Source organism: Amphibalanus amphitrite, unplaced genomic scaffold, assembly GCF_019059575.1.
Source record: "Amphibalanus amphitrite isolate SeventyFive unplaced genomic scaffold, NRLGWU_Aamphi_draft 000942F_arrow, whole genome shotgun sequence".
Classification (NCBI taxonomy): domain Eukaryota; kingdom Metazoa; phylum Arthropoda; class Thecostraca; order Balanomorpha; family Balanidae; genus Amphibalanus; species Amphibalanus amphitrite.
In genome coordinates, this window is record NW_024882436.1 from 81185 (window position 1) to 223653 (window position 142469).

The 142469-nt window shown below is 49.3% G+C and overlaps 7 protein-coding genes across 21 annotated transcripts; 4 read left to right on the forward strand and 3 right to left on the reverse strand.

Moving 5' to 3' along the window:
* The first annotated feature begins 6263 nt into the window (after positions 1 to 6263).
* On the forward strand, positions 6264 to 24660 carry LOC122368375 (protein naked cuticle homolog 2-like). Of its 4 annotated transcripts, none has more exons than XM_043342263.1 (6): positions 6264 to 6427; positions 12899 to 13026; positions 16896 to 17060; positions 21172 to 21533; positions 22997 to 23106; positions 23182 to 24660. In XM_043342263.1, exons 1-6 carry the CDS (start codon positions 6334 to 6336, stop codon positions 23442 to 23444), a joined length of 1122 nt encoding a protein of 373 aa, XP_043198198.1. In that variant the 5' UTR covers positions 6264 to 6333; the 3' UTR covers positions 23445 to 24660. The 4 variants fall into 4 exon arrangements, with proteins under 4 accessions (XP_043198198.1, XP_043198199.1, XP_043198200.1 ...); XM_043342264.1 differs by having other exon boundaries at positions 22997 to 23103; XM_043342265.1 differs by having other exon boundaries at positions 22997 to 23097; positions 23176 to 24660.
* Positions 24661 to 24929: 269 nt separating this feature from the next.
* Positions 24930 to 59301, reverse strand: LOC122368373 (TGF-beta receptor type-1-like). 9 transcript variants are annotated; one of them, XM_043342256.1, is made up of 11 exons: positions 59259 to 59301; positions 56627 to 56879; positions 54246 to 54375; positions 50639 to 50790; positions 47242 to 47354; positions 42983 to 43252; positions 41395 to 41503; positions 29942 to 30109; positions 29242 to 29411; positions 27320 to 27556; positions 24930 to 26532 (listed from the first exon to the last, which is right to left on the reverse strand). In XM_043342256.1, the coding sequence occupies exons 2-11, from the start codon at positions 56727 to 56729 to the stop codon at positions 26380 to 26382; spliced, it is 1605 nt and encodes a 534-aa protein (XP_043198191.1). In that variant the 5' UTR covers positions 56730 to 56879; positions 59259 to 59301; the 3' UTR covers positions 24930 to 26379. The 9 variants fall into 9 exon arrangements, with proteins under 9 accessions (XP_043198191.1, XP_043198189.1, XP_043198193.1 ...); XM_043342254.1 differs by lacking the exon at positions 50639 to 50790 and adding an exon at positions 51009 to 51169; XM_043342258.1 differs by having other exon boundaries at positions 56627 to 56861; positions 59259 to 59282.
* A 15131-nt stretch (positions 59302 to 74432) lies between these two features.
* Positions 74433 to 78460, forward strand: LOC122368372 (uncharacterized protein K02A2.6-like). The gene is made up of 2 exons (XM_043342250.1): positions 74433 to 78284; positions 78437 to 78460. The coding sequence occupies exons 1-2, from the start codon at positions 74433 to 74435 to the stop codon at positions 78458 to 78460; spliced, it is 3876 nt and encodes a 1291-aa protein (XP_043198185.1).
* On the forward strand, positions 78443 to 79197 carry LOC122368374 (oleosin-B6-like). Its single transcript, XM_043342262.1, has 2 exons — positions 78443 to 78744; positions 78793 to 79197. Exons 1-2 carry the CDS (start codon positions 78541 to 78543, stop codon positions 78958 to 78960), a joined length of 372 nt encoding a protein of 123 aa, XP_043198197.1. The 5' UTR covers positions 78443 to 78540; the 3' UTR covers positions 78961 to 79197.
* A 7408-nt stretch (positions 79198 to 86605) lies between these two features.
* On the forward strand, positions 86606 to 105285 carry LOC122368362 (inositol polyphosphate 1-phosphatase-like). 4 transcript variants are annotated; one of them, XM_043342232.1, is made up of 8 exons: positions 86606 to 86648; positions 87067 to 87288; positions 95331 to 95453; positions 101977 to 102133; positions 102896 to 103067; positions 103266 to 103464; positions 103913 to 104043; positions 104523 to 105285. In XM_043342232.1, exons 2-8 carry the CDS (start codon positions 87076 to 87078, stop codon positions 104635 to 104637), a joined length of 1110 nt encoding a protein of 369 aa, XP_043198167.1. In that variant the 5' UTR covers positions 86606 to 86648; positions 87067 to 87075; the 3' UTR covers positions 104638 to 105285. The 4 variants fall into 4 exon arrangements, with proteins under 4 accessions (XP_043198167.1, XP_043198168.1, XP_043198169.1 ...); XM_043342233.1 differs by lacking the exon at positions 86606 to 86648 and adding an exon at positions 86754 to 86860; XM_043342234.1 differs by lacking the exon at positions 86606 to 86648 and adding an exon at positions 86784 to 86817.
* LOC122368361 lies at positions 95846 to 98784 on the reverse strand. Its single transcript, XM_043342230.1, has 2 exons — positions 97174 to 98784; positions 95846 to 96716 (listed from the first exon to the last, which is right to left on the reverse strand). Exons 1-2 carry the CDS (start codon positions 98467 to 98469, stop codon positions 95919 to 95921), a joined length of 2094 nt encoding a protein of 697 aa, XP_043198165.1. The 5' UTR covers positions 98470 to 98784; the 3' UTR covers positions 95846 to 95918.
* Positions 105286 to 106111: 826 nt separating the features above from the next.
* On the reverse strand, positions 106112 to 109142 carry LOC122368363. The gene is made up of 2 exons (XM_043342236.1): positions 109015 to 109142; positions 106112 to 108573 (listed from the first exon to the last, which is right to left on the reverse strand). The coding sequence occupies exons 1-2, from the start codon at positions 109109 to 109111 to the stop codon at positions 107945 to 107947; spliced, it is 726 nt and encodes a 241-aa protein (XP_043198171.1). The 5' UTR covers positions 109112 to 109142; the 3' UTR covers positions 106112 to 107944.
* Between the last annotated feature and the right edge of the window lie 33327 nt (positions 109143 to 142469).

Below are 142469 nucleotides of genomic sequence, written 5' to 3' on the forward strand. Positions count from 1 at the left end.
TTTTTAGCAATTCTAGACCACGTACGGCAAAACAAAGACCACCATTGAACTCCCCGTGACGAGCTGCATCGATTCGATACCCATTTTATGCAAAAATATTAACTTTGAAATTTGACCTAATTTGACCTGACCTTGACCTGACCTTGACCTGACCTTGACCAAAACGTGATCTAAGCTGGCCCCAAAGGCTGCCTGACCCATATAATCGCATTTGTCATGTAAAATGGACCATAAAACATGTATCACACGACACTTTCATATTGTGACCCCCCCGTGACCTGACCTCTGTGACCTGACCTGGTATCAGTGACCTCAAATAGCAAAATATGTGTTTGAAGAACATTTCCCCATCGATGATTTTCAATGAAATGCATTTTACTCGATTTTACAACGCATTTCTTGAAGTGCCTGTAAACGGTGAAAATTGGACCTTTGACCTGACCTGTGACGTCATCGGTTTGACCTAGGTCAATAAAATTGGGTCACAGGGTAGTTCCCCGTTGGGGCTATCCAACGCCGTTTACCGCTTGTCGCTATGTTGCGTGGTTCTCGAGATCTTAGGGGGGGGGGGCCAAAATGCCCCCCCCCCCCAACCGGGCGCGTTGCTCGGCAGAGCCCAACGGGGCGCGGGTTAATAGAGCTCAATTTTTGACCCCGTTTTCTCCAGCCTTTTGCTTGAAAGCACACTATAGCCAGAGATATTTCTCATTTTCCTCATCCGCCCATTTTACCATAGTCTGTGTACTTTATGTCACCTATTATGAGGAACTTTGCACTTTTAGCTTTCCAACGACCTATTGAATGTAGCATTTGGAAAAGTAAACCGGACAAAATATCTCCTTAAGAAAGTGGCCTTAAAGAGGAAAACATCCCATTGCTAAGGATAGGTGCAATTGACCCCATGGGCTGGTTCAATTGACCCTCGCATCGGGGTCATTTGAAACGGGCGTAGAGCTGTTTTATAAGCATGCGTTTGGCAGCAAAACATGTTTGAAAAATAATTTCACATATCTTAAAATAAAGCCAAAAGAGCATATTTTTTCATGGCATTGTGCATTTTTCGATATGACAACTAGATCTCGCTGTGCATGTCAATATATAAAAAGTGGTTCAACTGGCCCCGCTCTCCCCTACCACTTTTTTCCAATTTGACACCCTCATCTCTCGGAATTTGACGAGAATCGGTCTCAGGGGTAATCAGGGGCTCTGAATCCACCTGTAACAATTTCAGGCTTATCAGATAAGTATTTTTTGAGTTATGGTGTATAACATTTTTTGAATCTTGCTTTGCAGCGCTAAGTTTGGCGGGCTGTAACTCTAAGACGGATTATTCAAATGCCAAATGTTATATAACATTGAACTTGCAATGAAACAGAGATTAATATGTATTTTTGAAATTTCGAAAAATTCGCTTTTTTGATATATGACATATCGAGTTTTCTTTCATTTGTATTTTTTGGACTTTGGGACCAATTTTTTTTTAATTTTTTATTTCTTTAAAAAAATATTTGGCTCATTGTTAAGAAGTATGCAAAAAATTAGGAAGGTGTTCTTTCTATAAATATATTTATTTTACGTTACGATAACGGTTTCGAATAGTAATTTCGGGAGGGGAGCTTACAAATGGCGTGGTAAAGCTGCCTAGTGACATCACGGGTTACTGAAATTTCAATTTAAGTCTGTCATCTGAAAAAAAGTGAAAAGAGGGTTGATCCAACCCTCTTTCCTATAAGCGCGAGGGTGAAAAAGGCTGTTTGGTTCTGACATTGTTTTGGACGCCAACGACCATAGCTGTCCGAGATGAAAGTTACAGGACTCATACATGGTGTCCTCCAGAGGTCTCACAACTTGTATATCTGGGAATTTTTAAGGTTACGTGAGGTCAGGTCGGTCACGTGACATCACTGTTATAAGTCAATGGGGAAATACAAAAACTGTTATTTTGGCGCCGAGAATGATCAAAAACTATCCCACGTACATGGCATCGTGATTTCATGCACTTCTTGCAAAGTCCAATGCTTTTCTTTTGCATTGGTCGTCATTTATGACGTCACTAGGGTCGTACGAGTTTTTCGTCAATAACTCCCGATCAAATGGAGCTAGAGAGTCGGGAAAGCCACCAATGGACTCGGGAAGACCTTCCGAATCGAATGATATGCCATATGATACCCTTTGCCCAGCTTCGTGACCTGAAGGGCTCTGACCTGACCTTGATCCTAGGTCAACTGCTTAAGTTGACCTCACCCTAGCAAAAAGTATACCATTCGATGCACCTGAGCTAGGCGAACACAATGATGCCAAAATCGCGGCTCTGCGGCCATTTTTTGCGAAGTTATTTACTAAAAACCGAACCCGTAACTTCAGTCACTTGACCTGACCTCAGACGCTACCGGTTAAATTGAGACCTTAAAATCGGGTATCAATCGCTGCGACTTGTTGCGGCACACACGCTCGTTTTTTTCCGCGAGGCTCTAGCTCTATTAGAAGCGAAACGGCGTGCTGGGATCGTGTCAACCCCTCCGAAACCCATTTTATTTGCGGGAAAATGAGGATTTTATAGAAAGAACACCTTTCTAATTTTTTGCATGTCGATTTGCAATGACATGAAGTTTATTTTGAAAAAAAATAAAAATTTGAAAAATTTGGGTCCCAAAGGTCATTAGAGGCAAATGAAAAAAGATTAAGGTTTTTGCTCAACAAAGAAAATTTTTCTTTGGAATTTTTAAATGGTAATATTAATTTTTGATTCATCGCAAGCTTAGTGTTGTTGACTGTTTGTTGGTAGCTTAACCCGTTCTTGAGTTATAGGCCATCTAACTCACCGTTACAAACCGAAGTTAAAAAAATGCAATGCAATATAACTAAAAAAGTTTTGATCTGAGAAGTCTGATATTTTGCCAGGCGTCTTTGGGGCCTATGATTACCCCTAGGACGGATTTTCATTAAAATCTGAGAGATGAGGGTGACGGGCCTGGTACGATCTATCGTGGAATGCCCCACCTACCACACACAAGTTCATGATCCCCACGAACCCACATCAGCGTCCGTTCGCTTGGTGTGTGACCCCTTGACCTTTGGCCGCGACAACTGCCAGCTTGCTGGAGCACCCCTCCCTACACGCGCTGCCCCGCCCGCTCCCCTCCCTCCCCCCCCCCCCCCCGGGTCGTGTCACGAAGGTTCGGGCTTACGCTACTACCGGCCGCTGCGCAGCTGTCACCTAGCGCTTGGGAATGTGTGGTCTGGTGCGGATTCAGCCAACTACCGGCTCGCGACACCAGCGCCACGTAGTGGTGACGGTACATTCTTTTTAGACACACTGTACGCTCTGTTCGATGCTTTCCATGTTTGTGAGTGGGGACCAGAGGAACTGGGATGAGGTCCTCCCAAAGGTTGTGTTCGCATACAACACGAGCGTACACAAGTCTACGAACATGACGCCCTTTTCAGTTTTCTTTGGTCGGTCAGCTCGTCTTCCGTTGGACGTCGTTTGTCATGCTGACAAATGTCCAGCAGCGCCAGTAGCGTGCGGTGTCGATCAGAACCAGATTCGAGAGAAGGTGGGCAAAGCAATCCAAGAGGCAGCAGCTTTGAGGGCAGCGAGTCGGACCGATCAGGTCAACCAGTTGACTTACCAGGTGGGTGATTTCATATGGGTCCACAAACCGGTTAGGACTGTCGGAAAGTCCCCCAAGCTGCAGCGGCCGTGGTCGGGCCCGTTCGTGGTCATGGAGATCTTGTCTCCCCAGTCCTATCGCGTGAAAGAAGAGGGCAGCCGGAAGTCGTTTGTTGTTCATCATGACCGTATGAAGCCATGCACGTGTAGGGAAGATGACGGCTACGTGGTCTTGGCACAGTCACCGGAGATCCCTCACGATGCCTCCACTGGTGGTGCTGGGCATTCACCGTTGTCAGATGGTGAGCCTGAGGTCCCTGGCGCTCAGTCGGATTCGGATGGTGAGATCCCTGGCGCTCGGTCGGATACCGGTGCCACGCGTGCGCGTCCATCGGGGGCTGGACCGGCGCATGATAGCGACTTGGAGTTGACTGTCCCACAGTTGACTGTGATGGGTTCTGTGCCCTCAACTGCAGTCGGGGTGCCTGAAGACTCGACTGACGGTCGTGTTCAGGCTGTTGTGGACGCGGGGCGGACGGAGCTTCCTCGAGATGACGAAGGGACCGGTGGTTCGTCGCCTGTGACTGGAGCCACGCCGGTAGCTAGATGCGGGGGGTCTGATCACGACGAGCCCGAGTTAGCGTTGATTGGGGAGGGGGCTGTGGTTGGGCGCCGAGAGGATAATAGAGGCGCTGCGGAGACTCAACCGGGGGAAGCTGAATCTGTGCCAGAAGCTGTAGGAGAGGGTGGAGGGACTGATTCTCACTCATCGGTGAGCGAATCCCGTCCCGTTACTGATGTACCAAGGAGGGGGACAAGGAGCAGGGCGTGTCCAGACCGGTTTGGAGAATGGATTTATTTCTGATTTTGGTGTGTTTGCTAGTGTTAAGTGTCCCAGTGTCGTGAGAATGATGGGTCCGCGATTGTTTGCATAGCACAGGCCTTGAGCCGATGGCTGTGGGACGTTGTCCTTAAGCGTTTAGGATGTGCCACGCTCGTGGAGCGGGGGTTGGCGCGTGCACTGTGTTCACCCCGTCAATATGCCTTGCCTTTGCTGCGGGGAGAAATGTGATAATGGATTCCTGGCTGCATGGAATGTGGATGGTTTGTGCTATGTGCCTGGGCATGCTCTGGTGGGATTGGGCCCCTGCATGGCGCTGCATGTGACGAGCGCTTGTGCATGTCTGCAGCTACTGATTTGGGGTCCCTGTTTCCAGGATAGCTTGAGCGTGCTGGGCTGCTAAGTAAATACAGTTCTTAGAAGAAGAGGTCTTTACTACAATATCAACTCATTTTTCTGTTCGTACGGAATACAAAACAGACATGCTCACTGCTCACGCATCATCTGCAGTTGTTTCCATCTCTTAACTCAATGTCGTTTTCCCCGCGTTTCCGCTCTGCCACGCCCTCGGCGCCGGCGAAGTTCTGTGGCCTCCGTGGCCTGTGATTCCGCCGGTCTCGGTCTGCGGAAGACCTCCGGGACCGGTGCCTTACCTATCATCCGGTGCCTTACCTATCATTTAGCGGTCACGGCGGGCCTGGCATTACACCACTACGCAACAAACCCTTCCCCATTTCTGGACCGGCCGGCGCCGTCGGTCGCGGGGTCGGCGCGGACGGGGCTCTCTGATGACGGATAATTGCCGCCGACGCGCCGTAATTGTACCCGGCGCCGCATCTCGCCGCGGTGACGGCCAAAGTGGTGCCGGGGGCGGCGGTGCTATCCTGAGGTTAAATGTGGAGATCTGCGTCCCGGTAATCGGGGGTTAGAGGCTCGACTTTCCAGCGGTGGATTAAATTGTCACTTTGGCTAGCCGTGGGGCACAAAACGGCTTATAGGTATAGCCAAGGTATAGCCCTGGAATTAGCTTCAAAGTAAGGAACTGCAGTCTGCAATTAGGCCATACCCACCGCTGCTGCCTCCGTCGAGCAAAGACAAACAACCGGAACAACTGGAATTTCCTGTCGAGTCGAATTCCACTTGTAAGTTCAATACCCGACAACATGGCATAGTCTATAAGAAATATAGGCGACCTGGGTTTTCTCGTGATTACTCCAGAACGTTATTTAGCGATAGGAGCTGAAAGTTCGGGTACCTGACCTCTAGTTCAATCTGGATCTTTTTTTTACATAAACTGCCTTTCCGGTCAAGTTAGGTCACTGACCTTTGACGTCTACTCTTGAGTAGAACTCAGCAGTCAGCACTGCTCCTAAAATGTCGAAATTTCGCTGCGCGCTCAGTGTCCGAAAATCTTTCGAGGAGAGAGTGACAGTACGAACCCAAATGTATCCATGAATCTTCTCGTGGTCACAGGTCACCTTCACCAGCCGCTCAAATGGTCACGTCGGACTGGCGCCGATTTGAGCCTCCACTGCCCTCCACTGCCCTGTGCCGGCTGTCACTTTTCCGACGTCTGGTGGGTGACCGTTGTCCCGAAGCAGGGAATTCATAGGTCAGGGTCCAGGGGGTTGATGGTGAATTCGTCCGGAGGATAAAGGGCGAATGATTTCCCCATGTCGGTATAGCGCCCACTCGTCCTCACGGGAGCCCCTCTGCCGGCGCGGCGGCCAGCCGAGCGCTCCCCTGGCGGTGGTGAGCGGAACTAAGACGACCGCGACTCGGTCAGCGCGCGGCGGCGAAATCAGACCGAGTTGTGCCGCGAGTGGGGGTGCGTGTGGCGCGTGCGGAAGACGCGGCCTGTGCAGTGGGCGCTCCAACCATGGCCTGTGAGTGCGAGTCGCGACCTGTGCGCATGGCGACGCTACTCAAACGCTGGAAAATGCGCATGCTGGGAAAGTACAAGCATCTGTCAGGTAAGACGGCGCCCGGATCGGGCTGCGGAGAGGCGAGACTGCCGGGTGATTGAATGAATGCTGAAAAGTTCTAACGCGATTCAGAGCTTCTGTTAGACGTGTGGACGATAACTTCTGAAAACTATATGCCATATTAGTTCATAATATCGCGAGGGTGTCTAAAGCACGTCAGGGCGTATTTTAACATGTAACTGGGTCGGCAATTGCCGACCCAGTCACGGAGAATGCCGACCCAGTTGCCGCCCCCTCTAGGATGCAGCACGCACATGCAGGCTAGGTGCCGTAATTCATAGTGAAGCTGCTGCCCTCCGAAATGATAATGCCGCCTCTTAAAGTGAAGCAGCCGTCTATAGAAAGTGATGATCCCGCAACTCAATGTGACAGTGCCGCCCCTAAATCTGTTAGTAGTCCCACTCAATGTAATGGTGCCGCCCTTCTAAGCATCTGTGGAGCCCCTCAATGTGACGATACCGCCCTCAAGAAGATGATGCTGCCCCTTTCAGTATAGGTGGCGCCCCTCGTGAAGATCATGACCTTACGTCATCGTTGCATATTGCTTATGACCGGATGGAGCATACTTCAACCTACCGACATGACAAAAAAAGTTGTGGAATACCTATGTTTGCTGTAAGGTATTAAAAACGCCGACGAATTCTGAAAAAGTAGCAAGTCACGTGTGTAGGTAATGGGTTGCAGCCTGTTTCGGACTAAGTTCAATAATTTACAATCAAATACGGAAGTTTGTGATCACAAACTGCCTCAGTCATGGACATTGGACATTCAACATTAATGATCAAGCTTATTTTTATCACCTACCTATTAATGGAATTGGGCAGGTTAAGAAAGTAAATGCAGCAATAATCTTTCAATAATTGTTGCTTGTCATTCGTAACATCGTTAGTCGTATTAAACATGGTTTAGCACTAACGCTTTACGTAAACGCTCAACGATTTTAACACGATTTTTAGACTAGCAACTTACGAAAGGTCGTTGATGCATCTGTCCTATCACTTCATCATACAGTTTACATAGCTTACGTAGCCTGTGGCTGCAGTTTCTTCCGGGATTATTTTATTCACTGCTCATTATGGGGGACATATCCTGTCCACTATCCAGTACGGTCCACTTTGAAATGTCCGTGAATCTTAGAAACCGCAGACTGCAGAGGGTCAAAGCATATGCCTAATGTTCCGAAGACCGTTAAACGTCCTGAAATGTGATTGTGAGCGTTTTCAATTTGCCTCTGGTAATAGTTATGGGTACGTTCTACGCAATCGCATGTTCGGTAATGGCTGATCGCAAACGTTTAAAGCAATGGTGTGTTGGAAAAAATAAAACAGCCCTTAGATGTTTTATGAAGTGCCTCTCATACGCATCAATGTAAAATTTCCCGCTTTTTCGTTGGTAGTTTAAAATTTGTTAGGACATTTACGAACGATGTGCAAATGAGATATGTGCATTTTCTTGTTGTGTATTATTCAATTCTGACAGGGCAGGTAACCGCCTAAAATTTAGGAAGCATCATGACTCATGAGTGAATTGAATCGTGTTTACGCGACTCGAACGGTTTTCGGCCGAGCAGCTTATGAAGCTCCACCATCACCGAACCACCTTTCGGTTTCTCTAACGGCGTTCACGCTTGATGTGCTCTCCACCTCCATTTGTCGGCATTTTTCTGGGAGGAATTACGGCGGCCGGTCGTATTTATAGCATTGGAGCTATAAATCAGGGCGAGATGCCGGTTCACGCCGCCGTCACCGCGGCCAATTGGTGTGGGCCGACCGACCGCAGGCCGGTCTCCTGTGTGGGTTCACTGGCCGCTGACGGGAGTCCAGCGCATCGGCTGGATTCGATGGACTCGGCTGGACTCCCAGACTCCAGATCGGACGGCCGGAAACACTTGACTTTGCGAACTTTGACAAACGGATATCACTGGACTTGGGTGGGTTTGAAGTCTCAAGTCGTGCATCGCCGAACTTTGAGCGGACTCTGACGCTCGGACTCTCCTCACACGGACTCTCTCGGGTGGACTCGGTCCGGTCCGTAACCGGCGGCCACTCGGCCGGGCGGCACCCTCTGATCTTGCCGACCGTATCGGCCGGCCGGTCGGCCGGTCGGGGTGAGACACCGCGGCGCCGTCTTCAGTCGCGCGCCGCCCGCTGGCACTCTGCCAGCCCTCCGCCACTCTGTCCCCACTCTCCCACTCTGTCCGACCGACCCGGCGCGGTCATGGGTCTGTGAGCGTGACCTGATGCCCCGGGAGGCGGCGTTGGAATTGGCGATTACTGGTGCCCACCGGCTGTTCTGGGTCTATGACCGGTAAACATGAAATTAGGGCTTCGTATAATGATGGCTCCTTGATCATTAGAATATCCCCAAATCAAGGACTTGGCTATATATTTGTCTTGAAACTCTGCAATTTGACGTGCCAAAAATTGATTCGCATGTTTGCATCCAATTTAGGCTCAGACGCACAAACGTCCATTTCTAACGCTGTCAGTGCGATATGCAGTTTCCCGCATTCCTTGCATATGATCGAAGTTGCACAGTCCTCAACTTGTAAATGTCATGCGCATCCTAAAACGGCCGACCGTATTTCCTAAATCTGGCGCATACTGCGGCGTGACCTCGTCCCGATCACAGTCAACTTACGGCAAGGTCACCTGCAGCCTTGTAACACATGGTTTACACATATCACACGGTTTACTTGTACATTTGCACGGCCTTTCTGAGGTCGAGCGGATGTTTGGATTATCACTCGTGTTATTGAATGAGTCAATGACTCCTACTGAATGACCATGTTAGCATGTTTGCACTTTCATTGCCGTGTCTTTGCTTATTCCTCGGCTACGTCCCGAGCAGGACTTGTTGCCCGTGACGGCCGGTCCTTTCCGACCAGCCGCTGCCCCGTGCAGCGGTCAAATTGGTCGTGACATATTACCGGACAATCAGTCGGTCAGTCGGCCGCTTGGTCAGTCGGTCGGTTGGTAGGGGTGTTCTTTTTCAGTTCCTGTCGCTATTCACTGAGATGTGTTTACTTTATACGACGGTAGACCACAGACGGATATGCTGGCCGCTGGCCGCCGCGCTGGCCGCGTGTGCTGGCAGCTGCTGGCTGTGTGCTGTGCTGGTCCGGCCAGCAGCGACTGGCCAGATAACGTCGCAAGTCATTCATGACGGGGCTGTGTGGAAGTCTGATGTTTATGATGAGATAGCCTTGTATGGGCTCATTCATTTTCGCTGGCTGGGCATCCACTGATGATGAATTAGTTTGTGTGTCGGTCTAAGGCATTCCTTGTTATGTTATGCAAGTCTTTTCAGAGATAAGCATTGTCTCCCACAGTTCCGAAAAAGGGGAAGTAGCCTTCGATGCTGCTGCATAGTTTGACCAGTGGAGGCAGTTGTCACTATGGGCTGTTTTCACCAGCGCATTTTTTCCAATATAATGAGACATTTTCAATGCATTGGAATACGCATCACGTGCTGTCTTGTCGCATATTTAGAAGCTGGCTATATTAGAGGCTGTTTAGATCGACTCAAACGTTAGCTGTTCCTGTCGAAGGATGAAGGCAGCGTTCCGGCTCTGGTCCGAGCTCTGACGTCCCAGACTGTGACGCCAATGCCGGCGGCGGCGGCGGCGGCGGCGCCAACTCGTCCCGGGAGATGAGATGTTCCTTGGCCGGCGCCGGTCCCATATCACTGCCGGCGGGCCGCGCGGCGTCTGACGCAACCCGTCACCCAGAGAGACACACTCTGTCAGACATCGGTCCCTCCAGCGGCCGGCTCCCGTTCCTGAGCGCTCGGTGATCGCCGTGACCCGCGCCGTTCGTCCCGCCGGGCTGTGTAACGGTGATAACACGGCCGTGTTCTCTACAGAGGCCCCGCCGGACCAAACAACGGCACCTTTTATTTAGTGGCGCTGTTCCCTGCTCTGCCACCAGCGGCGGGCGGCGCCTTTGAAGCTCACACGCGCCCCGTTGCGCGGCAGGAGACCAAGTTGTCGCGAAGAGGTGTCACAATCGCGGGTCATAAACAGTGGGGCACTCCGAGTCGGCCGGCGCAGTCCCGGTGGTCTGGTGGGAGGGGAGGGGGGGGGGCTGACCGTCGGCTGACCTCGCGTCGCGCCGCGGGCGGGCGGCGCCTTTGAAGTGAGCGGCGCACCTCTGCGCCGACATGCTTTGATATGCAGATGAGGCGGCGGCGCGGCGGCTCGTACTCGGTCACCGGGGAAGGTGTGCCCGCGCCGCGCCGCATGGGCGGGCACAGGTCACCGCCGCCGCAGCCGGTCAGTTGTCACATCTCCCCCAGCATCACGACAGTCGTGCCTCCCCAGCGCGTATCGCGGTAGCTGGACACATCCATGATCAGTGCGCAGTAGCCCTCCATGCCTCCCTCCCTCCCTCTCCCTCTGAAGGTGCGAGCGGCGAGCCTCTCGGAACCACCGGCCCGCGGCGGCGGCGGCGCGGCGGCGGCCGTTCCTCGGCCGGCGGCGGCGGCGGCGGTGGGCGCTGCGGTGCGATTAGTACAGCTCCCCACCGGTGATCAAACGGACCGCGAGGCCGGCATGGTCACGGTCATTACATCCTCCCCTCCTCCCAGCGGCAAAAACGGCCGGCCCGCGGCACCTGGGTGCGGCGTACGGCAATTTGGGAGCCGGCACCGCGCCAGTGGCCGGCCGGCCAGATGGCCGCCCAAATTGACGCCTGGCACCGGAGAAAATTGGCCCTGGCCCTGATTTAGTTTGGTGGAGCCGAAGCGAGCAGTGCCGGCGGCGCGGCGCGGCGCAGCGTGGGTCTGCTCGTTTCTGCGCCGGCGGCCCGGCGGCGCGACTTTGATCTGGCTGACACAGCTGTTGTTACGCCGTCACGGAGATGTGACGTCACTAACGCACCGTGACGGGCCGACTGGCGCACCGGCTGGCGCACTGGCGCTAAACGGCTCCTAGTGTAGACGGTGTGGAAGTTTCAAAACTAAATCTTAGGAAGCGTCAACGCGCGAAGAGTGATTAATGTTCCGAAACTTTCATCCAACCACCTGTAACGCACAACCAATCTCCATCTCCAGACTCGCTCTCCATGCCAACCCACCGCCCATCCCGCCACCCACCAGCAACCCCGCCACTCCGCCTCCCTCCATTTCAGTCCCATAATCGGCTCCCAGTGCCTCGCACCCCGGCAAAAAACGGCCGTCTCAAAGCGCTCGGAATAATGACTCGGCAGGCGGCGGCGCAGACTACTCGGCCCGGGGGTCGCCGGCCGCGGCGGCTCCTTTGATGCGCTCGATTGGGGCGCCACGGGCGGCCGGGCCGGCCACGCCATCAATCAGCTATGCAAATGGCCGTGGCTCTAGTCAGCTGATGCGAGTGCCGAGCCGCGCGCCGCCGCGCCGCGAGCCAACGCGTGGTGAGGCAATGCGTCCGGCTGATGGCGAGCTAAGATGGGAGCTAAGATGGTGTCTGGTGAGAATAAAGAAGGCGGCTCTTGGGAAGCGTGGTGAGCTTACGAGGAGTTGGTAGAAAGTTGATGAGTTGTGATAGAGAGATGGGGAGCTGTGAGCCAACGGTGAGCTTTTTTGAGCTCGTGTGGTATAGCTATTGATGATAACTCCGAAGTTGTGCGTGTGATCCCATTGGTTGTGAAACTGGGTTCCTCTGAGCAGCACTTTTTTACTACTGTATGCGCTAGCCTAGCCCTCGGGATCAGAGCACCAGTTTTTCCTTCCTGCACCCGTTTTACATAATTCAGACACTGATGGTACTTACAGACCTGAAGACAAGATTCCCCTGCCCCGTGTCTGTCCTCACAGTCGTGTTCTATTTGCCGACCATCTGGACCTCCCAGCCACCCGGCCAGATGGGCTGGACACCAATGTCATTAGCCATCGCCGTCCGGCACAGCCGGCCATTTATTTCAGCCGTCTGGGCCGCGCCCGCCCGGCACATGTGTTGAACATATTGTGACCGGCCAGTCTGTGTATATCATCAGACGGGGTTGATGCCTTCGGGCTCAAATTGATGGTGAACGCTGTGAGATTCACACCTAACGCGGACCGATGGATTTGAAATGCAGCTGTCTGAGGCCAGATTTTCAGTCGGTAACTAATTATGTTTAGATGATATGTGACGAGGTGGAGGCTAATGACACGAGACAAGGTTGAGAAGGAATTGAGGAATAGGATGCCTGAGAGCATGTCGTCTTCCTATTTGCTACGGATAGGCCCGTGCTTAATTTTTGGCCTGTGTATGTGACTGAACGATATCTATGTCGACCGATATCTTGCAATGCGTTATGTGAACTTGCGACTGACTTGTCGTTTTATGCAAGGCCATAGTTTTATGCTTACGCATCATCGTATGAACTCATAAAAATATCGGTCGCCTATCCGTTTCTGATTTCTCTGGGAATTAGGTATGTGTCTTAAACGCGTCATCACAAAGCACATGTCTGACATTCATTTCCTTCTGTCGCGCAGGCATCGCGTCGGACAGCGAGTGCCGTCGCTCTGAGGTGTCTCTCAGGTCGGCGTCGTCCAGTCGCTCGGGCCCTGTCGGCGGCGACGCTCGACCCAGCCGGAGCCGGCCGGCCGCCCAGCCCTGTCAGGTAGGTCGCCTTCTGACTCCTGTCGGCACCGACACTGACAGACACCGACACTCGAAGACAGAGGAAATGTGATTGAATCCCAGAACACTCAGCTTATATGCGCTTGAGTCGTAATGTGCCACTTCTGTTCTCTACCGTCACCGTCATCTTGGGCTGGCACCGATAGCATGCTTACCTACATCGATATCGACACTGACACAGACCCTGACACCGACACTAACAGCACCATCACCAACACGACATTCGACATGGACTAAAGTACCTATGCACCAACACCACTACCAGCTCCGGCCATCACCACGGACCCCGCCTCCGAACCTACACCGGTCCTGGCCCCGACCGGCCGACCGTCTCCCTTGGCTCCCTCTGTTGTCCCGCTCGCCATTCCTGACATTCCACCGTGCATTCCGTGCGTGCCAGGTACGTTACACGGCTATCACCTCACAGGGACCGCCTCCTGAGAGACCGCGCTGCCCGCAGATTTCTAATTAGGCGGCGCGATTTCAGCGGGAGATGATGTCATGCGGTCTTCTGTTTTGGAATGTGACGAGCTGCCGGAAATTTTCGCTGCCCGGAAATAAGCGTATCGTGGTAAAATAAAGGTTATAAGAAAATTAATATCTTGTGTGCATCACCAAAAATCGGCTCAATCACATATGCAATCGCAGTTAGATCTTATTTTCGTTCAAAAGCACCGCGACGCGTCGATTTCAATTTCAGAAGCAAGAAAATCAACAGTTTCATCATTCATGCGATGAGGCAGGACTTGTGGAAGTTAGCCGATATGCGTGACTGTCTCGTCTCACGGCAACACGCTCAATGCTCATGCATCCAACATTTCTTAGCGTTCGTGCGTTTTCTCCCTCGAAAGTCGTATCCTTGTGCGTTTGTGCGTGTGCGTCTGACGCTCCCCGTGTGCCTTCTCTCGGTGGCACCTGGTCCGGCCGACGCTCCGTGACCCCCCCCCCCCCCTCCCCTTCCCCAGCCGATAGCGGCGTAAACAAAGGCGGCTCGAATGAATGGCGCAGCGCTCGGCAAACATGGCGCCCTGGCGGCGAGGGCGGCGCACTGAGTGTAACAGAGACTGCCGCGGCCGACCAGCCACAGCGCGCGATACTGGAGATAGAGAGCAAACGATCTGTGAGGATCAGAAGACTCACCGACCGCGGCGGCCCTCACAACAATCAACACTTGACGGTTCGCGCGGCCCGGGGTTCCCACGCGACGGGCTGCTTCACACGTGATGTAAAAAGGTGACGAAAGGACGGTCCACTAGATTCGATGCCTGTAGCAAGTCGGTGGTTACCGATCTTTGATCGAACTTTTCGTCGGATAAATCATACGCCTGATGTGAACAAGAAAGCCCCATTGCTTAATGTTCGGCGTCGTTACCGTAAACATCATATCAATCAAAACGATCGTCGATCATCCGAAACTGAGTGCCGATGAGACCAAATATGGGTCTCGTAGACTCTGCCACAGTAGGACCATATATAGGCAGCCGACGGATCGGTCCCAGGTGACACTAATCCAGCCTGTACTACGAGACACGAGTTGACCCGTCCTCAGGGACCTGGCCCTCCTCTACGTCAACGTAAACGCTAAACAATGAGTCAGTCTCACGAACACGACTAAAGGCTGGCTTTTGACGGTACAAGGAACATTCTGCCACATTATATTCAGACGAATTCCTGTTCCGAATGCTTTATGCTGTGGAGCTACTAGCTGTGATACTGATGTTCTGAACCCGCTCCCAAGAATGCGCGGTGCTTTTCAAGTTAATTGTCAATATGCTGCGCCGGTCCCGGGGGTCGGCATCCCGAAATCAAATCGGAACCGCCAAGGTCAAGTATTCCGGCAACTCGTTCGGCGCTCTTTGATGTTGCCGATGGAGGTAGATGTAAATTCCGCTCAGTCGTACACGCCCCGTGTGGCGCGCTAGTTGGGGCATGACTGTTCAGTGTTACTGCTGTCCCATGTCCACTATCCACGTCCACAAGGTGTGTCCAGTGCCGTGTCCACATCCATTGTCCACCGGACGTCCACTTCCACTGCACGTCACACCTCACGGGTCATGCATCTGTGGCATGTCGGCGCCCTTTGTTGTGTAAGGCGTGTCGCGGTGACCCGATCCCCACCCGTGACCTCTGACCCGACTTCCGGTCGGCGGGCTGGCTCAGAGGGTTCGACAACAGTCACAGGACAACAGGCCACGACACGGGATACGGGCAGGTCACCTGAGCCGCCGCCGGCGTTCGCCGGGTCTGAGGCGCACCTGGGTGAGCCCTGAGACGGGCTGACGCCGAGCAAACGCTACCTGGGTCATGGCTTTGGTGCTCGGTAGATCGGGTAGGGCGGGCAGAGGCCAGGCCGAAATAAATTTGAGCCTGCAATGTAAAATAAAATTATCAAGAAAGGTGCCAATAGCAGCGATGTAATGCAAAATGCAAGACATTAGCGATACTTAAGTTAGTGGCAACTGGCAACGCTGGAATTAGGAAGCCCCAGCCCAGTGCCCGCGCGCCTGCTTTGAGCATGCACCTCGCTTACGTTTGCGCGCTCACGAAGCTGGCAGTGTGCCCGGCGAATCGTGCCAGTTACGGAGTCAGAACGAGGCCAGCCCGGTCTGACCTAGCCCAAGGAGGTGCTGTCGGCACAAATCAGCCTCCCGCTGGTCGACTGACCGACCGGCTGACTGCCGCCTCTCGCAGCTGGCCAGCGGGAAGCGCAGAGGGGCGCCAGCGGAGACGGAAAGAGAGAGAGAGAGAGAGAGAGAGAGAGAGAGAGAGAGAGAGAGAGAGAGAGAGAGAGAGAGAGAGAGGGAGACGAGGTCGGAGTGGCGTCAGTGGCGTCAGAATGGCTGCTTCCGGCGCCCGCTGCGCTTTGGAGCGGCCCTCGCCCCTCCCGTGGGGGCTGTGCCGGCCTTGAGACGAGAGAGAGAGAGAGAGAGAGAGAGAGAGAGAGAGAGAGAGAGAGAGAGAGAGAGAGAGAGAGAGAGAGAGGGAGGGAGGGAGGGAGAGAGAGAGAGAGAGAGAGAGGGGGGGGAGGGAGGGAGAGCGATAGAGAGATAGAGAGAAGGTAGAGTGAGAGAGGACTATAGGAGGGGAGGAAGGAGAGAGAAGCAGGGAGAGAGAGATAGAGAGGCAGGGGGAGAGAAAGAGATGAGAGAGAGAGAGAGAGAGAGAGAGAGAGAGAGAGAGAGAGAGAGAGAGAGAGAGAGGGAGGAAGAGAGGATAGGAGGACGCGAAGTGTTGTCAGCCAAGCGAACTTCCTGTGAGGTTTTAGCCAAAATGAATGGAGCGGAAGACGCCCTGCTGCGCCGGAAACTAACCGGATGTCGGCCTCTGTCAGAAGAGACCGGCTCTAAAATAAACAATGTCTGCATATGGTGACTCGACCTTTGCCCCATGTGCTCCATGGAGATATACTGACTCTGTGAAGTGACCTGCTGCCCAGTTCTTCTGTGCCCTATATATGCCATATGGTGACCTGACCTGACCTATCGCTTTGCGCTCAGGCCGGTCGCGGCTCGTGCGCTGTGTAGTGACCTAACCTGACCCCTCGCTGTGCCCCCACGGCCCACGGTGGTCACGGCTCATGCTCTATGTAGTGGCCTGCTGCCCATTACCTCTGTGCCCTATACATAGTGACCGTCACCTAACCTGACCTCTCGCTTTACCCTCAGGGTTAGTGACCTGACCTGAGTCCTGACCCCTCGCTGTGCTCCCAGGGCGCCAGCGGCTCTTGCTCTGTGTAGTGACCTGACCTGATCTGACCTGACCTGACCCCTCTCTGTATCCTGAACGTGGTCGCGGCTCTTGCTCGTGTGGTGACCTGACCTGACCAGTGACCTCTCGTTGTGCCCCCAGGCCGGTCGCGGCTCGTGCTCCAGCTTTCCGCGGACGGCCCGTCGTCGACGAGCTCCTTTGGTCAGAGCCCAGGACACGGAACAGCAGCCTGGCCGGCCCGCAGCCAAAAACGAGTTCAGCTTTACCCTGTACGACCTGGACGGACAGGGCTGCGTCACTCAGGATGTGAGTATTACGGTCATTTACCTACAATGTAGCCAATCATACTCGTTCTGTAATCTTTGACTGTGTGCCGTCGATAAAACTGAATATGACTCGTGCCTTAGATGGCATAAAAGCTGAGATCGAGCTCTTGTTTGTATGAATGAGGATCCCGATCATTGATGATTATTCATCCGTGCACTACCTCTAAAAACACACGTTGCAATGACATCGTTATCGAAAGCTAGCTAAACATCCCCCGTCCCATCCTAACAAACCGTATCATCGGTCCTCAAATAAATCCTGTCGTTGAATGAATCACTGCATGATTCGCTGCGCGGAGGATCATCTGCTTTGCTTGTTCGGGCCCCCGTATATGCGGTTGGTCGGTGCAGTAGTGGTCGGGTGGTCGGGGGGGGGGGGGGGCGGAGGGGGATCAAAGGAGCCGCCAGCAGGATGTGCTCGGTCGGAGGTCGTTGGACTGGTTCGGGTTGTACTACGGGGAGACAACTCACGACAGTCGTTCGAGGGGGAGAGGGGGGGGGGGGGTATAGTCGCGGCTCCGGAGTTGAAAGACAGCGCAAAGTGGTTTGTTGCAAAGACGTGGATTAGGGAATTGAATTGATAGTGTAGCGTTTTGATCGATTTGTACCCTGTCGCCACAGCCCTGCGGTTGAAAGAAGTCGAAAAGGGGTAACTGAGCGGGAGAAATGCTAGCAGATAATCTGCCATCCATGATTCATAATCCATTTCATTGGTTAATGCATACAATGTTTCAGTGTTTTCGCACTTCGACATGAGCAGCCAGGGGTGTCGTTTTCCGAAAATGATTGGTAGTGCCCAAAGGCGGCGGCTGGCCATATATGACGGGGCTTACAAGGTAGGGTACCCCCAAATCTGCCTTTCTCATCGGATTTCGGCCACTTATTTTTCGCCCTGGTCATTGACAAGACTAACCGAAATCTAAAAAAAAAAAAACACACAAAAAAACTTTGGAAATCTGGGTCCACACCGGACGCCATGCACAAAACGTGCAGTTATATAGGCAATAGTGTCGGAGGAATGCACGCCATTCTGAAAGAAGCCCACATCGACTTAAAAGGACGGCTGTGCTGAAAGGGGACAGGAACAGCTTTGAGGGCCCAAGCCGACTAAAAAAGACGGCTGCGGGGCCAGGAACGGTTTTGAAGACCCACGCCAATTGAAGGGTTCGACAACTAACGAGGACTGGAAACACAACGATAGTTAGAAAGACCTGCTTGCCAAAATAAAAGGATGACAGTACGAGGGGCGTTCAGAAAGCTACGGGCCCGACCATGAAGGAGCAGAGAGATACAGTATCGACTCATTAGACCAAAAAGTTCATTTATTCAAATAAACACCGTTAAGACAAACACATTTCGCGCAGCGCTTCGCGAGAGCCCTCAAGGCCTCCATAACCAAGTGGGTTTTGGACCCATCCTGCACGTCCAAGACGGCTGATTTCGTCTCCCTGCTGTTAGCGAGGTTGCCGCTGCTAATTTTCTTATGTTGGGGAAGAGGTGGCAACCACTAACCAGGGTGTGCAAGGTTCGGAGAGAAAAAAAGTGGATGCGACAACAACTCGAAGCTCATCGCTTCACTGTTCGTCATCCCGCCCATGTACGCAGGTGCGTGGTCGCGGATCAGGTGCACACTTTACGTCAGCTTCCCTATAGCCTCTCCTCGATGTTTGTCGAATGGACGCACATCATCAATTGTGTGCCCCTGTTTTGGAAAGTTGACGAGCGGAGGGGGGTCGCATCGACCCCTCCCCCTGCCTGGCCGTGTTATGAAAAATGCCCAGGGCGAGGGTTAACGCTTGGTGCCTTTTCTGCACTAACTACTATGAAACGAATCACTGCTCTCTTCTGGGCGTCGCCCATCCATCCTATCCGAAATGGCGAACTATGCTACGAATAGAAGCCCGAATCAATCACAGAGGAGACTTAATTAATGGCCACTTACTTAATTTGCGTAAGTGGACATCCCAATAACACATCATTTAACACACCGCCTTGCAGGCCAAAATTCCAACTCCTTCATTGTTCGGCCCGAAACTTTTTGAACGCCCCTCGTAGTTACGAGCTTCAGTTTTCGGGGTCTGATGCGGTAATGACCTGGCGTTGAACCCTGGGGAATCAGGCTGCATCACCCACTCAAATCAATATACCTATGGCCTATTCTGGAGCACCGCGGCACCTTCCGAAGTCGGTGTAGGGCCTCCAGCGGCTGGTGTGGAGACGGATCGGGGTCTATTAGGGGCGGTCGCGTGGTAGGTATGCGGGACTCAGAGGCAGTTATGGACCTCTATAACCAATTGCGTTTTCGAGCCTCTTAAAATCCATTAAGGACCGGAGTCCTAGACACGTGAAACCTCATTGTCAGCTACATGCACCTACTGTGGCTAGAACCTTATTTATGTACTTGCATATGTGCTTATTTAATATTTGCTTATCTGTTTATTTTGATTTTTTATCAACTGATAAGTGACAAAAGATTGGTAGGGCTCAGCGAACATTGGTAGGGCCCCGCCCAAATAAACATTGGTAAGGCTCGGGCCCTACCAGGCCTATACAAAACGACGCCCCTGACTATTGTGAAACTTGGTAGGTAGGTAGGTAGGTAGGTACCACATAACTTGAAATTACTTGACGTAATGACATGATGTGGAAAGTGAAAATGATGCCTAGGTATTGATGGAAATTTATGGACTTAGGTACGCTACAAGAAGATTGAATTGGTCAACCAATTCAAATTCAATCTACTTGTGGAGTAAGTCTATAGATTTTCATCAATAGTTACCACTTACCATTGAAGTTACTTGCTATCATGTTGATTTTATACATAAGAACCTCATTCATTTTATTTGTATGACATGTTTGAATGCAATTTTCTCAATAAGTGAAGAAAAATGTTGGTAGTGCTCAACAACACATTGGTAGTGCTCAGCTGAACATTGGTAGTGCTCGGGCACTCCCAGGCCTATACAAAACGACGCCCCTGTGAGCAGCCCTGCGATAGGTTAAACATGGTAAAACCCAAATTGATAGGATCAACTGCCGGCTGACCTTCACAAAGCTGCGGCCATGACCACATCAACCCACCCATGACACTGTACTGATTCAACGCTGATCCCCACTGAGCGGGTTAGTCTCTGGAGCTGTCCAAAGTCACAGTATTCCCGAAATCCTATCGGTGCGTGCAAAAGGCTCACACGGATGAGTCATTGACTGACCTGCACGCTGACAACCCAGTGACGTCACTCGCACACCAGTGACGTCACGTGCACGGCGGACGGCGGGTATCATTACACCCCGCCGTTCGCAGGGCCCCGGGCGGCCGTTTGCCGTGTAGCGCCGGTGCGTTTATTGGCTGACCGCGCCGGGGGCCGTCCTCCACTACCGCCGGAATGTGACAATGGCTCCGGTCCGTCCGGAGTGCGGCCATCTCCGGCCGTATCTCCGGACGGCTCCGGACTGCAGACACACCCTGGAGCGGCGGCCATCGCCGCGCCGGCCGGGGCCGCGCTCCGGCAGATGTTATACCGGCCGGGCACGCACACAGCACGCCCGCGGCACGCCAATGACCGTAGCGTGACGTGCCCCGGGCGGTCCGTTACCGAGAGCTGCCGCAGGCGGGCAGGTCGGCGGCTCAGGTGTGCTACAACTGCTACAGGGGAAGTGGTGTTATCATCATCACCATCATCGTGAATCGTCGCTGGAAGAAGCGGCGGCGGGATCAAAAGGGCCGCCCCGACCAACATACCCTTGCCTCGACCCACGAGAAAACTGTTCTGTGGAAAGTCGCGGAGGTCGAGCTGCGGGTCTGCTTTGACTTTCTCGTAAATCTGTCTCATCGTATCATGTTCGCGGTTGACCTTTTCTGTTAACATTTTATGCAGAAATTCTGTCTGGACTTGACGCTCTGTGACCGCTTCGCTTTTGTGTTTTTTTTGCGCCAGAGTTTTAAAATCAAACCGTGTTTTCCACATCGTCATAAATCGCTTACTCACCAAGCCCGTTTTCCCGTTCACGATACACTTATCCACCCTTTTACGCGATTACGCTAAGCTATGGAGGCCTCCACCTTACGCTGCACAATGTTGTTTTCGCAGGACATTGCTGGACTCGTGCGGACCATATACGAGCTGGTCGGCTCGTCCATGGACGTACCCGCTGGCGGCGGCAAGACCATCAACGTGCGGCTTACGGTGACCCCCGAGCCGCCGCCCCCGCCGCCTCCCCCGCCCGCCGGGACTGAGGCGGCGGTGGAGCGCCGGGCTCCCCTCGCACTCCCGACCAGCCGCCGTGCCGCCCAGCCCACGTCACCTGTGATGTCAGAGATGACGTCACAGTGTCGACGACGTCACCTGACGTTCGAGCCGCCGGCGAAGAGGCATCTCACAGAGCTACTCAGGGACAGCATGGAGAAGAACAACGTGACCTACAACAACGTGGCCAGCTACACCAACGTCAAGTGAGTGTCGAATATCGAGGCTGTCGAGGCTTTGGCTCATCAGTCGGAAGTGATCGTACGTAAATATCGTAAAGATCGTACGTTGGTCGTACGTAACTACATACGTTGTAGGCCTAACCGCACGATATGCCTTTTAGACGGAAATCTCTTTTTTTTTATAAAACTGTTTTGTAACTGTCCGGCCAGGAGACAAGAGGGTCGTTGTGTTCTTCCACATATCCTTCCATTTTCAAAGAAAAAATTGAAGTCTTTTTGACTTCGCCAAGATGCTACGGCACCTTCCGGTCCCCATTTCTTGGATTTACCCCACCAAACACTAGCCCAGAATGCGCGTGTTATTGCCATCACGGCGCTGTCGCCCATGGCCCTGCGTCGTCTGGACAGTTAGCGGTCTGCCTTCCGCCCCCCCCCCCCCCCGGCCGGAACGAGCCGACCAGAGCCCGGGCTCCTCGGAATGCGCAGCGCTCTTCCAGCGAGCGGCGCGGCGGCTGCGTGTCCTCCGCCGCTCTGCCCGGGCCGCGGGCGTGAGGCGCTCCCCTCTCTCCCTCCTCGGCGTGCCTCAGTCGCCGCCGCCGCCTTTTGTTATGCCGGCTGATGGGCCCGCCCGCTGCGAGCCGGGGATGGCGCCGTGCGCCGCGTCACCGGCGCGCCCAGCGCAGACGCAGGGGAGGTTGGCCCACGGGGGGGGGGGGCAGTGGCGGAGTCAGGGTCGAGTGACGAGACTCAGACTCAGACATTTATTGAGGTGCTCCACTTGGGGCGGCTTTTTGGGGAGAGGGAAAAGGGAGGAAGAGCCGCCAACACATTCACAGGCTCATAGGTGGCAGGATATTTGCCATCCAGGCTTGGGTCAGAAGCGGTATTTTGCCATCTCGTTTGATAATGTACTTTTCGACCACTGACCACAAGCCAGGCCGTGATTTGAATTTCCCTTTTTCCTACTTTTGTTTGTCCGTGTGCGCGCCATTTTGCGTGAGGGTTCCGTTGAACTGTGACCTATTTACTGGTCCGTCTGGGACCCCTGGGGGGGGGGGGGGGGGCAGCCGGAGGGGTTGTCCCGAGGGAGGGGGTTGCGCCGGCAGGGGTGTCTCGGCTGCCCCATGCCTCTTCCCTCCCCTCCCAGTGGGGGGTCTGTCCCCTGGGTTGGCACGGGTCGGGTCGGACTGGCTTTAGGGTCCTGGCCATTGTGATATTTGCGACCTTTATCAGGCGGTGATCGGTCATTTTGGAGGTCGTTTGGCCGTCTGCCGGGGAAAGGGTGGGCTTTTTCAAAGAGTCTGGCGGCGTGCCGTAAGTGAATTGGGGGTCATTTCTGAGTTTAACGCTGATCTGTATCACTTTAACCGCCGCTTGTAAAAGCTAGGCATGTGGCCGCCGCTCCGTCCCCGTGCTGTAGGTGTACCGCTGCTCTTACGCCGACTGGAGACCACCCGTGGCTGACAGACGAACTCTCTCTGTTGCAGACGGTCTCACACGTGTCGCGAACACGTGCGCCACGGCACGTGTCGCCCCGTGGAGACGGAGAACCACTACTGCACGGTCGGCGAGCTCTTCTGTCCAAACGCCGCCGCCGCCGGGGCGGGGGCGGGGGCGGCGGTGTGCGGGCGGCCGCGGCGGCGCGCCTCCCTGCGCCGCGCCGCCCCCGCCCCCGCCCAGACGCCGCGCCAGCAGCAGAGGGATGACTACGAGCTGCTGACGCGCTGTGCAGAGTTCGCCCTGCGCGCCGAGCAGCAGGCTCGCCAGCGGTCGCGGCGCGCAGCCGGCCGGCCGCCTGGAGTGGGCGGGGGCGGGGGCGGCACGGAGCCGCCGCTGCCGCCCAGAGACAGCCGGCCCGTGCACCAGCATCACCACCGGCACGAGCACGTGCACCAGCACTATCACCACTACCCGAGCAACGTGCTCATCTTGTGAGACTGCACCATTTGGCTCGGCAGAGGGCCGAAACGGCACAGACTGGATAATGAATTGACTATTGGCTCGAAGGATGGAGCAGTTTTGGTTAAAAGGTGATGTGCATTGGTGATGTGAGTAGCATTTAAGACCAGTGACCAAGTCAGGGTTATTCTGTAATTTATATATTGTCGGTGTCGTATTTCCAGTGATTCGAATACATTCTTTAGTTGTTTTCTGTTGCCTGATTTTACTGTTCTGTGTCTTGTGAGCGTAGTGTGTCACTTTTGTAAGACTTACTCAGTGAAATGATAGCAATGTTGGTGCTGAGGATGACAATATTGGTGTGCGCGATTGTTTGATATGTGTTTGCTATTCCAACAGCGACCATGTGTAGTTGCACGTAAGCGTATGATGTTCAATCTCAACCGCCTCGCATTTATGCTTTGTATAGTATTCGCTCATATTGTCATGCCTACATGTTGCCTTACATGCCTACATGCCTAGTAATTTATTTGCCTCGTCTACATGCCATGCCTGCCTACGTGCCTTGCCAGTTAGCGTATCCGAGTGGTGTAACTCTCTTGTTGGCTACCGGTATGAGTACAAGTTGTGATCAAACACTCCTTCCATGCTGCACAGTGTATCCGCAGTGCCTGAAGACCTTCCGACATACTCGTTCGTCTTTGTTTGTATACGTAAGCGGCGGTTTCAGAATTTGGTGGCCTTGTGCCGCTCGAGTGTCGGCTTTGAGGCTATGCGAGGTCGTTGCGTGTTGTGTGTAGCAACGGGGGGGGGGGGGGGGAGGGGGTCAGAAATTTGCCTGACCCTAGCGGTCAGTTTTGTTTTCTAATATGCGTATTTTTTACAAACATGAAGCCAGCGGTCACTATGACGCCTTTTGTACCGAAAAGTCCAGCTGAACCAAGTTTTACGGATAGGGACGTGTGTAGCTTCGGCGATTCAAACAAACACTACCATTTTACCCAGAATCGGAGTGTCGCGAGCGTCAATGCGCTAGCGCCTGGTCTACTACCTCGTCTAACATGTCACAGGCACTGCCGCTGCCGTAACTACAGAATGTGCTGAACGGAGCTCGTTGCATTGAACGCGTCCTTTGTGAAGTGGCTCGAATGCAGGCGAGGTCGACCGTATTAGCAGCACTTCGCCTGTGGGTCACACCGTGCTACTGAATATGGCAGAAATGTCACGTATGCAGAATACAGCTCTTACTGAATGACGTTGTTTGGGTCGTGGGTTTCGTGTGCAAACTCAGCAGCAAACTCGCAGTCAGATGTAGTTTAGCTGGTAGCGAATGGATGTGATCGAGGAATGAACACTACAAACTAGCTGCGGCACCGAAAGATGATTTGTGTACGAGTACAGCGTTGTGCAGTGTGCATTCACTTGCAATACTTTGTTCTCCCGTCGGCAGTCATAACTAGTCATAGCTAATACTATGCACCTGATCGAGCTCCCTTTAGTCTCCCGGCCAAACGTTTCAGCTATCAAATAAACTGTATTGATTATAATGATCAAAAAGTCGCCGCCCGCCGGGCCGGTGCGGTGCGTCTCTCGGCAGCCACAGGGCCGGGCCGTCAGAAAGACTTTCTGTGTGCGTCTGCGGCGTCCACGCACAGCACAGAGTAATGACATAAGCACAGGACTGCCGGTCGCGCTCCGCCCCTCTTCCCGCTCTCGCCCGTCCGTCGCTCTCTCCCCACTGACCCGATAATATCAACCGTTCCGTCTGTACCGGCCAGCGGGCGCCGCCTGCCCTCAGGGGACGGCGCCCAGAGGCCGGTGCACGTTCTGGTAACATTTCTGTACACGCTTCACTCCCCAACACAGCAGCATCAAGGGCAGGGGTCACTCGATAGATACAGAAAATCCGGCGAAACAGCCCTCGAACCAGCCGCGCCAGAGAAAGCGCAGCACGGGCTATATCACTGCCACCTGGTGGGGCGGTACAAACTTCAGCCTCACGATCTATCCGTGAGATGTCGCGTAGGTCGCTAGTCTCACCAGGGTACGGCGCGCCACCGGATGGCCGAATCTTACCGCCGTGGCCGCCCTACCGCCGCCTCCTCGAAAGACTGGACACAACCGCCGCGCGGTGTCGCTACTCACTACTTCCCACCCGGCCTCACACTCATCACGGTTAGTTACACTCACAACGGTCGGGCGCGGGGCACATCTCATCGGCGCCGTCTACTATCTACAAAACTACGGAGACCACGACGTCCCGCCGTTCACCGGGGAGGGCACACCGCGGGTAGGCAGTCGCACTTTACACACAGCCTGCGTCGGCAGCGCCCCGACCACCTCAGAACGCATATCACCGGCTTAGAGCCAAGCTGAACCGCGACGCCAGAGAGCGACAAAAAGCAGCGCGACGAAAAACGCTCAGTCTAGCCCACTACAGACAGACGAGCGTTTACAGTAAGAGCACAGGGTTCGGACGCGCGCGCAGGATAATGTGAGAGGGATAGCACACCCCGTGGCGGCGCTGCCCGCGCACCATTCGGCGCAGTGCGTCATTATTGTCACAGCCGGCCCCTACATTCAGCGGCCATGACTCCCTTAGCTGCCTTCTGAACCGACTTCCAGTCCCGCCTCCCTCAGTCATTAGACCTAGTATTGCCATCGAATCGGCACACCAGTGACCACGGTACATCAAGAAGGCAGTCCGAAAAAAAAACATCAAAATTTCCATCGATAAAAACGCGAAGCAGATGCAAAAATTCCAGCATACAAACCATCCCGTCCGCGGCCCTAATCGAACGACACACGATGTAGCGAATCCACCAAACACCTCTCAAACCAGTTCTCACACTGACAGCGGGCATACTTCTGTACACATCACTCTCACAAACACCAAGGCGCGGGGCCGCCGGACGGCCGATGACGGCACGTCATCGTTCTCACTATGACGTCACCCTCCACTGACGCCACCTCACCCTTGTGATGACGCCGCCGACGTCATCATCTTGGCGTCATCGGCGACGGCGCTGCTGCAGAGCGTCTTCTTGACTCTGAGCACGGTGAGCCGGGCGGCGGGGCTGTGGTACCAGCACTCCTTCATCACCTTGGACATGACACGCAGAGCCTGAGGGAGAGAGTGTCGTCAAACTGGGGTAACAGGAAGATAGTACTGTCAAACTGTGGTACCAGCACTCCTTCATCACCTTGGATATGACGCGAAGGGCCTGTGGGAAGGACAGGGACTGCCATCAAACTGAGATACCACATTTCCAATAACACTCTGGACATGATGCCCAGAATCTGGGGAAGAGGCCGCCGTCAAACTGGGTTAACAACACTCTGGACATGACGCACAACGCCAGGCCTGAGGGAGGATGTTGTCACATTCATGGGGTACCACCTCTCTAATAGCGCTTGGACATAATGCGCAAGACTTGGAGGAAGAAGTTACACCCATGAAGAAGCAGCAGCATATGATGAAAAGAAAAGAAACGTGAATTTTGAAACATAGCCCGTCACGGTACCCCGGCAATATACACAAGTGAGCTCCATTACGCTAAACAGCAAGCAATTGATAACGACTTCCTCAGCCTGAGCCTTCAGTATAAATTTTCCTTGGCATAAATGACAAACACCGTAAATTACTTGGACCAGTTTCTCCAAATCCGATTCAAAACTCCCACTCCCCTCCCACCTCATGACCTACTTGAGCTCAGCTAAGCCCTGCCGTCTTCTGTTCTACACATCCTTCCTAGCTTCCCAATTCTCTGCTCAATAAAACCTGTGGCAATCTTGTTCCGCATGAAAAGACACTGCCTACCACAAGACTCACCTCTGAGCTGTGCCACTGGTTCGGTATGTAGGGCCGCTGTCTGTCTGTCTGTCTGTCTGTCTGTGTCTGTATATCTCACCTCTGAGCTGTGCCACTGATTCGGTATGGAGGGCCGCTGTCGGTCCACGCAGACCACTTTGCGCATCTCCTCGAGGCTCGGATCGGAGGGCACCAGGTCGTGGTACGGCGGCTGGTACTCGTGCAGCCCTCCGGCGGTACAGCGACGCGCCACCTCCCAAAGTACCAGACCCAGAGCGTACACGTCGGCACGCTTGAACGATTCGAACTGGCTAGTGTTCATCGTCTCGTCCAGAACCTGAAAGGAGAGGGAAACGTGAGAGAGGGGCTACGGGAAGGCGCAAAACATGGGGGCATGAGAATCACGGGGCATGAGGCAAAGGCACAGGAGGATGAGGAGCAGGAGGAGTAAAACACGGGGAGGAGTGGGACATGGATAGGCATAAGACACAACTGGGAGGAATGGACAAACGATAAAACGGAGAAACGAGGAGACCAGGGCAAGATGTGATTGGAATATCCAAAAATGCGAGGCAAGCTATAAGTGAATGGTGAGGGGATAAAGGAAAAGGAATGATACATAGGGGCAAGCTAGTCTGATCGGAGAGGATAAACTGGGCATGAACGGTTGGTAGGTGTTTCGGCTTGAGAGCAAGAACATGAAGGCATGAGGATTGAGGACGAGGAGGTCGAACATTATAGGTACAACAGAGGACGGACATTGGCCAGATGACAGAAGGCAAAGGAACAGCCGATAGGTGGAGAGGCGAGGCGAAGGAGTAAGGAATGAAGGGCGGTCTTACGTGTTGAAAGAGGAAGGGAGGAGGGGACTGAGTACGTGAGACACGGGGAGAGAGGTGGTGGACACGATGTGTTATTCAAAACGGCAGCTGAAAGTGAGGACTAGGAACACTTGGAATTCAACGCAACGACACCACATCAAAACGTGAGTTTCAAACAAAGCAGCCTCATTTGAAAAGTTCCAAACCAATCAGCTCAGCCTGAGCTAGAGCCTGAAGCAAGATGTGAATCTGAAAGCCACGAAAGGAGAATAAATTGATTTCAAAATTATTGGGTTTCCTAATCTGAAGTCCAACCCTTCGAAATCGAGTGACGTCACTTTCAAAGTGAATCAGACCTTTCAAACTAATACAAACTAAAAAGCTTCGCAGCTTGTGAGAATGATGAAACTCATCATATCGATCAACTCGAGTCGTATAAGCCAGTCCCATTAGAGCGCCATCTACTAAACAGCCTAAGTAGCGAAAGCTCACGCGATAGATGACATTCCGCATTTATATCCGGCCACTCTACATGACAGTTTAATGAAAACTCCACACCAACAAGCAGCAAAGGCTGGGTTGGCTCAGCGCGGAGAAGCTGGCATCTTATCACACTCTCTGTCTCGTACACAAGGTGCGCAATCACGGCGAGCCCCAAGCTTTAGCCGAGGGCTTTGTCACTGTGGCAAATAGGCGCGAAGCCTTGGGGACACTGACCAGGACGACTCGCCAGGACCGCGACCTCTATGTGCCCCGGTCACGTTCCGAAATGGGGAAGAGGTACTTCTGTTGTCGCGGTCCTGCTCTCTTCAACCCACTACCATCGATACTGACTGAGCTACCTGTGACCGTGTTCCCTCACCACCTCAAACGTTACCTATCTGAACCACCGGACTAATGTTTACTTTTATACCGCACTGTGACGTTTTATCGATTTGACCCATTCACCTGTGTGCGTGTATGTTCCACCCCATACTTTTTATGACTTTGTATCTTTGACGAGAGGTGGTAATAGCCACAAGCACTGTCGATCGCCTTAATAAATGTCTATGTCTATGTCTATGTCAGTCCCGTGCACAAGTTACTTCCCTCTCTGACTAGCCTGCACCCCAGCCTTGCGACTTCATTCACGAATAAAGTAGGACATAGCCCCGAGGCTGCTAACACCCGCGAGTTACCCGGCCCCACGTCACCCGCCTACCTCGGGTGCCATGTAGCGTTTGGTTCCGACGCGACTGTTGGGCGCCATGTCGACCGAATCGTCCGGCATGTGTCGCACGGCCAGGCCCAGGTCGGCGATCGCGCACGTGCCGTTACTCTTCACCAGGATGTTCTTCGACTTGAGGTCGCGGTGCGCGATCGCCGGCTTGCCTGAGCGAAAAGTCAGAGGCGAGGTTGAGCATGTTGAAGATGTGGTTTGGGAAAAAGCCCGCACAGACAAGCAATTCACATTCCGAGGTTCAATACCACTGGGACATTTTATACCTGCAACAGGACTATCTTTCGGGAGTCTCATTTGAAAGTAAACATACAATATGACACAAGAAGGTAAACAAGCTAGTCGAATCATTACACGAAAATTAAGATGCTTTTATACTGAAACAGCAGTTTCTCCATCATGAACCAGCCCTCTCTTTGCCCTCACCCCGTGAAGCTTCCCGCCTTCCCTCACCCTGCGCGCCGAAAATTTTCATATGCAGGTGGGCCCTCCTCCCTGTCCCTTCCCTCCCTACCTCCCCTCTCACCCTGTCTTCCCCTCCCCCTCTCCACTCCCGTCTTCCCTCACCCTGCGCGCCGAAAATTTTCATATGCAGGTGGGCCCTCCTCCCTGTCCCTTCCCTCCCTACCTCCCATCTCACCCTGTCTTCCCCTCTCACTCTCCACTCCCATCTTCCTCTCACCCTGTGTGCCGACTATCTCCATATGCAGGTGGGCCAATCCGGTGACAATTGACAGCGCCAACCGGTACATGCCCCGCACGTCGACCGTGGTACGCTGCAGATAGTCAAACAGGCTCCCGTGGCGGTGGTAGTCCATGATGAGCCACAGCTGCGTCCAGGTGCCGTTATCTGACGGTACAGGGGTGGTCACAGGTTACAGACAGGAGGTTATAGACTGCCGTGGCGGTGGTAGTCCATGATGAGCCACAGCTGCGTCCAGGTGCCGTTATCTGACGGTAGAGGGGTGGTCACAGGTTACAGACAGGAGGTTATAGACTGCCGTGGCGGTGGTAGTCCATGATGAGTCACAGCTGCGTCCAGGTGCCGTTATCTGACGGTAGAGGGGTGGCTACAGGTTACAGACGGAAGGTTATAGACTCCCGTGACGGTGGTAGTCCATGATGAGCCACAGCTGCGTCCAGGTGCCGTTATCTGACGGTAGAGGGGTGGCTACAGGTTACAGACGGAAGGTTATAGACTCCCGTGACGGTGGTAGTCCATGATGAGCCACAGCTGCGTCCAGGTGCCGTTATCTGACGGTAGAGGGGTGGTTACAGGTTACAGAATGGGGGTTATAGACTCCCGTGACGGTGGTAGTCCATGATGAGCCACAGCTGCGTCCAGGTGCCGTTATCTGACGGTAGAGGGGTGGTTACAGGTTACAGACAGGAGGTTATAGACTGCCGTGGCGGTGGTAGTCCATGATGAGCCACAGCTGCGTCCAGGTGCCGTTATCTGACGGTAGAAGGGTGGAGGTTAGAAGTCAGCGGTCAGAAGCCGGCGGTCAGAGCGGTTAGAATTTAAAGCCCAGGGTGCCGGGTACTTACAGGACTTCTCGCTACTCGTTCATCGTCACTTCCGACATTCACACATTAACTTAGTGAATGTTTGTCGATGCATCTTTGGAGTTTGGAAACTTCTAGCGCATGTCCCAGCTGTCATGCTATGTACTGGGCTAATTAGTTTCAACTTTCAAGGTCTTGAATGCCACGAGTATGATGAATGATGAGTATGTAATATCTCTGCATTTATTATGAGCCCTATGTCAACACAAATGCCTGTCCATAATGGGTCCGTTCAGGGGTTCAATGGCCAATAAGGCGAATAGCAATCCAGCGAGGACAAACGCACAACAGTTGAGCCGGTTCGAGACAGGACACAAGTCAGACAAGGCATGCCCTTCCACAGCTACCGCAAACAAGGGTGTCTGTGACTGAGCAATATTGAAAGTGTTATCGTCTGAAATTATACAAACTATCTTGTAAAAAACATCCCACATTTATCTAGATAGGTTATCACAGTTGTGGCATGGTTTGTCTGACATCCATGGTTTGTGGATGTCAGACTGCCAAAGCAGTTGAAACTTGAAAATACAAATTACTCTCATCTCCGCCCACAGTGCACCATTACAGCGTGAAATATCTGCCAGCACGTACGCCAGAAACACTGGCGCCCTATAAATCTTTATTACATTTCTCTGTAAGATACAAGAAATATCTTCCGGCTGTCGGCATCACACAAGTTTCTCAAACTCCGAGCAAGCCAATATCACTTAGTGGTGACATTACTGAAAGGTCGAGATAGAAGAGCGGTGTCTAGTTCCATGATTCAGAAACTAGCTTGGCTTCTTTTCGTATCAATGCGTGTTCATTGTTTACCTCAATGATTTTTCGGAACTGTGACTCTGATCCAGAGAAGAGAGCAAGGTTACTGCGGGATAAATCTATTGGCCATATTCGAGCAGAAACAGAGGCCACAGGTAGGTGCGACGGATGAGAAAAGAACAGACCAACCTCGTAAGCAGGGCAAACGCAATCAGCAGGCTGGCACAGAACCAACAGTAAGTGAGAATTGAGAAACCAATGCACGGAGCATGTTGATGGCTCGCGATTTGTTCGGCAGCTGTTTAGGACCCGATTGTTGGCAGCTGTTTATGACCCGAGCCGACGCCGGGGCTGCGGCAATAATGAGCGTGCTTTTTGACTGACTGTGGCTGACTGGACGCACGTGGCTGCTCCGTGCATTGGTTTCTCAATTCTCACTTACTGTTGGTTCTGTGCCAGCCTGCTGATTGCGTTTGCCCTGCTTACGAGGTTGGTCTGTTCTTTTCTCATCCGTCGCACCTACCTGTGGCCTCTGTTTCTGCTCGAATATGGCCAATAGATTTATCCCGCAGTAACCTTGCTCTCTTCTCTGGATCAGAGTCACAGTGCAACACGACAAAATCAACATGGTGGCAGCTTTCTGAATCTGAATTAGGTCTGTGTTGCACGATTTTCCTACTTGTTGCAATTTCTTTCACATCTTGCTTGCTGACATTTTTTTTTTATTCGTGATGGCATCTGATTTTCGTGCCCCGAAACCACTTGATATCCATGCTAAGGGTAATTTGGGGGAGGTATTTCGTCGCTGGGAGCAATCCTACCAGATTTACGTGAAAGCATCTGGTCTTGGTTCGAAGCCCAAAGCTCAGCGACTGGCTATTCTTCTTAACCTTGCTGGGGAGGATGCTATTGAGGTGTACAATCATTTTAAGTATTTGCCAGATGAGGATGCTGATGATCCCGAGGTTGTCTTGAGAAAATTTTCAGAGTTTTGCAGTCCAAAGAGCAACGTGGTGTATGAGCGTCATCGTTTCTGGTCTGTCGACATGACCCAGTATGACGGCATTGACTTTTTTGTGTCCGAACTGCGAACCCGTGCCAAAACATGCCATTTTGGTGATGGGGAGGATGATATGATCAGGGATAAGATTGTTTTCTCTCTACAGGACACAAGGGTGAAGGAAAGGTTGCTTCGAGAGGACAGTCTCACTCTGTCCAGGTGTCTTGACATCATCCGTGCTGCGGAGGAGTGTCGGGCGCAGGCCCGCTCCATGGGTATGAGCTCTAGCCCAAACGCTGTTCATGGTGTTCAGCGTCACTCTACTGCCAGTCAGCCAGCTAGGAACACTGACCAGCCGAGTAAGACCCGTGCTCCATCTCACAGACCCACTGTTGCGAGTTCTCAAACTCGACATACTACTACTGTCCCTACTAGAACTTGTTTGTTCTGTGGCCGCCAGCATGAGCTGAGGAAAGAGAAATGCCCTGCTTATGGCAAGTACTGTGTTGTCTGTGGTGAACAGAACCATTTTGCATGTAGCTCAAAATGTCCTAGGCGTTCTAGAGCAGGAGCACGAGTAAGATCTGTGAACACTTTTGCTGTTGATACTGTTCAACATGAGCACGACCCTGACCCTGCTCCCTCTGACACTGACGATTGTGATGCTGGATGGGTTGGTGCTGTGAGCAAAGAGGGTGAAGGAGATGTCAGTGCACTCATGAATGTGGGGAATCACAGTGTTCGTTTTCAACTGGACTCTGGTGCCACTGTGAACCTTCTCCCACAGAGGTATGTTGATGCTTGCCAGCCTACCTCAAGGACTCTTAAGATGTGGGACGGCTCCACATACTCTCCTCTAGGTGAGACAAGGGTTTCAGTGCTGAACCCAAAGACTGGGTCTAGGCACGATGTTCATTTCTTTGTGTGCCAGGATGACTTTCGACCTCTTCTTGGAGTAGATGCTGTTCAGGAGCTAGGATTGATTCTGGTACAGAGGGACAATTTTGTGTCTTCTGTCAGCTCTGTAGAGATGCAGTTTCCCACTGTGTTTGATGGATCGCTGGGAAAGCTGCCAGGCTCTGTGAAACTCCACGTGCGAGACGCTGTCCCAACTGTCTTACCAGCCAGGAAACTACCCCTAGCTATGCAGGAAAAAGTCAAAGCTGAACTTGACCGTCTGTGTGCGTTGGGTGTCTTGCGTCCCGTGACTGAGCCCACTGACTGGACTAGCCAGATGGCGATTGCTACCAAAAGTGATGGGTCTCTGCGCATCTGTATTGATCCACAGTCTCTGAACAAGGTGCTGTGTCGTGAGAGATACCAGCTACCCACACTAGAGGATGTTTTACCCAAGTTTACAGGAGCTAAAGTGTTTTCAAAGCTTGATGTGTCCAATGCTTTTTGGCATCTGGAGTTGACAGAGGAGTCGAGTCTGTTGACTACCATGACCACTCCTTTCGGGCGGTTCTGCTGGACACGCCTTCCTTTCGGTCTGTGTGTGTCGAGTGAAATCTTTCAGCGCCACTTACATGATGCACTGGAAGGTCTCGCTGGTGTAGTGTGTGTTGCAGATGATATTGTCGTGACTGGCAACACCAAGGCTGATCATGATGCGAACTTACATGCCCTCCTGAAGCGGTGTGCAGAGAAGGGTATCAGCCTGAATCACAAAAAGTGTTCTTTCTACTGTCCTCAGATCTCGTTTCTGGGTCACATCATCACTGCTGATGGGGTCTCCGCTGACCCTGCGAAGGTGGCGGCGATACTCGACATGCCAGAGCCCCAGAACGTCCACGATGTCCGCCGGTTTTGCGGCATGGTACAGTACCTGGCAAAGTACCTACCCTCTCTGTCTGAAGTCGCCAAGCCTCTTCGCGATCTGACACGTAAGGACGCCCCCTGGGTGTGGGGAGCGGCACAGGCGCGTGCGTTCAAACAGATCAAACACATGGTTTCGAGCACTCCAGTTCTTACCCATTTTCGCGCTGACCTTCCTCTCGTGTTGCAAACGGACGCTTCTCAGAACGCTCTGGGAGCTGCTCTGTTACAGAATGGAAAGCCTATTGCCTATGCATCTAGGTCACTGACTGAGTGTGAAAAGCGTTATGCACAGATAGAGAAAGAGTGTTTATCTGTACTATTCGGTCTACAACGCTTCGACCAGTATACGTACGGGCGAGACGTGACAGTAGAAAATGACCACAAACCCCTACAAACCATTCTTGGGAAACCACTGAGCTGCGCCCCGAAACGGCTGCAGGCGATGATGATGGTTTTGCACCGCTACTCCATTCATGTCGTTTACAAACCTGGTTCTGCTATGATACTTGCAGACACTCTCTCGAGGGCGCCCGCTCCGTCCTCTCAGTTGCCTCGCTCGTCTGATCCCGCGTTTGCTCGCTCGTCTGACAATGCGTTTTCCCAAAGTCGTCAGTTTGCTGACAACTCGTCCGCTGACGCAACGTTTTCTAAAAGTCGTCAGTTTGCTGACAACTCGTCCGCTGACGCAACGTTTTCTTGCGCATTTGCTCAGTCGATTGACAGCAGTTCTCGCTATTTCGAGTGTGTGAACGCCCTGAAACACATGCCGATCTCAGACATGCGCCTTCAGGAGATTCGTGATGCCATTTCTGCTGACCCCACTCTTTGTGATTTGTTACATGTGATTAGGCAGGGATGGCCTGACAAACACGATTTGCCCACACATCTATTCCCCTTCTACGATGTGCGTGATACACTTTCTGTTGCCGACGGCGTTATTTTGAAGGGGGAGAGGATATTGATACCCCAGAGTATGCGCAGTATGCTACTGAGACGCTTACATGCGTCCCACCTCGGTGCAGACAGTATGCTCCGACGGGCCAGAGAGGTCGTTTTCTGGCCGGGATTGACGAGAGATGTGAGACAGATGGCTTTGTCATGTGATGTGTGTGCCGCATTCCAACCACGACAACAGAAGGAGCCACTCGTGGAACACGAACGAGGGAACAGTCCATGGGTGAAGGTGGGAGTTGACTTATTCGAGTGTGACAACAGGACTTACTTGGTGACTGTCGACTATTACAGCGGATGGTTTGAGTTTGATTATTTGTCGTCCTCTGTCTCCCTGTCAGTGATTAACAAGCTAAAGGCTCATTTTGCGAGGTACGGCATTCCACAGATGATTATGTCTGACAATGGTCGTCAGTTTGTGTCGTCCGAATTTGAGACTTTCTGTAGGGAATGGGGCATTGAGCACCGCACATCCTCACCATACCACAGCAGGTCGAACGGGATGGCCGAATCTGCTGTGAAGGCCGCCAAGCGATTGGTTATGAAAACCAACCGTGACAGCAGCGATGTGTACGGCGCTTTGCTTGAGCTCCGTAATACGCCTCGCCAGGGTTCGGGGATGAGCCCGGCTCAAATGATGTTCGGCAGGCGTACTCGTTCGAATGTGCCATGTGCTGACCTCTGTATGCCCCCAGCATCATCGCTGTCTCGATGGCCTGATCGGAGGTCTCGACAGGTCGTCCGGCACCACGACCGGCGAGCACGGGAGCTGCCTGTGCTCCATCAGGGCCAGCGGGTCCGGATGGCTCCGTCACCAGCCACCGGGCCGACCTGGACGGAGGCCGTCGTCACGGCCACTCACGGCCGCTCCTACACAGTCGACAGGGACGGAGCCAAGCTAAGAAGAAACCGGGTCGACCTCCGCCCTGCCGCGGACTCCCGCGACCCGCGCGTGTGCCTGCCCGCGACGGACCGCGCGTGTGACTCTGGACCGTTGCGGAACGGACCTGGTGGTGACGCGATGCAGGCGTCACCTACGCCGGCGCCGCCGGAGCCGCCTGTCGGTGAGGCGCGCAGTGAAATGACTCTACCGCGGCGATCGCGGAGAATCGCAGAGCGGAACGCTAATGTCGACAAGGAAGGGTGTTGATGGCTCGCGATTTGTTCGGCAGCTGTTTAGGACCCGATTGTTGGCAGCTGTTTATGACCCGAGCCGACGCCGGGGCTGCGGCAATAATGAGCGTGCTTTTTGACTGACTGTGGCTGACTGGACGCACGTGGCTGCTCCGTGCATTGGTTTCTCAATTCTCACTTACTGTTGGTTCTGTGCCAGCCTGCTGATTGCGTTTGCCCTGCTTACGAGGTTGGTCTGTTCTTTTCTCATCCGTCGCACCTACCTGTGGCCTCTGTTTCTGCTCGAATATGGCCAATAGATTTATCCCGCAGTAACCTTGCTCTCTTCTCTGGATCAGAGTCACAGTGCAACACGACAAAATCAACAGTCCAGTAAAAAGGCACCAGCAAGGAGAATTCTAGGCAGAGGTAAAAAAGTCAAAAGAGTCAATAGCTTCACCTCAGTCACCTACTAATGGTATAAGAAATACAGTATGATTGGATAAGATGTTTGTATCATGTCTCGTGCTGTGTCACTCACTTTATAAATGAAGTGACAATGCCAAGCGACCGTCTGCATACTTAATTGACACGTTTGGCTAAACCCATTGGTTAGTTATTATGAAACAAGGCTGGAACTCGATTGATTTCAAGCTTCTGCTCCCCGCTTAGGATTTTGTTCACGCTCAAATACGAGTATCCTTTTAGTATGAGCTCATGAAGTACAAAACATAAAATATACAGAACACGGGGCAGGTGGTTCCCTTGAAATAATTTCGGCATGTTAACACTGGCTCTATGGCATTGCATGGTAAAATGGCTTTAATATCCTAAAATCAATCATTAGAGCACTACCGATAAATTTCCGACAGTGACGCCAGTGACAGGCCCAAGTGTGAGATTATCTTGGAAGACCGCAGACAAAATTGAAAGCCCATTACTTCCACGTTATTGGCAAGTAAACAAAGCATCATGCTCATAGAACGATGGTTTAACGCCCAGAAACTGGGCGTCGTGTAAGTCACTCACATGCATGTACCGCAGCTTCGGACACTGCACACTGCACAGTGCAATACTGTGCAATACAGGATGTAAGCCAGGCACACCAATATCACGAGCTAACATTTGATGTAAAATGTTTCAAACAGCGGTTTTTATTGAGTAATTGATCTAACAGTTGGGATTACCAGTCTCGCCTTATTTTGACAAGCTATTCCACATGAAAGAGGCAACTACGGTTGCTGTTTCAGTCCCTCGCCCGTCTATAGTCAGCGGCTGCCAATATTTGGGACCAGAAATAGCCCACAGCCATCGGGCGCTAACGAGCAAATGAGACACGGAACGTAAAAACCGTGATGCGGCTCTCTGAAATCGTGTAATTCAGCACCAGCATACTGGGGATTCCTCGTAGTCACAGTTTACCAGCGAACGGACCACGACACCCCAAAATATCTGTAGCCGTTCCAGCGGTTATTTTCACATTTGTTCAATCTGCGACAGCAGAGGGATCAACAGTACAGGGTGACAGGCGACCAGTCCCTCGGGAGCGCGGGGTCGGGCACAGAAAGGTCACGAGGTCAGCGGGGTCAACTGTTGAACGTAGTAGTGTGTTGGCATAGTCACAGGACAGTCACAGGCACGGGAGAGAAGGGAGAAGGGTAGCGACAACAAAGGACAGTCCCAGTCGGCCAGCAGGAATGTGATAGGTCTGTCATGATCGCTTATGAGCACTTAGCATCCATGATAATCTTAATTGTCCTTGTCGCTTTTAAATAAATTATTATCCAATATTCGATAACCTTGGTGAAGCATGCTAATAGTCATACAGCTGAAAAACAGGCTCACTTTCACGATAGCATCTTGCCAAACTCAAGACACTATTACTATATACGCGTGCATGAAGTTAGGTGGAATTCAGTACAAGTTCGCTGAGCCTATCCAGACAAATACTGTCGAAAAGTCGCCACATCTTCCCGATCTAAGCACCATAAATCTCACCGCGCATGCGTCCCGACAGCACCTATGAGTCATCACGTAGCCCGTCAACGCCCCACACCCGTCGGAGGCAACAAGTGTTCGGGGCGAATGTCGGCTACGCAGTATCCATCACATCTCTGTCAGCAGGAGCAGGAATGTCAACAGGACGTCAGGATATTAGCAGGATGTTAGGAGACTGTCAGGATGCCAAGAGGATGTCAGCAGGAAGTCAGGACAATGTCACGAGGAGCAGGATATCAGTAAGATGTCAGGTTATCAGGAGGATGTCAGGCTATTTGAAGAACATCCGGAGAATGTCAGAAGGAGCGAGATGTCCGCGGTACGTCAGCCGGACAGGACATCAGACAATGTCTGCCGGGTCGAAAACCCACCAGGGACACACGCGGGTTCATTACATTCTCCCCAAGGACTCTCCAAGGACCTGTATTCGTGCTGCCATCGTTTGGGAACACCCAACAGTCGGGCAGTTACGGCTCATTCGGCCGATTGTCGCCAGCTCGTAAACGTTAACACTTAACACCCTCGGAGCAGCTTCCGATCCAAGGCCGGAATGCCAACAACGCCCCACAAACTATCTCCCTTCGTTTACTCTCGCTGCCCTGGCATGCACGATAAGCGCTCCTAAATCAAATCAGACATCCCCTGTCCAGAGCCGCCCCCCCCCCCCCCTCAGTACCCAGCTCGGAGGCCGCAAATACGTCCCCTCCGACCCACGGCGCTGTCAAATCTCGGCTCGGCGAAACATGTGCACGACTGGAGACCGGGACGCCAGACGCCCAGACGTCTCTGAGACAGGAGCTGCCGCATATCGATTTCGTCTGGATTCTAGAGCCCCCCCCCCAGCCGCAGCTGGCGGGGGGGGGGGGGTCGATAGCTTTACAAAGCGTGGTCATGATCTATGGTCATTGGTCATGACACTCGGTCATCAAGCGTAGTCATCACTGGGTACATGACAGAAATGTACACACTGAGTGTGAGAGAGAGAGAGAGAGAGAGAGAGAGAGAGAGAGAGAGAGAGAGAGAGAGAGAGAGAGAGAGAGAGAGAGAGAGAGAGGGCTGGCGTGGTTTACGCCAGGGTGTGCGATCTCATATCACCTAACTTAGTAATCTGGTGTTCATCTCTCAGTAGGTAAATCGGTCAACGAGAATGACATTTGCAGCGGTACGGTTGTAAAACTGTACCAGATTGCCAGCTGAGGATCCTCGTCACTTCCAAAAACACCTGACTGCATCACTCTAGCGCTAGTAAATCTCCATCGACCCCGAATTATTCCACTTGGCACTTACAACCGTGGACGCCTTATCACTCGGTATTTGACAGAATTGTCACTAGTTCAGATCCTCCACCGACTAGCCCATAGTTCATTACGACTACGCTTTCTAGAAACCCACACAAATACGAATAAAGCCACCGCCACGTTAACACCACCCGTGGGACGTAGCCGAGTACGCTCAGCGGCCGATCGAAGGGATCAGACAGTCTGGTGGGACGTTCAGCAGCGGACCCCGTGACCGAACCGTCTGCTGTATGTCTGTGTGTTGTGGAGCGGTGTGGTGTAGCTCAGTCGTCACCCGATGGGTCCTAACCTACACCAACCGATATACTTTGCACAGGCAGCCGCGCACTACTGAGAAAAGGTAGGTATCAATTTATAAGGTTCGAAGTCTGTGGGGTTTCTGGAGCTGGACATAAGGGAAATGGTACGTTGACATGTAAGATGTAAAACACTAATACCTAAATAGATTTATTGATGTTGGAGTTCACTCTCAGAACCCCAGATGGCTGAAAAGGGTACAAAAAAGCGGATATGGCTCTGGTTCCAGATGGTTATATAATGTACTTATCAAACAGACTCTATGGAACTTCGATTCCCCGTGCAAAGTGCAGGCCGGGACAGCGCTAAAATAGAAACTGCCTGTAGGTTTTTGTGGACTCCGTTGCCATGACAACCGACAGCGACAATATAGTGTTTCAGGTGGCGAGTTCACTAATTTAACACCAACGAGAACCCATTTGTTTAAAGGCCTTTGCGAAACATTGCCATACAAAAAGTCATCCGGTTGATACTTTACAATGAAAGTACTTAATTTCGATACGGCATTTCGCTTCCAAGCAAGACTCGTTCCAGCGCAGCATTCACGGTCTTCTTTTCCAACAATAAATCACGCGCCTATAACGTTAAGTGTTTCTCGGGGAACAGTAAAGGCCGCCGTCCACTGTGCGGAACGCGTGCGGTCCGTACGGAATTTGACACAGAACCCTATGGGCGCATCCGGTCCGTACGGAAATCGTGTGCACTCCGTCCGGACCGCATCCGAACGGCAATCAGCTGTTGATTTTCCGTCAGCTCTCCGCATGCGTTTCGGATGCGGTTGCTACGGAGACGGAAGAGTGATGTCCGACGCGTTGAACTTTTCTGCGGAAAACGCATCCGGAACGTCCGGAACAGACGTGGTTTGGGGCCGTATCGGAGGCAAACATTGTGAATTGTACGAAGAATTGGAACTCGATCATCATGAAGTAAGTAAAAATTATTTCCTTAGAATGGCAAGAGTATTCGCTGCTGGCTACTTGCAATATTTTATTTGGTAATAAGTGATAGGAAACATTTATTAGCTCTCCGCATCCGGACCGCATCCGGACCGGATGCGGCCAGCGTGCGGCGACATTCCGGACGGACTCCGGACGGAATTCCGTCGCAGTGGACGGCGGCCTTAAATCAAAAACCTCACACGACCATTTATATGAAATTGTGGTCACCCTACAACACTGGGCAAAGTCCAATACCTTCTCGTGTCACTTTAGATACCCTAACCAAGCCAGTGTCAGCTGCTTGGGTCATCACTGATTGGTCAGCAGGAACCGGCGGTGAACGCTAGACGGCCGGGCGGGTGGGGCGGGGCAGGTAAGCGGGATGATAACGTACCTTTGTTGTCTGCCGCGATGAAGCCCAGGATGTTCTCATGTCGCAGCATCACCGTCTGGTAGATCTCCACCTCTCGGAACCAGGAGCGCTCGTCCCGAGTCGAGAAAATCTGCCGGGGTAGGAGAATGGGACGATCAGGCTCGGGACAGAAGAGAGATGACGTCTATTTAGTCCAGGGATTGGTCAATGGAAAATATCCAACGCTCCCGTCACATCTTTGAGTCTGGAACGGGAAGTGTTCGTCAGATTATACATTTCACACTGCTTACTGAAATGGTAAAGAATGCTGAACAAGACAAGAGACGAATGGACAGGCTGTGGCCAAGGGATTCATGTAAATTGACACATTGGAGAGCAATGTAAACGAAACTGGATAGAACATAACCATTCCGGGACTCGCACGACATAATTACGAGCATTGTATATATTTTAGTTTTTTCACAAGAGTTCTGAGATTAGGCAGGTTTGCTTGTCATCGCATCAGGTATGTCATCAAACACCAATTCACTCAGTGCCGAAGGATTTACAGATTGTATTAGCGCTCACGACTAGTGATACACATCTCAAAGCGCACCGCCACTAGACTGGAGCTGAACTGGGACCCGGAAGGACTCATGGATTATCTGCCGTCTGGACACATGTTTTTTTTTTCAATTTTTGAGTGAAACTGAGGTGAAGAACGCTTATGTAGCGCTCAGTGACAAGTGAATCGGCTATGTTAGCGGGACTGGGAGAGTTCCTTCCCAAGAAGTCTGACCATGTTCGGCAATAATGACGGGAAAGTAAAATTGTATTATATTACATAATACATCAAATACCGTGAATGCATATAAACCATGCGAAAAAGGATTCAAGCATTATGCCATTTCTCGTCTAAGCCCAAAGCCAGCTAGCTCTCCAGTATCTCAATGTTTTCTGGTCGCTTGGTGAGCACTGAGCAGTGAGCACCCGCCACCCCGGGGTCGAGTGATCCCATCCCTCATGGGCCCCACAGACTGCGGTCAGGCATTCCATCCACATCCGGTGAGAGGGCCAGCTTCCGGGCAGAGTACGACGACGGAGGGGGGGGGGGGAGCCGGCATCGCGCGCGAGCCGTTATGACGCGTAACAGTGACGTCATAACCGTGGGGGACCGCGGGGGACCGAGGGGGGCGGAGCGACTCGGCACGGATGAAGGCGTCTGACAGACATCGCGCATACATACGACGTGTCGGGGTGCGGCGAGACTTAAGTTGTAACAGACGTTGGTCTGAGCGGTGATTAGCATGATGTGATCGGTGTCTGGAGCATCATATTACCGGTTTTTCACTCCACTTTTCTTGAGGCCTTAAGATGTGGTGATTTGTTTGGTAATGCTTGAGCCAGTTCAGACATAAAAAACATCCTAAGACTCGCACGAAACTGTCACGCCACGCATGCCGCAACAGCAACCCAACATTACCCTAAAAAGTTGGTCTCACAGGCTACATCAACTCAGCAAAATGAAGTCTTTTGCGTGTCATACGTAGACCACCTCTCCCGTGAACATCCCACACTTCCCTCCCCTACATTTCCCCTCGATAACCCTCCCTCCCACCTGGTCACCCACCTTAACAGCCACGTCCTCTCCGTGCCAGCGGCCGCGCCAGACGTCCCCATAGCGTCCCTTGCCGACGCTCTGGTCCAGAGTGACCTGACGCGCCACTGAGCGCTGTACGAGCAGCGGCAGGCCGGACCCGGAGCCGGAGGTGCTGGTCTCCAGCAGCTGCTTTAGGTCGCCGCCGCCGCCGGGGAAACTCAGCTCCGGGGGCTCCAGCAGGTGCTCGTCGATCTCGTCGAACGGCTTGGCCTTGAACTGGCGCCTCTTCGAACCACGGCACTGCCGGAACGGGGAGGAGAGAGGTCAGGTCAGCGGTCAGCGACGGGGTAGGGTGAGGAGACTTATTATGTTCAACATACGAGTAGGCATGCGTGGCAACATAGTTCAAGATATTATATGTATTTACATTTAAAGGGACCCTCCCACCTTCCAAAAAGTTTATGAATTGGCATGAAAGTGATGTCGCTCGGTTCAGAAAGAGCGGAAACGAATATCTACCAAATTTCATCGAAAAATATTCACTGGTTTTCAAGATATTAGACTTTTACTTTTGTTTACTTTTTGGGATCTCCGCTGTTCCTAGCGACTTTATTTAAAAGTGCGGCATTTGTTGCGCGCAACGCCGCTGTTCCTAGCGACTTTATTTAAAAGTGCGGCATTTGTTGCGCGCAACGCCGCATATACCACCGCGTGCTACAAAACGTTTTAGTCAAACATTTAAAGATCGTTAGATATCTGCGATGACGTCACACATTCAGAGGGGTATTCCTATGCATTAGCCCCTCTGAATCAAAATGCTGCAATTTTGAAATTCAATATTTCCGATTTAAGGCATTTCTCGATGTTGTGAGTGCCGAAACCGGTAATTGTGAGCCAGGGAGCGATCCACATACAAAGTGCGTGGCGATTACTGCTCAATGTCTGACAATGTATAATGTCTGACAGTGTCCTGAAAATAACGCTGCCCATCAACGCTGGCGACGGTACCAGAAAAGAACATCAAGACCAATTCAGCTCCCAAATTAGAACGAGTTAGAACCAGGATATGAGCACCAACAGACGACCAGCACAATATCTAACAAATTAGCCGAAGTTTGCTGAGGGATGGAGCCTCAGCTCCCAGCCGGTGCATCAGCAGCCATTTGGGCGGAAGTAACACTGTCGAGCTCTTGATTGGAACCGTGCGCATTTCAGCGTGATCTCTACTGTTCATTTAGCATTCCTGACGATCACATTGAGATGAACATTTCCAATTACCACAATCCACATCACACATATGATACTATCACAAAATCCATTACGTCAGCTAATTAGCCACGACGGAACTAGAAAGCTCCATCTCCTCCAAAACATCACGGTTTGTCCGGGCCAAATCGCCCCCTCCGCACACACCTCCGTACCAGTTCATGGGTATGACGTCAGGGGCCGTATGACGTTTCCCTGGGGCGCTATTTCTGGCCGGGCCCGGCCGGACGCTCTGCCGGGTCAGAGTTTCCTCGGCTCGACGGCCGCTGGGACAGCACGAGACAGCGCGGGGCGCCCCTTCGACGACAGGTGTGTTGCATAGAAAAGGGACTGGCGAGCGACGACTCCAGTCCAAGCATACAACTCAAAGAGTCAACGCTGTTCGAAGCTTATCCTCCACCCATCCTTGAGGAATCACCAGCGTTTCGAGAGATTGATGCAGCTCCAGACTTCTTAACTCTAAACTAAACTCCGTCGGATGACTTCACGTCCACCGTCGGACACCAATCCCATCAATGATCGTCCTGTTCGCAGATCAGCGCCCCTGACGCCGCCGTCGAGGTCGACATGCGTCGGCCGGTGCGGTTAGCCGGTTCCGGCGACACAGCTGCGTCCGCTGGCGGTCGGCCAGACGGCAGCGGCCGGGCGTGCGTCTTTAACCGTCACCGCCGCAGGCCCAGACGGAGCAGTGCCGCTGGCCGAGCTCAGAGCACGCGACGGGGACGGGGTGCATATCGCACACCGCATACCGCCCGCCGCGCCGCCGCGGTCCCCGACTGAGAAATGACGCGTGTGAGGGGAGACGCGCACGGGTTGGGACGACAGAAGCCGGCGAGAGGGCTGAGAGACGCGGGTGAGCGAGACGGGGGAATACATGGGACCGTAATGGGAGATAGGGAATCTGAGGGTTGGGACAGAATACATGTGACAGGTATTGTGCGGAAGAAGGAAGAATGGATAGAGATGATGTGAGTGAGAGAGAGAGAGAGGGGGAAGGGAGGGAGAAAGGGAGAGAGAAACAGAGTTGATGTGAGAGAAGGAGAGAAGGGAGGGAGGGACGGAGGAAGAGACCGAGAGAGATACATTTCTCTGTAAGAAAAAAAGCAAAAGAAGCAGTCTAATCGTATGGATATCGCTCTACAAATCTAATGATTTTCTCAGCATCACAGTGAAGACCTGCCGTGCGACCCTCCCCTAGCATCAGAGCTGTCACGCCCCCCCCCCCCCCCCCCCAGTCAGTCGTGCCCGTTCAATCCCGACAGTGACGGCACCAATATAACGCTCAGTTCACTGGTGCGGGTAGTATTGAGCGGCAACAGCTACTGCAGCTAGGCCTCGAACGGAATCACCTGTGGGCTGCTACGCAGAAACTCAGCCGGCAAAAAGGAGGACTGAAATTCATTAATTAGGAGCTGATGCACTCAGGCAATTCATAGAAGAGTAATATAGTTTGAAATCAACATAAAAACCGATAGCTATAGGCTATAGCCATTAATCATATCGCCGTGCCAATAGGTAATTTTATTTGTAAAGCAGTGTTACAATGAAGCTTAAAATGTCAGTAACATTAGCCGATATCACATTTCGCAACAAACATACCATGCCTATATAGTATGTTGATGGACCTCTTTCCGTTCAGTATGACTATGTATACTATGTAGTAATGAGCCGAGCCTACAAGCTACCGACCGAATGCATCAAATGACAAAAATCAGAACCAAATGCTATACAAATATATCACTTTTAAATTTCTATCCGCTTAAAGGGACTATCCCACCTGGCTTTAACATGGGGTTTGAGTTGAGATAGCCAAGTTTGCGGCGAGGTTCAGAAACCACTATCTATCTAGGTTGCAACCCCCGCGGCCTCTTGGTGTTGAAGAAATTCGTTCCCTTCATTTGAAAATGGGCCTTGTACAAGGCCCTATCTTCAACATGGAGCGACCGTTAGTGTGACGTCACCTCGTTTAGTCATTCTGATTTAAATGGGTTTGTTCGTTGAAAAATCGCTTAAAACTTGGTCTGAACTTTGTTGTGGTGCCTACAGAGTAAAAAGAATCAGCTTTATGACAGTAATGTGGCCTGGGGAAGGAGGTTATTTTGGGCTGTGACGTCACATATTTGAAAGTTTGTGTTTGGAATATGGGAAGCCTAAGATGTTTAATGAAAAATAAATGCCAGAACCGTGTTCCTGGTCATCCAATCTATAAAGTCGGGCACAATTTAACTGGTTTTAACAACATTTTAGAAGGTGGGATAGTCCCTTTAATACAATATCAATATCAACGTCGTCATTGTCATAACTCAGTATCGATGAAGATTGAAGAGCACCATTTCTCTTATACCTCAAGTGGCATAAGAAACTATAAAATTTCAGCAATATCTCCATTCTCCAGCATGACCGATTTCCGCTCGCCCAGTGACAATATTCCCGGTCATTCGCATTGATTCAGACCATCCTCTTCGAGCATTACTTCTATTCGCAAACTGACCTTTCTAAATCGTGTATGGTATCCATTCCACGCCACAATCCAGGCGGAGCCCTCACCAACTAGGTATGTAGCTAATACATTCCGTTTGCCTAGTTTACCTACTCAGGAAAACAAGCCTTACTGAACTTTAAAAAATCACACACAACTCACTAGACACTGTCGTTCGCCTCTTTATTCATCTTCGGTCTAGGTAACCAGGCTTGTGACCCACCATTCGACACCTACCAAATCGACACCCACCCAGTCTCCCACCCACCCACCTTTTCATACACCAGCACTGTGGTGGGTATCACCCAGTCTCCCGTTCACCCACCTTTTCATACACCAGCACTGTGGTGGGTATCACCCAGTCTCCCGTTCACCCACCTTTTCATACACCAGCACTGTGGTGGGTATCACCCAGTCTCCCGTTCACCCACCTTTTCGTACACCAGCACTGTGGTGGGTTCTACCCAGTCTCCCGCTCACCCACCTTTTCATACACCAGCACTGTGGTGGGTTCTACCCAGTCTCCCGCCCGGCGCCCACCCACCTTTTCATACACCAGCACTGTGGTGACGATGAAGAGGATGATGATGACGATGGGTACGGTGATGCGCAGCAGCAGCATCTCGCTGGTGTTATCCCAGCTGGAGCCGGTGGCCTCTGAAGGCACACGGCGGCGCGCGCGGACAGTGTCAGACACCAGACACGGGCTACAGTCTAATGGTGCTAGACAAGGACAACGTCAGACACGGGAACACGGCGTCAGACACGGGTTACAGCACGGCGTCAGACACGGGAACACGGCGTCAGAAACGGGTTACAGCACGGCGTCAGACAATTTGTAAGGCGTCAGACATGGGTTACAGCAAGACACGGGTTCCAGCACATCAGGCACGATTTACACAATACACAGGTTACAGCACATCAGGAACGGGTTAAGGCACGGCGTCTTACACGGGTCACAGCACAGACAGCGTCAGAAAAGGGTCACAGCAGGGCGTCAGACACGGGAACACGGCGTCAGAAACGGGTTACAGCACGGCGTCAGACAATTTGTAAGGCGTCAGACATGGGTTACAGCAAGACACGGGTTCCAGCACATCAGGCACGATTTACACAATACACAGTTTACAGCACATCATAAACGGGTTAAGGCACGGCGTCTTACATGGGTCACAGCACAGAGAGCGTCAGAAAAGGGTCACAGCACGGCGTCAGACACGGGTTACAGCACGGCGTCAGAAACGGGTTACAGCACAGACAGCGTCAGACACGGGTCACAGCAGGGCGCCAGACACGGATTACAGCACGGCGTCAGACACGGGTTACAGCACGGCGTCAGTCACGGGTTACAGTACGTCAGACACGGGTCACAGCAGGCCGTCAGACACGGGTTACAGCACGGCGTCAGTCACGGGTTACAGCACGGCATCAGACATAAACTACGGCGTCTAATACGACACATTGCGCAACATACAGATTGTACGGCGTGAGACTCAAGTTACATGGCGTCAGTCATGGTTAGCCAGGCGTCAAATGCGGCTTGCACGGCATCAGCCTTCCTGGTCTGTTGGGACAATACGAAAACCAACTTTATCGAGATGACAAGCCACCGGCATCGTCACCCTATTCCGCTGTCTTTCCACATTGTCCACAGGAAATATGTGGTCATACAATCACATCCCCAGCATCAGACACCATTATCATCAAACACAAACCGCGGCCATACCAGCCTGTCCTCATCTCTCACAAATACAAACACGGAGTGTCAGAGACAGGACCGTTCCCTGCACCCCACCGGCCGGCCGGTCCAGTCGCCAGCACACGGCGACAGGACATGTTTATTGACCGTGCGACGGGCCCATTGGTTACACCGTCAGACAGCGGCTACTGAGCTACGCGGCACGGAACTGCAAGTCGCCGCGGTCTGTGTGTTACTGTGGTACAGAGGCGCAGGCACGGTAGGGAGGGACAGTCGCGACTGTAGTCTGTATGCAGGTAATTGCGGGGAGGGGACGTCGAGAGTAAACAAAAGGGCAGCAAACTACCGCACACCATTCTACTCTAGAAGCGGTTTAAATAAAAAAACGAGTTAGTTTGAATTATGACCTGGCGTTGTCTTTTTAATCCTATATTAACCTAATTTTAGAATGATCCCCTCGGAAAACAATGCGCATCGTCCTGTCCTGCTTAGTTATAAGGAGACACGCATAATGTATGCTTATACCTCAGTACTTGAATGACTCCTATGCAGACTATATAGCTCAAAGCAACTAAAACTATCTATAAAACTCTATGATGAAGACTAAACTACGTTCAAGCACACAAAACTCATGCAGCTAAACAAAAAGACTGAAACAAACTAGCCAAAAACAATACATAGCCGAGCAAACGTGAAAGCAAAACGAGACAAAAACGGACAACACTACTGCTCACTACGAACGCTACGAACGGACATGACATCAGCACTTAGGTGAAAAGGCGCAGCGCGCATGGGCCAAGACGATGTTGGACGAGACAGGACATGGGACGTTGGACAAGGCAGGACGTGGGACGTTGGAATAGAGGACATGGGACGTTGGACAAAGCAGGACGTTGGACAAGACGGGACATGGGACATTGGAATAGAGGACATGAGACGTGGACAGAGGACATGGGCCGTTGAAGCCAGGATATGGGACATAGGACGAGGCAGGACTCGGGGCGCGACTGGACAATCCACACGGTGGTTATTGGGAAGGGTGCCATTATAACCATGCCGCTGCAACGGATAGGCAGTCTCGCATAGGGCAATGCGACTCGGCTTGGGCGAGACCCAAACAAATGTACACACTGCATGCAAATACCAACCGCGTGACGGCGGAAGGGAAGCTCACCTGGCCCGGAAAAGTACAAAGAGGTTCGGCCTCCCCACTAACAGGTTTGCCCTCCCACACTGAGAGAGCACGCACAGGCACACATGCACGTGGCGAGCACAAGCACACAAGCACAAACTGGCAAGCGGTCTATGTCACAGTTTGGACGAAGCCGACCATGCGCGAGGGCGAATCATTCAGGCTAAGTGTCGGAGACTATGTTGCTTATAAATTGCGTTTTTAGTACCTAAGTGACGCAAAAACAAAACTAGAGCAGCTCCAGCAACGCCAAATGAGCCTGAATAAGAGATAATTTGGAATACGGAACAACTGCCGTGTCAATCCGATTAATACGAAGGTATATACCGAAATTATGTTGTCAAAAACTCATTCTACGACTGCCTTAAGTTCTCGGTTCCTTGCCAATAATCCCCTCCAGCTAAGAAAATATCGATCTGATTGCACCATGGACTGCCGATTTCGTTCGGGATTAGGCCAGCTTCATCTGGCAAAGTTAGACCAAAGCGATAAAAGGTCACCGTAATTCAGTTACTCGATAAACTCTGCCGTCGGAGCGTCAGTTCCTCTGATTTCCAGAAACCCATCTACATACAAAGTGGACTACGTTGTAACAGTTCATTGAACAGTTCCCGAAAACCTGCCGAATGCAGCCACGCATGAAAAGGCGACCCGAACCTTTCTACCGCATTAAGTGTGCTGTCTGATTTAACCAATCCCTTTTGAAAGCTTCTCGCTTAGCATGTCCACCACGGTGAACACTACTGCGATTGAAACGGAGCACCTGGCCCCTGATTTTCATTTAAAAAAAAAATATCGCAGTTACTGCACTTTACCATGTACAATTTTTGTCTCGTGATTTTCCGATCCAATACACCCTCCCTTTTTATCTCATCTACAAACAGTAGTTAGCCACGACAATCGTGACAGCTCCGCTGAACTTCTTCTCCCCTTTACCACATCAATGAACAACATCATCTGGGTGTCGGCAGCCTATTCGGCTTCCGCGGCATCAATGTCATCCACTACAGCTACGTCACGTGTGTGTCTGGAGGCGTGCGGTCCACCCACCTGCGCGAGCGACAACATACAGCTGCGGCGAGAGCAGACGGTTGCAGAGGTCGCCATCGCAACACGCGCTGGCGTACGTCCTGTTGTTAGAGCTGCTAGCATGGCAGACTATCGGGTTCTCGGGCGGCGTCAGCTGGTGCAGGGGCAGACACCTAGCGGCACGGCGCGAGTCACAGCCTGGCCGGTCGCCGACAGGTGGCGCCAGCGCCGCGCGGCCCGGGCGCTCCGAATTGCCGAGCGACGGCGGCGTTAGTGGGCGGGTCAGGGTCCGGGCGAGGGAGAGGGACTGGGCGGGGTTCACACCACACGGCACGGCACCCGGCCACCCCGGCACGGCACGGCACGGCACGGCCGGAGGGCGCCCGCTCACCTGGCGGCGGCGGCGGCGGCGGCGCCAGCGTCGGCCGCAGCTGGCCGTTGCAGAAGTCCTGGCCGCGGCAGCAGAGCATGCTGAGCGTGGCCGAGGCTCCCTCGTCCGGGTTGCACCAAACGGGATCGTCCGGAGGGAGGTACTGTTCGTGGTCTAGGCAGCTGCGCGAGCGACCGGCCCGTGTCGGAGTCAGAGCGATATCCGTAGGGCTCCCGGACGGTGACCCACTGTTCTCTCCCCTTCCCCCTCCCCTCTTCAGCCCAATCTCTTAACCCGAACGGATAGCGACATTGTGGATACCGTATGGTTTCCAACGGGAAGTGATTTCTCACTTACAGCTCTTACCTTAGCAAAGGCGCCAATCAGTTGCTCAGAAGAATTCGATCCTACAGTGCTATAGCCACGCTTATCGGTCTAAAACGACTGGACTGGAGGACTGGATGGATACTAGCCCAAAGCACGGCAGAGAAGGCGACCTATTACAATTTACCCTAGTGCATCGTCCGAACTTCACATCACAGGCGGCACAGTACGATCACTGCCACATCAAAGGTGCGAATGTCGCTGATAGGAGAGTCCTGTGCCATAGGATTTCAGGTAATGCCACGGCTACGAACCAGAGCAGTACAACTTCATTCGCCTTCAGGTTACCCGGCATCTAACTTAAGTCGTCACAAAAGTAGACAGTAATGGACGGCGCAAGATGGATCTTGAGCCCATTTCTCACTTTTCCAGCTAAAAGAACTAAAGAGCTTCCCAGTGCCACACAGTAGGGTGAAAAGACGTTTGACCTCAGAATTTCACTCCGTGAAGCCAAAGGTTTGTGTTCAGTCCTTACAAATAATTATAATACATTACTTTTTGTTTCCTGATGATAATACATACTTGCTTTGATATCACAGTTGGATCACTATTTAACGGGAAGAATCAAACTCATTCTATTGGTGGATAGGTACTTGCCTGAGCACGAGCCACACCTTAGACGTCGACTGGATTATTTTAGACGTCACGAAAATAAGCCGATGATTCGCGGTAGAAATCAGTTCTAATCAACAGCTTATTGTAAAGCAAAGGCCACGGTAAAACCCGACAGAGCAGAAGCAGAGACTTTACATAGCTGAACCTGAGACACTCAGGCCCAGACGCCGCGGTGTCGTCATTGAAATTGAGCTCCAGACTAAGGAAATGACATTACTGAGCATGGAATTCTTAAGGCCGGGCTCCACTACGCGTTTTTTCCGTGCGTTTTATCCGAGACATCGGTTTTTGCGTGAAATCGTTCCCGAAAAAAAGTTCGCATCATTGCTCAACATTGGGCAAGCTACACTGGGAACGATGTCACGCAAAACACGACAACTTGCAAATTCCGTACCGATTTTAAGGAAATCTCGGTAAAACGCATGACGATGTCACGCAAACTCGGAAATCTCGTACCTATAAAAAGTTCAATTATTTGAACTTTTCATCGTTTTTTGCGTGATCTCGGCCGGGAGACATGACTTGTGCGCTGCGGCAAACAATGTGAATGTACTTTTGTGTTTGTTTTTGACGTTGTTAAATATGTTTTTAATTCGTGTGTTGAAGCTAGGAAATTTTTGTAGAAGTTTTTTAGTGTGAAGAGGATGAGTGAAGGTAACATAGCAACCCTACATATTTCATTTTGCGCTTAAAGCAGTGTCAATGCAGGGGAAAATGGTTTTAATTCAAATAGAAATTGGCGGAGTGGTGATAGATGAGTGGTCGGTAGAATGATGTGCACAGTGCACACGCGCTTTATGTAAAAGTGGATTATTTCGGCACAAATAGGCGCCCAACTTTCATGGTAAGTGATGCAGAAATTTCAGCTCAAAATTGCTTGTGTCGAGTTTCGGCGCATGAGGGTCTCACGGGCGTCCAGCTAGTGTATGGATGTTTTCCAGTCTGTTGCATGGTAGGCGGAATGTTAAGAATAAAAAATCCCTTGCCCTCTTCAGCCACCAGTGGCTAGCTATGAAACAAGTTATGTATTTAAGCAAGTTTATCATAGGTGCAAGGCTAGCAACATGTGCAAGACACTATTTTATAAAAGTTTGGCTTACTTTTTATTAAATGTTCCTACTTGCAAAACACCTTCTTTATAGGCTCAAAATAAACAAAGTGTGATTTTCCGCGTAGTGGAGCCTGGGTTTAATGACAACAATAATGTCACGTGCTTCAGGATGACAAGCAAAAAACGATATCACGCAAAAACCGACAAATTGCAAAACCGATTTCACGCAAAAACCGATGTCTCGGATAAAACGCGCGTAAAAAAAACGCGTAGTGGAGCCCGGCCTTTACGCATTTATACTGAACGCAAGTGCTAAAAGTCACACGTCTGACCCGCGATGCTTCGACGTTGGAAGCCTTGAATGTGAATAAGCCTTTGTGACCGATCTGCGCCCGGCCGTCTGTCCCACAATTCAGTGGAGCGCCGGGCGTGGCATTTCAGTCGCCCGGGCACGAATAAATCACCATCCATTGAACCAGAGTTGATTACTCTGCCTGACAAATGGACTGGCGGCCGGCCGGGCACCTGTGACATTTCGACTTCCATACACTTGAACGGGCTTAAACAAATGGTGCAGGACGGCTATCAAAATGGCATCTGGGGACAATTACTCATCCGAAATGGCAGACGGCGTGAATTAACGTTTAAATTGGACTCAGAATTGAAAAACTAGGTGTTATTGAGACAACGTGTGAAAATATGTTTAGAAAGGACGTGTGAGAGTGACTTACCGCAATTCTGGCAGGATGAGAACTAATTTGTGCGCGCACTTCTAAGTTATTTTATGAGCGGCTGTCAAACGGTGGACATTTGTTGCCTGCACAAAACCAATTTAGCCAATCCTTCTGGAAATATTGCGTACTGCATTACTGCATAGTTAGATTTCTAGCTCACCTGTTTATTTTGTCAATCTGCTTACGTTATTATGGCACATTACAACAGTTTTTGGATGTTACCAGCTTCATTGCAGCAAAGCTGTTCATGAACGAAGGTACCTAACTGAAGTGAGTTTGCCTTCAAAACTACATAAAGAAATCATAACACTCATATCAAGGAAGGAGACCTCAAGATCCAAGACTGTAACAATATTTTCATTTAAAAACTAATTTCTTAAACGATCTTTCGAATTACATTTAGGCTCCAGTGTGTGTCATCATGCCTAGTCTCGAAGCCAACAACGATGTCGGATGCTGTGGCATTCCACTCACTTGTACTTGGTGACGATCTCATTGTTGTCAGCGTGCGGACTTTTCTTCTCTACCGAAGTGAAGCACACTCCGTCCGTCTCACATGTATCGCCGTGACTGGGACACTCTGAGTTGCAGTGACACAACAGACCTGACAAAAAAAAATAGAGAGATCAGGTCATCGCGCGCAGCTGAAAATCAGCACAAGAGAGAGAAGAAAAAATGAATCAGGTCATTTTCAAGTTAGAGCATTGTGTAACTGTTGTCTTCTCGAGTCGCGGGAACATATCATTTGCCTTTGTGCACATCACCTTCCGAGTCGTAACCCGTACCCCGCTACCATATCCAGGCAAATGAGCCACTCAACAAGGTAGGAAGAGAGGCTGCCCTCCTCGCCTAGCGCCCGAGCAGATAGTCGAAGAGATATTCCTCAAACAACACCCATCAACATGGATAATTTCAAAAGCAAAAAGCTGTTCAGGGAAATAATTTCTTAATCCGCGCCCTGATGGGAATCTCAGCCACATTCGACGTCACGGTGGGGGGGGGGGGAGGAGGCGTATATACTACATAGCCACAACCGATTACCTAAATAAAAATTTTTGAAAGCTAGAAAGACGTCGGAGAAGTCGGAAGAGGTCGAGTTCTTTCGGAGATATATCGAACATTTTTCGATCGGGTCAATGCTGATGTCACTGGGCTACAAAAAGTAAACATATTCCTGAATAATTTTCCCGATTTTTCAAGATAATTCCTCACCCTTGGAAGAATGCCTCTTCAACAACAAGAAAAAAAAGTACAGCGCCGAAGAAAGGCGCTTTCGATAGCTCTTCTACAGCTCTCATTCCGTATTTAATATAACCCTCGTTAGCATTGGTGTTTTGTCGCCGTCTAACGTATGGGGGGGGGGGTCGTTAGACCCCCTTACCGTTCGGCCCCTGATCGCGCTAGAGCTTCGCGGAAAAAAACGAGTGTGTTGCCCGTCGCAAGAGAAAGTCGATGATACCCAATTTTAACCCGCGCCCCACTTGGGTCTGTGTAGGTATAACACGCCCCACTGGGGGGGGGGGGGCATTCATAGCCCCACCCCCCACCCCCGTACTACCTCCGAAACTACTGGGCCGATCGTCAAAATTCAAACGGCATCTGATAGCCCCGGAAAAACTGTCGAACGAATCCTAATTTCATTTACCTCGAGGTCACCGATGACGTCACAGGTCAGGTCAAAGTAAAAAATTATCGATATTTGGCTTGTTCACTTTTTGGGCTCTGGCTACCGTCTTACAAGTCAGATCAGGCTGATTTTTGGTTTACACACTCGTGAACAGATGCTTTATATACCCTGAGGGTACGAAACTTGTACTTTGATTTTCAGGTCAGGGTCAGGTCATCATAGATCACGGAAATCTTATGTCATAAGTCGGTCAAGTGACACATATTTTATGGTCCATTTAGACCATAGATTTCGAATTCGGTGTCACCTGTGTCATTTGAAGCCATTTTCATCTGAATATAGCTGAGGTCAGGTCACTTTCAGGTAAAAAAAGGTCAAATTTCAAAGTTGAAATTTTTCAACAAAAAACATGACTATCGGATGGCGTTTGAGCTCAGGAACACGGTGGTGCTATTTATATCCGAAGGTTGGGACTTTTCAATTAGACAATCACTATTCTTTATATTGATGTACGATATCAAATTTGTACAGAAAAATTGATTTGAAAAATTTAAAATTGTGAAATTTTTGCTATAATGCGTATAACTTCACCATTTTTTAAGATATCTGGCTAAAACTTGCTAGAGTAAGTCATAAGCATGTGTTCTATCATATATATTCCGTTTTTTTCGAAAAGTCAAAAAGTTTTTTGAAAAAAAAGATAAAAATACATATTTTGAATTCTAATATTGATAATTTTCGAAATTTTCACAATTTTGAAAATTCGAGATAGCAGTTTGATAGCGCAGTCCATTCTGAGTCCTTTCATGCAAAGAAATTGGATCTAGCTCAAAAACTGAGCTCTTGGGAGCGATTCCCGTGGTTCAATGTTTAGCGTCGAAATCGGCCGAACATGACGTCACTCTGAGTCATTTCCGGCTGACCTATGATAGATGCCAAGTCCAAATTTCGACACAAGGTGTCAAATTGATGCAGCCGAAGGTACTGAAAGTTTGGCGGCGATACGTCAAGCAGTTTAGAAGTTATTGCAGAAAGACGGGAGGGGGGCTCTGTAGAGCCCCCCCCCCCCGTCATGCGCGGATTATGTTTCTGGTCTATCTCTGCTATGAAATGGTTTTAGCTACAGTTAGCATGAACATCTTCCAGACAGAATCTATCCCAGCAGAATAGCATTTAGCATCCCAGCAAGACAGTAACACATAGGTACAGCAGGTACACTATTTCTTACCTTCTGTGAGGACTGCCTGAAACCATATCCCAAGCAGAAGAGGAGCCACAACAGCTGATGGCATCACCCAGCTGCAGACTTGAGCTCTATTTTTATGTGACATCACATTCGCTGTATGATCACAGCATCACTGAACTTCATGAACTGGAGAAATGATATACTAACTCACAAAGAACAATGCTGTCATTTAGCCCCTCAGAAACAAAAGTCTTGTTCACAGCGAAGATGCAGGCACCTGGAGGATATATCAATTCTGAAATATGGAAGGGTTTTATCATTTATACATGACACAATCATATGTTTACTAATTTTGAGCATTTGTCTTATGTCTATACCTTCAATGTTTCTGGAGCCAACAGAAATTAAATTAGCCAAAAATCTAGAAATGAGGGGGTTCAACCACTTTAAAAATAAGCAAGGTAGCCATTTAAAGCCATAGGTTACATAATGCAACATTTTGATAGAATAATCCAAGTCCCAAGAGTTCTAAATGCTGTTATGCCAAAGAATTGTACGTCTTATACTCTTCTTAACTTAGTGCTGTATCCTATTAATATTTGATACTTAGGTAACCAATAATGAGTTCAATGCTGGATTCTACATACTCTTGTTTTGGACATTTAAATCTGTATGCACTAATGCATAATAATTCCAACTTTTAACATTAACTGAAAAAGCTACAAATCAAAGTAGTGGTTAGCATGTGGGAAATGCATAACAATAACTGAATGTGAAGACTGAAGGTTTTAAATAGAAATGAGAAGTGGAAAGAACTGGTGCATACTGCATGTTCAACATTTAATAGCTTTGCTCTCAATAGGACCCAAATCAAGGAAACAATCACAAAACAAATAGTTTTTAAATGAGAATTACCTTCAGTCAAATGATAAAATGGATTGTTAAGTGAATGGTGCCCTGCCCTGCCAGCTGCCCATGGAGACAGAGATCTCAGAAAGTCAGTGTAGGGCAATGCCCCACCCTCGTTTGAATAATCAGTAGTAATAGTGAAAGGGCCGGGGCCAATCATTAGCCAATCCACTTCCCATGTAAGTCAGGGCAGGCAAACAATCATCTACATAAGGGTACATTCTCAATTTTTTAAGGCTGCCTTATTGCTTGAGTGCTTTCATGAAAATAGGTAGCATGAGAAGCATCAACGTCAACATGTACGGCCCTCCAGCAAGAGTGGTTGGTTCAGGTTAAAGGGACCCTCCCACCTTCAAAAAAGTTAATGAATTGGCATGAAAGTGATGTCGCTCGGTTCAGAAAGAGCAAAAACGAATATCTACCAAATTTCATCGAAAAATATTCACCGGTTTTCAAGATATTAGACTTTTAGTTTTGTTTACTTTTTGGGATCTCCGCTGTTCCTAGCGACTTTATCTGAAAGTGCGGCATTTGTTGCGCGCAAAGCAGCATATACCACCGCGTGCTACAAAACGTTTTAGTCAAATATTTAACGGACGTTCGGAAGCCTGATGACGTCATCAGATTCCCGTAATGGTTAAGAGATAGGGACCACGCTGGTCCCACCCTGCAAGTAAAGGGAAGAAATTTCTTGAACACCATAAAGCTGCGGGGGTTGCGACCAGGATAAATGGTGGTTTCTGAGCCTGGCCGCAAACTTGGCTATCTCAACTCAAAACTAATGTTAAGGTGGGAGGGTCCCTTTAACCTAGGTACCTATGTACTTTTGGTGTAATAACTTTGAATGACAGAGACACTCCTGTAAAATGACTCAATAGAAATGAGAAGAGGGTTCGTGCACACACTTCGGCAATGGTTTTCAACAGCCATTAGACAAATTCATCAATGCAGATCGCTTATTGTGATGTTGGCAACCAACCATTAAATACCTGGAGGGCCGTACCTGCCTAGCTTAACTTCTTGACTGCTAAAAAACATCTTGCTCTTGACTTAAATTTAAGACTTTCTAGTTCCTATTCATTCCCGTTGCTTCCCTCGTAACACATTTCAATTTGTCTGTCACTTATAAGGCTTTAACGACCTGCCAGGTCAGCAGGCTGCAATAATTAACTTATATAAGGTTTTGATCACCCAAAATGTAATTACAGTAACTCTGCAGTCTTCTGCAATGGGAAGGGCAGCATTGGCATGGTGGCTCGGGCCCGGGGCACAATGTGTTCATCCCAAACAACTGTGCTGGTGCAGTGATCAGAGTTCTTCAGTGTTGGTGTGTTCCAGTTGTCCAACACAATGAAAGCAAGACAATACCTACATAATAATACAAAATTCAGGGAATATTTTGATATAGGTATCAGTATGGGGCAGCTTTGGCCTTTAAGCTTTAATCACAGACACAGATCCTAAAATCTCACTGAGGTTGAGGTAAGAACAAGTCCTTCACAAAGGTTTGGTTTACATCCATCACAACTGCTGGCTAGAGCAATTAATTCCTGCATGGGCTGAGTAACAGTAAAGCTCAAGCTGTGAGCGGTGAAGATAACCCGGCCTAAGAACTGCTTCAAAATGACTTCATTTGAATATCCAGTTATGAACAACGAATTTACGCAAAGCAGAAAAATATGCCCAAACAGTTGCTCAAAAGATTACACCTCTCAGCAATTATAATTCATACTTATTCATATACACACTGCACTCTCTGATCTACCTCCGCAGCAGAGAAGTTGGGAAGTTTGTATTCGACCCCCACCGGACACGATTTGGTAGCCGAGGTCTGTGACGTCAGCCGGGCGTGAAGTTTTCCCTTCACCATAGGCTTCACACACAAACCGGCCGAAGTTCATGCCAGGATAGCCCGGCTTGAAAGTGCAAAAATGATTAAATTTTGCCCTCAATAGATTCATTGCTTCATTTTATAACTAAAAACGTCCGTTATTAGGACTCAATGAAGGTAAAAAGTACTCAAAATCGAAGTTCAAGAAGATGCTGTCCGAGCACAATCTGGTAACATCACGTGACCTCTTTTAAGCAGAATGTATATAATTCAAGGATGTTATTACACGATTGCTGCCTAAAACATCATAAATAATACGCTTGTAACATTTATTGCTTCTGTTTAAGTCATAACATTGCAAAACGCAAAGTTTATCATGGAAGTCACGTGACCAAAGGTATAGCAGGGGTTGGGACAAGCACTCAAAGGATTTCAAGTTTTTTAATTAAATTATATAAGTTTCATGATGAAATTGAAAGAATGTATTTTTTCCTAATGAAATACAAATTTCCGTATGTAAAATATTTTCCTTATGGGCGAAATTCTCCATATAAGAAATGTCAGTGACGTCACCAGGGCTTTACTGGGCTTTACTCAAAACATCGGACCTACCTGTTTCTTATAGGTATCTTGTTTGTATTTTTGGTTTGCGTGTTTTGTGTTCCCAAAATGAAATCAAGGCAAAATAAAATGGATGTTACGACAAGATGAACGTGAGTAAGAAATGGCGTCATCAGAAAGAACAAAAATCATATCATATGTATTGTTCTAGCGAAAATCATCTCTGATTGAATATTCAAAAATTTCATTAAACAAAGCAAACTTTGTGAATATGAATTCAATCTACTTGATTTTAACCGTAAACACAATACTTGATACTCGTGATAAGCACCACAAAACAAATAGCCAATAGGTGGAAATTACGTTTGAAACGTCATCAAAAACACTTTACGTAAAACAAAACCACTTTATATTGGAAAATACGTTCGTGAAATAAGCACTGGTTATAGATTCTAAATCATCGTTAAAATATATAACAATTTATAGCTAGCCCTTTATACCTGCCTATTTTCGTGTTTTCGTCATCAGCAGGCTAGCCAAAAACGTATCAACAAGCGCCCTGCTCGAGCAGGGGTGTTAAAACATCCCGTCAGGTTTTTGCAAATATCTTAAATTTGGCCAACCTTATCATATAGGACATAGGACAGGTAGACATCATTTCTACACATGCCAGACGTGTCAGACCAAAATCAGGTCACTTGACGTCAGGGTTGCCGAAACGATGGATTTTCGGCGATTCCGACTCCGACTCCGACTCCGGGCCGAACTGCCGACTCCGACCGACTCCAATATAGACTCCGACTTCGACTTCGTAGACCTGGCAGTGCTGCGGAGTCGATGAATTTTCGGTGACTCCGGCTCCGACTCCGGCTCCGGTTCTGAAAATCGACTCCGACCCCGAATCCGACCCTGGTCACAACTGTCCACTCCGACTGACTCCGACTCCGACTACGACTCTGCAGCCCTGCTTGACGTGACCTCACCTCAGAAAACGTCCCAGTGCGAGTCATTACTAAACCGAGTGAGTGATGTAGTTATCGCTATGAACTGTCAGCAATTTATAAGGGCAGCCCGCAACAGTGTGTGTAAAATGTATTTAAGGGAATTTTGATACTGGTGACCTAAGGTCAGGTTAACTCTGCGACCTCTCCATTATAACTAAGGCAGTGGGAGGGAGTAAATTAACCCGCGCCCGGCTGGGGGTCCTGGATTTCCACGCCCTGCTGGGGGGGGTGTTTGAACACCCCCCCTTGTAACTCGGCTCCTGGGCCACGTAGCGATACGCGGAAGGCGGCGTTCGAAAGAGCGTCAAAAATAATGACGAAATCACTTCGGTCAATTTTTTGGTCAGGTCAAAGGTCAGGTCACCAGAGGTCATTGAAGGCAAAATTTCGCCGATTTCCAGGTCGAATACCGAAAATTTCCAAGAAGCCAACGCATAACTCGGGAACCAATAGAGCTACAGCGCCGCGGAAAAGCGCATTCGATAGCCCTATTAACGCCCTTTCTGATCAATTCTCTCAGATTTGACCTAACGTCAACGGTTTTGCCTGCAGGGGGCAAAAACTGCAAAAATAGCCGGTTTTTTCGGAAACAGTTTTTCGGCAATAACTTTTGACCTAAGACTTGTACGAGCTTACTTTTACCGGCATCGTGTTCCTCTCGTCAAGACGCATCGAATGAACTCTAACTTGACCTTGAAAGGTCAACTTGAAAATTTGACCTCAGGTCAAGGTCATGACCTGACCGGAAAGGGTCATGTTGCATATCAGTCGATCCGTATAGTCGAGCTGAACACATCTAAGGCGTTTTCATCGCTCTACTATGCCTCTATCAAAAGTTATTTGCGAAAAACTGTTAGATACCATTCGTGACCTAAGATGACCTCAGGGCATAAACAAGGGTCACGGACACCATTTTCATGTTCAGTGTGTCTAAACCACTTGTAATTCAGTGTTTGGGAGTGTTTATAATGTCTTTCGTCCAAAAGAGGCGCATTTCAATTTTCTCCCATTGACTTATAATGGGGAGGTCGCAAAATTGACCTGACCTTAGGTCACCGATATCAAAATTCCGAGATATACATTTTATAGATACTGTTACCCTCATCAATTGCTGAAAGTTTCAAAGCGATCGGTCACTCGGTGTAGCTATGACAGACATTGAAACTTTTTATGAGGTGAGGTCACTTCAAGTGACGTTGTGACCTGACCTTGAATGACCTTGGTCTGAAATTTTCACAACATGTGTAGAATTGATGTATGATAAGGTGTACCAAAAACGGCGGCGCTCCGCGCCGCCGTTTTTGAGATATTCGCGAAAAACCACAAGGGGGGGGGTGTTCAAACACCCCCCCCCAGCAGGGCGCGGGTTAACGGCGACTCTTTTGGACAAACTTATTTCTAAACAATCTGATGACATGACACCGAGTACGGAGTAACAACATAAAACATAAGACACTGAGTACCTACGTGACCCTTCCTTATTCCTTATGTCCCTGAGGTTGTCTCAGCTTACGAGAGGTGCCCAACAGTTTTATCTAATAACGTTTGATAGAGGCGTGCTAGAGCAATGAAAATATCTTAGATATGTTCAGCCCGATGGGCAACGATACGGATCGACTGATGTGCAACACGATCTTTCCAGTCTGGTTACAAATTTTAAAGTTGACTTTTCGAGGCCAAATTACAGTTCATTGGACGTGTCTCGCGGACGAAAAGATCACGATGTCGGTAAAAGAAAGCTCGTATTTTCTTCTTTTTTGAAAAGTTATTGCAGAAAAAACTAAGCTAAGAAAACTTTAAGAAAAAAGATGCTAAAGCATTGAGTCCAAATCTTAGGAAAGGCTTAAAAAAGAGCGTTAACCCGCGCCCCACTGGGGGGCTATTTATAGCCCCCCTCCCGTTTTTCTGCAATAACTTCCAAACCGCTTGACGTATCGACGCCAAACTTTCAGTACCTTCGGCTGCATCAATTTGACACCTTGTGTCAAAATTTGAACTTCGTACCTAACATAGGTCGGCCGGAAATAACGTCAGAGTGACGTCATGTTCGGCCGATTTCGACGCAAAACATTGAACCACGTGGTTCAATGTGCCGTGGCCACGATTGCCGTGGCCACGGCAATCGCTCCCAAGAGCTCAGTTTTTAAGCTAGATCCAATTTCTTTGCATGAGAGGACTCAGAATAGACTGCGCTATCAAACTGCTATCTCAGATTTTCGAAATTTTGAAAATTTCGAAAATCTAATCTATATTATGATTTATAAGTTGTCTGTACGATCTCCATCCGTGTGTCATGTCTTATGTGTCTTAATGCGCCGGAACGGCGCCGCGTATCGACGTGAAATTTGGCATGCCGAATTAGTGGGTTGATGTGACCTCTGTATTAAAATTTGGGGGTGATCGGCCCTGGGGTGCGCCGTCAGCGCGTGAATCTCTCCCGCATGACGGGCCGCGGCTGGCGCCGAGCGGAGAGCACGTGCTCTTGGCTCATTTTCTTCGCTGCCAAAACTGAACGAAAAGCAGCAGAGCCGGCAGGTCATTGAACTTTGACAACGAACACCGGCGCAGGGCACCGCTCGCGAAGGGGATTCGCTAATAAATAAAGTAAATTTATTCTTGCAACAACTCAGCCACTACTGGGCCGATTGTGCTTAAAGTTGAACTGTGGGTGGGCAGGGCACTCACCAGGCGATGCATGGCCATGTGATAAAGGTGCGGTGGACCGACTGAACGTGCGCACGTGAGGGGTCGGTCCTATATCTAAGGAACGGCTGGGCCAATTGCGCTCAAATTTGGGACACAGCTTCAATCGAGTATGAGTAGGGTATGAGTAGGGTAGGCTAGAGTATGTGGAGGGTATGAGCAGTGTATGGGTAGAGTAGGGTATGGGCAGGGTAGGGTATGGGCAGGGTAGGGTATGGGTAGCGACCCAAATAATACAAATAAACGATTTTTAACCCAGCATAATGCATCCGTAAAACCAATTTAACCAAAACGTACAGTTATAGCGCAAAACATGCCGTCTAGTACAATTAAATTAAAAAATTATATTTTTACATTTTTTCAAGAAAAAAAATTGACTTTTCGAAAAAAACGAAATACATGTGATAGAACGCATTATTATGACTAACTCTAGCAAGTTTTAGCTAAATATCTTCAAAAATGGCCAAGTTATACGCATTATTGCAAAAAATTAACAATTATTAATTTTTCAAATCAAATTTTCAGCACGAATTTGACATTGTACGCCAATAAAAATAGCACCATCGTGTTTCTGAGCTCAAACTGCATCCAATAGACACCTTTTTTGTTGAAAAAAAAAATTAACTTCAAAATTTGACCTTTTTTGACCTGAAAGTGACCTGACCTGAGCTAAATTTGACTCAAAATGACCTCGAATGACACAGACGACATCAAATTCGAAATGTTTGACCTAAATGGACCATAAAACCTGTGTCACGTGACCGACGGATGATATAATATTTTCGTGACCTGTGATGACCTGACCTTGACCTGAAAACCAAAGTACAAGTTTGGTACCCTCAGAGTATCTAGAGCATCTGTTCACGAGTGTGTGAACCAAAAATGAGCCTGATCTGACTTGTAAGACGGCGGCCAGAGCCCAAAACGTGAAGAAGCCAAAATGCTAATAATTTTTACTTTGACCTGACCTGTGACGTCATCGGTGACCTCGAGGTCAATGAAATTAGGTACAGTTTTTCCGGGACTATCAGACGCCGTTTGAATTTTGACGATCGGCCCAGTAGTTTCGGAGTTAGGAGGGGGGCTATGAATAGCCCCCCCCCCCCCAGTAGGGCGTGTTATACGCAGACCCCAATGGGGCGCGGGTTAACAAAGCCACCGAATGCGCTTTTCCGCTGCGTAATAGCTCTACTCGTTCCTGAGCTTTGTCGAAAATTTTCGAAATAGACGAAATTTGAACTCTGATGGCCTATGGTGCCCTGACCTATGACCTGACATAAGCTTAACAGGAATAATTTCGCCATTATTTTTACCCTCTTTCAAACGACGCATACCGCGCGCCGTTCCGTGGCCCAGGAGCCGCGTCAAAAGGGGTGCTCAAACATCCCCCCCCCCTCCCGTAGGGCGTTGAAATTGGTAGCCGAGTTACCGCTCGATGATCGTGCTGGTATAAAGATGGTGCCTTGTGACATGCACTTTGCGGCAACACACGCATTCCGTGAAAAAGAACTTGATGAAAGTGATCCAGGCGATTAAAGTCACAAATGTATGCCATTCCTGTGCTCGTCTTGTACATACATACACGCGATGAGACCAGTCCAGGTGTGGGGTTAGGTATGTGGCTGGCGTCGAGGCCGAGTCGTTTAATTAGAGCCAGCTCAGACCAGCCGACCTGATCCACTCCCACACTCTCATACACTCTTTCTAGGTGTCGCTCAAACTGGCTCATTATTAATCAGCTCGGCTTAATTTAACCCGCAGTGCGCACATGACTGGGGGAGGCTACTAGAACCCACTTTTCGTCTTCTGCAACATATAGTACCTATATGAAACCATGCTAAATGTATCGGCAGGAATTCGAATAAACGTCAGAACACTCAACTGTGTATCAATGGACGACCATTGCTATGAATAGCATCGAGGAGTATATGAATTATGATATATGATACAAAGGCTAAGTTATTAGCAATCGTGATATGCCCACATTCTGCGCCCAATGCGAACCACGACTGCCAACTGAAAAGGCGTGGCTTAGACTCAGACTGGGGTTGGCATGGTAACGGTAGGCATCTGTACGCCCGTGATATAAACCGACCGAAGCAACTCTTTACCATTTGGTATCGCAACACCAACGCAAGACGGGTGCCTGTCGTCTGAACTGCTCTCTTTGAGGCTAGCAGCGAACACATCACGGCAAAGCGGAGACATCGGGTGAGGTCTCCACACCGCAAATACGCAGAGAGCAATGCGGACGATCCGACTGTCAGAGTGATCTCCGAGAGAGCAGTGTTTGGACCGGAGCTGTGATCCACTGCAGAGGTAGGTTCGGGCTTATATCGTTCCGACATGATCGCCTGGGGGCGCATCGGAGTTCCGGCAGCACTGATGGTGCTCTTCGCCGTGCCACTGATCGTCATCATCAAGAGCCGCACCATCCGCGAGGAGCCGATGGTGCTGCTGATACTGAATATGACTGCCGTCCTCGTCTCCTTCAACGCCTTGTTCTTCGTCATTTCCATCGTCGACGCGGTGACGGCCAACAACATGCCACACCTGTTGTGCTCCTTCCTGTTGTCTACCGGGCTCGCCGTTTTCGGCGGTTTCAAGCTCTCCACGCTTCTCCTGGCAGCCGAGCAGTACGTCGCCGTCGTCTTCTCGCTGCAACACTTCACCATCATGAGTCGATGGGTCAACAAGATGATAGCGTTCACCTGGCTGTTTATTGTCGGCTTCTCGGCAATCATTCTGTTGTGCTTCTTTCTGGGTCTGGAGACTATCGCAGAATTCGATCTTCGTGTGTTCGGCATAGATCATCACATCAACACATGCGGTTGGCAAAAAGTGCCAAGCATGGGTATGTTTGCCTTCCAGATACTTTTCTTCCTTTTCACGATCTTAACTTGCGGTCTGCTAACTTACACAGCTGTGCAGGGCCTGAAGCATGAGAAACGGATTGCCGGAGATAACACCAGCCGCCAGACCGAGAACTTCGTGCTGCGTTTCAAGTCATTCCGTCGCATCGTCAAGCTGCTACTCATCTTTTTGATCATAGACATAATCGGCACGGTGATCCACATCATCTCCCGCTGGTTTCCGGTACCGACGCTGTTCACGTACGCCTCGCACTTCGTTCGAACCAGCTCGCTCGTCGTCGAGTACTGGGCGTATGGGATCAGCAACGCCATCCAGGGCTGCGGAGTCGATGGATTTACGGCGACTCCGACTCCGACTCCGACTCCGGCTTTCAAAAACCAACTCCGACTCCGACTCCGACTCCGGGCAGAAATGTCGACTCCGATCGACTCCAACTCCCGACTCCGACTCCGCACACCTGGCAGGGCTGCGGAGTCGACAGATTTTCGGTGACTCCGACTCCGACTCCGGCTGGGGTTTCCAATATCGACTCCGACCCCGACTCCGACTCCGGTCACAACTGTCGACTCCGACCGACTCCGACTCCGACTCGACTCCGACTCCGCAGCCCTGACGCCATCATCCCCAAAGCCATCAAGAAGTTCTTCGGGTTTCGCCGGAACCATCGCGAGCCTCAGGGTCGTCCGGCTGATTCCGTGCCACCCCGCCAGCCTCCTGCCGCCGGCCCGATCGCAATGATTGAAGTAGAGGCGAACGGCACATCTTGAGCTGCGATGACTTGTGCTGCTGAGGTTCCAGAGAATCACAATTCTACAAGAACTAAAAGTAGTAGAAGTTGACAGCCAACATTGAGTCATTATGAAAACAGAGCGCTCTTTGAGGAATAACACAACATTTTGATTTCAGGTCAGGTCAGGTTTGATCAGGTCACGAGCTATAGAAGTCAAACTGAGGTCATGACCGGCGATTTTTCGTCTAAAAAGTTGTTCACGGAGAAAAATCGCAGAAAATCAGAGTTTCAACTTAGCGACGCAAAAGTTTAACAGGGTATAAAAAAGCATGGCAAACAAAATAGCTATATCGAAACTTCCAAAACATAAAAATCCCTAGATCTAGGGATTTTCTAACTCAAAATTTACATTTCATTAAATATTTTTGAACTTGAGCGAAAGTTTCATAAACCGGAATATATGTCAGAGCTTACGGGCCTTACATATGCCAAAAATTAATCAACCGCCTCTGACAGCTTCGTAACATGTTACGAAGGCACCAAAACTACTTAAATGTTCAAATGGTTGCTAAATTCGAATTCAGCTCCAAAAATTTGCCTAGAAACCTGTAAAACTCGAAAAAGTGAACCGAGGTCAATGACCTGACCTGACCTTCAGGTGACCTTGACACCCACCCTAATGCATGGGAGCAGCATCAAATCACATGTTTGAACGTTTGAAACCACGAAAAGCTTGCAAACGCGCGGCTAATGCGAGCCGACATACGCGGAATCGCGATTCCGGCCAAACATGGTCTCGGAAAATATCAGGTCACAGGTCAAAGGTCATTTGGGTAAGAGTCATGAAATTATTAGGGTAGGTGTTGAATTGATTACTTCAAGGGTACTGAAAGTCTTGTCGCGATCAACTGCTTTTTGCGCAAGTTACTAGCAGAAAACCGAAAGGGATTCCGTGCGCTCCCCCCCCCTCAGTCCTCACCCAAAAAGTGCAAGGGTTAAATAGTTATTTTAAAAAAAAACATCGAGGATATGTGATAACCAGAGATCATTAACGAGTCATCTGGAAAGTGTACCTACTTGCAAATGTAAATATAAGATATAAAGTATTTTAACCCTCGCCGGCATATAGGCGGCCATTTTGCGTCCTTCGACGGCACAAGGGGGGGGGGGGGGTTGCTACGACCCCCCTCGCGTTTGGCCCCTGATCGAGCTAGAGCTTCGCGGAAAAAACGAGCGTGTTGCCCGTCACGAGAGGAAGCCGATGATACCCAATTTTAAGGTCATAGGTCATCGGGTGACCTTCCAGGTCAGGTCAATGACCCGAAAACCGGGAAAATCAGGACCTGTTAGAAAGTCGTAAATTGTTGCTGTTATGTGGTTTTCCGGGGTGCTGATCACGAATATCGTGTTAGTTTTGATCAGAGATGATGCCTTTAAGCATTTAGACTAGGTCCGGTCAGGTCAGGTCAGGTCAACCGGTAGGGGTTGTGACGGGTATTCGTAATACCTACGTGTCAACCGCCTCTGACAGCTTCGTAACATGCTACGAAGGCACCAAAACTACTTCGTAAATATTCAAATGGTTGCTAAATTCGAATTCAGCTCAAAAAACTAGCCTAGAAACATGTAAAACTCGAAAAAGTGAACCGAGGTCACCCGAGGTCACCAAAGGTCAATGACCTGATCTGACCTTCACGTGCCCTTGACACAGGTCCCATACGGCCCTAATGTATGGGAGCAACATCAAATCACATGTTTGAACGTTTGAAACCACGAAAAGCTTGCAAACGCGCGGCTAATGCGAGCCGACATACGCCGGATCGCGATTCCGGCCAAACATGGTCTCGGAAAAGAGGTCACAGGTCAAAGGTCATTTGGGTCAGGGTCATGAAATTTTCAGGGTAGGTGTAAAATTGATCAATGCGAGGGTACTGGAAGTTTCGTTGCGATCGGCCGTTTTTTACGCGAGTTATTCGCGAAAAACCTTAGGGGGGTTACATCAACCCCCCTGTGCCGGCGAGGGTTAAACAAATATAAAACAGGGCCTCGTCTAAGGAATTTTCTCTGGGGGGCCAGAGACTGAAAGAGCCAAACCTAGGGTATCCCCAAATTCTGTTTTCTCACCGGATTTAGGCCACTTATTTTTCATCAAAGCCCTGGCACCATGATTTTTTTCTTCTGAAAACTAAAAAAAAAAATAGTAAGCCATTTGACCGTTGCTTTTACATTAGTTTTGTAGCCTTCTCGCTCTCACATTGGCCCAAGGCCCAACAGACAGTAATAATCAGACCTACTACTTCTCAGTATTGAGTGTTTGAGTAGCTTCGTCTAAGGAATTTTCACTGTAGGGGAAGGGCTGAATCTCTGAAATTTTCTATAGAAGTATACCTACCGCCTTTTTTGCAGATGGATGAGTCAAGGCAAAAGTGGGCCCCTCCCGCTAAACAACGGGATTGCGGACCCTGCAGTGTGCTTACTCGCAAAATTGAGGAGCCCACGCTGATTTCTGTCGGCTCCAAATCAGTACCTGTCTGTTGGTCAACTGATAGCTGAAGGCTCATGCTAGTCTTTGAGAACCCCACGTATAGGTTCCTGACGGAGAAGATCCACAATGGCCTTTTTGGGCACCACGCCGACCGCTGAGAGCCTATGCCGTCTACCGGCTTATTAGGACCTTATAGGATCCTGCGTCATTCTCCGACGACCTTACCTACACGGCTCATGTGGCCCTTATGTCAAGTGCCCGCACGCATGTATTTTTTAGCGAACCACATCGGTTTCTGATGGGCCCTGCCTACTTCTGAGCGCTCGATGCCGAGCTCTGAGGGCCAATGCCAGCTTCTGGACCCACGTCGGCCTCTGGTAGCCCACACTGGTTTTATATGATCCATACCAGACTTTAAGGGTCAATCTGAGTGGATGTCATATTTTCCCACGTAGGGCCCCCTCAGACCAGTGTAATGCCTGCGTATCAACTTGGAGACTGAGGGCTTTTCAGGTGGATTCTCCGTAATCGCCGTGGATCTCAGACACAAACTTAAGGTCGTCACTCGTCAGAGGCTATAGTGGGAGATAATCAGGGCCCCGTGTGGTAGTGCAATTAGAGGCCGGTCGGGACCCTAAGTGGCTGGCATTTGCCTTCCAGGCTCCAGGACTCCATGCAGACTTCTTTAGATAACCCAGTTGTCAGTTCCCGTCCCCAGAGACAGTCCACCAAGCTGCGCTTACGATCACCCAGAACGGGAGCCCGCTTCATCACGATTAGATTAGAAGCTACTCTCGCCGCAAAACGGTAGCCGTCCAGCCAGAAGTTGGACGCCATGTAGTGAGGACGATAGGCAGACACAACAGATTGACGCCCCGAGGACATAAACAACAGATTGGTCATTGATACGTAAAAGAGAATATCCGGAACACGGAGTTGGACCGCCTGAAAAGACGAAATGTAACGTATTGCTGAGCGAAAAATTGTATCAGGTAAACAAAATAAACACGTGATGATAGCAGCCACAGGTGTAACTCACTACTCGGTTAGGTCAATGCGCTCACATTGCATCCATGTTTCGTTTACGCATGTTTGTTTGTTTGTGCTGACTCATCGCAATAAAACTTGCTTGTCTTTTCGCTTGCCGCCCCCCCCCCCCAGTAGTGACATTTTTGCCCCGACTGGGGGGGGGCAGTCCGGTGACTGCGGGGGTTTGCCCCCCCCCCCAGTTAACATGTTAGACGAGGCCTTTATATAAAATATGATCATAAGTAGTGATTGGGTATCATACCATCAACTGAATCGTGTCAAAATAACTAAGCATTGCGCAATTATAGCCGAACTAAGCAAGTTAGCCGTCTGTTTATTTCTTTGTTTGTTTAGCTAACGATCACCAACGGCTTGCACTTAATGACAGGCGAAGTCAGACAGTGAGCACATGCTGAGCCCGTACACCAAACACTATAGCACTCACATGCACACACATGTGCTCAGGCAGCACAATTGTAAGTACATAATGTCGACAACGTCGACCCTCCGTTCAAATGTCGACATTGAAACGTTTCGCAGTCCTGGTAGAAATGTGCTACACCGGCTGGGCTGGGGGCACGTCTAAACTGCCATTTTTAACCGCCTTTGTCCTGCCGAAAGGAACTAAATAGGAAATGGACATTTATGTTCCGAACGATCGAGCGGACGTTGACATGGGCATGTGTTCTAAATGAAAGAACGAGTCGATGACAAGATGAGTGTTGATTGTTGATAAATATTCGAATAACCAAAATGTCGCGTTGTGCACGACGGACCGGTGAGGCCCTCAATCTTGAAAGCACGTATAGAGTTCATCGTACTGCAGTAAGGTGTCTGCCACGCCACCGACGACTACTCAGCCACGTCAAGAACCTGTATTGAACGTTCGAGGCTTTTCCTATCACTAGATGGCATAAGCCGCTCAGTGAACAGCTGACCTGGCGAAATAGACAGCCATCAATATGGAAATTAATAATTCGGTGTTAGCGGTATCGGGCGCCCGTGTGCTTTTTCCGTAACAAGGTAAAGTGTAACCACTAGCACAATATGTTTTGACATCAAGTTTGGTTAAAAAACGACTCCCCTTATAGAGGACCTAACCTGGATTTAATCTACATTTCGACCACCTGAGATCGAAATGAAGGAATCATATACAGAAGACATCATTGTAAGGTAACGTCCATAAGCGAAGGCATTCGATGGCAGCCTAAGGCGTTTGACCCATAGAGTCGAACGCGGACCAATAGAGGTCGGCTGACCGAGATGTACCGCAATTATTGTCTGTTGAGGTCAGCAGCGAAGCTACACATCGCTAAAAATGACACCTCGAACTAAACGCACGGTGATGTCCGTCTGGCGTATGACTTATGTCAGGTCGGGCCCAGCTGCTTAGCCCCATCTCCGGCGACCCCCCGGGCCGATGACGTGGTCAAAGTAGGGCGCAGGTAGTGGGTAGAAACTAGAAGCAGCAGCCAAGCCACAGTTTTAGCAGATGAGAGGGAGGGGGAGGTGTATGACAACCTTTATCGATGCATACAGCTGTCACACGGAAACGATTTTTTGGGTCGGGGGGTCCGGACCCCGCCGGGGATCCCCTAAACAGAAGAATGCAAGTGATTACAGGAGCGTTTGAATCAGTAATATAATCATAATCCGCCAAGCCAAGGGTGAAGTTTCGATCGGGGCCAGTGGCCGGCGCAGATGTGCCAGTATGGTGCGTGCAGGTCGAAGGGATTGCACAGATTAGGAGACTGAAAGGGAAGATACTTGCTTGTGGGTTAGCATTGTGGGCATTGACAAGCCACGGCAATAGCGTCAGGGCATCCGAGTCAGGGCGTCAGCGCGCCGAGCCGTTTATTTCGGCACTAAGGGGTCCGGCAAAAAGTTTTTCCTCTACCTATGACAACACTTTACGGTCCCTAATCATTTCCACCCCTTGAGGGGATAACGGTTCTGGCTGCACCCCTGCATTGCACGGCCCTTGGCCGCGGAATATGATGTCGCGAACGGATCTCGGGTCACGGATCACCGACCTACGGCCAGTTTCGCACAAATTGTCCACCCGAGCGGCCGCGTCGAAAAATGAAGGTCTGATGAATTGCTATCTTGCGGAACTGGACCAGACAGTCGGCATGCTCCTGGCCGAAGTAACATAGCATGCCAATGCTGATCAGTTGGAACGTCTGCCTACACAGTTCGGCGTTCGCGTTGGTCAGACAAGCCTAGGTACGGCGGCTGGCAGCATTGCCGATCGTTCCAGTTTGGGCGTTCGTCCATACGTCTGTGAAAGAAATCGCATTGGAAAAGACGGCCGAGATGAGGGGCCAGTTGGCGACAAAATTGGCCAAGCGGCTTACGCGCAAGGATTATTCCATCTTCAGATAAGACCGTGAGACACTATTGGAAGAGTCCTCTGAGGCTCATTGCCTAGCCTACAAGAGCCGCCAGAGGCTCAATACTAAGTCGACGCATGATCGATGGAAGGTCGACATGCATTTTTATTCAAGATTGTGCGCCGGCCCATCGCTCTGCCAAGGTCCAGCGGTGGTGCAAATCGAACATGCCGGACTTCTGAAGGAAGGAGCTGTTAGCCGGCTTCCATCCGAACCGCTATCCAGCAGGACGAGTCAGGACCTATAGACAAACAGAAGCCGGCGGCCAGCCTCAGCGCCCCTACCATTATAGCTCAAACGGAGTATGGTCAAAGATCAAGCCGTCTGTGCCGCAGGTGGCCGCATAACCTGGTTGCTCTATCACCGTGCTGGTTGCCAGCATGTCAAATTGTGTTCGTGCGTACCTAACTCCCTGTTCGTACTTCGTGGGGAATATACTGGACGCTAAAAGGAATCGTTGCCTCTTATATAGAAATTTTAGAGAGTACCTATATCTTTTGAGGAGACTGTGGTGTCGCGAGCTGCTCCCCCCTGCCCGGGGGCCTGGCGACGCCACTGGCGGCGCCGGCGTGCAGACGCGGGGTTCGGGAGAGTCGGCCGCCGGCCCGCGCGGAGTGCGGTTGCTGCAGGAGCGATCGGTGTTTGGCGCTCTGGGAAGTTTAACGCTATGCGGCTTTGGTTGTGAATAAAGAACTCACGTTACAACATCCTGGCGACGAGGATGAGATGCAGCTGACATGCCAGACGTCAGTTGTGACTGTGAGTCGCGCGGTGGTGATGGCCGGGATTCGGGCGCGAGCGAGTGGGCACTGAGGACGGACGGTAAGATGCGGAGCGAAACGGTTGCTAAATTGAAATGCTTAGTGCGGCTTAGTGCTTAGTTTTTTTTTCGCTGCTGCATGTGTTCGATGGTTTGCCCGTCGCCCGGCGGCGATACGCGCGCGGCGTGCCGGTTTTTTGCCCGATGGCCGATCGTGGTGGCAGCCATGTTGCGCAGCGGACGGCGGCGCTGGCGTTGGCGGGCCGCGCTGTGATTGGACCGGCCGGTGGTGACGTCAGACGGGCACGACGCGTGTGATTGGCCGAGACTCACCGCTCGGTGACGTGACTGTGGCGTCACGGTCACGTGACTCCCCCGCTCGGGAAAGCGCGGGAAACCGTTGCGGCGGCCGCGGCGGCGGCAGAGTGCGGCAGAGTGGGAAGAGAGGAGCGGAGTGCGGTGACGGCCGGGTGCGTCGAGTAGACCGGGATACGCGGTGACGGCCGGAGTTCGCGGCGGCGGTCGGGGTTTTGAGAGATCGGGGCAGTGCAGCGCAGCCCTCGATCAAGATGAACAGCACGGGACTGTCGATTCCGGCGGTGGAGCCGTTTCGGCAGGGCGACGACTTCGGCCGATGGTTGCGCGGTGTCGAGCGTTACCTGTGTGCGGTCGGGATCCAGGAGGCCGACCGGAAGTGTGCGGTGCTGTTGCACCTGGTCGGGCCGGACGTTGCCGACCTCAGCGGGACGCTGCCGGAGGAGACGAGCGAGACGGCCGACAGCTTCGAGCGGCTCACGGGGAAGCTGACGGCCTACCTGTCTCCGGTCAGGAACGCGGTGGCAGAGCGCTCTCTGTTCCACGGGATGCAGATGGAGCCTGAAGAAGACCTGGAGAGGTTCCTGGGTCGCCTGCGAGCGCAGGTCGTGCGCTGCGGCTATGCAGCCACTGAAGTGGACCGGGAACTGCGCGATCGGTGCGTGCTGGGGAGCCGAGCCGATCTGCGGGCCAAGCTGGTAAAGCTGGCCGCCTCGAAGGGCGACGGTTTGACCCTGGCCGAGGTACGGCAGACGGCACGCGCGCACCGCGATATGGAGCAGCTCGGTGCTCAGCTGGGCGGCACGCGTTTGGCCGAGGCACCGGCAGCAGACGCCGAGGGAGCCGTCAATGCCGTGAGGTCGCCCCAGTCACGGCTCGGAACCTGCTTCCGCTGCGGTGCTGCTGGTCATTGGCAGCGCGACTGTCCAGCGGCCGGAGCTGTGCCGCGTGCACGAGACAGTCACCGTGTACGCGACAGCCACCGTCCGGCTGGCCGAGCGGCCAGCGGCGGGCGCGTAGGAACGACCGGCGCACGAGGTCAGGCTGGCACGCCGGACAGGAAGAGCAGTGACGGCCCGGTCAGGCTCCGGCGATGCTTCAAGTGCGGCTCCACCGGGCACCTGAAGGCGGCATGTCCGCAGCGGCGGGTGCGGATGGTGGCTGCGGAGGAGGAACAGACGGACGGCGACGGCGACGCGTGGCTGGTGAGCTCAGTCGGCGGCGACGCGTGGCTGGTGAACACAGTCGAAGCCAGCGCCGCGGAGCCGGAAATGAAGACGGTGACGGTGAACGGCCAGCAGCTGGCCATGGTCATGGACACGGGGAGCCCGGTGTCGCTGGTGAGCGCGGAGACAGCGCGGCAGCGGGGGCTTCTGCAGCAGCTGGACCCGTGTGACCTGCGCCTGACCTCGTTCACAGGTCAGGCCATTCCCTTGAGAGGGGAGGCGCTGGTAAGCGTCACGGCGTCAGGAAGACCCGCGACCCGTCTGCGGCTGGTGGTGACCGGGTTTGGACCCCACCGCCCGCTGATGGGACGCGAGTGGCTGCAAGCGCTTGGTCTGATGACGTCACCGGCTCGGGTATGCCGCGTGCAGCCGGCGCGGACGCTCGAAGGCGTGCTGGAGAGGCACTCGGCGGTCTTCAACGAGGAGCTGGGACGCATCCCGATCAAGGTGGGACTGCGGCTGAAGTCGGACGCCAAGCCGGTGTACCGACGGGCGCGTCCGGTGCCGTTCGCCCTGCAGGAGGCGGTGGACCGCGAACTGGACCGTTGGGAGGAGCAAGGGATCGCCGAGAAGGTGCCTCCTGGACACTTCTCCGGATGGGGTACGCCGCTCGTACCCATCCCCAAGAAGGACGGCGTGCGGCTGTGCGCAGACTATCGGATCACGGTGAACCCGCAGCTGCAGCCTCTGAAGTATCCGATGCGCACACCGGAGGAGCTATTCGCCAGCATCCGAGGGAAAAAGTTCTGCGAGCTGGACTGCAGGAACGCCTATCTCCAGTGCGAGCTGGACGAAGAGAGCCGGGAAATGACCACCGTGACCACACACCGTGGTGCGATGCGGATGAACCGTCTCCCGTACGGGATCAGCACCTGTGGAGCGCAGTTCCAGGCGATCATGGACCAGGTGCTGGATGGTCTTCCAGGAGTCGTCTGTTACCTGGACGACGTGCTGATCGGCGCCGACAGCGACCGTGAGCTGATGGACAGGCTGGACCGGGTGCTGGAGCGGCTGAAGGACAACGGCGTCCGCCTCAAGAAAGAAAAGTGCCAGTTCGGAGTCCGAGAAGTGGTGTATCTCGGTTGGCGACTGTCTGAGGCGGGTCTGCGCCCGGTGCAAGAGAAGATGGCGGCCGTCACAGCAGCACCTGACCCTCGGAACGTGCAGGAGCTGCGATCTCTGATCGGGTCAGTCAGCTATTATCAGCGGCTGCTGCCCAACCTGTCTACCGTGCTAGCGCCGCTCTACGCGCTACTGAAGACGGGCGTCAAATGGGCATGGACGGCGGAGTGCGCCGCGGCAGTGCGCCGTGTGAAGGACATGCTGTCCACGGCGCCGGTCCTGATGCGGTACGACCCAGTGCTGCCGCTGCGGCTCGTCACGGACGCCAGTGCGACAGGCGTCGGAGCGGCTCTGATGCAAGTGACGCCCGAGGGGCTCGAGAGGCCGGTACAGTACGCCTCCCGAACGCTCACTCCGACGGAGAGGAAGTACGCCCAGGTGGAGAGGGAAGCCGCAGCCGTCTCGTTCGGAGTGCGGCGGTTCCACCAATTCCTGTTTGGTCGGCCGTTCACCCTGGTGGTCGACAACAGGACGCTCTCCAGGATCCTGAACCCGGACCGTGAGCTGCCCTCTCTGGCGGCGGCTCGCATGCAAAGGTATGCGCTGCAGCTCGCGGCGTACCAGTACAAGATCGAGCTGCGCCGGACGGAGGACATGAGGCTGGCGGACACGATGTCCCGTCTGTCGGTGCCGGACGAGGCGGAGAACCGGCTGTCGGCAGAAGAGGAGGCGGCGTACGGCGGAGGCGGCGTAATGTTCATCGCCGAACAGGGGCCGTGTCTGACCGCGCAGCAGATAGCAGTGGCCACGCGCCGAGACCCGGTGCTCGCCCGCGCTCTGGCGGCGGTGCGATCGGGCTGGCCGGCGGTGGTGGACCCCGACCTGGCTCCCTTCAAGAATCGCCGAGAGGAGCTGACGACCGAGGCCGACTGTCTGCTCTGGGGCGGCCGAGTCGTCATCCCGAGCAACCTGCGCGACACCGTCAAGCGGGAGCTGCATGAGGGTCACTTCGGCTGCACTCGCATGAAGCAGCTGGCGAGGCGCTTTGTGTGGTGGCCGGGACTCGATGCTGAGCTGGAGGCGCTGGCTCGCGGGTGTCAGGCGTGCGTCTCAAAGCGAGCTGAGCCGCCGCAGGCGACACGGCACCCGTGGGAGCCGACGGACGGCCCGTGGCAGCGGGTGCACGCCGACTTTGCTGGGCCGATGCTGGGCCATTACTTCTTGATAATGGTCGACAGCTACACAAAATGGATCGAAGCTGTGCCAATGAAGACGACGACGGCGGCCCGGACGGTGGCCGTGATGCGCGATATTTTCGCCCGTCTGGGACTGCCAGTGCAACTGGTGACCGACAACGGCCCGCAGTTCGCCAGTCAGGAGTTCGCGGCGTTTGTGCGGTCAAACGGCATTCGTCACACTCGTGTCGCGCCGCACCACCCCTCGTCAAACGGACTGGCGGAGAGAGCAGTCGGCACCGTCAAGAACGCGCTCCGAGTCTGCGCGGCGGCCGGTGGGGGAGTGGACCTCTCTCTGTCACGCGCGCTCCTGGCGTACAGAGTGACGCCCCACGCCGCGACTGGACGGACTCCCGCCGAGATGCTGTTCGGTCGGAACCTACGAACTCGAATGAACCTCATGGTTCCGAGCGCCGAGACAGCTCTGCAGGCGGCTCGGGACCGGCAGCGTGAGACGGCCGGCGGACGGAGCAGAGAATTCGCCGTGGGAGCTACAGTGTGGGCCCGCTCGTATGACGGTCGTCAGAAGTGGGTCCGCGGCACGGTGGTCGCCCGCCCTGGTCCCGTGTCGTATGAAGTGGATGTGGGACACTTAATCTGGTCGCGCCACGTTGACCAGCTGTTGGCGGCGGCGGCTGACCCAGGGAACAGCGCCGGCGGTGACGTCAGAGCGACGACCGGCGGTGACGCCAGAGCGACCACCGGCGGTGATACCAGAGCGACCACCGGCGGTAGTGTCCGAGCGGCGACCCGTGGTGACGTCAGAGCGGCGACCGGCGGTGACCGGGCTGGTGGCGCCGGCGGCAGCGCCGGGCGCCCTGTCGGGGACGATCGCGCCAATGGCCTCGGTGACGGCAGCCCCGCCGGCGTCGCCGGTCAGGCCTGTGACCGGGGAGCAGTCGGCCTCGGCCGTGCCGGTGATCTCGGCGGCGGCGGTGATGCCGGTGACCCCGGCGGCGACGGCCGTGCCGGTGACCGCGGCGGCGGTGGTGATGCCGGTGACCCCGGCGGCGACGGCCGTGCCGGTGACCCCGGCGGCGGCAGTAGTGCCGGTGACCTCAGCGGCGGCGGTGATGCCGTCAGCGGCGGCGGTAGTGCCGGTGACCTCGGCGGCGGCGGTGATACCGGTGCCCTCAGCGGCTACAGTCACACCGGCGGTGGCGGTGATGTCGGTGACGGCGGCGGCAGGGGCGGCGGGGACACTGAGGGCCCCTCGCAACGCCGTTCCGCTCGGCGCCGGAGGTGCCCGAGGCGACTGATCGCCGAGGTTTAAAATGTGTTTGTTTCCACGTTGAGGTTTAAAATGTGTTTGTTTCCACGTTCCGGTTTAAAATGTGTTCCGTAAGGGCGGCAGCTTAAAGTGAGTGTGTTCCGTTTTAAGGGCGGCAGGGTGTGGTGTCGCGAGCTGCTCCCCCCTGCCCGGGGGCCTGGCGACGCCACTTGCTCCCCCCTGCCCGGGGGCCTGGCGACGCCACTGGCGGCGCCGGCGCGCAGACGCGGGGTTCAGGCCCTATATACCAGGTAGGGTCGTCCGGCGATTCTACCTTTTCGTGACGTCAGCTCGTGACGTCATTTGGAGTCAAGTCTCGAAGCCCCGTTCAATCCCCATGTAAATGAGCGATTTTCGAAGCACTGTAGAATGAAGTCTGCAAAAGATACATCAAACCTAAGTATCTTATCTGAAAGAGCAGACAATTTTCTGCAAGTTATCTATTAGGTGTTTTTCGCTAAATCTTTTGCTTTTTTCACAAAAGCGTAAAATGTCCCCGCAGCCTCCCTGCCGCCGGCCGCCGCGCGGTCGCGGTAGTGTAGTGGTTAGCGTGCCTGCGCAGTATTCCAAAGGTCCCGAGTTCGAATCTATGCGGTGCGAAACTTTAATTGCAATTCCAAGCTGAATCAGGGGCGTCGCCACGGATTTTTGAGTGGGGGGGTCGGGTTTCTAGTCTTCACCCGATGGGTAGGGGTGTTTTTTTTTGCCACACTTCCCAGTTTTGTGAGTGCGTATGTATGTGTGCGCGTGTAACAAATCGGCGCGCAGCGCCGCGAAATTTGGTATAACCTATTAGGTAGGTATACCTACCTACATCACTTGCGTAAAAATTATCACTGGTCACTTAAGGTCAGGTCGCCATGTCAAGTTCAGTTATACGGTATACCTCTATCAAACTTTCTCCTCTCGCCATTCTTGTAGCTTTTCTCCCATAACTTCGAAATTTGGTACACTGTATACCTAATGTAAGGGGTTATAGGTACGTGTCAGCAATTCATGATTCTAACTGAGGATTTACATCTATGATCTGAAGGCAGGTCAAATACGTGACCTCATCATTAGAAAATAATGAGAAATTAGAAAAAGCACGAATGCCTCCTGCTTTGAAAAAGTTCGTCAGAAACGCAAAATATCTTTGGAGCCATGACAAATCAGCTCATCATTGCCAGGGACAGGGTGCAACTTATGGCGAGTGATGACTCGAAAGGTCATTAGTAATGTCCATCGATGGCCACCAGCATTTTTTTTTCTACAACTTTTGACGAAGACGCGGTAGAGCGATGACAGCACCTGGAAGGTGTTCACTGTTCAGCTCAACAACACGGATCCATTCATATGCAGCAGGATGTCCTTTTTCGATCAGGACATAACGTTGACCTGAGGTCGTTTTAACGTTAATTCTGAATGGTCAAATTTTAACTCATGTGACGCGTCTCAAAGAGATCAAGACGGTGGTGACAAGACAACATATGTACATACCATACAAATTCACGGAATCGAAAGTTATTGCAAAGCAAATGTTTCGGCAGAATCTGTCCAGTTAGCTGTTAGCCTTCTATGGGACAAACATAGACCTGAGTTGAAATCTGACGCGAAGCTAGCGAAAGAGCGTTGAAAAAGCTATCGAATATGCTTTCTGCTTCACTGTAGCCCTTCTATTGGTGGGTTCCCAGTCGCTAACGTATAACGTATACTAAAGTAACGCTGAGGTATGCTTTCGACCCCTGATCGATCTAGAGGTTTGCGGAAAAAAAGAGCATGCACTGTAAAAAATGCTAACAAACCAGTTAGTTAATTCTTCAAGCAAAATCTAGTATTAAAACACACGTTCTTGCAAAAAACGGGTCAGATAACAAATATGTTTGCAACCTAACACCACATCCATTTCATCGAAGCAGAAAAGCTAACATCATTGTAAGCCGACAAATATTATCCGTGCAAACCGTGCCGTGTTATTTGACAAACATGTTTGTTTATGCTTCCTTTGCCTTTTTTTCTGGATAACGTGTTAAATAACAAATCAAACGCATGTTGTAACTCACAATCTTAGTTTTCTTACTACCCTTTTTGTTGTAGCATTACAAAGACCTTAGTTAATTGAAAAAATCGCCATTTTGTGCGCCCCTCTGCGCCCGCCATGTTCAGTCTGTGCCAAGTCAGAGAAGGGAGAGGACGTGTGCGTTGTGAAGGAGCTGAGCTGTGGCGTATAAGTGTTGCGTGTGCAGTATATAAGGAGCTGCTGTGGTGTTAAGAATAAGAATAATAAGAAGTCAAACAGTGAAATGATATGGATTGTTGGACATGGCTTTCATCCTTACTGGTATGGTGAGTGATTATGGGAAAGATCAGTGCAGATATTGCTGGCGGTTTAGTGTGGTTTATGTACCTATGTCACTCATTTTCTTTTCAATTGAACCTCCAACCAGGCTTTATAGGGTCTCAGGTTGGAGACACTGTTCATTTGTTGACTGTCAATTGACGTCTATAAGTACATATGACGGACTGAACAATGAGCATGTTGCACACTAAAACCGCATTAAGAAATTAAATGTACCTAATTTTTGGTTGGGCACTCAACCAGTGAACGCGGTGAGGTGCTGTTTTATGCAATTCCTGTCACTGCACCCATGTTGTCAAATAAAATTTTTGTAGACACATGAGCCACCATTGCTCGGTCAGGGAATTTTTGCCCTTTTGTTGCAATTTAGTTTACCCATATCGACAGAAATGAAGCATTCTTTATGTTTTCGTGATAGGTATTTGGAGCCTGTATGGTGTCATGGCTGGTGCGGATTCCTGCAGGCTATTTATAGTTGCAGGTGTGAATCAGTGCAGATTTGTCACCACGACCGGTGCAGATTACCGACTGATTTATGACGTTGGTTGGCATGAGGTTGGTTGCGTTGCTTCATTCGTTGGTTTGAATAAACATCTTTGTGTTTAAATACTCGTCTGTATGATACTTTTTTTAAAATAAAAATTTCGACGCGTGTCGCAACACGGTGTGTGAAAACGCACAACATGTATATATGTTGCAGGCACTTTAGAAAATCAGTCATTTTGTAAAATGCCTAGGCATTTTGCAAAATGCCTGGTTTTCCAGGCTTTTTGCAAAAGGCCTAGGCATTTTACAAAATGACTGACTCTCCAGTCATTTTGCAAAATGCCTAGGCATTTTACAAAATACCTAGCCATTTTACAAAATGACTGAGCAGCGTGTTGTAGATACGAGTACCTAATTATATACGTTTTGATAGCGTGTAGGTGGACCGAGGAGTCCAGCATTATGACCAGAGGAGTCCAGCAGTGGGAAGCCCATACCTACCTCTATTTTGAGAAGTGCAGGCCCGCGACATTTCCAACCCCCACGTCAGCGACGCTGCTGGATTTAAAATGATCGATCTGGAGCGTCAACAAACGACTGGCCCTATGCCGGCCTGTATCTGTAAAACTATTAGAGGTCGCGAGGATTCGATCCCACACACTTAGGCGTTAGTGTTTCTTGAAACCAACGCTCTCGTCCTACGCCAAGCGACCTGATGATTCTCCCGATGTGGAGCTTGATATTTTTAACTGGGACCATGCAAGTAGGTACTCAAAGCTGTCAAACAAAGACACAATCAAACAAAGACTACACTCATTCGTTTACATGTAATTGTATGTACATCAACCGGTCCTGCCTATTGACTAGGGCCGGTCTCCGGCTGGTTTTGTTAGGTCTAGTTTCAGCCTTCAGGCAGAACATGAACGGCGTTGATGTACAGGGTGTCCCAAAAGTAAGGTCATGATTTAAAACTTAAATATCTCGAGAAGTAAGAGTCCGAATCACTTCCAATTTTAACACGTGCAAGGTAAAAATACCGAGCAGTAGGCATTAATTACCATAATTACCATAAAATTATTTTCTTGCATGCTTAAACCATTTTTGATCATAACTACACCGAGCAGTAGGCATAAAACTGAGAAGGTCGAAATTCAACTCTTAGAGAGGGTCCGTCATTAAAACAAAGGGTAAATACCGCCCAGTTTTCGGCCCTAAGCAGACCCTATCAGCTCGCCCTATCTCTGAACTCATGCATAGTTTCGCCTCAACCGGTAAAACGTCAGAAAAAAGGTATAATGTACGCACAGGGCATGTATAGTTAGCCACCTGTGCTTCGAGGTCCTGAGGACGACAGCGGGAATCGGGTGAAAATAAATCAAGAGAGGTGGCCGAGAGTCCTCCCAGTGGTTCTTCCGTTCGTCGCAACGCAGCTGTGCCGACACCATCAACCAGCAGTGGTTTCAGCAGGATGGAGACTATGCTTGCACCGTCCTGAAGATCATGCATTGTCTCCGAGAGTGGATGTGAGATCGCGTAATTTTCAGTCAGGGCAACGCCATTGAATGGCCTCCGCGGTCACCTGACGTTACTCCTTCATATTTTTATTCTCTGGGTACACAACGGAAAGGTTGTCTTTTAGGACAACCCAACGAGCCGGGAAGAACTAAAGGATGATCCCTCCGAGCAAACATAAGCGGTATCTCACCAGAGAATCGCTCCAGAATGGCGGAGGAAGTCAAGCGCAGTCTATTCATGCACGCGACCCGAAATGGTAGCCATGTAGAAAAGTAGCAAATGTGGTGCTACGAGCCAATGTATTGATTTATATGTATATCAGAATAAAATTTAATAAAATGCTCTTTCATATGATGTCCTATTTATTTCTATCCATCGCGTATTTTTGGCGGTGTGGCCAAAACAAATGATGACCTTACTTTTGGGACACCCTGTACTTGGGAGTTTTTACAGCGTTAACTAAACAATGCTTTATGCTACAGCCGAGTCTGCAACTCAACCTGGTCGTTATCTCAGCATTGTCGTCAATCGTCATCACAGAGCTTCAAATCGATCAGCTACAGGCTGAACACGTACCTATAGGGTATAGGAAGACGTCCAAAAACTGTTGGCCATAGTATCTGTAGTGGGATCTATACGTTCCATGCTGGTCAGGCATTTTGCAAAATGCCTAGTCATTTTGTAAAATGGCTAGCCATTTTGAAAAAAGCCTGGTTGCGTTCAGTCATTTTACAAACAGCCGTCTTTTTGTAAAATGCCTAGGCATTTTACAAAATGACTGATTTTCTAAAGTGCCTGCAACATATATACTGTAAAACATATTTGCACGTTTCGAGTCATCCTGGCAAATCTCACTAACCAAATGCGTGTAAACTTTGTATTTACACACTGCATCCCGAAGTTTATAACTTATTTGGCTAATGATATTTCCCTGGATAACATGTGCACGTTGTGCAAATCTCGGCAGAAGCTTGTGAAGCTTACTTACATTTTGCGTGTAAGCGTGTTTTCTTCTGTGTGTGTTATGTAACACCGAAGTTAGTTATCCTGCAACTAGGCGATGCCTAGTTGCATGATAACTAACTTCGGTGTTATAAAACACGCATAAAAGAAAACACGCTTACACGCAAAATGCTAGTAAGCTTCACACGCTTTTGCCTAGTGAGATTTGCCAGGATAACTAACTTTTTAGTTACTTTACACGCATAATATTAGTACATTGACAGGTAGATATTAGTTAAGTAACACGGTCACACGCAAAAGGCGTGTAGGTCAACACCACGTCGAAAACTAATGTCTTAGTTTCATAACACGTTTTTTCCTAAAAGCGTGTTATATAAAACACGTTTGGCCAGTAGATGCGTGTAAACTTTACACGCTTTAGGTTAGTGAGATTTGCCATGATAACACGGAAGTTAGTTAACATTTTTTACAGTGTGCTGCCCGTGACGAGAGAAAGCCAATGATACCCATTACAAGGTTTCGGGTCATCTCAGGACTCAGGTCATCGCCAATAAGTAGGGAAACTCGGGAATAGAACTTTGTGAATGTAAGTTGTGATGGTTTTTCGAGGCTCTGATTACGAATGTTATCTTAGTTTTGAACGAAGATGATGACTCCATGCATTTGGGGTAGATCAGGTCAGGTCAGATCGACCGGTCGATAGATCGACCGACCGACTATTATAATAGTGGATGACCACCAGGCCGATTGCTTCCTAACATGTTATATGTATAAGCAACACAACTACTTCTCAAATGTTCAGATGGGCGCCAAGTTCAAAATCAACTCCAAAAACTATCCTATACCTAAATTAAAAGCATGTTATAAAAAAGTGAACCGAGGTCATCTTTATTTGAATCATGCAGGGACATCGATTTATTTTTAAGTAGGTGATTAACTCGAGCGCACCGGAAGTTTCGTTGCAATCGGCTCCTTTTTGCGCGACTTCTTTGCAAAAGCCCGAGAGGGTTTCATATGACTCCCTTTCCCCTACATGTGCACTGGACAGCTAGTTGTGACGGTAGCCATGGGGCTGAGGCTAGTTTGTAGTTTTGTAGTTAGGTACTGATCCGACGAATCGACTGCGACCATTTTTTTAAACGATCAGACGAACGCTCGGGGCAGTTTTGGCGCGTCCAATCCTTTGAGAGATAAAAAGGTACTATTATAGAATGGTGGCTACTTAAAAGTATTGTTGTGCTGGTGTTCCCCGCCCACAGCTGATTGACCTTTAGGTACCTAATTGGCTAATTGGCTTTAGGGAGCTCTTGAAGCGATTCTGAATCTGATGTATTTGTTGGTGTTGCTGACGCCTGCTTCACTGACATAAAAGCTAAAAAAGCATACTCAGCATCGCAAAAAGTGGGGGGGTCGACACCCCCAGTTTTCAAGAGTGGGGGGGTCACGACCCCCCCGACCCCCCCCGTCGGCGACGCCCCTGAGCTGAATATACGCACATCCATGATCAATTGTTATTCGTATAGCTAAACTGTCGTCACCAAGCTATCCATATAAATTGACTTCACCCAAAATATCGGCAAGATTCTATTAAAATATAAATTCAAATATGGCGGCTTGGACTGCTGCGTGCGTTAGGCTCCGCCCATAGCTCCGCCCACATGCGTGACGTCATTCGTGTTAGTGGACACACGCGGAGATAGGGGACGACATGGGCCTGGGGAGAGTCGGCCGCCGGCCCGCGCGGAGTGCGGTTGCTGCAGGAGTGATCGGTGTTTGGCGCTCTGGGAAGTTTAACGCTATGCGGCTTTGGTTGTGAATAAAGAACTCACGTTACAACAGAGACAAAACTTATGCCGCGGCCCGCTTGCCGGACCACGTAAATGTTAAAATGTTACGCGCGAAATCGGTATGGACAATTTATTCAACGGAAACGATTGGATGCCATTGCACTTAGGTACAACTTTTAACCACAAAAGGTAGCTAATACCTTTGATGATCCATCTGTGACCAGTGTGGTCCCATTCATCTCATTTCTCTTGAAGAAGAGCTTAGATAATGCTAAGGGAAGGCCAAGGAAAAGCTAAGCAAACCAATTAATATGCATGTCTTTATTTTAGTAGCTGCTTTCTTTTTTCATCGTTAGCTTTTTGGCGCAGAATTTACAATTGACATGTTCAATAAAAGTTGACAGGCAGAGTATTCATTTCTCTCTAGAAAATTACGTGGTAACCTGCTATTTTGACAGCAATTTCCATGGCAACGATGCATATTTTCATAGATAGTATCTCATAGAACATATTGCTAGGGTATGACCGGTATGACCAGTTATATTGCCCAAGGGTACTAAGAATTGGCCAAGGAATTGGCAATAGGGGGTGCGTTTGGTTATTTTGATTTTTGTTGTTCCGGTGGCAGCATGTGAGACTATAAGAATACTTTGTTTTGTAGGGTGACCTCACGTTTGACCCGACCTGGAAAATAGCCTAAGTAATATCGTCAAATTTATGCTCTTTCGAATGCCGCCTACCTACCAGGTTTCGCCATGTGAGGGCCAAAAGCCGAAGTTGAAGTAAAAGCAAAGCAACTGGTACTTAGTAAAAGCTAGAATGAGGGCGTGTTCAAGCCAAACACCCCTCCCCCAGCGGGGCATGGAAATCCAGGAGCCCCAGCACTGCATGGGTTAATGGCCAATGGGTATTATTTAGATTATATGTATTGTAAATCAGTAAATGATGTTCCAATTATCAGTGTCACCATGGTACTCAATACTGATGTGTTTTTGCTTCCTTTCAGACTGACACCATGGAGTGTCAAGGCGCAGATCTGCTTCATGTTCTGCTCTGCTGCTCAGAGCGTGCAGCTCATCTAGCCAGAGTCTGTCGCCAGTCCACCATCTTCCAAGATGTGGTCGAGGGAAAGGCAGACATCATCAAGAATAAAACTGTCATGCAGGACTTTAAGACTGTTGCAGATGTCATGGTGCAAGCCATGGTTCAGCATTACATCAGTGCTGAGGTAATAAATTTAGAGATGTCAATCAGATACCAACTTTTTGGTATACCGATACCAAACTGATAGCAACTTGGTATTTTGTATTTCATTTTCAATCGTAACCTGTTTGGTATTTTGTTGGTATCATTAACCCTCAATAATGTATAAAAGGCTAAGAAATTGGTATAAAGTTGGTATTTCCCTCATTTTTCCAAGTTGATTTGGTTTTGGACTCGGTATTTCCCCATGGGTTTGGTTGGTATTTGGTTTGGTATCGGTATTCAGATTTACCATAATTGACATCACTATGAGGTATACTAACTAATATTCACTGGATGTTTGATTTGATTGAGCCTTGTCCACTTTTTAAAAACGCTTCATAGGGTATTAGTAAGTCTGGCGTCCCACGAAGATGCCAGATATGGCCACGGTTGAGAAATTCCCTAGATATCTAGAGATATTCTTCGGAACGCTGTGTACGCTAAAGTTACCGACCGATTTCCAAAGTAAAGGTCTCAAACGATTCCCCGATTCACGGACTACCTTCACCGAGGTTCGTGACCTCAAAGGTCATGACCTTCCAGGTCAACATCAAGGTCAAACGACGGAAACCTCGGAACGCTGTGTACGCTAAAGTTAGCGACCGATTTCCAAAGTAAAGGTCTCAAACGATTCCCCGATTCACGGACTACCTTCACTGAGGTTCGTGACCTCAAAGGTCATGACCTTCGAGGTCAACATCAAGGTCAAACGACGGAAACCGCTCTAAACGACGGAAAACTCCTCGGAACGCTGTGTACACTAAAGTTAGCGACCGATTTCCAAAGTAAAGTTCTCAAACGATTTCCCGATTCACGGACTACCTTCACTGAGATTCGTGACCTCGAAGGTCATGACCTTCGAGGTCAACATCAAGGTCAAACGACGGAAACCGCTCTGCACGCCAAAGTACTAGCGACCGATTTCCAAAGTAAAGGTCTCAAACGATTCCCAGATTCACGGACTACCTTCACTGAAGTTCGTGACCTCCAAGGTCATGACCTTCGAGGTCAACATCAAGGTCAAACGACGGAAACCTCCTCGGAACGCTGTGTACGCTAAAGTTAGCGACCGATTTCCAAAGTAAAGGTCTCAAACGATTCCCCGATTCACAGACTACCTTCACTGAGGTTCGTGACCTCCAAGGTCATGACCTTCAAGGTCAACTTCAAGGTCAAACGACGGAAACCGCTCTAAACGACGGAAAACTCCTCGGAACGCTGTATACGCTGAAGTTAGCGACCGATTTCCAAAGTAAAGGTCTCAAACGATTTCCCGATTCACGGACTACCTTCCCTGAGGTTCGTGACCTCCAAGGTCATGACCTTCCAGGTCAACATCAAGGTCAAACGACGGAAACCTCCTCGGAACGCTGTGTACGCTTAAGCTAGCGACCGATTTCCAAAGTAAAGGTCTCAAACGATTCCCCGATTCACGGACTACCTTCACTGACGTTCGTGACCTGGAAGGTCATGACCTTCGAGGTCAACATCAAGGTCAAACGACGGAAACCGCTCTGCACGCTAAAGTTACCGACCGATTTCCAAAGTAAAGTTCTCAAACGATTCCCAGATTCACGGACTACCTTCACCGAGGTTCGTGACCTCGAAGGTCATGACTTTCGAGGTCAACATCAAGGTCAAACGGCGGAAACCGCTCTGCACGCTTAAGTTAGCGACCGATTTCCAAAGTAAAGGTCGCAAACGATTCCCCGATTCACGGACTACCTACACTGAGGGTCGTGACCTCAAAGGTCATGACCTTCGAGGTCAACATCAAGGTCAAACGACGGAAACCGCTCTGCACGCCAAAGTTGAAGTTAGCGACCGATTTCCGAAGTAAAGGTCTCAAACGATTCCTAGATTCACGGACTACCTTCACTGAGGCTTGTGACCTCCAAGGTAATGACCTTCCAGGTCAACATCAAGGTCAAACGACGAAAACGTCCTGGGAACGCTGCGTACGCTTAAGTTAGCGACCGATTTGCAAAGTGAAGGTCTAAAACGTTTCTTCGATTCACGGACTACCTTCAACGAGGTTCGTGACCTCAAAGGTCATGACCTTCCAGGTCAACATCAAGGTCAAACGACGGAAACCTACTCGGAACGCTTTGTACGCTAAAGTTAGCGACCGATTTCCAAAGTAAAGGTCTCAAACGATTCCCCGATTCACGGACTACCTTCACTGACGTTCGTGACCTGGAAGGTCATGACCTTCGAGGTCAACATCAAGGTCAAACGACGGAAACCGCTCTGCACGCTAAAGTTACCGACCGATTTCCAAAGTAAAGTTCTCAAACGATTCCCAGATTCACGGACTACCTTCACCGAGGTTCGTGACCTCGAAGGTCATGACTTTCGAGGTCAACATCAAGGTCAAACGGCGGAAACCGCTCTGCACGCTTAAGTTAGCGACCGATTTCCAAAGTAAAGGTCGCAAACGATTCCCCGATTCACGGACTACCTACACTGAGGGTCGTGACCTCAAAGGTCATGACCTTCGAGGTCAACATCAAGGTCAAACGACGGAAACCGCTCTGCACGCCAAAGTTGAAGTTAGCGACCGATTTCCGAAGTAAAGGTCTCAAACGATTCCTAGATTCACGGACTACCTTCACTGAGGCTTGTGACCTCCAAGGTAATGACCTTCCAGGTCAACATCAAGGTCAAACGACGAAAACGTCCTGAGAACGCTGCGTACGCTTAAGTTAGCGACCGATTTGCAAAGTAAAGGTCTAAAACGTTTCTTCGATTCACGGACTACCTTCAACGAGGTTCGTGACCTCAAAGGTCATGACCTTCCAGGTCAACATCAAGGTCAAACGACGGAAACCTACTCGGAACGCTTTGTACGCTAAAGTTAGCGACCGATTTCCAAAGTAAAGGTCTCAAACGATTCCCCGATTCACGGACTTCCTTCACTGAGGTTCGTGACCTCCAAGGTCATGACCATCGAGGTCAACATCAAGGTCAAACGACGGAAACCGCTCTAAACGACGGAAAACTCCTCGGAACGCTTTGTACGCTAAAGTTAGCGACCGATTTCGCGTACATGTGATTTACTACGCAGCACAATACATGTAATAAAACCGGTGGTGATACTGTGGTACTGTTTAGTAAACTGGCCCTACTTAAGTCCTCGTCACCCGGTGACGCAGGACATGTGTAATACACCGTATCACGACTAAGACAAGGGGAGGTGTAGGAGATAAATATTAACACTTTAGATCAGTGGTCGGCAGGTCCTCCGGGGTCGTGCCCCCTTGTTTGGCGCCAGGCAGCGCCATTACCCCCACCTGCCAGGCCCCATTGGTGATATAACCAAGTTTAGTGAAATTCCATACCAATGACTGAAATTCCAAACCAATGAAATTCCATTTGTATCTCGGAGATTTAATGTCTGTGACCAAAGGTCAGCTCACTTTGACGCCCTCTCTCGTTATCAATGGGAGAGGTCGCAAATTCAATGGTAAAAATTGAAAGACGCCTCTTTTGGACGAGTGTCATTCCTAACACTGTGAAGCACTGAATCACAAGTAAACATGACCACTGAACCGGAAAACTACACCCGCAACCCCGCCATGTATGTCCCTGAGATCATTTCAGGTCGTGAACGGTATCATAGTTTTTCGCTAATAACTTTTGATAAAGGCATGCCAGAGCGATGAAAATACCTTAGATGTGTTTAGCTCGACGACACGGATCACCTGATGTGCAACAAGACCTTCGATGCTTCTCGACGGGAGGAGCACGATGCTGATAAAAGTGCGCTCTTGCAAGTTCTGGGTGAAACGCTATTGAAGAAAAACTAGCGGCAAACAACGTACATTTTAGCAGTTTTTGTCTCCTGAAGGCTAAATCGTTATTCATTAGGTTAAATCTGGGGGCGTCATCAGAAAGAACGGAATTGCTAATTGAGCTAATTGAGTATCGAATGCGTTTTTCCACAGCGCTCTAACTCTATCCTTTCCTGAGCTATAGGCCAGTTTGTCGAAAATTGTCAAAGGTTGACCTGGAAATTGGCGAAATTTTACGTTCGATGACCTCTGGTGAGCTGACCTTTGACTTGACCTAAAAAGTGACTGTAGTTTTCCTTCATCATTTCTTACCCTCTTTCGAACGCCGACTACGGCGTTTTGCTAGTGACCGGAGCCAAGTTAGTAAGGGGTGTTCAACCTCCACCTCCAGCAGGGCGTGGATACCCAGGAGCCCCATCGGGGCGCGGGTTAACCCCCATACGCATAGGGGTAGCGGGTATTTTTCGGGAATAGAATAGATCACGTTAAAAGGGTCGGATCACGAAAAATGTACCCTCGAGCCGATCATCTTTATCTGTCCTGAAAATGGCATGACCTTAACCCGAATAACCGTTGATTTGTGAGATCTGTCTTGAGATCATGGCAGGCCACAAAATCTCACTTCAAGAAGTTACAGCAAGAGCCGATTTACTCGGGACTTGTCATTGACCTCTGGAAGGTCACCAAATGACCAAGAACCTTTAAATTGGGTAGCAGCCGCTGCCTATCTTCATGGGCAGCACGCTCAATTTTTCTGCAAAGCTCCAGCTCAGAGGCCGAGATGCTCGGGTCAGGGTGCAATGGACAACTCCTCTCCCTTGCGTTAGTGACTGTGAAAACGCCAATAGGCGAGCGCCAGTTAATACCTACATGACAGTTACTTTTGCGCGACTGTACGGAATGGTGAGCAGCTATGTACATACATGAAAATTGGCATGCGCCAGCTAATCAGTTCATGTTTTGTTCGTTTGCCCTCGACAAATCTTTGAATCCTATGGCACAACAGTTGCGATGTCTGTCCCATCAAGGGAGCCATTAATTCTAAAAAAAAGATGAGGCTTTCTCAGAGGCCCTCATTACCCCCCGCCGAAGGGCGCCATTACCCCCAAAGGGGGCATGCCCCACCATTTGCCGACCCCTGCTTTAGATACAAGAAAATAGAACGCAAAGTTAAAACAGAAAAGACAGGTCATGACCATGGAGGTCACAAACCTCAGTGATGGTAGTCCGTGAATCTGGGAATCGTTTGAGACCTTTACTTCGGAAATCGGTCGCTAACTTTGGCGTGCAGAGCGGTTTCCGTCTTTTGACCTTGATGTTGACCTCGAAGGTCATGACCTTTGAGGTCACGAACTTCGGTGAAGGTAGTCCGTGAATCGGGGAATCGTTTGAGATCTTTACTTTGCAAATCGGTCGCTAACTTTAGCGTACACAGCGTTCCGAGGAGGTTTCCGTCGTTTGACCTTGATGTTGACCTGGAAGGTCATGACCTTTGAGGTCACGAACCTCGGTGAAGATAGTCCGTGAATCGGGGAATCGTTTGAGATCTTTACTTTGCAAATCGGTCGCTAACTTTAGCGTATACAGCGTTCCGAGGAGTTTTCCGTCGTTTAGAGCGGTTTCCGTCGTTTGACCTTGATGTTGACCTCGAAGGTCATGACCTTTGAGGTCACGAACTTCGGTGAAGGTAGTCCGTGAATCGGGGAATCGTTTGAGATCTTTACTTTGCAAATCGGTCGCTAACTTTAGCGTACACAGCGTTCCGAGGAGGTTTCCGTCGTTTGACCTTGATGTTGACCTGGAAGGTCATGACCTTTGAGGTCACGAACCTCGGTGAAGGTAGTCCTTGAATCTGGGAATCGTTTGAGACCTTTCCTTCGGAAATCGGTCGCTAACTTTAGCGTGCAGAGCGGTTTCCGTCATTTGACCTTGATGTGGACCTCGAAGGTCATGACCTTCGAGGTCACGAACCTCAGTGAAGGTAGTTCGTGAATCGGGGAATCGTTTGAGAACTTTACTTTGAAAATCGGTCGCTAACTTTAGCGTACACAGCGTTCCGAGGAGTTTCCGTCGTTTAGAGCGGTTTCCGTCGTTTGACCTTGATGTTGACCTCGAAGGTCATGACCTTGGAGGTCACGAACCTCAGTGAAGGTAGTCCGTGAATCGGGGAATCGTTTGAGACCTTTACTTTGGAAATCGATTGCTAACTTTGGCGTGCAGAGCGGTTTCCGTCGTTTGACCTTGATGTTGACCTCGAAGGTCATGACCTTCGAGGTCACGAACCTCAGTGAAGGTAGTCCGTGAATCGGGGAATCGTTTGAGAACTTTACTTTGGAAATCGATCGCTAACTTTAGCGTACACAGCGTTCCGAGGAGGTTTCCGTCGTTTAGAGCGGTTTCCGTCGTTTGACCTTGATGTTGACCTCAAAGGTCATGACCTTGGAGGTCACGAACCTCAGTGAAGGTAGTCCGTGAATCGGGAAATCGTTTGAGAACTTTACTTTGGAAATCGGTCGCTAACTTTAGCGTACACAGCGTTCCGAGAAGTTTTCCGTCGTTTAGAGCGGTTTCCGTCGTTTGACCTTGATGTTGACCGCGAAGGTCATGACCTTGGAGGTCACGAACCTCAGTGAAGGTAGTCCGTGAATCGGGGAATCGTTTGAGACCTTTACTTTGGAAATTGGTCGCTAACTTTGGCGTGCAGAGCGGTTTCCGTCGTTTGACCTTGATGTTGACCTCGAAGGTCATGACCTTTGAGGTCACGAACCTCAGTGAAGGTAGTCCGTGAATCGGGGAATCGTTTGAGACCTTTCCTTCGGAAATCGGTCGGTAACTTTAGCGTACACAGCGTTCCGAAGAATATCTCTAGATATCTAGGGAATTTCTGAACCGTGGCCATCTGGCATCTTCGTGGGACGCCAGACTTACTAATACCCTTCATAGTGCATTTCATAGGTACCTACCTAAACCTATGTGTTGTGGTGCAAAACAAGTGCATGTTTTGTCACTGCCAAACCTGAAAGCCTGTATTGGTCTTTTGAATAGTGCAGCCTTATATAACCCAAAACTTACTTTATCCTACGAGCTGTTTGGGATTCCCTTTTTTGTGTCAGTGTTGTCATGCAACTAAAAGCAAATCTATCAATTGTTGTTGGAAGACAATTCTCATGAACTTTGAAGGTGGATTTGACGTCAGAGTTGTTTCAACAATTTTTGTTTGGTATGCCACAAAGTATCTAGACCTGCTAAGCTGCTGTTATATTGCAATGTTTATAACCAGTAAAACGCCTTTTGGGCGAAGAACGAGCGAGCGAGATAGTGAGCCCTGAACGTGCGGAAGTGCGAGAGGGTACTTCCAACGGGCTTGTGCAAGGCACCCTTCTAACCGGTCGCTAGCGGTGTGCAATTTGAACGCAAGGCCAGCCGTTCCTGAGATCTGGAAGCGGCATTCTGCATGTGCGCACTTGCAAACGGGGTCCAAACTGACTTTTGCACGGCACGCTACTAACTGGTCTCCAACTGTGTACCAAATTTGAGCGCAATCGGCCCAGCCGTTCTCGAGATCTGGGAGTGGCCCCTGCACGAGCGCACGTGCAGTAGCACCCTGACCGCAACAAATGGGAATGTATTGCCTGGTGGGTGCCTACCTGTATGCCTAGTTTCAGCGAAATCGCCCCAGTAATTACCGAGTTATTGAAATGGGAACAAATTTGGCACCTCTTCTTTTTGCATTTTGCACGTGCAGTGGGGGTCGATCACATAGATCGAGAGTATCTAGACTTTGGTAGAAGGGATGCAGCTACCGTACAAAAATTACCGCAAGACAATCGCCTAAGCGGCTGCTGAGATATGGGCATCTCAAAATCACTACTTTTGCAAAACAGCTTGTTGAACACCCTTGACTTTTCACGTGGCACGTGCCACGACGGTCACTGAGATGTATCAAAAGTAGTCAATTACGGGGTAGAAGGGATGGGGCTACCCAGCAAAAAAGACCGCATGCCAATCGGTCCAGCGGTTGCTGAGATATAAGCCTCTCAAAAGCGTTACAGGCCGGGCCGGGCCGCTCATACTGAGATTTTCCCGTTACATTGAAAAGACTCGCTTCGCTCGCTGCGCTCGCTCGCTCGTAATTATTATATTGGTGATAGCTACTGGCTGACGCTGACTATACTTATCTTGAAGATAATTATCCACTGACACTGACTGTTTTCTCTGCTGTATTCCACAGTATCCAGCACTGGGTGGCCATGTTCTCGGCGAGGAGAGCTGCCAGTTTACCACTGTGAACGGAACTTGCCTTGACCTCGGTGTGCAGCCCACAGAGCAAGAAACGGCAGAGCTTCTTGAACAGGTTTGTCCGCGTGTTATGCGTGATACATGGTACACAAATACAGAAATGGCTGTTCAATGATAAGGAAGTTTTCCATTCGAGTGGTTATGCTACCTCAATGGTCATTGTTCCATTATTGCTGTTGTCAGCATTGTTAAACACTACATAGATCATATGATGTTGGATGTAGTTCTTAGACTAATGCACAGATAGTTCAAACACTTAGGAAAATAGAAGGCAAACAAGGACACTGGACGAGGTAAGTAGCGTTTTTAATTAGACTGGAATGAGTTAATATGTATTATGTACCAACTGCATGGTGCTCTATCGAGTATGCCTGTACAGCTTTCGATAAGTGCACATCACAATCACACAGCATCTCTGTGACAACCCATAAATCCAAACACAGCTCAGGCATTTCCGTGCATCCAACGATGATTGGATCACAGGATATACATTATACATGTTCATCGACAGGAGGAGCTGTCACTTTTTCGCGGTAGGCTTGGCATCTGATTTTTGTTCTGGTTTTGAGGCGGGCTTTGCCTCAGTCTTGGGCTCTGCTTTGGTCGCGGGCTTAGCATCAGGTTTTGCATCTGGTTTGGAATCAGACTTTGCCTCGGATTTGGCTGCTGGTTTAGGATCTGCTTTGGCGTCTGCCTTGGGATCCGCCTTACCAGCTGGTGCCTTTCCTTCGGGCTTCGTTTCTGATTTCGTTTCCTTCTTTTCCTCTGCCTTCGCCGCTGGTTTTGCGTCAGGCTTCGTGTCCGCCTTGGCAGCTGTTTTGGCCTCGTCCTTAGCCGCGGGTTTGGCAGCAGCCTTACCTCCATCCTTTCCCTCTGCCTTCGTGACCGGCTTAGAATCAGCCTTGGCTTCGGGCTTTTTCGCCTCGGGTTTGGTGGCCGCCTTTTCCTCCTTCTTCGCCTCTCCCATGCTACTGTGGTGCCTCTCGAGGAACTCGGCGGCCGCCTGTTGCGCCGCCTGCTTCGAAACGGCCGCCGGCGCCTTGCTCTTGGCCTTCTCGGCGGCGGCGCGCTCCAGTGCCATCTTCCTGCGCCGCTCCAGGTCCTGGCGCAGCCGGTCCAGCTCCTTCACCTTCTCGGCGCGCAGACTGTCCACCTCTGGCTCGGCGAACAGCGCGTCCTTGGCCGGGTCGTCAGGCACCCCGGTGGCCTCCGGTCGCGGCGGCCACTTGGCGCTCACGTGTGACAGAACCACGTCGTAGGGCAGCGAGCCGTCGCCGCCGCCGCCGATTGCGCGAAACGTGTCGGAGCCGGCGGCGATCTGTGGATCGGGGCACGGGGTACGGAGGGAGTCATGGTGGGGTATCGGGGATGATTGATTATTGCTGCTGTCTGCTGAGTTGATTGTGGGTTTTTGTGAGAATTTATGATGTTGAGTAGTTAAGTGTGATGTGAAGTAAACGGCCAAGTCTGTTAATCGTAGACATATATGAGTTATGACAATCATTGGCTCATGAAACAGTTTCGCCGCCCCGAGCTGATCTCTACAGTTTCCCATTTCCTTGCCGAAGTCCACTGCAGTCCGGTTGCCCTAAACCCCAAGTAATAATTCCCATTTTCTTCAGTGGCCTAAATATGTTATCATCTTTCCACTGATTCCCTTTCCATCTCGCATCCCTCTCCCTAATTGCCTTTTCTCTATCCACGCTGTCATCTTTAATGGATATTCCTCCGCTTTATCTCTAGAAGTAAAATCGAGAGATCGACTCGTCCCTCACCTGTAGCGGCTTTTGCACATCCAGCGACTGTCGCGGGTTGGCCTCCTCTCCGAAGGCCAGGTGCGTCAGCAGGTCCTTGGCGCGGCCCTGCAGAGCCACCTCCTTGCTGGAGAAGTACAGCAGCGTGGCAAAGTGCCGGTGCGCCGCCCAGCGCATCGCCTCGGCCACCACCTTCTTCTCGGTGGTGTCCATCGGCTGGAACTTGTCGTACATGCCGCCGACCAGCGCCAGAGGAATGAGCAGCGGCTTGACGGCCTTGGCGTCCGGGTGGTCGGCCGGCAGGCGCGCGTTCAGCTGGCTGTTGAGCAGGTTCCGCACCAACACGCCCGTGGTTCCGGCCTCCTTGAGCTTCTTGTCGATCAGCTCGGCGAGGTACTTGGTGATGGCCTCCACAGTGGGCAGGATCGTCTCGGGTCGGGTCAGGTCGACGACGATGACGCAGGCGGTGTCGGAGAGCCGCTCAGCGCGCACGGGCGTGTCGAGCAGCTGTAGGAAGGCGGTGCCGCCGCCCAGCTCCCAGATCTGACACACGTCGCGGCCTATACCGCGGCCGGCGCGGCGCGCGTACGTGTAGTCGAGCCCGAGCGTGCGCCGCGCGGCCTCCTCAGAGCCCAGCAGCTGCCCGACCAGCGTCGTCTTTCCCGACTGCTTGCCGCCGAGAACGATGAGCGTCGTCTCGCGCTGGCCCTCGTCCGGGTCGCTGAGCTCGGTGCTGACCTGTTTCAGTTTAACGGCCAGGTCCCAGACGTTGTCGGCCTCCAGAGTGGATGCAATATCCACAGTCGAGATGAGCCGACTCGTCTTTTGTCCCAGAAGACTCTGCGAAACTGACGAGCCCCGGCCCTTGGCGCGGATCGAGGCGCGCCGGGCCTTCTGCATGGCTGACTTGACAAGGCTGTCGGAGCCGGGGTCCGTGCTGCTCACGGCAATGCTCGGTTTCCGCGGCTTCTGCTCCGAGGAAGACGTCTTGGCTGCGGAGGGCGACTTGATGGCCTGCTTGCTGCCACTCTTCCCTGGCTCACTGGTCTTTTCGGCGGGCTTTGCAGTGTCGCTTTTCTGCTTTGGGTCCTGTTTGGCGCCGTCTTTATTTTTATCTTCTCCCTCCTTGGCGGCACTGCTACTGCTGGGTTTGTCTTTTGCAGAAGCTTGGTTGTCTCTGCCTTTTGATGGTTCGGGTTTTGCATTGCTGGTGTCTTTAGCTGGCTCAGGCTTCTTTTCCTTGGCATTGTCGCCTTCTTTTTCCTTATCGCTTGAGGACTTCTCTGGCGTCTTTTCCTTCGTTTCCTCCTCTGGCATGTTGTATTGGAATGCGTTACAGTGGAACTTTATTCACCCATACAATTGAGCCCACGGATTTAGGTCCGTTTAGTATATTCAGCGTGTTACAAAATGGGAGGTAACTCTTCTCGGTGTTTTCAGTCTTTCTTCTTTCAGCAATTATACATTGGTGCTTATTTCATGTCAAATGAAAAACCGGTTTGATGAGAGACCTATCTTTCGTGTTGCAATTTAAGCATGCACGTTTTTTTTAGCAGGGTGTGCGCCAAAATGTGTCGATTTTCTTACCATACTGAAATATTTTCGTCCCAAAGGTATTGAAGCGTGCCTAGCAACACGGTGTACTTTCGTCTCGGGTCCTGGCAACCGTCGCATGTAGAGATTCTGTTGCAGTTGACCTTCTCTTATTGAGAAAGCTACGGAGATATAATTCCACCCCGGTGGTTTGCTGCTCATATGTCCCTTTGACTAGCTGCTCTATGATTCACCAGACGCAAGATGTAGGCAGAAGACCTAGCCGGCGATGAAAAAGCACCATTTAGCGTGCGTTCGACATCCGAATAATCAGGGATAATTTTCCGGGATCACCGGGATCATTCGGTGTTTTAAGGTGACAACGTGTACAACGGACATGACAACGAGTCAAATAGCCATGAGTGAGGCAAAAGCTGTCTAAAATGTGACTAATTACATCGTTGGTCCCTGCAATGCCAAATTCTTACCGCCTACCGGTGATCCCGGATAATAATCCCTCATTTTCCGGACGTCGAACGCACGCTTAGATGTTTATTCCTTTTGGAATTTGATGCTAACCTCGTAACTGTAGGAGACTGATACAGTTCACTTTATGTTGTGAATGGAAGTTTAATGATTAGTTAGTATGGTATTCTGCACTGTATCTTTTTTTTATTTAGTCGGACCTCTCTCCAACGGGCTCTTGTCCCAATTATAGGAGAGAGCACCTGCTCCTCCCGCCGTCCTATTCCCCACCCCCCAGGGCCAGGCTACGGCTGAAGTGGGAGCCTACCCCACACCTGGTGACGCAGCCGGGGACGACGCCCGCGGAACGGGCGGAACCGGGAATCGAACCCGAAACCCGGCACCGCCCGCACCGCGGGTCGACGCCTTAACCGACTGCGCCACCAGGGCCGCAAAAATAAAGTCAAGCGATATACCTACTAATGCGTTTCAGACCCTGTGGAACAGCCCTTTTCGGCTATTTGTCGTTGTATATGCGTTTGATTTTAACCAAACTTTGGCATTGGTAGTTTGAGATCCCTACCTAATTTTTATCAATATGGTCTATTAATGAAAAATGAAAAATAAAGGCACTTGTCATTGACTGATAATGTTAAGGTCGTCAGAGCCCTGCTTAGAGGCTGACACAGGCTGGACGCTGTCTCCCCTCTGATTGGTCGAGACGCACTAGCACACTGCGGCTTGGCTCCGCCCACTTGCGGTCCAGCCTCGGGTCATGTCGGCGGCAGTCGCAGTCCGGCCGGCCGGCGTGCGGGCCGCGCACGCAGCGCAGCGGAGTGGAGCACTTGTTTGCATGTCATGAACTATTAATAAAGCCCTTGTTACACTGCCGAATTTTGGTACACGAATGTGCACGAATATGCAAGTCATCATATGTCGCGGACCAATTCGGGATCTTTCTTCCACGGTCTTGGCATTTCGGAGACCAGTCGGTGTCCACCGCGCGACTTATACGGTTCGTCACGACCGCCACGAATATTTCATGAAAAATGAAAATTTTGTGGCCGTTCGCCGAACTTATAATAAACGAACATGATCGCCAAACAGTCGCCGAGTCGCCGCCGACATTGACATGTCGCTGCGTGCGTCGACTTGTTGCCAAGATATCGCCGACTATTCGAAACAGATTCGCCATTCATTCGCGATAGTCGCCGAATCATGGATCAGCTTCGACCCGCGCACGGTTAAGGGGGCCCCCCACCCGTTTTCTGCAAATCAGGCTCTGTCGGCGAACTGTTCGCCTCTGTCGGTGAACTGTTCACCGATTTCGTACACGACGTGGTTCGGCGACAGGGCCGTGGCCAAAATTCGGCAGTGTAACACGGCCTTTAGTTGTTCTACGACAAATAAGGACGGAGGAAGAAAGAGAAAGGAAAAGGAGACAAAGTGACAATGAGACGAACGGTAAACGTTGGCTAGTGGACAACAAACAATATGCATATAGCCGCTAGAGCAGAGACAGGAGACGAAGACGATAGACCAGAGACAAGTGACGAAGATAGAGATTAGGCTATAGACGAGAGACAATATACTATGAACGTATAGACGAGAGACTGACAAGGGGGAGTGAAGGACGGGAGATTATGAACTCTCGATATTGCATATCTACATTTTCAGATTGAGTCATCCTATATTTTTCCCTGTTTTATTGTTTTTCGGGCCTAAGATCTATCAACAACATTCTGAAAGCATTGTGGAAATGTCATAGAAAGATTTACCTATTATTTTCACCCCCCCAAAAAAAAAATATTCTTTTAAACAAAAAAAAAAACGAAATACCTACAAGTATCTATGTGGATATCTTCAATTAAATAAGGCCGTTGAATACAAAGACAGTCCGGTGAATTCTGTCCCGTTACTCCTTAAATGCACAATAGCCTGTAGGAAAACGGCTGCGGAGAGGCTCGCTATAAATTATTGAAAATAAGATTATTTTAAGTCTGCATAGGGAATAACATTCTGTAGCTAGGAGTGCTTATTGTTTTATACACACACCGTCGCGATCTGCGTTGAATTCTTCATCCTTATTCTCTCCGCGCGAGATACATTTACAATATTCACGCAATGATGCCTGCGTTAGCGTGTGTCTCGTTCCAGTCCGTCAGAGCTCCGCACCGCTCTGACCCCGAGCGGCGAATGACCGGTCCCGGTGTCGCGGCACAGTGGGCGGAGCTTAGCTGCGGCGCAACAGCTGACGCTGCAACGCCATGCTAGCCTCTACCACGGTGCAGAGTTTTCCGATCCATTTTTACCATTACAAGTCAACGACAAGTGCCTTTCATTTTGACATTTTGTTAAAAGACCAAATTAGTAAAAATTAGGTAGGCCCTTGAAACACATTGTGTCAAAGTTTGGTTGAAATCAAGCGTATAGGTAACGAGAAAGGGCCAAAAAGGACTGTTCCAGAGGGTCTGAAATGCTTAGTAGATACCTACCCTGAATAAAACGCATGCAGAATTGCAGAATCAGTGGCGGATCCAGGGGGGGGGGGCAAAATGGGCATTTGCCCCCCCCCCCAAACGGCATGATTTTAACATTACGCCTATGGACGATGCATGGAAAGAATCGATAAATTTTTATGGTTTGCCCCCCCCCCCCCAAACCTCTGAGCTGGATCCGCCTCTGTGCAGAATTACATTGATGCAGGATTACATTGCGCAATGTGCCATAGACTTTGTCAGTGCTGAGATAGGCGTTTTGACCCCTCTAAGTTGCAGACAGCGTCACACCCATATTCATATCTGACTTGATGCCATTCCATCACAGGCTATGCGGGGCGCCGATGCGTCGACGGCCGCCAGGATGGCGTCGGTAGTTCACGGCCCGCCGCCAGATGTCGGGCCGGTCGCCGCCGAGGCCTGCCGCCGTCTGGAGGGGACCTCACTGCCGCTGGAGGACCTCGCTGTGTGGATCGACCCGATCGGTAGGTGAAGGGGGCACTGACACGGATAAGTGGCACTATGACAGAGCTTGGTGATATTCTGACACGGAATAGTAACATTGGCACGGAATGGAGCTCCCCAATCCCTCTGCTCCATCCTCGGGACAGCCAAATCCTCCTCCACGCCTCTAACCCTCTGGGCCGGGCTGGACGGTCACATTCATTGGACGTGAGTAGCTCCTCAGGGGAATGCTCACGACTTGCGGTGGGCCGACCGTTTGTGGTGCTGATGGTTCGCCTGTCCTGTCCATGTGACGGGCTCAGCCCCGTCGGCGCACCAGGGTGGTCGCCAAGTCCAATGTCTCCCCCTGATTCCTATCATCATTTCGGCTCTAGAAAGTCTCGTTAAGGTGGCCGTCCACTGGCTAGGCACGCATCTTTACGCGCTGAATTTAACATTGGAGTCTATGGGCTGCGCGACGACTGCGGTTCAACGCCGAACGCGCGATGAAGCGCAGTCAGCTGATTATTTGTCGGCAGGTCGGCGCCAAGTTACGCGCTGACGAATTGAAATACTTCAACTTTTAAGCGCGCTAGGCGCTGAACGATTGCGCGCTGAATACGCGCTTTACTAGTGGGCGGCCGCCTTTAGACTGAAAGCTCTTAAATCCTACAAAACAAAACAAAATTAAATGGTGATTTTTTGACACGATGGCAGTAGCACGGCATTGTGACCTTTGACACAGAACGATGACACGAATAAGCTCGGAAAGGTAACACCCTCCCCATCCCCCATCCCGACAGACTGTACCTCGGAGTATGTGCGCGGCGCGCCCGCCTATACGGATGACGTCACCCGTCTAGTGACGTCAGGCCTGCCGGCCGTTACCGTCCTGGTGGGCGTGTTCCGACGCTCGTCCGGCCGGCCGGTGATGGGAGTGGTCACTCAGCCGTTCGGAAACCAGAACAGTGACGGGTGAGTTGTGATATTTGCTTGGGAGCGTGTGGAAGCACAGGGTATTTGAGTGATGAATACACATGATAGAGGTGATTACATGTGCAGATTGAGTGAGCGTGTTTGGTGAGGTGATGATGGTGAGTTTAGGTGAGTGACTGGTGAGACTTTTAACTGCCCTCATCCCACCCCTGCTCACTCGCCGCTCCCTGCCCCCAGGACGTGGAGCTCCGCCCAGTACTGGGGCGTCTGTCACGGTGACCTGCGCCTCTCCAACCTGCCCCCGTCGTCACCCGCCGCTGCCCCGTCCTCCGTGGTGATGACGTCACGTTCAGAGCGTGATGACGTCATCAGTTCTCTGCGCTCTGCCGGGCTGCAGCCGATGGCGGCCTCCGGGGCCGGATACAAACTGCTCCAGGTACATACGTAACTGGGTGGATGTGCTTTTGTGTTTGTGTTTGTATTTGTATTGATCTGCTATACTCACCAAGTTCACCAATCACCAATCAACACTCGCCAGTCTACAGTCATCTCAAACGTGTTTCTTGTCATGCATGATTCGGTACCACTTTGCTGCATCTCCTCCGAAGTCGTGTTTTATGTGGGTTGGATACGCCGTAGATGAAGGGAAGCCCATTGTGATAACGACAAGATTATAGTGGATCAACAATATAAGCGCCAAAGTCAATGAAACGACTTATTTTGAACCTGATTGAATCGACCACATTTGGTCATCATGAGCAATTGATTGGTTGAACTTATTAGTAAAGTAATCTTAGTTGAATTGATTGACATGTGCAAAATCTCCTGACTGCTGCTCAAAGCTTCCCTTTTCTTCACCCGCCTGCCCTCTGTCGCTGTTTCAGGTAGCGCTAGGCTCGGCGCTCGGTTTTGTGGTGTCGCTGTCGTCGACTTTTCTCTGGGACACCTGCGCCCCTGACGCGCTCCTGCAGGCTGTCGGCGGCTCGCTGGTGTTCAAGGACGGTAAAACTATCAGGTGAGGGGGCCGAACCATTTTCAGCTGCTGGTACAAATGATTAGATTGACGAGTACGCAGTCGTCCGTCATTTAGGCCATGGGCATTTTCGTTTTGTACGTAAGGAGCAATTGGATAAAGTTGCGTGGCGGTCACTTGTGTCTCAGAGCATCTTGTTGACATATCGCCACGAGCGGCCAAAAAGTGATATCCAGGCATCTCTTAAATGCTGGACCACTGATCTCCGTTGCCAGTGTTCCTTTAACTATGTTTGATCGTTCTTATGCTGGCCTTTTTCACTCACGACACGTTGTTTTGAATAAGAAGACATCTTTCTCATTTGTCGGACATAATGACTCCCCTCCTCAGGCGTTGCCAGCTATGAACCCCTCCCTCTTTTCCCTCACAATTACCCTTCCTCTTCTCCTCCAGGTTTATTGTAGGGTTTACCTCCCTTCACCCCTCTGCCATGTTTAACCTCCCCCTGTTTTTTTCCCCAGGTATGACCGAACGGTGGCCGACAGCCGAAACTCCGGCTGTCTGCTGGCTGCCCGTGACGAGGAGTCCCTGAAGCGTCTGACCGTCGCCCTGGCGACCTGTCCTGACGTGCTATAAGGCGGGCCCGCACTGCGGTTAGAAGGGGCGGGGATCAGTGGGGTGGCAGACGGGGCAGGGGGGGGGGGTAGGTATCGTCTAGTGGTGTTTTTGTGTAATGTGAACCGAGTACTGAGATGTCTTGCATTTCCTAGATCCAGTATATGGTCAATTGAGATCGTTTGCTGGCTATTTAATTATTAAGTTCCTGCCTAGTCAATATAACATGGAGTGAATGACATTTATCGGCAAGGCAGTTTATCGTGATGCAATTATCACCAGTATTAGAGGCTCAGTGCTTCTCCCAAAGAGTATATAATGGCCGTAGAGTCTATGACATTCAGGTTTGTTAATGACCTATCGTGATAATCTAAGTTTACTCCTTATTTTGGTAACTTTTGAATGAACCATACTATATCAATCTAATCGGCCTGGTGTTTGCTTATGATTTTACTGTAGGCTGACTTTTTAAGCACTTAATACTGATGTTAGAACTAGACGAAGACCGTAGCGTCAATGCCAATGGAGTCGTGGGCTTTGATCAACTAGTTCAAGGGCGTGGTATCTGGCCTTTATGAATTTAATTGTGAATGATATAGATTCAAATGAGATTTTACCCTTTCGTGGTGTTCATATGTTGTACCGCACCTAATATACCATATTATGATAGCTTATTACTCGGTATTTAGCTGTTCTTTTGTTTGCTTAGAGGCGTGATAGCACTAAGGTGTTGTGTTGTATTGGATGGGCTCGGTCTCGGCATTGTCTTTTCAAATGTTTTCGATCATAGCCGAAAGCGATGTCGAAAGGGATGATCGTCAACTTAGTTTTGATACATATTTCCATTTTGTGTTTTATATTAGCAATCTTTCCAAGCTTTATTCATTGCTTTAGGTTAGAATGTATTGTATTTTCGGTACGTAATTTTTTGTATTCCAATGCTCCGGGAATGTGCATGGATCTTAGTATTGGATGTGTGATCTCATTGGATTCCAAACAAGCAGCAAACGAAAATTTTATCTAATTGGATTTCACGCCATGGTTTCGGCGAATTCTTGTCAGAATGTATTATCGCAGCTGGTCTCTTGACAAAAGCATAAACATTTTGTAAACATGTGAGGGACCCTTTTGGACCATAGAATCTCAGGTCGACATATAATACATCAAAATGACGCATTTTTGCCAACCCCACATATTATGTTCCCTCGTGAATTTCCGACAAATTTGATAGAAAATTTGATAGAAACTTTTGAAAAGGGTACAGATAATCGCTTTTTCTCAAGTTTGTCTTTCTTGGCAGATCAAGCAATGCCACAACAAGCTTACGAGCACACATATTTGATCAGAATCGGATGATTGGACACTTTTGAAAGGGATCTTTCATGCTTCCCTGAAGTTACTGATGTGGAATTTGAAAAAAAAAATGCATCAAAATGTGTCAAAAAAAGCCGGTCCCGTAGCTCAGTTGCTAGAGCGTTGGACTCCGCGTGGTGAGAGCACGCGTTCCCGGTTATAACAGTCTGGGTTCGAAGCGCGACGGGCGCTTGACATTTATGGGCCTCCTGACGGTATGGTTGCGGTTGGTGGCAGGCCTTAGCCAGGCGAAGTCAGTGAGGGGACCGGCCGTGCGCGGCTATGTGCGCACGTTAAACTTTGGACTCTAAATTCTGCCATAGAGCTGGAATTGCGCGATCGGAGGATAGAGGGCAGGGTCACCGAAACAAGCTTCGCTCAGCGGTGGCTCTGTCCTTGCGAATCCTTCCCATCAAAAGGTTCGGACTAAATTTATTTTTAAAAAAATCATATGTCTTTTCCATTCATGCAAATCGTGCACATTTCTGGTCTATCTCAACATTTCTTTGGCATTTCCTTGGTACCGTTTCCTCAATATTATCGCTACCGGCATTCGGAGCTGGTTTTACATGTTCCTGGCTCGATTATTGCTGCAGATGGAAACTGCCGTCATTCGCGAGCTGATGTTTTCCTGTTGCCATAACAACGGCTGAGTGTTGCCCTGGTTTCCACTCCTTGACAGCGTAGGATCACGTTACCGTGTTAATAAGATCGTTTGCTATTTGAGATGTGTAGAATGCAATATCAGCTTTTGTGCTGGTTAGGCTGATCTGCTCCATCATTTCGGCCATGAATCAAAGTCGTAGAATGTGAGGCGATTGCTCGATGGTAGTTAGCGTTATGTTCCTGCTTCTTTATGAGTGTGATCACTTTCATATTTGTTGATAAGTTGTCTGCTGCTTTTGATTTAGGCCTTCATCTTAGGGTTGATTGTCGTCATGTATGTTTGTTTTCCTGTGTGAAGTTTAGGTGTTGTGTTCGGTGGGCTTTTCGTCAATGTTAGGTCGTCCTTATGAAAAAGATAGGTTATATGCAATGAATACAATGAGCTTATTTACATATCCTGCTTTCGTTTGAAACGCCGCCTACTTGAATTCCTCTTGAGAGATATACGGACAATATCGGTGCGATTGGTTGGTTCGACTTCTGTCTGCCACCTTTGATGTGTATGTGTAAGGCTGAACCAGTCAGCGGTGTCAGGATGTCGAACTCGAGACAGGGAGATGTCAGACAGTGTCAGTCAGCGGTGTCAGAATGTCAGAATGTCAGCCAGTGGTGTCAGACTGAGTCAGGGCGAAGGTAACTGTCAACTCAGCCGCGGACTGAAACGTCTCGGCTGTCGTTCTCAAGTAAGATCTATTTGCCTTAGCGCTCCTCGCTCTCACTCTTCCTGTCCCCCTCTCTCCCTTTCTTATTCGGGCTCCATTATTAGGCTGCTACGTGCAATATCTTCTTTTTATGTACTTTTCGGACTGCCTGGCATGGACTTTGATTGAATTACTGGCATTTTGCCTGATTGGCCTGAGTAAACGTTTCTTATATAATGCACATGTCTTATTCAAATATGATTAAAATTGGCCAGGCATACGTGTAGTCGCTACTTGCTGCTATTCGCATATTACATATATATTGCATTGGACATAGTGCATGCTATATTGACATTGCATTGGGTATCGAGGGCATTGACGGGCATTGATGCTAGGCGTTTACCTACATCTGCGGTAATATTGTCAAGTTCGGTTGAAGACGATATTATTTTTATTGTTCAGTTGATAAATAATTACGTCACTGTCTTCTTCTTGTACGACACTTAACCAACTACAAAGACAATCCACTTCTTTCCTCGAACCCCAAACCCGAAATTTATTAAATTGATATCAATTTTTCCTGTCCCCCTCCAGACATCCTCGACACTTCTCCCTCCCCGTTCATGAGACGCTGTTCTGTGATGCACACCAGCCCCCTCGCCGACATTTCACGAGCTCAGATACTTGACACCTTCCTGGAAAATCTGAAACACAATGTTGGCCACCTGCAGCAGATTTTTACCTATCGGGACGCCGATGTCCTCATGTACCGTGGTGCGCGCCATGCTGAGCGTCTGCTCGGCAGTACCCTGAGCGGCGGCGAACTCGAACACAATCGAGTCCAGCGCCTGCACCGTGATGTTGGAGAACACGACGTTCCCCTGCGTCAGCGCCATCCGGCCCACCATCGTGATGTTGGTAGAGTGACTGCTCCGCTCGACTGACTTGCGTTTTCCGCCGCCGATTTTCGGCGTGCCCTCCATCTTGGAGAAGAGGACCTTGAAGCGGAGGTTGCCGCTGCTGATGGAGACGACCAGCAGCTGCATCCCGGCGAGGGTGGTGGCCGTGGTCGGCGGGATCACGGCGCCCAGCTCAAGCCGCTCCATCTCACTGTTGATGATGCTGGTCATGGTGTTGAACGTGGAGGTGATGTTCTTGTTCTTGCTGAAGAGCGGGAACAGCAGGTCGATGTTGTGCTGCAGGCAGCGCTGGTACTGGATGTACTTGTCGTTTGGAGACGGCAGACGTTTTAGGTGACATTGCTTGGGACGGAGCGATGGTGGTGGCTTAGGTTCTCCTGTATAAGACAAAAGAAAAACGTGAGACACTTGAAGTCGGCCTGGAGGGAAACGGCATAGAACCAAGGATCCATCGTTAAATGAGATTCGACAAATGTCACAAAAAGATATAGGCAATGAGCTATAAAAGATATTCTTCCCGCTTTTCTCCCGAGCCTCAGTTATCCCCAATTAGGCCTAGAGAATTGAACGAAATAAACTACACAGAGGACAAGGATTGTATTCAGTGAGCACTGAGCTTGCGAAAACATCGAGACTCTGCCACTGTTCAATTGCGACTGCTCCCCCTCCCCCCCCCCCCGGCTCGGAGATATTTACATACATAACATTCATGTCGTATTAGATAGGGACGGTTTCTGGCCTCACACTAATGGAAAGCTTCGAGGCATAATATCCAGTCATTTCACGATTCACTGAAACACTGAGCTGCGGTGTCTCACCTTTTCCGTTTTGTCTGGCCGCCGCCGTGCCGGCCGTGTGTAGTGCCAGGAGAGTCAGGAGCGCCAGCGGCGCCGCTGCCGCAGGGAGCCGACCCATCTCGCTGGGAGTCGGCGCGACTGGTCCCGGCGCCCCGCGGCCCCGGCTCTGACACATACGTGACGGCTAAATGGGCGGTACGACCGGCCGACGTGTCAGCCTGACGGCCACCGTTCGGCTGTGCGTGAGACGACGTCGGCCCGACGAGGGTGACCTCCGCGATACCCCTCCCCCGACCCAAACCCTCCCCCGCTGACCCCCGCCCCTTCACTGCCCAACGGCCGGTATCCAACCACCTGGCACCCCTGGTACACAGAAGAGTGAGGTGGAACATGTGTGTAACTACTTCTTGCACGAAATAGGGGGGGGGGGAAGTCATGTGAAGCCAAGTGAGCCTGTGAGGTGATTCAGTCAATGGTCGCCTCTGGTGGAGCGGACTGATTCAGTCAATGGTCGCCTCTGGTGGAGCGGACTGGACTCTCACTCAGGACTTTTCGCCGTGTGGTTGATAGTATGTATAAGTTAGGTCTATGCATTTTCAGATTGATTTCCTGTTTAAGGCGGACTAGTGATGATTATTTTGCACTTTGCAGGGAACGGCGCTCAGGTTTTTGAGTTTCTTGACAAGCTGATTCTCTTCCACCGAGGCGTCGCACACTGGGCCGGGGGTCCGGAAAAGTGCTAGAAATTATTTGTGATTGAGTTGTTGATCTCAGTGACAAGCAAACATGCTAAAAACGAAGTGGGGCTGCTTAACCCTCGCCGGACCTATTGTCGGACCCCCCACCCCCTCAGCCGGCCGAGGGGGGAGGGTTGGTACGACCCCTTTTTGCCGTTTCGCCCCTAATGGAGCTAGAGCCTCGCGGAAAAAAACAAGCGTGTGCGCCGTTTCAAGGCGGAACGATTGATATCCGATTTTAAGGTCCCAGGTCAACCGGTAACCTCTGAGGTGAAGTCAAAAAGCCCAAGGTAGGGTTCGGTTTTTGGCAAATAATTTCGCAAAAAGTGGCCGCAGAGCAGCGATTTTGGCACCATCGTGTTCGCCTGGCTCAGGCGCGTCGAATGGTATACTTTTTGTTCGGGTGAGGTCAACTTAAGGTATTGACCTCGAGTCAAGGTCAGTTCAGAGCCCATCAGGCCACGAACTTAATCGAAGGAGGTCGTATCGCATATCATTCGATTCGGGAGGTCTTCCCGAGTCCATTGGTGGCTTTCCCGAGTCGCTGGCTCAATTTGATCATGAGTTATTGACGAGAAACTCCTATGACCGGTGTGACGTCATAAATGACGTCACGGAAGGTCAAAAATGCAAAAGTAAAGCATCGGATCTTGCAAGGAGTGCACGAAATCACGATTCCGTGTGCTTGAGATAGTTTGAAATCATTCCATGCGCAAAAACAACAGTTTCCTTATTTCCCCTTTCACTTTTAATGGTGAGGTCACGTGACCTCGAAGAGTAGCAGGCATTAGCAAAAATTGCGAGTAGGGCATGACAGAAAGATGATTGGTGGTTTGTATGGCATGGCCATTTTTAACGGCTCGAAATAACATTTCTCAAAAAGTCTAGCTAAAGAGCAAGTTGTTGTTGATTATCACTGACTTGTGTTTAGGGGTTAATAATGACTGAATTTTTGAGTTTGGCCCAGAAATGTTGACAGCATTGTGTGCGTTGATCAATTCTGAGCTCAGGGACATGTATTTCATTTAGATTATAAGCGTTTGTTTTTCACAACTTCCAGCGTTTTAAAGAGCGCCGGGCCTTCAGTAGAGCGGCGAGGTGACAATTGCCCCTACATCATGTGGTTTACTGGCGCATATCTCGAAAAGTAGCAGGGAAAAGCAGCAAAGCACCTATATGGAACAAAAGATGAGTAATCAGAGGCTAGTATGAAATGTTCATTTTTAGCTGCTCGAAATAACGTTTTTATAAAAGTCTAATTAAAAAATTGGATATGATTTTAAATTACGTCTTGCAGCTGCTTGCAAACAGCTAGCTTATCTTGCAGAAAAGCGATGCAATATGTCAGAATGATGTTGGCACAGTGAACAACAGTGCCCTGAACTAGTCTGACAGGAAATTTCGTTCAAAACGACGATTGGTCAACTAATAAATTACCACTAAAGTTCATCATTAAAATCGGTAAATGTGGTGGCCTATAGAGAGTCTAAATTGTTTTGTGTTTGGTGACAACTGACGACCTCAATTTTGACCTTAGGGCAAAACTAGCATCGGAATCGTATTCTTCGATCAATTTGGGATTAAATGATACCTATTTTGTTCATATTGCGGACAGTCAGTTTGGGGGAATTTCTAGCGCTTTTTCAGGCTGCCGGCCTACAGTGCGTCGTGAGCTGGCGTCGAGTGGGTTGGTAGGCTACCCGCATATCACAGGTGTAATGCGGCACAGTCTACCATCCCAGGCATCCAGAGATTCGCTCCAAGCCGGCGTTCCAGGCCGCTACGGGATCTCTCTCTCTCTCTCTCTCTCTCTCTCTCTCTCTCTCTCTCTCTCTCTCTCTCTCTCTCTCTCTCTCTCTCTCTCTCTCTCTCTCTCTCTCTCTCTCTCTCTCTCTCTCTCTCTCTCTCTCTCTCTCTCTCTCTCTCTCTCTCTCTCTCTCTCTCTCACTCACTCACTCACTCACTCACTCACTCACTCACTCACTCACTCACTCACTCTCTCTCTCTCTCTCCCTCTCTCCCTCTCTCCCTCTCTCCCTCCCTCCCTCCCTCTCTCTCTCTCTCTCTCTCTCTCTCTCTCTCTCTCTCTCTCTCTCTCTCTCTCTCTCTCTCTCCCTCCCTCCCTCCCTCCCTCTCTCTCTCTCTCTCTCTCTCTCTCTCTCTCTCTCTCTCTCTCTCTTTCTTTCCCTCTCCCTAGCTTTTCTGATCCCTCTCCCTGTCTATCTCCTTCTGAATCCATGACCGGTTTCCACCGGCGGTATATTGAGCAAACAGTGAACATTCTTTATCTATTTATCTATCGTTCTGTCTATCTCTACCTTAACCCTATTCCTGGCGGGCTCCGCCGGGACAAGAAACTGGCGGGGGGGCCGATTCGGCCCCCCCCCCTGAGATCTCGAGAACGAAGCAAGATAGCGACAAGCGGTAAACGGCATCGGATACGCATGGACAAGGTCTACAATTTTTACAAAGGTCATTTTCAGGTCAGGTCAAAGATGACGTCACAGGGGTCGAAAAAGTCAAAATGGCGGCGCTAGATATGGAGAGAGTTTTTTCTCGAATAACTTTCGAATTAGTCAAGATAGGAACAAACTAAGGGCATCATCGTGATCCTCTCGTCAATCCGCATCGAATGATATATATGTTGACCTCGAAAGGTCAAGGTCAAAGGTTGACCTCAGGTCACGTGACCTCGAGGTCATCATGTATATCATTCGATGCGTCTTGACAAGCTGAACACAATGAGACCATCCACGCGTCTGTATCTTGTTCCTGTACGGAGTTATTGGCCAAAAACCTTTGGTGACCTTTGATGACGTCACATGACCTCACAGCTGCCCAACAGCAAAACAGACCTCAAGGTAGTGAAGGTTGATCGTATATGAAGTCATGTATGGTATATGGGGCCATTCCGACCCGTTTTAGTGGTAAAAACAGGGAGTTGATTTTTCCCCCATTGACTTATAATGGGGAGGTCGCGAAACTGACCTGACCTTAGGTCACCGATATCAAAATTCCGAGATATACAAATTGCACATACTGGTACCCTAACTAAAGCCTGAAGAGAAGAAATTGATCGGTCAAAAACTCTAGCTCTGGCGTGATTGCAAACTTTTCTGAGGTAGGGTCACCAAACCGCCTCTGGTGACCTGACCTGAGGTCAGATCAACTCAAAATTTTCAGACATGTTGCGTAGAAGCCTTTTAGGAAAAGTCAGAAAATTTGAGCTTCCTAGCTCAACGCGTTTGGGAGAAATAACCAAAAAACCTCAGGGGGGGGGGGGCTCCTGAGGCCCCCCCCCTCCCGCCAGGAATAGGGTTAAATTATCAGTTCCTCTCCTCTCGTCCCTCCTCTTCTCTGTCGCTCTGCGCCCGGTCTGAGCACACATCTCTCTGTCACCATGTGTGACGACAATTCACGACCGGCGATCAATGTTGCCGGGCTGTTGTCATGCCAACCAGGGAAGAGAGGCGCTTCCGTAGAGGAAACTCATCTAACACCTCTAGGGATGCGAATAGTTTAGTTTCCTGGTAGTTACCTGCTTCGGGCAGGAGCTAATTAACATCAAACATAGTTCATTCAAACAGGCAAGAAACTCAGTTGAAAACAAGCTTGTAATACCACTTATGCTAATGAAGAGAAACGTGCAAAAGGATTAGTTTGGACGGTACACTTCCTTGCGCCAGACTTTCTAGCGTTCTGTAGTGAATTTCGCGTCGTTTTCTCAACGGCATTATTTGGCTGCATGCTTCGCTGTTTCTAATAGGCTTAGCTACGGCGTTTCCTCATTGCACCGACAAAAATAGTGGAGGCTATTTTCAATAACTTATTGCCGTTGCTCCGTTGCTTTTGGCATATATGCTTGGAAACACGAGGAAAAGAGTCTACCTTTCGGTCTGCCACCCTTTGCCAGCTACGTGCTCTTGCAGAGGAGATTGGAACATGACTCTTCTTGGACCATGATTGGAGCTATTTGTAGTTACAGCATTCCAAAAACGCTGACCTGCCCGGAAATGTAGTTGAACTGTACGCAGTGGATGGAAATCCAAAGGCTCTAACGGCCGTGGCCTAGCGGCAGGCGTCATGTCAGTGGCAGCTCGACAGTATCGACCGGCCGTCCAGTGCGCGTCTGCTCAGCAGCGCCCAGACCTGCTGAGCTCCCAGTTCCACCGTTATCTGCCTGAGGAGTCCTTGTGCACCTCCTCGGTACTAACTACCTACATATCAGTTTACACATCTCTGCTAAGTTCCCAGTTTCGTAGCTGATCGTGGGTGTCCCTTTTTTTGGGTTCTCGGCAGTTCTCCTTTTTATCGAGCTCCTCTTACCGCCATTATCCGCCTAGGCACGCCATGTGAAGAGAGACAAGAATCGCTAAAGGGAATACCAATAATCTCCTGATGGGATCAGATATGCGTGGAATCATACGAGTGCAGCATTGTGCCATGTGCGGTGCATCCCTGCATTACATGGCAGAACGTTCCCTGTGGGTTCCTATTGGCATTTTGAAGATATGAGTGTTCGCTCTCATGTCCGCTATGACAACTATGATTCTGCTGCTAAAAAGTACAAAAATGGAATTAAGAATCATCGTTCTAAAAAAAATGAAAATGCACCTGCCTGTCGAATACGGATTAATTTCCCCCTCTCTTCACACCCTTCCTCCTTCCCTCCCCCATCATCTCTGAAGCAGCATAGTCCCCCTCCCCGCCACGTGCCCCTGGGAGTTGGAGTCGCTATCACCTGCCGCTGGGACCCACACTGTGGGGTAATTGGATTGCTCCAAGTGGGCGGATAACATGACAGTCGTCTGGGTCGCGGCCTCGTTTATCCCCCCTCCCCACCCACGCACCCCTCGCGATTCTGTGTGGTCTCCGGTGTCAGTTACATCAGTCGCTAATCATATGACAGTGATGGGGAGACGGGAAACAAATAGGGACGTAGGTAAAATGTGCAGTGACCAGTGCCGCGGGAATTTGATGGATTCGAGTGTGTAATGTGAATCTCCTCCAATAAATGTGTGGTATCTCTTGCCTACACAATAAGTTTTTAGTCAGAATACCTAATTAAATTTCCTCCCTTTTGCCTGGTAGGAAGCGGTTGAAATATGTGCGATACCTAGACATACGGACCAGCAATAGGACTTGAGAAGGGAAGAGAGAGAGAGAGAGAGAGAGAGAGAGAGAGAGAGAGAGAGAGAGAGAGAGAGAGAGAGAGAGAGAGAGAGAGAGAGAGAGAGAGAGAGAGAGAGAGAGAGAGAGAGAGGGGTACTTACATTTAACATGCATTATCACACCTTTCTTAACCCTCGCATGTGTAGGGGGGGGTCGGATTGACCCCCCCCCCCCATGGTTTTTCGCGAATAACTCGCGTAAAAAGCGGCCGATCGCGACGAAACTTTCAGTACCCTCGCATTGATCAATTTTACACCTACCCTGAAAATTTCATGACCCTGACCCAAATGACCTTTGACCTGTGACCTCTTTTCCGAGACCATGTTTGGCCGGAATCGCGATTTCGCGTATGTCGACTCGCACTAGCCGCGTGTTTGCAAGCTTTTCGTGGTTTCAAACGTTCAAACATGTGATTTGATGTTACTCCCGTGTGTGTCAAGGTCACCTGAAGGTCAGGTCAGGTCATTGACCTTTGGTGACCTCGGGTGACCTCGGTTCACTTTTTCGAGTTTTACATGTTTCTAGGCTAGTTTTTGGAGCTGAATTCGAATTTAGCAACCATTTGAACATTTACGAAGTAGTTTTGGTGACTTCGTAACATGTTACGAAGCTGTCAGAGGCGGTTGACACGTACTACGAATACCCGTCACGACGCCTACTGATTGACCTGACCTGACCTGACCTGACCTGGTCTAAATGCTTCAAGACATCATCTGTGATCAAAACTAACGCGATATTCGTGATCAGCACCCCGAAAAACCCCTTAGCAGCCACACTTTACGACTTTCTAACAGGTCCCGATTTTCCCGACTTTGGGTCATTGACCTGACCTGGAAGGTCAACCAATGACCTAGGACCTTAAAATTGGGTATCATCGGCTTCCTCTCGTCACGGGCAACACGCTCGTTTTTTCCGCGAAGCTCTAGCTCGATCAGGGGCCAAACGGCAAGGGGGGGGGGGTCCAACCGACCCCCCCCCCCCCTACACATTAGAAGCTGGCAAACGCCGCACACATGCGAGGGTTAAGTCATCTACTTGAAGTTAGTTTTCTCCCTATTTATCTTTCCTATCCCAGTCCCCTCGCGGCTCGCTCTGTCTCTCTGTCTCTCTGTCTCTCTGTTTCTCTCTCTCTCTCTCTCTCTCTCTCTCTCTCTCTCTCTCTCTCTCTCTCTCTCTCTCTCTCTCTCTCTCTCTCTCTCTCTCTCTCTCTCTCTCTCTCTCTCTCTCTCTCTCTCTCTCTCTCCTTATCTCTATCTCGTTTTGTCTTTTTCATTTAATTACAAGTTAATTTATAACTTCACGGTGACTAAGCTGATGTGATTTTCCTATTCTTTTTTAGGCTAATAAAAGCCAACCAACTGCACTTTATCGCTGCCCGATTTATTTTCTTAAATAAACGTTTATTATGACACTAAAGCCTAAAGGCACAGGAACTTTTCGAGGCAGTAACTGAAACACCCAATTAACTGTAAAGAAAACGAAGAAGCACAATCTTGCGTCTGCAGTGGCTGGCAACAGCTGGCTGCACACGCGCTGTTGGAATTCTACCGCGGCGGCACCGTCGGGGAGAGGGGTGCAGAGCGAGTGAGGGCAGTCAGACGGGAGGAGGGGCGGGGGCGGGGCGAGGTCTCATCCGGGGGCTGCTGTATCGACCGCCGGCCACCAGAGCAGTCCGGCCGACCGGCGAGATGGCATTGATCGCCGTTACCATGGCAACCCCAGCCGTCGGACGAGGCCTCCTCCTCCTCCTCCTCCTCCTCCCGAGCCTCCAGAGACACGGAGTCTGCAGACTCCGTCAGCGGCCGCCTCCAAAAACTGGGGATGTCGACTGAGGGACAACGCGACGGGCCGCTGTGTCAATGGGCTCAAACCTGGCACGGCTAGTGGGGTGTCTGGGTTTAAGTGTGATTTAGTTCGACTTATTTTGGGCTCGGCAAATACAAGCTATTTGCAAAGAATGCGCATCGGCCGTTGATAAAAAATCATCAAGCACACTGTGTTTCGCCTTTATCCCACTCAATAAGCCAAGTATGTTCCTGGACCTGAAACTTCTTCAGAAAGGCGGCATGCCGAGGCTGCGATGCCGAGGACGGACCGGGCGTGCCACAAGTAATCTCCACTGAACTGAACGCTGAAGACATCTCAATCATCAATGTCAGTCTGTGTGTGAAGAGCCGTCTAATAGGTGCTATGGTACAAACTCTGAAGGCAGCGAGATGAGTTCGCAATCAGACACTATCCTATCCAGTCGTGAGTCAGCTCGACTATCCGCGCTGCCTGGAAGGCATACTGTTTCACAAACATCGCATAATGCATCACATCGCAGACATCACAGATCAGCATCACATCACAGGCATCATGCATCACAGAAAGCGGCTGCATCACACAAATTTCCTTGGCATTTGGATGTATTATGGCACTACAAAGTTGATATCTCTGACACTACCTACACTGATACTAGACGGTGTCGTATCGCCCCCCCCCTCCCATGTACCTATTTGATTGCACCCCCCGTGTAGGCATGTACCTGAATGATACCGCATCATTTGATCGCACGTCAAACAGTGGTAGGCCATCGCCGGCCAGGTATTACATGGAGCATGTAGTAAGATTTGATACGAAGAGTTCATTACATGGATACCTAAGCATTTTTGTTAAGTGTACCAAATATCTGACGCGTTTTTACATTACCACGCTATGAAAAATAATCGAGTGATTTTCGGTTATGTCCTAGTCTGTGCCCACAAGACTTCGATGCGAGTTTTTTATCGTCGCATTTTTATCAGTATTCAGTATTACTTGAAAACTGAAATGTGTATTTCATGAAACGAATTCGATGCTTATGTATACCTATGTATGTACTTGTGGGTGCTAACAAATTTTCAAAGGACTAAAGAGTGGTGTGCACTGTGCACCGTCTACGGAAAAGCCTCGACAGTGTGATTTGTACGCCCTCAAATAAAATATCCTGAGGAAAAACGGTACATGTAGGTTGGCTGAGAATTATTGAATCCTGCTCCACACTCCATTCGCTGGTAGTATTGTACAATTACATGCCTATGATGTCGATAAAATGTATGTCGTCTATAAACTTATGCTAGATTTTCTTAAATGATTAGGTAAGTTACTTTCCGCTATTTCAAGCAGACATAACCAAATGTACCTACATCTGACCTCATAGGTTTTTCGATGAATTAAATGCCTGTCCTTACGTATGTATAACGCTCACTGTTTCCTGGCGAAAGCATTCCAATTTCCAATTAATGGTGAGTAACAATGCAACTGCCAGTAGAGCATATGTCTATAATATTATCCTGATAATGTAGTCAGCATTGCCTTCAAATAATTGATTCGTCGGACGCTTGCCCACCTATCCCATATTTCTTGCGACATGAAGCTGCTTCAATATCCTGTCCAGGTAAACCGATATAAACTAATAATAGACTCAAAAGACCTGCTGCCTGCAGACTTTATACAACACACAGCCAGTCTGCTGTCGAATAATGTGCATCCGCGATCTATCTTGTGTCTATTTAACGTCAGCTCAAGATCTGACAATTACCGTAATGTTACACGCTCCCTGGAGCCCAAGGCCCGCGACGCAAATGCTCCTGGTACGGCTCTGATCATGACAGGCAATCACTACACGTCTTCAGGGATTCCGTGGCGGATGGAAAATCATTGCTTGGTATCATGTATAATGTATATTTGAATATCGGTGGTATGCTCAATGCTTAACCCGCGACCGCCTGGGGGGGGTCGGATCCGACCCCCCCTCCGTTTTTCTTGAATAACTCATGAACCGCTTTCGCTATCTACTTGAAACTTGGCATACCTTCTCCCCCATCAATTTGACGTCTCCTGTGCAATTTTTAAGAAAAAATTTCCAAAATTTTTTGAGATATATTGATTTTAGTGACGTAACTACATGGCGTTTTTAGTCAAAAAGTGGTAAATGTTTAAAAAATCGCCAAAAATCAGGGTTTGAAGCAATTTGCAAATTAAGGACATCAAAAGACGCAGCTCAACGAGTTCTTTAAAATGGCTATCTCGGATTTTCCATAACATGCGTTTTTCACCCCTTAAAATTCAAAAAACTATATTTTTTGGAAAACAGCTAATAAAATCCAAAATTTTGGGAATTTCCAAAAACCGGAATATATGTTGTAGAACTCTATTAGAACATTAGATGCCCCAAATTTCAACTTTCTATCTTGATTTTTGACCCCCAAATTGTAAAAAATAGCTCCAACATGCATAGGGCATGGTGACGTCATAGGCATTTTCGTGAATTAGAGGCACTTCTGAGCATCGCATGTGAAAACAAATGGCACCACTAGATTCCTGGGACAAAGCTCGTCTAGAAAAGTGCATTTTTATGTCAAAAATAAAAAGTTGAAAAATTGACCTTTTTTTCTTAGCCCTCGTTTAGTTATGTATAGTATAAACGATTTTTTATGCTTTCAATGCACACTTATCACCAGCACAGTGACTTGGGGTCACATATAACCATTACCATCGGATTCGGCGTGAAAAATAAGCCATAAAACATGTGTCGCACGCCCATGTAGCAGAAAGTGAAAACCGTGACCTTTCGTGACCTGACCTGACCTTGACCTGTACCTAGTATGACCCCTATACGCACATGGCACCTTCACTAGGCCTTTGAGGTCATTTTTGGTGAGTTTCGAGCAGCAGCTATCGATTCCGCTGTCCGTAAGCCAATTCATGCAAAACCCCTGAATTTGACCTTTGACCTGACCTTGACCCGAAAGTTGACCTCAATCTTAAAATCTTAACCCGCGCCCCGTTGGGCTCTGCCGAGCAACGCGCCCCGTTGGGGGGGGGGGGGCATTTTGGCCCCCCCCCCTAAGATCTCGAGAACCACGCAACGTAGCGACAAACGGCAAACGGTGTTGGATAGCCCTATCAGGGAACTACCTTGTGACCCAATTTTATTGACCTAGGTCAAACCGATGACGTCACAGGTCAGGTCAAAGGTCCAATTTTCACCGTTTACAGGCATTTCAAGAAATGCGTTGTAAAATCGAGTAAAATGCATTTCATTGAAAATCATCGATGGGGAAATGTTCTTCAAACACATATTTTGCTAGTTGAGGTCACTGATACCAGGTCAGGTCACTGAGGTCAGGTCACTGGGGGGTCACAATATGAAAGTGTCGTGTGATACATGTTTTATGGTCCATTTTACATGACAAATGCGATTCTGTGGGTCAGGCAGCCTTTGGGGCCAGCTTAGGTCACGTTTTGGTCAAGGTCAGGTCAAGGTCAGGTCAAGGTCAGGTCAAATAAGGTCAAATTTCAAAGTTGATATTTTTGCATAAAATGGGTATCGAATCGATGCAGCTCGTCACGGTGAGTTCAATGGTGGTCTTTGTTTTGCCGTACGAGGTCTAGAATCGCTAAAAATTGAGTTCAAAAATTTGACGTCATCATTTTTGAACAGTTTTTTCGCTATAACTTGGCCAAAAAACGAGATATCGATCTGAAATTTGGTATGTATATAGAAGAGCGCAGGGACTATCACATATATTCCGGTTTTTTCGAAATTCGGAAAAAATTTTGGATTTTTTTTAGTTTTTCTAAAAAAATCAATTTTTTGAATTATTTTGGGTCAAAAACCCAAAATTTTGAAAATCCGAGATAACAGTTTTGTAGCGCCGCTTTTTGTTTATTAGACCATATAAAGAACTTTGAAATTGCTTGATAACTGTAGATTTGGTGAGCGTTTCAAGATTGCACATGTTTTTTGCTCATTTTTGCTCGAACATGACCTCAGTTTGACCTCAATAACTCCTGACCTAAGGTGACCTAAGACTTGAAATTTGGTGTGAAGGTGTCAAATTGATGTCAAAAAGGTACTGAAAATTTGGCGGCGCTGCGCGCCGCCGTTTTCTTGCTATTCAGGAAAAACCACAGGGGGGGGCCAAAATGGCCCCCCCCAACGGGGCGAGGGTTAAGAGTGCTTTGGGAAGGTCTCGTAGAGACCTTTCGAACGCCGCCTCGCGGGGCTCGCTACGACCATTGGTTCTCGAGATAACAGGGGGGGGGGTCGGATCCGACCCCCCCCCGGCTGTCGTGGGTACGGAAATAGCCCAGGCGGTGCCGGGTTAACAGGGTGGAAAGAAAAAAGGTGTCACATTTTATTGGCGAATAACTTGAACACCACATAAAATACACGGCTCTGCATCAAGTCATTTTTAACGCAAAATTTAGGAGATTTTACTGCTACCATTTTCGTATATGTTTGACCCAGGTCCCTACTGGGGGGGGGGGGGGGCTCTTCATAGCCCCCCTCCTAACTCCAAAACTACTGGGCCGATCGTCAAAATTCAAACGGTGTCTGATAGCCCCGGAAACACTGTCGTGCGAAACAATATTTCATTGACCTCGAGGTCACCGATGACGTCACAGGTCAGGTCAAAGTAAACCTTATTAGCATTTTGGCTTGTTCGCATTTTGGGCTCTGGCCGCCGTCTTACAAGTCAGATCAGGCTCATTTTTGGTTTACACACTTGTGAACAGATGCTCTAGATACCTTGAGGGTACTAAACTTGTACTTTGATTTTCAGGTCAGGGTCAGGTCATCACAGGTCACGGAAATATTATACCATGCGTCGGTCACGTGACACATGTTTTATGGTCCATTTAGGCCATAGATTTCGAATGTAATGTCGTCTGTGTCATTCGAGGTCATTTTGTGTCGAATTTAGCTTAGGTCAGGTCACTTTCAGGTCAAAAAAGGTCAAAGTTCGAAGTTGAAATTTTTCAACAAAAAAGGTGTCTATGGGATGTAGTTTGACCTCAGGAACACGATGGTGCTATTTATATTGGTGTACGATGTCAAATACGTATTGCAAAATTGATTAGAAAAATCAAGAATTGTGATTTTTGCAATAATGCGTATAACTTGGCCATTTTTGAACATATTTAGCTAAAACTTGCTAGAGTTAGTCATAAGCATGCGTTCTGTCACATATATTCCGGTTTTTCGAAAAGTGAAAAAAACTTTTTGAAAAAATACAAAAATATAAATTTTGAATTCTATTATGTAAAATTTTCGACATTTTCATAATTTAGAAAATCCGAGATAGCAGTTTGATAGCGCAGTCAATTTTGAGTCTTTTCATGCAAAGAAATTGGATCTAGCTTGAAAACTGAGCTCTTGGGAGCGATTGCCGTGGTTCAATGCTTTGCGTCGAAATCGGCCGAACATGACGTCACTCTGATGTCATTTCCGGCCGACCTATGGTAGCTACGAAGATCAAATTTTGACACAAGGTGTCAAATTGATGCAGGCGAAGGTACTGAAAGTTTGGCGTCGATACGTCAAGTGGTTTGGAAGTTACTGCAGAAAAACGGGAGGGGGCTATGAATAGCCCCCCCCCCCCAGTGGGGCGCGGGATATGCAACATGACCTTTTCCGGTCAGGTCATGACCTTGACCTGAGGTCAAATTTTCAAGTTGATCTTTTAAGGTCAAATTACAGTTCATTCGATGCGTCTCGACGAGAGGAACACGATGCTGGTAAAAGTAATGTTATGGCTCTTTTGAGTCAAAAGTTATTGCCGAAAAAAACGTTTTTCGTTAAAACGGCTATTTTTGGAGTTTTTGCCCTCTGGAGGCTAAACCGTTGACCTGAGGTCAAATCTGAGAACATGACCCAGAAAGGTCTGTAAAAGGGCTATCGAATGCGCTCTTCCGTGGCGCTGTAGCTCTATCGGTTCCCGAGATAGCTGTTAGCAGTTTCCAAAATGTTGAAATAGTCAACATTTTACCTTTGGTGACCTCTGGTGACCTGACCTTTGACTTGACCCAAAAAATGACTGAAGTGCTTTCGTCCTTATTTTGGACGTTCTTTCGATTGCCGCTTACCGCGTGTCGCTACGTGGCCCAGGAGGTGAGTTAGAAGGGGGGTGTTCAGACACACCCCCCCCTCCCCGGCCCGGCGCGGAATCTCAGAGCACCGGCCCGGCGCGGGTTAATAAATCAGGCAATATATGCCAAACATCAAACATATACCTGTTTCAGTTAGTATGCGAAATCCGTTAGTTTGCAACGCAACTAGTTTCGTTGCAAACTACCTGACCGGCCAGGTAGTTTGCAACGAAACTAGTTCCGTTGCAAACTAACTGACCGTCCAGTTAGTTTGCAAACTAACTAGTTAGGATGCAAACTACCTAGGTACGTTGCAAACTACCTAGTTACTTTGCAACGGAACTACACCTTTTTTCCTTCAGTTTGAAAAAGTTATAGCTCAATTTGAAAAAGATGTAATTCAATTTGAAAAAGTTGTACTTCAATTTGAAATAAGGTAACTTCAATTTGAAAAAGATGAAATTATTTTTGAAATAGTTAAAATACAAATAGAAAAAGATATAATTCATTTTGAAACGTATCGGGCTCGGCAGAGAACACACTACACATAGTGTGCTGTGCCTGCGGATGTGCCTCAGGGCATGCAATCATGTGCAGACGTACTTCGCTGGGTGCCTCGAGGAACGCGACCACCCGATGGGCGTTTAAGATGTCCCTGCTTAGCTGCGGCTCTGCCGCACCACTGCACTGTTTTCAGCTTTGAAATGTGTGCCCGTGGCCGGGTCGCAGCGGGTCCGACTGTCCGCTGGCAGAGTCGATTACCTGACCATTCATTCCGATCTCTGTGTCATGGCATCAATACAGATACCAAACATTCGTTTTTGAGATATAGATGCGAAAAACGTCAGGGGGTGGTGTTCAAACACCCCCCCCCCCCGGCCAGGCGCGGGTTAATGTACTATTACTCGTAAAGGGGTGGGTGGAGAGCCGGTTAACGTCTTCTAATTCGTAATTTGTTTAATTTGATATAAAAAATGCCCTCCTTACCAGCTACCACACTTCTTAGTACTTACTTGTATGCCTCTATGCATTAGGTACCACGTAACGAAACGAGCAAATGTTTGGTATCTGTATTGATGCCATGACACAGAGATCGGAATGAATGGTCAGGTAATCGACTCTGCCAGCGGACAGAAGTCGGACCCGCTGCGACCCGGCCACGGGCACACATTTCAAAGCTGAAAACAGTGCAGTGGTGCGGCAGAGCCGCAGCTAAGCAGGGACATCTTAGACGCCCATCGGGTGGTCGCGTTGATTCCCGGATGAAAAGTCAACACGTTAAAAGTAAACGGATAAAAAGTCAAAGGACATTATGTCAACAGACAGAAAGTCAACATCGCAAGAAGTCAAAGGACAAAATGTCAAATGAACAAAAAGTCAACCTGCCAAAAAGTCAACACGCCAGAAGTCAACAAGCTAAAAGTCAACACGCAAGAAGTCAAAAGACATAATGTCAAAGAGACAAAAAGCCGACATGTCAAAAAGTCAACGCGCTAAAAGTCAAAACGCTAAAAGTCAACACGCATAAAGTCAACACGCAAAATGTCAACGCGCAAAAAGTCAACACGCAAAAAGTCAAGACGCTAAAAGTCAACACGTCTAAAAGTCAACACGCTAAAAGTCAACACGCGAAAGGTCAACATGCTAAAAGTCAACACGCTAAAAGTCAACATGCTTAAAAGTCAATACGCTAAAAGTCAACACACAAAAAGTCAACAAGCAAATAGTTAATAGGTGCGCGAAAAGTTGATGCGCAAAATGTAGTCAACAGCAAAAAGTAGTCTTCAACAGCAGTCGATAACTAAGTCGGTACAAGTACGCCGCAGCCCGCGTCTCCGGTCGGCGACTGACCCGCGCCGTGCCACCTGATCCCCGGCCGCCGCCCGCTGGGCGCCGCGCCGGCTGCACCGCATAGTGATAGCGCGTCTCGGCGCGTCCCCGTACGTGCCCCGACACTACCGATAAGAACGCTCCTACCTATTTTTACTTTGCTTTAAAAAGTATATTGGGAATGTGAACTTATCTATATAAAGTTGGCGTACGGTGCCTGCTGGTGGCGGGGGGGGGGGGGGGGGTGGCAGTTCCGATAAGGAGACGTAGGGCGGAGGCGAAGATGAAGGAGAGGGACCTCTCTTTGGACGTCACAGCTCCGAGGTCCTAAAAAATTGTGTTTTTAGCAATCGCATCTCGATAACTTAATTGACCTATACATTTCGATGAAAATTGGTCACCTTAATTGTATGCAGTCCGTACCTTTCGATGAAAATTGGTCACCTTAATTGTATGCACTCCGTGAATATTAACAGGTTGTTGTCTGTTGATGCTGATATGAGCGTTCCTTTCAAGGCAGGACAATCCGACAATCACACAATTGCCTCTCGTTCCAACTTCCACCTATCTAAAAGAAACGACGCGCTTTACCATTGTACCAATTGTACCATACAATACGCTTGAACTATAATAAAAGTGTGAAATCGCTAATAGAACCCGTGACGGAATCAATTGATGACAAACGTCTCCCTACACAATATAGGAAATTTGAACAAGCGAACCTTTCGTATCGATAACATTCCGGGTTACTATATTTGTTGAAATAATTCCATTAAACTGCGCCTGGGACAGCCAGTTGTCTCGAAGGATCATATACCGCTGCCTCATGACAACCTTACGATGCGAGCGAGCTCCCACCTAGCACGTAAGTGTCAGATTTCAGCCAAGCATGCCCGTGTGACCAGCTGAGTCGCGGTTGCGGGCCATGGGAATCCCCATCAGTCGCGCAATGGAGGCAGTCTCGCTTCAATGTCCAATGATGCAGGTTATATTGTGCAGCATCCTGCTTAAAGGAAATAGTTCACTTTCACGAAATTATTTTTTTTGCAATGGATTTGTGATTTTTTATGTTCAAAATGATCAGCAAAGAAAATAAAACCTTTTTACAGCAAAAGATTATTTTCTATATTTTTGATATAGGAAGAACTTTTCAGTTTCTGTAAGGCACCACGATCCAGTATGAAAAGAGTATGGGTCCCGAAAATTCTTCAGAACTAGAGAAATTATCGCGGCCACCGGCATTTGGGCGATCTGCTCGTGCTTTTGTTACTGGAGCGCCTCACTGGAGCGAATTTCTCTAGAGTTCTCGTAGATAATTTCTCTAGTTTCTGAAGAATTTTCGGGACCCATGCTCGTTTCATACTGGATGCGAATATATGCAAGGCACACATCCTCAACGCAAGACACATTTTTCGGGACGAGAAATAGAATATCTTTGCCTAGGGTGATCGTTGGGCTGTAAAAGCTCCTGATTTATGCTCGTCTCAGCCCAAGCTACGGAACTGCTATTCCAGTTCAAAACCCATGTTAAAATGTGAACTATTTCCTTTAATTGTGTACAGCTGTTTGTAAGTGTTATCTCATGTATGTAATGACTGATGATCCAGGTGTCATTGACTTTGTCTCTTTGACTTGTCCTTTTGAGTTTTTGGATTTTGGCTTTTTTTCCTTGGGATTTTTCGTAATTTGACTTTATGTCCTGTTGACCTTTCGTCTTTTGACCTTTGTCCTCTTTACTTTTTGTCCTTTTGACTTTTTATTGACAGCCAGTTGTCTCGAAGGATCATATACCGCTGCCTCATGACAACCTTACGATGCGAGCGAGCTCCCACCTAGCACGTAAGTGTCAGATTTCAGCCAAGCATGCCCGTGTGACCAGCTGAGTCGCGGTTGCGGGCCATGGGAATCCCCATCAGTCGCGCAATGGAGGCAGTCTCGCTTCAATGTCCAATGATGCAGGTTATATTGTGCAGCATCCTGCTTAATTGTGTACAGCTGTTTGTAAGTGTTATCTCATGTATGTAATGACTGATGATCCAGGTGTCATTGACTTTGTCTCTTTGACTTGTCCTTTTGAGTTTTTGGATTTTGGCTTTTTTTCCTTGGGATTTTTCGTAATTTGACTTTATGTCCTGTTGACCTTTCGTCTTTTGACCTTTGTCCTCTTTACTTTTTGTCCTTTTGACTTTTTATTGACAGCCAGTTGTCTCGAAGGATCATATACCGCTGCCTCATGACAACCTTACGATGCGAGCGAGCTCCCACCTAGCACGTAAGTGTCAGATTTCAGCCAAGCATGCCCGTGTGACCAGCTGAGTCGCGGTTGCGGGCCATGGGAATCCCCATCAGTCGCGCAATGGAGGCAGTCTCGCTTCAATGTCCAATGATGCAGGTTATATTGTGCAGCATCCTGCTTAATTGTGTACAGCTGTTTGTAAGTGTTATCTCATGTATGTAATGACTGATGATCCAGGTGTCATTGACTTTGTCTCTTTGACTTGTCCTTTTGAGTTTTTGGATTTTGGCTTTTTTTCCTTGGGATTTTTCGTAATTTGACTTTATGTCCTGTTGACCTTTCGTCTTTTGACCTTTGTCCTCTTTACTTTTTGTCCTTTTGACTTTTTATCCCTTTGATTTTTTTTTTCCTTTTGACTTCTTGGACTTTGACTATATGTCTTTTTGACTTTTTGTCCTTTTGACTTTCTGTCCTTTTGGTTTTTTGGATTTTGACTTTATGACCTGTTCACTTTTTGTCTTTCGACTTTTGTCCTTTTTACTTTTTGGCAATTTGACTTTTTGCCGTTTTTACTTTTTGTCTTTTGACCTTATGTCCATTTGACTTCTTGTCTTTTGACTTCTATGCTAGTTGACTTTTTGTTCATTGACTTTTTGGCAATTTCACTTTTTATCTTTTGACGTTTTATCCTTTTTGACTTTTTGCCTTTTGACCTTCCTCTTTGTTGACCTTTTACCTGTTGACTTTTAAGATTTTTGACTTCTTGCTTTTGACGTAATGTCTGTTGACTAATCATCCTTTTACCTTTTATCATTTGACTTTTTGTCCGGAACCCGGTCGCGTTCCTCGAGGCACCCAGCGAAGTACGTCTGCACATGATTTCATGTCCTGAGGCACATCCGCATGCACAGCGTAGTGTGTTCTCTTTCGACCCCGATACGTTTCAAAATGAATTATATCTTTTTCTATTTGTATTTTAACTATTTCAAAAAGAATTTCATCTTTTTCAAATTGAAGTCACCATATTTCAAATTGAAGTAAAACTTTTTCAAATTGAATTACATCTTTTTCAAATTGAGCTACAACTTTTTCAAACTGAAGGAAAAAAGGTGTAGATGTGTTGCAACGGAACTAGTTGTAATGCGAAATCGACGAGGCAGTGGCTCTATTTGTCGGTTATATTCATCTTTTATGTAAATTTTAACAACGGTTGTTAAAAAAAGCTGTGTTTTTCTGACGGGTCACACTAAACATGCGAGTAGGTCGGGCATGGTCACATTTATGGATGAAACAGTGAATAACCAGATTCGACTACATAATGTGACGATCACTGTCGGATCCAGAGCAGGGGCAGTTCCGGGGGGGGGGCATTTTGCGATTTTGATTTTTTTTTGCGGCACACACTAACACCAGTCACCGCCGCCGCACAGAACAGAACTGAACTGTATTGTCCCGTTGTCCCGTGTTCCGGGGTAAGCGTGCGATCAAGAATCTGTCTCACCGGCCGACTCCTACTCGACTCGCTTAGCCAGGTGACCTAGCGGTGCCGGGCCATTCGGTAACAGCGCAATGATCAAAGGGCAGGTCGCGTCACAGACTGATCGGTTGTGGAGGTAGGAGCTCGTCAGCGGCCTGGTTCTTGAATATTCCGAAATCGGCCGCAGAACCTTTACTTTCCGCTTATGTCTACGCATTTATGGTGATCACTGGTGGTTCCAGAAAGACGGACGTCCGCGCATGACCGGGATATTTTCCATAACGCGAGTGACTGAGGGGGGGGGGGGGTTCTCCAGATACCTCCCTCTCCTATCTCCGAAACTACTGGGCCGATCGTCAAAATTCAAACGGTGTCTGATAGCCCTGGAAAAACTGTCGAGGGAAATTTATTTTCATTGACCTCGAGGTCACCGATGACGTCACAGGTTGGGTCAAAATAAAAATTATCGGCATTTTTTGCTTGTTCACAAGTTAGGCTCTGGCCGCCGACTGACAAGTCCGATCAGGCTGATGTTTGGTTTACGCCCTCCTTGATATATGCCTTAGATACCCTGAGGGTATCAAACTTTTACTTCGATGTTTTCAGGTCAAGGCCAGGTCATCCTAGGTCACGAAAATTTTATATCATGTATCGGCTACGTGACGCATGTTTTATGGTCCATTTTACATGTAGATTTCGAAAATAATGTTGTATGTGTCATTTGAGGTCATTTTCAGCTGAATGTACGGGAGGTCAGGTCAATTATAGGTCAGAAAATGCCAAATTTTGAAAATGAAATTGTTCAACAAAAAAGGTGCCTATCTGCCTATCAGATGCAGTTAGAGCTCAGGAACACGATGGTGCCATTTATTTTACTGTACGATGTAAAAACGTACTGAAAAATGGTTTTGAAAAATATATAATTGTAAACTTTTGACAATAATGCAAATAACTTGGCTATTTTTGAAGGGGGAATATTTGTTTCTGGTCCCTAAAAAGCTGTTTCTGGCACCTAATTGCTGATCAGCCCCAAAATGCTTATTCGACCCTAATATCTGAATCTGGCACCTAATTGCTTCCACACAGCCTAAAGTTGCCAGATCGTCTAGTTGAACTCCTTATTTGCTGTTTGCTGATTCAGCACCAAAACCAAAACATCCAGCACCTATTTTATTCCACGTTTGTCTACCTAATTCGCGTAATCTTCCTGATTTTATGTATCCTAACAACATGAACGTTGCATTCGGTGATGTCAAGTGCCATTTTCGCCAGTGGAGATAATGATTAATGCCATTTCTAGCCAAAAGAGAATCACTAGCCAGCTATGGTGCAGCATAGCAAGACGCTCCTATACCAGCCCGCTATGTAGAGACTAGAGATTATTGCACCCTCAGCCATTTTAACGTGAAAAGTTTGGATCCGTCACTTCCAGCCAGGCTCTCAGGTCATAAACTGGAGTAAAGCAAAATGTCAACTCTGAACAGACATGCCACGCAACCGGCCCTCTTTTCAATATTATTAGCTTTCTGCAATCATCCTCTGACTCCATCTCGATCAAACGCAGCATCCGGTTTCTACAGGGGCGTTTGACTGACCGGCCACACAATAACCAAAAACAAAATCAAAGCTTCATGCACACATATGACATAAGTAAGAAACGGATGAAAAAGGCACAACCACGGCACAACTCTGCGCGGCAAACAACGGACAATGTCCCACGCAAGATCCCACGTTTCTTCAGCGGCCTTGAACGGAATGAAAACATTACATTTCTTTTTTGGAGCTATTTGATGACGTCAAAAAATACAATACCCGTTTTAATGGTCAAAATCGAGACAATTACTCACAAAAATGTTTCCCTTTAAGCATTACAAATAAATACTTTTAAATATTTAAATGACATTGTTTTTTTCAAACAAATCAATATTATTTGCTTACGTCTTAAACGTCATATACAATGCTGAGATCACTACGGGGCTGTCTTAGAGTGTAGGTAGCTGCACTGGCAACCTTTAGGCTAGACTCCAGGGGTCATTATACCAGAACAACATGATTCTACCAGCCAGTAGTTCATTTTTCTACTAGATTGGTGCTACGCTCAGCATTTAGGTGCCAGATTCAGAAAAAAGAGTAAGGCGTACCGATGAATAGGTGCCAGAAACAGCTAATTAAGGTCATTTTCCATGATTGGTGCTGGTATCCACCAAATAGGTGCTGAGGACCAATTTTGGGGCGAGTCAGCTTTTAGGTGCCAGAAATAGCTTTTCTGGGACGCAATTAAATGGCGTCCTTTTTGAAGATATTGGATCCAGCTTTAAAACTAAGCTCTTGAGAGCGTTTGCCGTAATTCAATATGTTACATCAAAATCGGCCGACATGACGTCACTCTGACGTCATTTCCGGCCAAACTATGGTAGCTAGTAAGTTGAAATTATTAACACAAGGTGTCAAATTGATGCCGCTGAGGGTACTGCAAGTTTCGTGTTGATCCGTAAAACGGCTTAGAACATATTGCTGAAAAACGGGAGGGGTGCTCTGTAGAGCCCCCCCCCCCCCCAGTCATGCGCGGGTTAAACGTTGCGGGAGACATAATCCCAAAAAATCTCCAAATTCCAAAAAAAAAACTTTCGGATTTTGATTCCAATCCTTACACACGGCTGTGCAGTCTTAAACAAGTATTTGATTATAAAAGTTGTAAAGTTTTCGTTTCATTCTCATAATAAGTAAATATTTGCCGCTTTCGGGCGCTGCGTGGATGGCGGAGCGATTTCGGGCGCCCCCCCCCCCCTCTGGATCAGCCAGTGATCGTAACGTTATGTAGTCGAATCCGGTTAATTCACTGTTTCTATCCTAAATGTGACCACCCGTCTTATGTCTAGTGTCACCCGTTAGAAAAACACAGCTTTGTTTTCAAGACCGTTGTTAAAATTTACATAAAAGTTGAATATAACCGACAAATAGAGCCACTGCTTCGTCGATTTCGCATTACAACTAGTTCCGTTGCAACACATCTAGTTCCGTTGCAAAGTAACTAGGTAGTTTGCAACGTACCTAGGTAGTTTGCAACGAAACTAGTTGCGTTGCAAACTAACGGATTTCGCATACTAACTGTAACATACCTACGAGTACCAAAGCCTCATAGATAAATATGCGTTTCTTCTTTCGGACTTGTGTTCCTGCGTGTCCTCTGGTATTTAACACGCACCTAGTCAGTTAGGACACTTAGTTAGCCGGATGATAGACAAGGACTGTAGGAGAGCGATGGGTAGATAAGGATGGTGAGGACGCCAGCTGCTGCCCGATTCCAGCCTCTCGATGGCGAGACCACTGTAATCGGACAGATCAACCGATACTCCGGCGCCTCGATGGCGAGGCTAGCCGGAGCCGACTGGTCGCACCCTGTCTGAGCGGAGACCTCGCACCCGAGCCTCGATGGCGAGACACGGGGAGCGAGTTTAAGCTGTGACTCGATGGCGAGCCACTGTGGCCGCCTCCCTCACACACCCCGGAAGAGGCCGTGTTATGAGTCCCGGATGAAAGGAAATGACCGGCTACTCGCACGCTGAGAAGGCTCGGTACTGTTCAGTGTTCAAAGTCGCGTCCCTCTTGCGCTCTACGCCACACTAGTTCAGATATTTTCACTTGCTATATTCTTTATCGTCACCACATCACAGCCGGTGCCACACAGCGCACACGCAGTTCACCGCCGCGTTTCCAGACAGAGAGTACTTGCGCGAATCCTCACCCCGCTGACATCCCGAGGGCAAGAGAAAGCAACCAATCACGGGGCCGCTTACAATGTGCCAGCCCAGTGCAGTCATAGCCCCAGGCGCCACGTGGTCGACCGGCCGCCACATGGCCCGCTCGGCGGTCCAGACGGCCCCGGGCCCGGCCTGCAGCCGCCGGTGCTAACAACTTGGACATTCTTGACTCTTTTTGCCTTAGCCAGAGTATAGACAGTAGACACACAGCTACATGGCGCCATTTTCAACGCAGCCACGCATATGTCGGTTCATGACCTGACCCGACATATGCGGTTTTGCCTTTGGACGGCAGTATTGGACCTATCTCCCCGGCCGGCGCCATTCGACACGCGCTCGTGTGGTCTCGTTCCGTAACCTTTGAACGGCCACGGCGGCGTCAGACTGTCCGAACTCAAGGGCTGTTTAATCTGGCTCACTCACGCTCCGTGCCCATTCCATTTGCGCGCGCCCATTTCATTAGCCTTGTTCTGCGGGAAACGACTCAAGTTGAAAACTGTTCCCGACCAGAGACGTGCTCTTGGCCACCGTTTGTGCACGGGTTGGGGTTGTGACCTCATGACCCGACACCGCACGGGCTTGGTCAAACGGTGCAGACTATCGGCAGCGCAGGTCTCAAACTTCGGTTCATTAAACTGTGTTACATTGGGAATGACCATTTGCCTGCGCTGGAGATGTTATCCATCCGCCACCTTCCTTTTACTTAGGCTGAGAGCTGCAGCCTGCTCTGCAATCTTGGTGATAGTTACGATGTGACCTTCTTTAAACATATTTATCCCTACCAACAGTGATGTCAATTGTATTCTAATGTGCTGAGTGCCAGACTTAAAGTCTGCATCACCAAAAGCTTTCAACTTATGGCGTAGTGATCAATTCCTGCAGCAATTAACGCATCCATATCTTCCGATGGTATTTGTGGTGTATATGAGTTATGACTTTCCTAACAAAGCAAGCGTCCTACTTTGACGCTCAACTTCAACTGCATTGAAATTACATAACTAATGTATCCATTTCAACCAAATGTATGGGAATGAATACAAAGGGAATCCTCGCCTTCATATCTTTTTGTCAGCATTCATATCTTTCAGCTTTCGGGAAAATGTTCCAGCATAGCCACTTCTGGAACACTTATCTCTTAGAAGAGGCTATTATGTAAAATAGTTGTCGCAATAACCGTCTTCGACTGAAAGTTTAGATGGAAATAAACGAGCCCTGAGGTGTCACATATGTAATTAATGGTCACATTCCAGAAAGCTGTTTCATGCAAATTTCACCATTGACGTTATTCTAGCTGAAACAAATGTCCCGAAGTGGCCCTGCTCATATTTCTTAACATGGTCATTGGTCTAACGCTCTCAAGCCTAGTAAATAAATGCTCAATTTTGATAATGTAAAAGTATTTATGGCTAGCCCAGAGATAACAGTTGACATCAGCGAAAGCATTAAAAAAATGTGGTTTAACCCGGCACCGCCTGGGCTATTTCCGTACCCACAACAGCCTGGGGGGGGGGGGTCGGATCCGACCCCCCCCTGTTATCTCGAGAACCAATGGTCGTATCGAGCCCCGCGAGGCGGCGTTCGAAAGGTCTCTACGAGACCTTCTCAAAGCACTCTTAAGATTTTAAGATTGAGGTCAACTTTCGGGTCAAGGTCAGGTCAAAGGTCAAATTCAGGGGTTTTGCATGAATCGGCTTACGGACAGCGGAATCGATAGCTGCTGCTCGAAACTCACCAAAAATGACCTCAAAGGCCTAGTGAAGGTACCATGTGCGTATAGGGGTCATACTATGTACAGGTCAAGGTCAGTTCAGGTCACGAAAGGTCACGGTTTTCACTTTCTGCTACATGGGCGTGCGACACATGTTTTATGGCTTATTTTTCACGCCGAATCCGATGGTAATGGTTATAAGTGACCCCAAGTCACTGTGCTGGTGAAAAGTGTGCATTGAAAGCATAAAAAATCGTTTATACTATACATAACTAAACGAGGGCTAAGAAAAAAGGTCAATTTTTCAACTTTTTATTTTTGACATAAAAATGCACTTTTCTAGACGAGCTTTGTCCCAGGAATCTAGTGGTGCCATTTGTTTTCACATGCGATGCTCAGAAGTGCCTCTAATTCACGAAAATGCTTATGACGTCACCATGCCCTATGCATGTTGGAGCTATTTTTTACAATTTGGGGGTCAAACATCAAGATAGAAAGTTGAAATTTGGGGCATCTAATGTTCTAATAGAGCTCTACAACATATATTCCGGTTTTTTGGAAATTTCCCAAATTTTGGATTTTATTAGCTGTTTTCCAAAAAATATAGTTTTTTGAATTTTTAGGGGTGAAAAACGCATTTTATGGAAAATCCGAGATAGCCATTTTAAAGAACTCGTTGAGCTGCGTCTTTTGATGTCCTTAATTTGCAATTTGCTTCAAACCCTGATTTTTGGCGATTTTTTTAACATTTACCACTTTTTGACTAAAAATGCCATGTAGTTACATCACTAAAATCGATATATCTCAAAAAGTTTTGGAAATTTTTTCTTAAAAATTGCACAGGAGACGTCAAATTGATGGGGGAGAAGGTATGCCAAGTTTCAAGTAGATAGCGAAAGTGGTTCATGAGTTATTCAAGAAAAACGGAGGGAGGGTCGGATCCGACCCCCCCCCCAGGCGGTCGCGGGTTAATTTGCAGAATTCACGGGATTTGCACAGTGCCCACCCATCAACCTCTCATCAGTCGACCCGGGTGACCGGCCGGCGGCTCGGCCATGCCTCAGGAGACCCATGCCTTGACAAACCACCTGCTGCGGCGTCCGCACTGGGCCGACGGGCGCCCGGGCTCACTGTGAGCCTCCCCACTCGCCCCCTGCTCCCTGCCATTGCAGCGCAGGAAATGTCAGAGCTCATTTGGCGTTGCACTGATTTTTCCCGCTCTCTGTTTGGTAGCAACCTGATTCTTCAGCGCGAGAAGCGTCGAGCCATTTTAACCCGCGCCGTGCTGGGGGGGGCGTTTTTACGCCCCCCCCCTCAGGTTTTTCGCGAATATCTCAAAAACGGCGGCGCGCAGCGCCGCCGTTTTTGGTACACGTGTTCCTACATCATTTCCGCACATGTTGTGAAAATTTCAGACCTAGGCCGTTCAAGGTCAGGTCACCAGGTCACGTCAAGTGACCTTACCTCAGAAAAAGTTCAAAGGCTCGCTATAGCTACACCGACTGAACGATCACTTTGAAACTTTCAGCGATTGATATGAGTAACAGTATGTATAAAATGTATATCTCGGATTTTTGATATCTGTGACCTAAGGTCAGGTCAATTTTGCGACCTCTCCATTATAAGTCAATGGGAGAAAATTGAAATGCGCCTCTTTTGGACGAATATCGTTCAAAACGCTCTCAAACATCGGTTCATAGGTAAACATGACACACTGAATAGGAAAAATGCACCTGTGACCCCTCTGTGTGCCCCTGAGGTCATCTCAGGTCATGAACGGTCGCCAGCAGTTTTTTGGCTATAACTTTTGATAGAGACGTGCTAGAGCGGTGAAAACACGTCAGATGTGTTCAGCTCGACGATACGGATCGACTGATATGCAACATGACCCTTTTCGGTCAGGTCATGACCTTGACCTGAGGTCAAATTTTCAAAATGACCTTTCAAGGTCAACGAATAGTTCATTCGACGCGTCTCGACGAGAGGAACACGATGCTGGCAAAAGTAATGTCATGGCGCTTATGAGTCAAAAGTTATTGACGAAAAAACGTTTTTCGTAAAAACGGCTATTTTTGGAGTTTTTGCCCTCTGAAGGCTAAACCGTTGACCTGAGGTCAAATCTGAGAACATTATTCAGAAAGGTCTGTAAAAGGGCTATCGAATGCGCTTTTCCGCGGCGCTGTAGCTCTATCGGTTCCCGAGATAGCCGTTGGCAGTTTCCAAAATGTTGAAATAGTCAACATTTTACCTTTGGTGACCTCTGGTGACCTGACCTTTGACCTGACCCAAAAAATGACCGAAGTGTTTTCGTCCTTATTTTTGACGCTCTTTCGATTGCCGCTTACCGCGTGTCGCTACGTGGCCCAGGAGCCGAGTTAGACGGGGGGGGCGTGAAAACGCCCCCCCCCCCAGCACTCGGCGGAAAGTTCAGGCCACCAGCACGGCGCGGGTTAACCAACACCATGGTGATAATGTTCTCTTCTTGGATTTACGAAAGACGTGGACGCTTTTAAACATCATCTTCGCTGGAACAGGTCAGATCTGCCATATCCACTGCTGCAAAATGAAGTAGAGATGGGATGTTTTTTGCAAAGCATCGTTCTCATGCCATCTAAACATTTTTATATTTTGTTTTACCTTTCCATGTGACTATTTTATTTTTTATCGCTTCCAAATGATCAACATGTAGGTACTTATGTAAGTACGTACATACCTACATGGTCAATGCGACGTGTGACAAACGGTTTAACTGGCAGGAAGTTCCATTCAATCTATCAATATTGACAAAAGTGACACCCCAACTGGTGGCTTTGCATTGCATTTGACGCAAACAAGATATTTGCGCATTGCACTGAAACGACGTTAAACTCAACCGAATGCGTCGGAAGTCCTCGTATGGTCACTTTGAGCAGAAAGCAGATGGTAGTTCTGCCTATCTTCTTTGGTCTCATTGTCATTGGCATAATTCATTGATCATTGAGCCTTTGACAATATCGGCATGCAATACAAGTTACGAGCATAGCAAAGCTTCCTATTTAAAAACCAGGTATTCATGATTAGTTACAAAAAAAGAGTAAGGGCTCCTATTGAGGCTTCAACAGCAGGCTTATTACTCTAAACAAAACGGACAATGCAGGGCAAATAACAAATAAGTTATCTCTCCCTCCCTCCCTCCCTCCCTCCCTCCCTCTCTCTTTCCTCCTCTCCCCTCTCTCTCTCTCTCTCTCTCTCTCTCTCTCTCTCTCTCTCTATCTCTATCTCTCTCCCATATTCTTACTTCTGCTTCTTCATATCCTCTTGCTGTTGTCGCCTTTCTCATCCGATGAAATCTGACTAGCCCTTAGCATTCACCGCGTGCCTTATGGCGAAATGAACACAAAAGCCAACGGTGAACACGAGGGGTTTGCCAGACGCCAGCTTGTCATTGGACTAATGACGTCATAATCGCAGAGGTGGCAATGTATTCCTGATACTGATATCACTTGCTTTTGAATAGCTAACTCCCTGGCTGGGACATGGGTCCTATGACTTTCTATGCTATCGTGTATATGTCGTCAGAATCGTCACACTGTATAGGTATACTGGTAAAGTGTCAGAGCCATTCAAATTTCTTTTGATCTATATCTAACTGAAGCACAAGTCAATGACTGTTTTCCATTGTCAATACACTCAATTCGTGGGGAAATAACGATGTTGATTTGATCGCTTTTGAAACATATGTATAGTTATATGTTGCAGAGGTTGCAAAAAATGTATACCTATCTGTTTTCTAAAAGCAAAAATAGTTCATTTCATACTTACATCAAAAAATTCACTCCGCTTTCATCATTCAAACCTTGTGTTATTTTAAACAATGTTTTAAATGGTTTCACTTTTTGAATTTTCTCATATCCGTCCTGAACTGAATTTAAATATTATTTTCATGTTAGCTTAGCTGCTCAGTTCATCTTTAAATACTAATTATGTATATCGGAAATTCTATCAGCATCAGACGCTAATAAGCTATTTGTAGTACGGCCAGCTGCCAATGATACGTGGCTTCATTAATCGTGGAATGCTTAACTGCCGTCTGCCTAAATAGATTATTGACAGGTAAAATTATTTCCACTTGATCGCTAAAACTGAACCGATTGAGGTTGCATCAGTCCTGTTGTAAACATTTTTCCCGGAACGTGCCGTACTTCCAAACGCGCCTGCCAAACACACCTGTCACAACTTTTAACTTGCAAACCAGTAAACATGCCGACGTCGGCCCAACGTCGGTTCGACCTCGGCCCGACATCGGCTGGACGTTGGGTATGCCCGCATGTTCCGACGTCCAGCCGAAGTCCAGCCGACGTCGAGCCGACGTCGGGCCGAGGTCGTTTGCCGAGGTTGACGAGATCGTTTGTCGTTGGACCGACGGGGCCGACGTCGGCATGTTTATTGGAACAACGCGCCAAAAATATCAACCGGCGGCGGAATTCGAGCCCCCAGTCGCCGACGTCGGCATGTTTACTGGGACAACACGCCAAAAGCATCAGCCGGCGATGGCATTCGAACCCCGTGTCATTTGAACGCGAGGTTAGTGCGCTAACCACTACACCACGCAGCCAGATAGCGAATGTAGTTTGTTTTGTTGGGTTATGCCCTTTCGATCTGACAAGACCACTTCAGAGCCGGAAGGATGATAGGATGGAGACATTGGTCTTCTTGGCGAGCACCCTGGGTCCAGTTCATATAGAGTCCCTGTTCCCATTGCTGTTACGTGACACTTATTGGAAAGGGCGACCCCACAATGGATTCATATAGCCACTCTTACACAACTGCACCAACGTTTCCCAAAGTGTCCCTTTGATAAGTGGTACTTTGGCAAAGTGACACTTGCCGACTGGCCTTTCTATATGAACTGGGCCCGGCCCTGGCGAGTTGCCGGGGCTGAGCCTGACCAAAGGATAGGCCGAGCAGCCCCCAAGCACTCACCGCACCCGGCTACGGGCGAGCTCGGCTTACGGGCAATCCCAAATGGGATAAAGTTTCCCGTCCAGTCCGGATCAGGGGGTTGCAGCTAGGAGGAAGATTTGAGTTTCCTGAGGATATTTTGAATACAGAAGCTCTTTATGAAACATGAAACATGTATTTTATATTATTTTAACGGTCAAAACAGCGGCCGATGTCGGTCCGACGTCGCCCCGACGTCGGCTGGACCTCAGCAATTGATCTCGGTCCGACGTCGGCCCGACGTCGGCTGGACCTCGGCTGGACGTTGGAACATGCGGGCATATCCGACATCCAGCCGACGTCGTGCCGAGGTTGGACCGACGTCGGGCCGACGTCGGCATGCCGATGCCGAGATGCCGACGTCACCCCGACGTCGGCCGACGTCGGGCCGACGTCGGCATGTTTACTGGGAAGAGCCTTTTTTCTTGACCAGTTTGACCAAATGATCACCCTACTTTTCAGGCCACACGCAGCACTATGGGTGATCATCCGTCCCACTTCTCTCGGACCCCACTCCCCGCCAAAGACCACAATATCGTTGCAACTCGCCAGGCCGACTTTTTGTCACCGGATTTCGTTCGTGCATCGCTACCCACTCTGTTAATCCCATCGGGCCGCCTGACCAGACTAGATCGATGTCGGCAATCCAGTTTTCACTTAACCCGAGCAATAATAGTCCTGGCCGTCGCGAACGTCATTGGAAATCGATATTCGATCGATCGCGAGAGGCGTGTCGCCGTTGACTGACAGGACGGATCGGGGCAAAGCGAGAGCCTTATGGGGGATATGTCAATTTTACCGTCATTTTGGGGTGATCTTTTAGTATATTCAGGCATATCGGGCAAAGTAGTTGTGGAGTCATTTACTGAATCTCTGCATTGGCCAAAAATATCAAAAATTCGCCGCGCTCCAAGGTCAGGGGATATGTATCGTGTCAGACATTGTGATATTTATTCACTTTCGATGATAACGTGGCTATTTAGAATATTTGCTTTTGTGTTATCATCGAAAGTGAATAAATGTCAGGGGATATCACACAGGAGGGTGGAGCTTTCTGTAAAAATCATGCTCGCGGGTCCCCGCAGTCTGCAGGTATATCTCGGATTTTACATAATGGTCACTTGAGTCTGTTCAGTCACGTGACCTCGTGAAATAAACTCTAAATAATCTAAATAAATAAAACTGTTCATTTTCAGTCGAAAACGATCTACAGTTCATAGCTTAGCCGCGCCACTGGGCTATTCAGCCATACGCGCCCTGCTAGGGGGGGGGGGGGGGGGGGGGCGTATGGCTGTCTGTCTAACTTCCGAACCGATGGTCATAGAAAGACGGGGAAAACGGCAATCGAAAGCTCTCAACAAGGTGGAAAGCTCTCAACAAGCCTTTTTTGCTTAAGTAGGGCAGAGGTCAGGTCAAGGTCAGGTCAAGGGTACAAAATGCAAGTTTCTAAAGTATCGGCCTTGCATCGTAGTTGCCGAAAAATGGACTGAGACTGATTGCCCAAAACGTGTTCTTAGGCTACCAAGACAATATTCGTTGCATACAATATCATGCAAAGGTCAAGATCAAGGTCAGGTCAGGTCACCAAAAACGAAACATAGAAAAGGGCATGTGCGACACGTTTTATGGGTCATTTTATTCATAGAATTCAATAGGCACACTCAATAAGTGATATGGACCACATCTGGATGAGTTTCAGGTCGAGGTCAGATCAAGGTCAGGTCAAGTGAGGTCAAATTTTGAAGTTGGTTGTTTATGCCTAAAAAGGTGTCTATCTGATGCAGTTTTTCACGGCGAATCGAATGATACTATTTTTGTTTCCGTACGATATCTAGAACTTCGATTTGTTTTTAAGAAAAATTGTGTGACGTGACGTCACACAATTTCGAATAACTCGCCACATTTTTGAACGGATTCTTCTAAAAATTAGTATGTAGGTGCACAAAAACCACTTCTCTGACAAATATTTCCAGGTTTTAGATACACTCAAAATTTTGGATTTTATATTTATTTTCCCAAAAAAGTCAGTTTTTTTAGGGAAAAAGGGCCAAAATCCAAAATTTTCAATAAAACGAGATAGCCATTTGATAGACAAAGTAGAGTCACGTGTAACCGTTCCTGTTACGTCTTGATTCCTTTAAAAATGAAGATGTTAGCGGCGTTTGAAATTTTGCCGTTTTTTTTGGCGAAAATGGCGTAACATGACGTCACTTGAAAGTCATTTTCTCAAAAATGTCCAACAGATTTTGCTCAAATTTTCAGGGAACATGTTAAATTGATATATAACTATGATGACCCGCGACCTGGTGGGGGGGGGCTATTTTTTGCCCCCCCCCTCCAGACTTTTCGATATATCTCCAGAACCGCTGCGCCGATCGTCACCAAACTTTCAGTACCCTCCCGGACATCAATTTTACACATTGTGACCAAAATTTTTTCCAAAAGCTATGATAGGTTGGCCGGAAATGACGTCAGAGTGACGTCATGTTCTGCCGTTTTCGACCCAAAAAAGTGTTTCGCGGGAAGAGCTGTCAGGCCTATAGCTTTGCAAATACAGAAAAATGATAAAGACATAAAAGCTGTAGAATTAGCAGGGCTACAAAACTGCTATCTCGGATTTTTGAAACTTTTGGATTTTGACCCCCAAAAATCAAAAATATTTTTTTTATATAATAATCGAAAAATCCAAAAAAAAAATTTCAATTTCGCAAAAACCGGAATATATGTGATAGTCCTTACCGCCTTCCATCCACATACCAAATTTGAGATTGATACCTCTTTTTTTGGCGAAGTTATAGCGAAAAAACTGTTCAAAATTGATGACGTCAAATTTTCAAACTCAATTTTTAGCAATTCTATACCCCGTAGCACAAAACAAAGACCACCATTAGACTCCCCGTGACAAGCTGCATCGAATCAATACCCATTTTATGCAAAACTATCAACTTTAAAATTTGACCTTTTTTTGGCCTGACCTTGACCTGACCTTGACCTGAACTTCACCAGAAAGTGACCTAAACCGTACCTGATAGTCTTATAAGTCCAGGGCTGCGGAGTCGATGGATTTTCGGCGACTCCGACTCCGACTCCGACTCCGGCTTTCAAAAACCAGCTCCGACTCCGACTCCGACTCCGGGCAGAATTGTCGACTCCGACCGACTCCAACTCCCGACTCCGACTCCGCAGACCTAGCAGGGCTGCGGAGTCGACAGATTTTCGGTGACTCCGACTCCGACTCCGGCTCGGATTTCTAAAATCGACTCCGACTCCGACTCCGACTCCGGTCACAACTGTCGACTCCGACCGACTCCGACTCCGACTCCGACTCCGACTCCGCAGCCCTGCTTATAACCAACATCATTGAGTTGGAAATGAAAAATTGGCCATAAAACATGCATCACACAACCTTAGTAAAGTTGGGCTCATGTGACCTGACCTGTGACCCTTGGTGACCTGACCTGTGACCTGTCCTGGTATTGTCAGGGACCTCTGATAGCAACATATCTACTAGGCAACTGACACCCTATCGCTGATTCTCGACAAAATGCGTTTTCCTCGGTGTTATAGCGCATTCCCTAGAAGACCCGTGAACGGTGAAACATTTCATCTTTGACCTGACCTGTGACGTCATCGGTGACCCCGAGGTCAATGAAATTTGGTTTCCGTCGACAAATTT

Coding starts and splice junctions, on each gene's coding strand:
- LOC122368372 (XM_043342250.1), top strand. CDS start 74,433: ATGAACAGCACGGGACTGTCGATTCCGGCGGTGGAGCCGTTTCGGCAG. Junction 78,285..78,436: donor CCGTGTCGTATGAAGTGGAT/GTGGGACACTTA, acceptor CACCGGCGGTAG/TGTCCGAGCGGCGACCCGTG.
- LOC122368362 (XM_043342232.1), top strand. CDS start 87,076: ATGGAGTGTCAAGGCGCAGATCTGCTTCATGTTCTGCTCTGCTGCTCA. Junction 103,068..103,265: donor GGAAACCAGAACAGTGACGG/GTGAGTTGTGAT, acceptor CCCTGCCCCCAG/GACGTGGAGCTCCGCCCAGT. Junction 103,465..103,912: donor CCGGATACAAACTGCTCCAG/GTACATACGTAA, acceptor TCGCTGTTTCAG/GTAGCGCTAGGCTCGGCGCT.
- LOC122368363 (XM_043342236.1), bottom strand. CDS start 109,111: ATGGGTCGGCTCCCTGCGGCAGCGGCGCCGCTGGCGCTCCTGACTCTC. Junction 108,574..109,014: donor GGCCAGACAAAACGGAAAAG/GTGAGACACCGC, acceptor TGTCTTATACAG/GAGAACCTAAGCCACCACCA.
- LOC122368361 (XM_043342230.1), bottom strand. CDS start 98,469: ATGCCAGAGGAGGAAACGAAGGAAAAGACGCCAGAGAAGTCCTCAAGC. Junction 96,717..97,173: donor ATGTGCAAAAGCCGCTACAG/GTGAGGGACGAG, acceptor CCCGATCCACAG/ATCGCCGCCGGCTCCGACAC.
- LOC122368375 (XM_043342263.1), top strand. CDS start 6,334: ATGGCCTGTGAGTGCGAGTCGCGACCTGTGCGCATGGCGACGCTACTC. Junction 13,027..16,895: donor CGGCCGCCCAGCCCTGTCAG/GTAGGTCGCCTT, acceptor TTGTGCCCCCAG/GCCGGTCGCGGCTCGTGCTC. Junction 21,534..22,996: donor GCCAGCTACACCAACGTCAA/GTGAGTGTCGAA, acceptor TCTCTGTTGCAG/ACGGTCTCACACGTGTCGCG.
- LOC122368374 (XM_043342262.1), top strand. CDS start 78,541: ATGGCCTCGGTGACGGCAGCCCCGCCGGCGTCGCCGGTCAGGCCTGTG. Junction 78,745..78,792: donor CGGTGACCCCGGCGGCGGCA/GTAGTGCCGGTG, acceptor TCAGCGGCGGCG/GTAGTGCCGGTGACCTCGGC.
- LOC122368373 (XM_043342254.1), bottom strand. CDS start 56,729: ATGTCACATAAAAATAGAGCTCAAGTCTGCAGCTGGGTGATGCCATCA. Junction 41,504..42,982: donor GAGAGGACGTGGCTGTTAAG/GTGGGTGACCAG, acceptor CTACCCCGGCAG/ATTTTCTCGACTCGGGACGA. Junction 27,557..29,241: donor AACGCTACATGGCACCCGAG/GTAGGCGGGTGA, acceptor CTCTCCTTTCAG/GTTCTGGACGAGACGATGAA.